The sequence below is a fragment of the Colossoma macropomum genome, unplaced genomic scaffold (genome assembly GCF_904425465.1).
Source record: "Colossoma macropomum unplaced genomic scaffold, Colossoma_macropomum, whole genome shotgun sequence".
In the NCBI taxonomy this organism is placed as follows: domain Eukaryota; kingdom Metazoa; phylum Chordata; class Actinopteri; order Characiformes; family Serrasalmidae; genus Colossoma; species Colossoma macropomum.
Window position 1 is genome coordinate 16,182,505 of NW_023494805.1, and position 113,874 is coordinate 16,296,378.

At 40.0% G+C, this 113,874-nt stretch overlaps 4 protein-coding genes across 9 annotated transcripts; 3 read left to right on the forward strand and 1 right to left on the reverse strand.

The window, feature by feature from the left end:
- Positions 1–3,020: 3,020 nt before the first annotated feature.
- On the forward strand, positions 3,021–5,842 carry her8a (hairy-related 8a). The gene is made up of 4 exons (XM_036597065.1): positions 3,021–3,346; positions 4,002–4,097; positions 4,210–4,288; positions 4,616–5,842. The coding sequence occupies exons 1-4, from the start codon at positions 3,281–3,283 to the stop codon at positions 5,104–5,106; spliced, it is 732 nt and encodes a 243-aa protein (XP_036452958.1). The 5' UTR covers positions 3,021–3,280; the 3' UTR covers positions 5,107–5,842.
- A 10,389-nt stretch (positions 5,843–16,231) lies between these two features.
- gal3st4 (galactose-3-O-sulfotransferase 4) lies at positions 16,232–31,391 on the forward strand. 6 transcript variants are annotated; one of them, XM_036597401.1, is made up of 4 exons: positions 16,232–16,594; positions 26,850–26,963; positions 28,047–28,356; positions 29,011–31,391. In XM_036597401.1, the coding sequence occupies exons 2-4, from the start codon at positions 26,857–26,859 to the stop codon at positions 30,007–30,009; spliced, it is 1,416 nt and encodes a 471-aa protein (XP_036453294.1). In that variant the 5' UTR covers positions 16,232–16,594; positions 26,850–26,856; the 3' UTR covers positions 30,010–31,391. The 6 variants fall into 6 exon arrangements, with proteins under 6 accessions (XP_036453294.1, XP_036453293.1, XP_036453291.1 ...); XM_036597400.1 differs by having other exon boundaries at positions 26,853–26,963; XM_036597398.1 differs by lacking the exon at positions 16,232–16,594 and adding an exon at positions 25,630–25,739.
- A 2,471-nt stretch (positions 31,392–33,862) lies between these two features.
- On the forward strand, positions 33,863–55,693 carry trappc14 (trafficking protein particle complex 14). Its single transcript, XM_036597541.1, has 10 exons — positions 33,863–34,562; positions 41,170–41,265; positions 42,399–42,528; positions 42,865–42,951; positions 45,242–45,362; positions 46,347–46,494; positions 47,069–47,303; positions 48,950–49,086; positions 50,148–50,347; positions 52,737–55,693. Exons 1-10 carry the CDS (start codon positions 34,092–34,094, stop codon positions 52,888–52,890), a joined length of 1,779 nt encoding a protein of 592 aa, XP_036453434.1. The 5' UTR covers positions 33,863–34,091; the 3' UTR covers positions 52,891–55,693.
- Positions 55,475–110,814, reverse strand: zanl (zonadhesin, like). The gene is made up of 123 exons (XM_036597540.1): positions 110,705–110,814; positions 109,571–109,596; positions 108,774–108,920; positions 108,237–108,502; positions 107,553–107,637; positions 107,313–107,465; positions 106,946–107,116; positions 106,669–106,766; positions 105,490–105,568; positions 105,215–105,406; positions 104,936–105,129; positions 104,719–104,860; positions 104,333–104,577; positions 104,080–104,228; positions 103,869–103,997; positions 103,596–103,734; positions 103,357–103,498; positions 102,986–103,182; positions 102,760–102,898; positions 102,511–102,627; positions 102,164–102,288; positions 101,805–101,950; positions 100,034–100,177; positions 99,718–99,825; positions 97,973–98,142; positions 97,207–97,409; positions 96,906–97,047; positions 96,678–96,800; positions 96,400–96,593; positions 96,183–96,324; positions 95,800–96,044; positions 95,565–95,713; positions 95,354–95,482; positions 95,082–95,220; positions 94,843–94,984; positions 94,472–94,668; positions 94,236–94,374; positions 94,013–94,129; positions 93,278–93,402; positions 92,951–93,096; positions 92,534–92,677; positions 92,236–92,343; positions 91,942–92,111; positions 91,451–91,653; positions 91,150–91,291; positions 90,886–91,005; positions 90,190–90,383; positions 89,936–90,077; positions 89,549–89,793; positions 89,314–89,462; positions 89,103–89,231; positions 88,831–88,969; positions 88,592–88,733; positions 88,221–88,417; positions 87,985–88,123; positions 87,762–87,878; positions 87,026–87,150; positions 86,699–86,844; positions 86,283–86,426; positions 85,985–86,092; positions 85,691–85,860; positions 85,199–85,401; positions 84,898–85,039; positions 84,634–84,753; positions 83,938–84,131; positions 83,684–83,825; positions 83,297–83,541; positions 83,062–83,210; positions 82,851–82,979; positions 82,579–82,717; positions 82,340–82,481; positions 81,969–82,165; positions 81,733–81,871; positions 81,510–81,626; positions 80,774–80,898; positions 80,447–80,592; positions 80,029–80,172; positions 79,731–79,838; positions 79,437–79,606; positions 78,945–79,147; positions 78,644–78,785; positions 78,380–78,499; positions 77,913–78,106; positions 77,385–77,526; positions 76,768–77,012; positions 76,533–76,681; positions 76,322–76,450; positions 76,050–76,188; positions 75,811–75,952; positions 75,509–75,705; positions 75,283–75,421; positions 75,060–75,176; positions 74,659–74,783; positions 73,868–74,013; positions 73,579–73,722; positions 73,244–73,351; positions 72,947–73,116; positions 72,522–72,724; positions 72,224–72,365; positions 71,838–72,094; positions 71,320–71,497; positions 71,024–71,132; positions 70,647–70,741; positions 69,819–69,995; positions 69,271–69,473; positions 68,515–68,659; positions 67,891–68,132; positions 67,492–67,656; positions 67,030–67,157; positions 65,745–66,016; positions 64,898–65,106; positions 64,482–64,626; positions 63,599–63,846; positions 63,296–63,425; positions 62,958–63,159; positions 61,646–61,807; positions 61,248–61,378; positions 59,717–59,919; positions 58,532–58,667; positions 57,287–57,427; positions 57,048–57,141; positions 56,090–56,148; positions 55,475–55,986 (listed from the first exon to the last, which is right to left on the reverse strand). The coding sequence occupies exons 1-123, from the start codon at positions 110,776–110,778 to the stop codon at positions 55,913–55,915; spliced, it is 18,834 nt and encodes a 6,277-aa protein (XP_036453433.1). The 5' UTR covers positions 110,779–110,814; the 3' UTR covers positions 55,475–55,912.
- Between the last annotated feature and the right edge of the window lie 3,060 nt (positions 110,815–113,874).

Below are 113,874 nucleotides of genomic sequence, written 5' to 3' on the forward strand. Positions count from 1 at the left end.
AGAGTCTGTGAAACAACTGTTCAAACAATAATCTGAAACCCAGCATTCACTTTTTGAAAGAATACTTTGCCAAAAAGAAAATTACACCTGGGACAAGGTCAATTTAAAATACATGGCACTTGGTTTAGCATTTGTGTCCCGACCCAATGAACATTAAATGCATTTTAAGTATGGTCCAAATACATTTTGTGGCCACTGAACAGACAGACCATTTTGTAATATATTTTAAACTTGCTATGTTTTGAACAAGGTGTGCGTTATGCAAAAATGAATTATGTTTTAAGGAGAAACATCCTCTCCAAAGAAAACAACAATGGTCTGAACAAAAGGGTAGCCTTTTTTGTTCAGACCATTAAAAATTACAGTGGTAGACACCATACAAAACGTGTGCACTATAGAAAAAGTTGAAATACTTCTGGTTAAATATTATTTAAGTAAACAAATATTTTTGGTAAAATATTACTCGAGTGAAAGTAGAAGCATCCTATTCTACCTGAATAAAAGCAGAAGATTACTTGATTTCACATGTACTTGAGTAGCTAATGCAAAAGTACTGTGAGCTATTACAGTTCACATTAATGTGATGAATAATAAACAACTAAACTGTATCCCTTCTGGGGAAAAAAAAACAGCACAGATCAGCATGAATTCATGCTGATCTAAGCTGCTTTAAACTGAGCTGGTCACCTAACATTGTCATGCTGGTTGACCAGCATCTAAAACACATAAGCTGGTTTTCCTTGTGGCCAGCAACTTAACTTACACTGCTGTTGACCTGCTGACCAGCATCTCAGCATCCGAAACAGAACTTTTGCTGGTGACCAGCCATACTGATCTATGCTGGTTTTTATAGCAGGGGTCGGCAATCTCACAAGAGGTTGATCAAATTAATATAACACATGATTTGCACCCGATTTGGGAAAGGTCATCGCCGTCATTGCACGGTGGTATGTGGCCCAGAACTGGGCCATCACTCGTTCGCTATCTGAAGACATTTCTGGATTTCTGTTAGAACTGCAGATGTGTTTTATTCTGGCCACCGCATGGGCAACGTGAAGTTTCCTTCAGGCCCGCATTTCCTCGAGATGTGTTCGCAGGAACAGCTTCGCCCCGGGCCTTGAAATCCTCTGTACAGACGGCTTTCCTCGTGAAAAAGGAAAAAGGAAAGCTAAGCCGGGTTTAAATGTTTAAGATGACCATTAAAGCTTTGGCACCTTGTCTATTATCCTGCTGTCTGCGGGTCATTAGGGTAGAAAGAGAGGCGTTAGCACGCTTCACTGGAGTGTGTCCGTCCCCCAGCCGAAAGAGGGAGAGCTATGAAAACGCCGAGGCCAGGGGGTCGGGCTGAACACAGGAAGGGGTTGGCTAAACGTGAAGATTATCGCGGAGAAAGTTCGCTCTGTGTTTCAACACTTGGAGAAATGAGGTTTCGGTGCCATTGTTTAGTAACGTTGCCCTCCTCCAACCGCGTCCTGCACCGGGGCTCTAGCTCTGTGTTAGCCACTTGCTGTTTTTGAGGTACACGATTAGCCTACAACACTGAAAGAGAGGAATTCCTCCAGTTTTTCAAATTCATTGCAATGCAAACAAGGTTATTTACAGTGGTTTAATATGAAACGGTTCATCGTGGAGAAACAGTCTCAGATTTCTTTACAGTGGTGGTGATGGGAACTAGAGGTCACAGTGGCTACCACACAAACATAGCCATTTTATTCACTATCCAACCACCACTGAACCTACAGGCGTTTGTGCATAATGATGATAATGACAAAATAGTGCTTTTCTTTGGGGACTGCTTACAACACCCTACATGTATCTCCACAATTAATGGTTTAAAAGGTACATTTAGCCAAAAACTTTATCTGAAAGATACCGTAGAGCAATGGAGCGTCTGGCAAATTCATAACCATTTAATGTAACAACTTTTTGTGATGTCTGGTTTCTGTCACCACCACTGTGAACAAGTCCGACCTGGTAAGAGTCTTTAGAGCCGAGCATTTCGCGTCAAACCACTCTTAACATTTGACTTCCCTTCCTGGAGGCGACCTGTGGTTTAGTCGGATAATATTAGTATTCTTTGCAGTAGAAATTGTTGACATATTCCCTAACAGGTTTACTAAAACTAGTATATGTTCACTGAAAGAATAAATGAACAACTGATGTTAAATTTAACATATACCACAGCCAGTACTCCAAAGATTAAAAACAATACAGCCTTAGCTTCTGTTGTGGCCCTTCAAACAGACTAAAACAAAAAGACATATTTTACCTTTATTTGCACCTTAATAGATTATAAATCGACTGTTTGGATCATTTTGCCACTTTCTTCAGTCCAGATGGCCTTGTTCTGAACTGAACTGGATTTCACAAAAGTAGCTACAAAGGTTCTTCAATTGTACAGCCAGCATCACATTGAACCCTGGGTTGTGTGATCGCCTTGTGTTATTCTGGACCTTTTGTTAACACTTCCATCCATGCTGTTCATAGTCTAACCCTTTACAACATGGACCGGGTCATTTTAGAACTGGCCCACTCGCTAGATTTGGGGCTTCAAAACGTGTCAGTGTTTTACTGTTTCACACCCCTTTGGTGAACCTGTAATTCATTCAATACACATAACAAAATTGACCTGGCGCAGGCCCTATGTGCAAAAAATGTGTAGCACCTGTATAAAACTTGTATGACTTTTTGTTAATTTTTAGTCACTTCAGTAATCAAAGTAAGGCTTTATAAAAAAAAATAAGGCGGTTTTTGTGCCTTGAAATGTCAAAACAGGTCAAATTTGACATACATACATACATAGATACATAAAATACAGTAATTATGCGACGTTGCAATGCACTATGACTGTGGAAATGTAGTGACATCGTAGTGACAACACAGCGTGTGTAGTATAATATATATGTTTTTATTTTACGTGACCTTAAAATTCAGGTTGTAAAGGGCGCCCCCAACAGGAGAAGCTGAAAACTGCAGGTTGAACCTCCTCCCCTCTTGTTTCCCCTGGAGATTGTGGGAAAGTGTGCTACCGAAAGCCCCAGCACATTATCATGGTAATTGCGAAGGGAGGAGGTTTAAAGGGGAGGTTTCGGTGGCTACACATTTTAAAAAACGAGGTCACAAGCATCTTATATTACCCGCTTGCCAGCCAGCGCCCCCCCCATCACCACAAGCTATTGGAAAAGAGTGAAGAGACTGAAACTGCCTTTGGAGGCCACTGAAACTTTTCGAAATAGCTTTTACTGTGCGTGGGAAATAACCTACGCTTTAGCACCAAAACATGACTGCCTTCAGCAACTCCAGCAGTGGAGCAGAGAAGAACTTCAACACTAAAGAGGAACGGAAGGTAAGTTAGTTGACTCTGTTAAGCTGTGAATATTCTGTGGATAGTTTTGTCATTTCTAAACGAGCTGATCTCAGGCTTTGTGGTGGCTATTAGTATATATTAACACATATACTGCATGCATTGTTGGGAGAGCTACTTTGATAGCTTTGCAAGCTACCAGTTACTTCACACTGAAAGAAGTTAAACTACAGTAAAGCTACCAGAGGGAGAAATCTATTTTGGCTTACTAAAGCTACTTAAAGTGGTTCAAACTACTTTGGAAAACAAACAAACAAACAAACTGACAGTACATGTGATACAGAATTATAGCAAAATATAGTACAAAAAAATCACATGCCAGCAAAAAGTGGTACAGTTGAGTTTATTGCAACAAGTGCCCACCTTTTCACGGTCCATACATAAACCAAACAATAAAATACCCACTGTTCATGGGAAACTGCAAAGATTGTCAACCTTTTATGGCCCAAAATTGTTTTTGGTTTCAGTAGTTATAACTACACAAAAAATAACTACAAAAAAGTAATTTAACTACTTGACTCGCTGTGCATGTATGAATGTAGTTAAACCACCAGCAAGCTACAAAGCCCCAACTGTCCCAACACTGACTGCATGCTACATGTTTCTCTTTTGAATAATCACCAATTATTTTTGTTAGCTTCGAAAACCACTGATAGAGAAGAGACGCAGGGAACGCATCAATTCAAGCCTAGAGCAGCTCAAGGGGATTATGGTGGATGCCTACAATTTGGATGTGAGTAATCACAAACAAACATACCATCATGCACGCACTCTGTTCATTATTTTGTATATGCTCTAAAATAATGATTTGTAAAATCTGCCTTCCCTTGTGTTCTTTCAACAAGCAATCCAAGCTGGAGAAGGCAGATGTTCTTGAGATAACTGTGCAACACATGGAGGGTCTTCAGAGGGGCCATGGACCAGGTAGGCATAGAAAATGCTAGCAGGAGTTTTGAGAATATAGTTTGTGTGTATAATGAGGAATTGGATGTTCAGTTGCATAGTTATAATGCCTTGTAATGTAAAAAAGTAGTTATGTTCTTAAGTTCCTAATTTAATAGAAATGTTATTAACTTTCATACAGCCTTAAAATAAAGGTGCCAAAAACATTCTTTTGACTGATGCTGTAGATTTTTGCTGTCACAATTTTCAGCAGTTTTTTACAGAACTATCCTCTGAATTGTTCTGTAGGGAACCAAAAAAGCCTTCATCCAGTGTAAGTCCACCATGTTTTTCTTTTGTTTTTTGCAGCTGGAAGCCAAGGGCCCAGCATGGCCTTTGAGTCACGCCAGCGTTACAGCAGTGGCTACATCCAGTGCATGCATGAGGTGCACAATTTGCTCCTCAACTGCCCTGGCATGGACAAAACCCTGGGGGCCCGTCTATTGAACCACCTGCTGAAGTCTCTGCCCCAGATCAGCGGCGAGAGCGGGGCCAGCATTGGCTCTGCAGCGTCCAGCAGCACTGTTCCCACCTCCCCTACCCAGTCCCCTCTTTCTCTGCCCTCTTTTCAACCCCGCCCTCTCCACCTACACACCCCTCCCTCCCCTGTGACCCCTCCCTCACCCAGCAGCCCTCACTGCTCTCCCAGGGTGCTCCTGCCGAGAGAGGGGGGTGGCGTCAGGCCCCGGGGGCAGTCATCCCCACCCAGGTCTCCCTCCCCCACCCCCCAGCCTCCTGCACAAGCAGCCCTTCCCCCATTCTTCCCAGGAGGCGACCCCTCTATGTGGAGACCGTGGTGAGAGCACATAACCCTCCCCCGTCTTTCCCTCACCCGCCCCCTGCTTCCACTGTTCCCTAATAGTGTCCATTACATCCTCATCTCCTGGGATGTTTGAGTGCTGAGACTTTTCATTCAGAGAGCACAAGGGGTCACCAATATAATAGTAGGTCTTGAAGCCCCCTGGGGGCTTTATGGCATCGTCTGAAGTGCTATTCTGTGTGCCTGATTTATCATGGTATGTGCTTGTTTGGAGATTTGAAAAACAAAAGGGAACCACTGCCAGGGTTGCTCAAGTAGGAACAAGCACGTAAAAGACTTTTCTCGCTTAATCACACTGCTGTTACTTTTTTGTAAGCCTGGAATGAATGTACTTTGCCCAAGTTTCTTCCTGTTTTGAAATCCATCTTTCTTTGCATGCTTCTTCTTCTTCTTCTTCTTCTTTTTATCTTTTCCCTAATGTTTCCTTTTTTTTTTAAGGGTTAGTGTGGCCTTTTGCATTTTATACTATGCATATAATGCATGTAGTGTAGGCTTTGTGTTATGAAATAATGGACATACTTATCTCCTTCAGCATGAAACTAAACAGTACTCACTGATCCACAGTGATGCAGAGCAGAAGAAGAAAATGGAGGAGTTTTTTTTTTTAAAGTACTTCATCCTTGTATATTACAAGAGAAGCGTGAAACTGGTACCTCATATTGAAGCAGCTGAAACTGATTTTCTTCTTTATTTCTTTGAGATCCATCGTAAGTTCTTTTTGTCCTGTGAAGTCAGCGAAATGATGAAGATAGTGATGGTTTTGGCGAATGAAAGGAGGTCTTTTGTGAGACTGATGATGAGATGGGTTTATTGCAGTGTGATAAGTAACAAAACTGGAATTTGTCATTGTAGTCTGTTCTCCTAGCTTTATGTATAAATACAACTTCTTTTTCAGTCATAACTGTGTCAAGATTAATTCTTTATCACTGTTACTTTTTTTTTTGGTTAAATTTTGTGTGAGTTACAGGTGGCCACAAGATGGCCTAGTCTCACTGGTACCAAAACAGTGTCCAAGCAAGAGGTGTTTCCACCTACTGGTCAAGAGTATAACTTCTCAGAGTACAAAGAGTAAAGGATATTTAAAGCTCAGTGGTGATCTATGGTGTTAGATTACATGGAAATGGGTAGATATCAAATTACTCACCCTGTGTTGCCTACTTCAGCGACACAAAAGAACTGGATATCAAACTAGGCTCTTTGATAATTAACAACTGTTAGACTAATGATGTACATGTTGGAATCTCTTTGAAATCTATAATTCAAAGACATGATCTGATCCACAACCAGTTGGAATATGAAATGCATAAAGGAAATCATATTTGAACAGCACGTAGTACAAAATTCTAGAATATAAAAATAAAATATTCTAGTATAATAAGCTAATTAATACTTAGGCCCATAATTACAAACAATATATAACGTTCACTCAAGATTCAGTTATGTCTCTTAATATAAAGATACAGTCACAGTGTTATGAATAAGGAACCACAAAAAAAAACATACTATTTGTATGATGGATATTATATAATACTTTAAGCAACACTAGATTCAATGATGTGTTAATGCTTGCTGGAGTAGAAAAACTGCCACTCTTGGCCTCTAGATGTCACTTGGTAAATACATAGAAACATTGGCCCACATTCACAAAGCTTCTTAAAGTAGAAGTGCTGACTTAGGATCAGATTCATGCCTTATTTATGATGGTCTTACTCAGAGATCAGATCCTACATCAGCACACCCAATCTGAGAAGCTTTGTGAATACAGGCCATTGTTTTAAAATGGAGAAGTCCTGCCATTTCTCTTTTGATAATGAGGGTAAGGATTTCAGAGCCTGTTTGTGTGTATACGATGGGAATGAATAATGCTGTTGTGCCTATTAAATAAGCAAACACCGAAAAATTATATCCATTGGTTAATATTTTTTTCAATGAATTTTTTTACTTCATTGATGTTCCAACACAATCACATGCATGTTAATACTTACAGCAGCTTCCCAGGGCATTCTTAGGGGAATTTCTCATATACATAAGTCAATCATAATGTAAACAGTCATTCAAACATGTGAACTTGAAATGCACCTTTCTACAGAAACTTGCCAAGTCAGAATTGTTAACAGCGGTGGTAGCAGAACCAGATGAAAACAACAACATGAAACTGTGACAAATACATTGGTTTATAATAGTTTTATGAGAAACCTTTGGACTAAAATGTACTTTTGAATGCATGCACTGCAGAGAGTCACACACAAGGTGTCGTACAGCAGAATAGTACCTGAAGACACATTACATATAAACTCTCAGAAGGCAAATATAGTAAACAAAATGGCTGTATTTATATTGGGGACATCCCTACCCCTGGTTCTTATCATCATCACTGTAAAGAAATCAGAGTCTGGGAATTTCTCTGCATCAAGCCATTTCACCTGAAACTGCTCAGAATAATATTCACATCTCAACAATTGAACTAAGCAGAAATTTTGAATGATTTATGGAATTCCCCTTTAATAGATTGGCTGGTGTAGGTTTTGTCAAGAAATACCATGTTACTTGTGTGTGTACACACGTGTACAATTCACATGAAATTGCTCCATAAATGTTAGCTTCTAAAAAAACTTGCACATGCTTGTAGGACAATTTAACCTCCTTTGGAAAAAAACTTCACAGTAATTTATTGTGAATTCACATGTAGCTACATAACCATCCAAATGTATTTAACATGAAAATACTGTAAACTAATTATGTAGTATACTTCTTTTTTACTGTAATTGTACACTCTTAAGAAGATGGTTCTTCAAGGATTCTTTAGTAAAGAAGACACAAAGTGTCATTACAAAAAAGAACCCAAAAAGTGTTCCTCTATTGTTACAAGCTTGACAAGAACCCTTTTAGGTGCTATATAGGTCCCTGAAGGTGAAGCATTTCATGATGTAAGGAACTCTTTAATCATGCAAATTAGGTGGTTCACATATATTCTTTGAAATATAAGGATGAAATGATTTAAAAAGAAAGAGAGATATACCAAAGATAATTGTAAATGGTATCTTCTTGTTGCATGTGTTATGCGATGTAATCTGTACAGCTGGATTTGACATTTACAGCAGTAAAGAGAGTTAGATTGAATTAGAGCTGAACTGCCTCTTACATTCTAACATAGTTATTTTCCAGATGCTAGACAGGCCTGAAGCATGTCTGGGTGTGCCTGAAAATATGCTAGCTTAAGCACATATGGAACGTGATTGTCTAGACCACGAGAAGTTTAGGATGAGGCCCCTCAGTAATATGATACATTGGCCTATTTAGCACTTTTAACATGAGATCGACACATGTTTCATGTTTCTCGCTAATTCAAAAGCAGATTCAGACTTCAAGTTGTTGCTGTCATATAATTTTATTTATTTATTTATTTAAAAAAAAAAACATTTCATAACATTTCATGATGGATGATCTAATAGAGTGGTCCAAAATTGTTTGAAATAAAAACTTTATTACATTAATGTTCATTTATATCAATTTTTTTACAAAGGTTTATATCATTCTGTAGTTTTCTGTATCTAATAGTTATATTATGTCTTGTCAGACTTGCATATGTACAGATATTCACACATCTCTTCAGCTCCTTTCAAATTGGCTCTTTATCATCCTTTCTTATTCTTTATTGTGTTTATCCTGTTTTTATAAAGTGACTCTAGTTCTGGTTCTGATTTTGATCAAAGTGAAGAAAGTTTTTCTTTCTTCTCCTGTTTTGAGACACAAGGTCTTGACAAGCAGCAGTTATGACAAGTTATTAGGTAGTTTTTAGATAGCAAAACATGTACTAGTGTGAGCAGGATATGAACACCAGCTCATACCTGAGGCTCCTAATCCTGGTCCTGGCCTACTTGTGCCCTACATATTTTAATGTTTTTTTCTATGCACTTGCAGCTTAACGGTATTGTAGACGTCTCCAATAGCAAAGTTCTTACATTATCAGTTAGCCTACATTAACTAGTCTGTGCATATGTATATAGTTGTATGCAGAAGTTTGTGCGCCCTCCTCAAATTGCTTGTTTTGTTGCAGAGAACACACTTCTACACATTTTAATGCACAGTTACTGTTTAATTGCTGAATGTAGCATAGTGGAAAAATAAAGCATAAAATGTGGCCTGTGCAGAGATTATGGTGCATTTTATATTTTATGTTTTATTTTTTTTTCAATTTGTTAAGCTTAGCAAATAAACAGAAACTGTGCACTAATATTTTCAGAAAAATTGCATGTTAAAGTGTGTTTTCTGTGGAGGATGGACCTATTTTCATTTAGAACATTGACAAAACGTGATTTCATGAGGGGGTGTAATTAACCTTAGTCTCTAACTACAACTTGTTTTGTCTTTTGTGCTTGTTGTGTATGTCAAACAAACAACACTTTTTTTATAACCCACATGAGCTGTTTCCTGCTATACTTGTTAAATTGGTTTCTGAATTCTAAAACACAAACTTTAAAATATCATTTCAGACATGACCCTTAACAAAAAGGATTAAATGACTGTATAATAAAGTTAATATAGTACTCTACATATAACATACACCGATCAGGCATAACATTATGACATCCTCCTTGTTTCTATGCTCATTGTCCATTTTATCAGCTCCACTTACTATATAGGTGCACTTTGTAGTTCTACAATTACAGACTGTAGTCCATCTGTTTCTCTGCATACTTTGTTAGCCCCCTTTTACCCTGTTCTTCAGTGGTCAGGACCCCCATGGACCCTCACAGAGCAGGTACTATTTGGGTGGTGGATCATTCTCAGAACTGCAGTAACACTGACGTGGTGGTGATGTGTTAGTGTGTGCTGCACTGGTCTGAGTGGATCAGACACAGCAGTGCTGCTGGAGTTTTTAAACACTGTGTTTACTCACTATCCACTCTATTAGACACTCCTACTTTGTCAGTCCTCCTTGTAGATGTTAAGTCTGAGACGATAGCTCATCTGCTGCTGCACAGTTTGTGTTGGTCATTCTCTAGTCCTTCATCACAGGACGCACCCCCACAGGACGATGTTGGCTGGATATTTTTGGTTGGTGGACTATTCTCAGTCCAGCAGTGACACTGAGGTGTTTAAAAACTCCAGCAGCACTTCTGTGTCTGATCCACTCAGACCAGCGCAACACGGAAAGCATGTGATTCTACAGGCTGTTAGAATGTACTGCTCAATTCTGCATCACTTAGAGCAAACATTCCACCCTACTTGGATATCAACACCCACTCTGCCAGCTGCAGTTTCACATACAGATGACTGATGAACAGGAGAGTGTAAAATAGCGGCCTCATGTCACATATGGAGAACACTGCATTTCTGTGTTAGTGACTGATTCCGCAGACACTTTTTCATTGATATGGACTATCTGGACTATATTCTCTCTTCACTAGAGTCTGGAATGTAACCAAGCTAACGGGCTTCAGTAATATTCAGGAACAGGCTTTAAGTTTAAAATGTTTACTGAAGGAGTCAACATCAAATGTTAGCTTGATGCTAACATAACATTAAAATCCCCCAGGCTAGTATTATCTCAGCCAATTACAATTACAGAGTGACTTACGTGGTTTCTGCATTAAACATTGCTGTGTGTCAATAGGCACTGTTCATTGATGCATCCACAAATCCACATTAAGACCGTACTATGCACAGTAGAAGCCAGATGTCAACAACGTTCAGAAACACCATTTTGTTTGAATTAATTAATTAAAAGCCTGCTTATGTTCCAAATAAGCCCACTCATTGTACGTTAATGGACAACAGAACCTGACCCCTCCCATTAAGAAGGACTGATGAGAACATTTAATCTGGTAATGAATTATCAATAAATAAACCTCTGGTTTATGGGCTCGAGCTCATCTGAAATGGACTGATGCACAGTGGAAACGTGTGTTGTGATCCGATGAGTCAAACTTTCTGACTGTTTACGGAAATAATGGATGTTGTGTTATGCAGGCCAAAGAAGAGAAGGACCCTCCAGATTGGGCCCAGCATAAAGTTTAAATGCCAGGGTCTGTCATGGTATGGTCGGGGCTAGTAATGCCCAAGGAATGGGTAACTTGCACATCTGTTAAGGCACCATTATATGCAGCCACACTAGCATTTCTGCGTTAGTGACTGATTCAGCAGACGCTTTTTTGTTGATGTGGACTATCTGGACTATATTCTCTACTCACTAGAGTCTGGAATATAACTAAGCTGACAGGCTCCAGTAATATTCAGAAACAGTCTTTGAATTTAAAACCTTTACTGAAGGAGTCAACATTAAATGTTAGCTTGATGATAACATAATATTAAAATCACCCAGGCTAGCAGAAATTAGCATTATCTCAGCCAATTACAATTACAAAGTGATTTACATGTTTTTTTGCATGAAACATGACATGCTTGGCTGTCACATGCCCACGCTTTACTGACTGTTTCTGGCTGTCAGTGTAAACAAGCTGAAAAAATCCAATATGTATGGTCTCACTATACTATGTGTTATACTGTGTGAACAGCATATAAAATCAACACCTAGAAAATTCAATTTTCTTCACATAGGAGTACATGACAGGGTAAAACATAATACAAAGACTGAATTTAATATTTTTGATTACTCTTTACAGTGTATTCAACAAGCATATGGGTACTATAATTAATTAATGAATTAATTAATAAAAAAGAACAAAATGTGCCTTCTTTAAGCCTGCTAGTTTTCCAAATAAGCCCACTCATTGTACGTTAATGGGACAACAGAACCTGACCCCTCCCATTAAGAAGGACTAATGAGAACATTTAATCTGGTAATAAATTATCAATAAATAAACCTCTGGTTTCTGGGCTCGAGCTCATCTGAAATGGACTGATGCACAGTGGAAACGTGTATTGTGATCTGAGTCAACCTTTCCGACTGTTTACGGAAATAATGGATGTTGTGTTATGCAGGCCAAAGAAGAGAAGGACCCTCCAGATTGGGCCCAGCATAAAGTTTAAATGCCAAAGTCTGTCATGGTATGGTGGGGCTAGTAATGCCCAAGGAATGGGTGACTTGCACATCTATGAAGGCACCATTATATGCAGCCTTCTAGATGACGTCTTTTTCAGGAACGTCCATTCTTATTTCAGAATGACAAAGTCAAGCCACAATCTGCATGTGTTACAACAGCATGACTGCATGATCAGAGAGTGTGGGTGCTAGACTGGCCTGCCCGCAGTTCAGACCGTTCTCCTGTTGAAAACAAGTGCCACATTATGAAGAGTAAAAGACGACAAGGGAAGCCCCGTACGATTCCACAGCTGAAGACTTATATAAGAGCGGCACAAAAAAAATCTGCATTCAAAACTGGGTCAATTGGTGTCTTTAGTCCACTAACGACTATTAAGTGTTGTAAAGACAAGACAGGACAAGACAAGAAAGGAATGGACAAGAAACACAATGGTAAACATGATCCTCCAATTTTTTGGAATGTGAAGCAGGCCCCAAATTTAAAATGAGCATATATATATATATATATATATATATATATATATATATTTACAAAAAAACAAACAAAAAACAAAAACAATGTTGTTCATAAGGTAAAACCAGCTGTAAAGTGATCATATAGCTGGTGTGTCAAAGTATTAGTGTAATCATCATTCTATTTCACTGAACGAGATGTACATGTACATTAGGTGTGCAATGGCTATGGAAAAGCAAAGTGGATTAAAAACACAGTTAATCCATGTGGATGCACGAAAATTCTAAGAAGGTGGAATGTGAACTTGGCAAATGGTGTTTACTTACAGTACAACTTCAAGTATGATGTAGGCCAACCCACTTAAAAATGTAAATGTCTGAGGTGTTGTCAAGCTTAGTTGTAGTCTGCCATGCTTAAAAAGTGTAATGAAAATTGTAATAAAAATTATTGATCCATTTAGTGCCCCTATGTTTCTTATAAATATTAGGCTTCCGTTCAAACTCTTATGGTAAATGCCATGCCATAGAATAGGTTTGTGTGCTTATTAAGGCTCACACTGTCACAAAGGAGTTTAAGTACTTTCTGTAATTGTGCAAAAATGTAGAATTTTTTTAGACAAAGTAGCACAAATTTGCACTGATTATTTCAAAAATGTAATTTTTTTCTCTGAAGTGTAATTATCATGTCTGTAAGGTTTAGATATATCAGTGCACCATTGATGCCCACCTCTAAACCACTGCTACCATTAAAAAATCGTAAAACTTATAGTTTGTATATGAGTATTCAATAAATGTAGAACTGTAATGCTGTTTTTAACCACTATGGTAAGTTATATGATGTTTCTTTGTGAGTAACATTTACATTGTTTGCCCCACAGAATTCTAAGATCACCTTTTAAATAAAAGTTTTCATGTTGATGTCTTATACGGTATGTGGGCTTATTGAGGGCTTTTCCCTTATTTAGTTTTCCCTTATTTAGTTTTTGATGATGGCTAACATAGATCAAGTGGCAGAGGTGCTAAATAATTTTTCCTCATTTGGAAGTATCTAAGCCTCAAAAACACCTAAAACCTTCCTTAATCTTTCTAAACTCACTCCATGCAGCGCTGAAGAGTCAACTGGAACTCGTGATCCCGCGGAGTCCCCTCGAGTTTCATTATTCAGAGTTAGCAGACAGAGGGAAGCTCAGTGATGAATGGACCGTTTGTTCCACTGGAATATTGTATGTGACTGAAACAGATGGAGGGTGGGATAACAGCCGGGTAGTGGACTAAATACAACAGACAAGGGAGCACGGAGCTCCTCCAATTATTGAAGAAGGCTAAATAGATAATGAATGAAAATTTAGGTTTTAAAGAGAGAGAAAATTATATTTTATTGATTCTCACATAAATATGTACTTTTTGTCATCATCTATCTTAGCCACTGTTTTGTATATTAGTCTTTTTATTATTGTGCTACCATCTATTCCTTGTTTATTACTTTGGTGCGTCTCTGTGAGGCCTATGCTAAGTTTGTCTCTCTCTTCTTCTCTTCGGGGGAGGATGTTTCTGGAGAAGACTGTAGTGATTTAGATAAGGACTTGCTTTTGCTGAACTCTAAACTATTCAAGACTATTCAAGGCTTTGGACTCTCATCAGTTACCTTTATTATTTTTTTCATATTTCCTGCTTATGCAATGCTGGAAATAAGTACCCACCACATATTATAACAGCCTTATTTACTAGTCATATTTGATGCTTGAAATACTGGAGATCTGTTTGATTTGATTTTGCCATCTAAAAACCACACATACTATTACAATATAATATGGCCCAGTTTCCCAGACCCAGATTAAGGCTAAGGCTAGACTAAAAATAATTTCCAATTGTTGATTCACTATTGGGTATGGAGGGTTATAAAACAGTCCATTATAGCTCTTAGGCTAGATCAGTAACAATAGTAGTGAGGGCTTATCACTATAATTAAATCAACGTGAACTGGAAATCATAATGCAATCATAAGCTTTTTTGTTTGTTTCTGTTTACAGAGGTTGAAAAGAAGACATGTAAATAATTTGATAAAATAATAATCTATTTTACCAGCACTAACTTCAATATTGTTACAGTTTTCTTCCTGAGCATTACCAGATAAATAATAAAATGGACAACATTAGCTGTTGCCACAGAACTGGATTTTATTACCCCAAATGGTGAACTCTCTCTTATACCTAAAGGCAGCTAACTAACATCCATGGCAAGTTTTACTGCTGTAATATGCAAAATCATGTGAACAATAACATGAAACTTAACCTCCCGCCCTTTAGTAAAAAACAGCCAATCAGCTTGCTGGTTAAGCCGCAGGTGGGAAAAGCCAAACAAGCTGAAAAACATAATTTTTGTGCGTTACTTCAGCCACAAACTATTTATGATGTTTTCTTTAATGTGGCTGTCAGTTTAAGGTTTATAGGTCTCGCCTCCTTCACAGTGACAGGAGTCTTCTCTGGAAATGAAATAACTGCCCGGGGTCATTGACAAGATGGACAGACTTTCTATGGTTTTTCCAGAGATTCTCCTCCTGGGGGAGGGTCTCTGCTTTTTCCTTCACTTGAAGGAAATCATGCTTTGAAATGGCTGTGACTGGCTGAGATGTACACCAGTTACTATTTTGCAACTGGTGAATTGTAGCTGGGCACATATTTGTTTATTATATTTTTTTCTTTCTTTTTTACAATAAAAAAACATTTTTATGATGTCACAGTTAGTGGCTATAAGATAACACTTAGCAGCTATGAGATCACAGTTAGCTGCTATGATGTCACAGTTAGTGGCTATAAGATCACACTTAGCAGCTATGAGATCACAGTTAGCTGCTATGAGGTCACAGTTAGTGGCTATGAGGCCACACTCAGCTGCTATGAGGTCACAAAAACGACAAAAGGCTGTGTCTAAAACATAACACATACTGCCTATTTGTACACTATTCTGAGGCAGGAAGGCACCCAGTCATGTCCGAATAATCTCTGTACAAAACGCTGCCTGCTGAGGTTCCTCCATTCGGCCGTTTTTTGAAGGCAGCACAGGTCCTTTGCTGCCTTGCATATCCCCTAATACTCTGTGTCCACACTGATGCAGTTAGGAAAAACAGCAGAAAACTCCAGCACTGACACAGCAGTGGGGTCTACATAGACACAACCACAGCTACTTTTTGTCTTGGCTATAAAAAGATGAGCATACTAGCTTCCTATCTTTTTTTTTCAGGTTAAAAGTTGCTAAGGTCTACCGCTAACAGCAGTGTACCTTCATCACAGTGCTGCCTTCTGTGGCACTGACTTTTAAGACAGCACAGGCAGCAAGGCATCGAGACAGCTGCCTCAGCTTCAGACACGTCACTGTCTCATCTGTGGAATATATTAACGGGCCTACAGCAGCGTAACCGTTTGTGTAAAATGGTAGCAGTTTCTTTAATGAAGGGCAAATTTGACAGTTTAACTTGTCCTTTTCTAAATTAATCGGTTTAACCGACAATAGGTAAGGCAGTCCAACTGAGCTGTGTTTTCCAAAAGGCTAATCGAAGACCTCACTGTGCTGTGGCCCACGGGCAGCGTGCACACGCGTGCGCGCTCACAGAGCCGTGCTGTGTCAGACGGGGGTGCAGTGGGGGATGGGGGCAGCACTCACAGTTTCTCAGGCAGATTTCAGCTACTTCATGAACACACTCACCAAGACGGGGCCAAGAGAGCGGACTGGGCGAACAGGCGAGCGAGCGGACATTCAGTGAGGCGTGTTTAACTTTACCGACAACCTCTCACCGCAGACCCGGGCAGTGGAAGCTCTGGACGCTCTGAAAGCTCCTCCACAGCGGCGGCTGGGCTCATAACGGAGCGCTATGAGGGAGCACAGTTTACAGTGTACCGTCAGTTTACCAGAGCTGAACGGCTTCAACCGCTGACCGCAGGAAGGAATCTGGGGTCATTTTTATACGCTTATACGTCGCTAAAATATCGGTGAGCGGAGGACCATCTGAGATGTGAGTACAGCTTCGGTGGCAACTGTTTTAGTAGAGGAGCTACAGTTTGGGACAGTCCCATCTCAAAGTTTTACAGCAGTTGAGTCTCACTGTTTTGTCGTGTTCGTGTTGTATCGTTATTCAGAGAGACTAAATGTATATGTACGTGCTTGTGGGTAGGTGACCTGTTGTGCTTTGGGCAAAATACGGGCAATTACAGCAAGCTGCTGACTTTACAGTGTGGTTCGTAAACTATCAGTGCTCATGTCTATGACCATCACGCTTTCTGAGTCATATTGTGGCCAGTTGTCTAACTCGTGTTTCTTTGCTTGTGCTCTTCACGGATAACCAGCTTAATTCGGTCAACAGGTCGTCCCCGTCGTATCCTGCCAGCCTGGGAATTAAACTGATTATTCCCTTGGGTCGATTAGTGAGGGTAAGCTTGTCGAGTGGATCCTATTTCGTAGTAACGACCAAGTTACTAGCTAGTAAGTCAGTTTGTTACACGCTCAAGCATGCGTGGACTACATGCTGTTATCTGGAAGTGTTTTTGTCTTCACAGATTTTCCACACGTTCGTACAGTTACACTGTAGTGAAACGGCAGTGAGAAACTTCTCAAGTTTCAGAAAAGTAGGCTAACTCTGCCCTCCTCCATAGATAGCCTAATGACGGCTTGAAATCCCCCTTTCTTGAAGATCCATGCCCAGCATATACATTTAAAGGGCCCATATAATGAAAAAAAAACTGCTCATAAAAATGTAGTGTGTAAACATTAATAAAGTTTCAGAAAGTAAGGTTCACCCTCAGTCCAAATCTGGGCACTAAACAGCGTTTTGAATTTGTTGTTTTTGTGATGTCACAAAAACCAAAGCATTTACATATATCTGCCTGATCAGGCTGCAGCGGTTTAACCGCACCCATTAAAGCTGTAGTTATAAGGAGTGTTTCAGCTTGGACAGCTTTTTGAATAAGCCACAGTACAGGTCAGCCAGTCACAACAGAGATCATTTACATATCAGTCTTAGAGGCACAGTAACATAATACATAACTGTAAGTTATATGCCTTTTAAATAACATGCTTACAAATTTTCTCACTCATCCAGCGGTTGCATCCACCATCATTCCTGAACATAACAGACAGTTCATCTGGAGTGTATATTAAATTACAAGCGAGCGATGGTCATGTGTGAAATCAGGTGGTTGTGATTGTGTGGGAGCACAATGTAAGTGAGAACTGAGCACATTCTTGAAGTTATTAGTAAATTCCACTGTGCCAGTGGTTTGCTTGTGCTTCGAAACAAGACCTAAACACTACTGCAACTGACTATCTTTTTGGTGGTGTTGAAGGAATGATGTTGAATCTTTTGATAATGTGCATTTGCTCTTCTTGTGCTCATTTCCATCCTTTTCTACATAAGTGCCTTAATCCTGCTAAATAATAGACAGCCATGCTAACAGACACTGGCCCATGCCTGGTGAAATATTAATACATAGAAACTGGGCCACGAGGGTGAGATAGGTGTTCTGTCCATCCTAGCTTTGCCTAACTCGACCAGAAGTAGGCAAGGCAAGGCAAGGCGCATTGTGCTGTATTCTGAATTCGGGGTACTGACAGCTTTGCCCGCTCATGCTAAAGTTTTATGAAGTATAGTCTAAGATGGCAACTCCTCCCTGAAGCAGCCGGTGCTACATTGTAATTCTTTTGATTGTTGAGTGTAGACGGACAGTAGAGACGGCATATTGATATTGAGCATCAGTATCAGGCTGATGTCTGACGAAAGTGCTGGATACTGGATGGCAATAAAGGATGAATCTGATCCTGTAACAAATCTGTCCTGAAATGGCACACTCACACTGTGGGATGTGATCTCGTTATCAGTGTATTTCTTCCTCTGGGGTGGTAGAGTGTTTAGTTTCAGTAGGATAGCCTACTTTTAGATGCTCATCTTAAGTGAAGTGCTTAAATTAAAAATAGGTCATTCAGCACTTATATTTTTTAAATAATATTGGATCAGTAATGGCATCAGCCGATACTCAAGATTTCAGTATTGGTATTGGAAAATAAAAAGTGATATTGTGCCATCTAGGAGTGGGCAATATGATGATATTTTATGGTTATTATCATAAATTCTATCACAACACGTGTTTCTGAAACATGTTGTAGATATCATCATCAAAGTTCATTGAACAACTGCATTACAAAGAGAATAATTGGTCCTGTTGTTTTAGTGCAACACAGCATGTGAAACATTAAATAAAAATCATTGCTCATGTAGTTTTTGACAGTATTTTTTAGAGGTGGGCAATATGACAGTATTTTATTGTGATACATTTTGTTAAACTCTGTTATTGGAATATGCTTTTTCTGAGCACATAGTGGATATCATCCATACTTAAAGAACACTGATCTAGTGATGCAGTTTTTGGTGACTGTTTTTAGTATCATGGTATGTATTGTGTATTGTGAGAATGTCTTAGTTGTTTTGCCGTATTTTTTTCTTGTATTTAAAAGTGGCACTAGTGGTGGTTTTTTATCTGTACAAACATAACAAATCTACATACTGTGATATGTATTGTGGCCACCCATAGTGCCATCCTCAAGAAAGGAGGGAAGAGAGAAAAAAGCAGAGTAAGAGAGTAAGACAGAGTCAGAGAGAAATACCAAAGCAGTTGTTCAGCTGCGAGGCAGAAGTTCAGGATAAAAGTCGATGCCCAATACCAGATGTCAGGTGTGTGTGGCATATGTGCAGCCAAGTCTTCTGGCAGCTGGCACTGTAATTAATGCTGACATAAAGTCAGAGGGCATTATGGGAAAGAGGTCAGTCACAAAAGCCAATGTTAGCGTTAGTGTTAATGTCAGCAGAGATGGATTCTCACGTGCTTGCTGTAAGCAGTGTACACAAAACATATTTACTGAGTTTTAACCCCATCAAAATGTGAAGTTGCCTTTGCTTTCTCTGAATGGTCCCCTAGAGCTCCAGCTGTGTAATGTCTGCTCCTCAGCGCTACTGCATCGCTAACAAACACATATCCAAAAACAAGTTAAAGAGGGAAGTTGAAACCCCCAAAAGAGGGAAGTTGATACCATCTTTGGATCAGGGTCGATAGAATTCACCCTTTAGTGTCAGGTAGACGTGTTACTTAATGGTCCTTTCAGAATCTCTGTGAAAGAGGTCCTCTTGTCCCCACTTTGGGACATGATGAAGAATTTCAAAATGCTTTCAAAGCGTTTCAGTCGTTTAAGAAAAGACAGACAACCATGCAAAATAGACCTCAGACATGAAACATTGTTCTTCAGGAAAACACTTTGCATTTAATTTTATTTTATTTAATTTTTTCCACTAGAGGGTTTTGCAATGCTGTATAATCTATTTAAGACAAAACCTGAGATGAATCCTCCTTTCACCCATATGCTTAGAGGTCGGGACCAGCTGGCCTGCTCATATGTTTCCCATAGTAAACAATAAAGAGGATTTAATCCTACATAAAGGCTAAACTCTAGCAGACTGCTTTAGATCCAGTTGGCTGTGTTCTGTCTCTAAGACATGCCTCTTCAGCACAGAAATTTTTAGCATCTCATCATTGCTGCCTTGACTTGCCTGTACTGGTAGTTACTATTTGCTGTTCAAGAAGAACTTTATGGTTAATTATTGTATCGCAAGACTTCAAGACTCACAGATACTTATCGTTTACTGATTTGTACTTACTAGTGGTCTTGCTTGCACAGCCAATATAGTCAGAGTTTACAACAACAAATCAAACTCGTGAGTTATGATGAACTGGACTGAAGTCCTTTTTAGAGGGTGCCAGAGCTTAGTCAGTATTAGGGGCAGGAATGTCTAGAGAAGTCACGATTTGATTTGATTTTGATTCAGGGTGTCAAGATGCGATTATAAAAGGATTCTTGATGCATTTCTGTTTTTGATTTAGATTTGAATCTACATTGGGATTTTCATATGTGTTTGTCATTAAAAGGTACTGTTAGTTTAGTACCCTTTAAATTACAGTCATATCCAAAAGTTTGAGTACCCCCCACCTCCGGTCAAATGACATTTTCCATTAATTAGGACAATAAGTTAACACATCCCCTACAGAAAACAAACGTAAAAATAACTTTCTCTGCACATTTTAGTGTACATTTTGTATTTATTTGAAAAATAAAATACAACGTGTCATAATCTTTGCACAGGCTGCAATTTGTTTTTTTTCCCCAATATGTTAAATTCAGTAAATAAACAGTAATTAAAGCATTAAAATGTACAGAAGTGTGGAGAATATGTGTTGAAAATGAACGCAATGTGATTTGACCAGAGGTGCCTAAACTTTTGCATACAGCAGTAGCACATTGTGCTTATTTATCATGAGAAATGTCTGGGATAGGCCTGGGCACCTTTTAAAAATAACTTGCACAGTATTTTCTTATTGAAAATCGGGATTACAGATTATATCGTCAGTCACCAACTTTATTTGAATTGTTCATTGTTGTGAGTCGCAGTCAGTTGTTATAATTGTACTAAATGGCAATCAAATCTGTTTGACTACTTCAAAAATTTCAAAGCTTTGAAATAAACAATTTTTAATTGAATTATTGTGAAACTACTCAAAAACTATATTACTCCACAGGAAGAAATACACAGTTAACAACATCACACAGTGTCAATGTTTGCTTTTGCGGGATACAGTTGTTACAGGATGGCCAATGGGTCCAATGCTTTCTGCTGATATCGGCCTGATATCTGGTATCAGATCGGTACTATCTCTACTAGTGATCTGTGTTGTCACTGGAATCCCTATAGGTGCCTTTACATGCCTCTGTTATGATTAGTGATTAGCGGAAATCATCAGTGGTGCACCACAATAATAAACCAGCTAAGAAATCTTGACGAAAAACCTAATTATGGATGGCATGCATGAAAAGTTTAATGAAGTTTCAGTTCAGTTTCAGGACCGGTCCTAGATAAATTACTTCTCCCAGTGACAGGCTTCTTCTAGAAAATAGAAGGAATAGAAAATCTTAGGGGTTGCTTTGTAAAATGCACATTTTGTCATCTTATACTTCTGTTTGTTAAACTTATGTTATTGCTGGAGGTCACTATAGCTTAGCAACTGTAGAGGTACATTGCTACTTAGTAGGCTTACAGTGTGGAGCCTTGAACTCTTCCAGGCATGAACCATCTGTAACTCGCGAAATCCAAACCTGATGTCTGTCTTATTGAAATTCAGCCAGTGAAATGTAGACACTGACCTCACATAGTCCGCTGTGGTCCTCAGTTGCCATGAACCTTCTTTGATCTCTCTTACTCAGTGCTGTTAAATGCCCAACTGTACTTCCCTTTAGCTTATGATGCACTTTTTTTAAAAATACTGATTTTGTTTTTTGGACCAACTGCAAATGCGTAGGTCAAGAGTGCATCTTTCATATCCACAGTAGTATAATCCCATTTAAACATTATTCCATGTATATACTGTAGTGTGGTAATTCAAATACATGCATCCTGCAAGCAAAACAAAACAAATTGCTAGTTTGAGCATTTAGGCATTTTTCCAGCAGAACCCTCTCCCTGATCATAAACGACCCAAATACTTAAAATATATGTCAACTTCTTGTCATTGTATGGCTGTGCTGTATACAGTGACATCATGGTAAATTCTGTGTTTTTTTCTTTTTTTCTTTCTTTCATTTGAATTGTTTTAAGGTTTTAAAAATAATATTTTGTATAGATGCACCAGTAATTCATTTTTAAAACCAATTCCGTTTTCTTTTCAACTAAATTGAAAACCATTTTTATTCACATTTTTTTTAACATGAAACACACTAGTACACTTCAGACTAGGGGTGCGGGAAAAAAACGATTCTTAGATGCATCGCGATGCAGAGGTGGATGATTCTGAATCGATTCATCACTGTCAAAAATCGATTTTCTAAATATTTAATTTATAACGTAATGTTGACGAAACGCAAAGAGCGGAACCTGGAAGTGGGTAAGTGCAGCGCCCGGACAGTCTGTGGCGGCACATAAAAAACACAACTGGATGAGTGAGAAATCCGACCGGCTCCCTCTGCATTAAAAGCCAGGTTAGGTCAGGAGTCACAACAAAAATGATAAGAAGAGCCATTTTGTCCTTTCAACAAAAATCAAACCACCTTGGGAGCCGCAACATTTAATGTCCAGTATGTGTCAGTATGTGATGATGTCCTAGTTTAGGCTAAAAAATATAAACGAAAACACAGACTTACTTTGCTCTGCTTTAAGCTTTAGCTATAGCTGCTTTTCTTCCAACAGGACAAGCATGAAATAGTGACTAAAATGTGGCCCATTAAAACTACATATCAACCAGCTGTCACTTCCAAGCCATTTTCAAGCTGCTGCTTTGCACTGTTTAAATTCTGATTTTAAAGACAAGGGCTGTGCTGTGATTTCGGCCACATTTACATGTAAAATAATTACTCAGAGAGAAAGTTAGAAGTGACAGAATATCTTTCTTTTTTCTCACACACAGCGCACAGCCTCAGTCTGGGTAACAAACCATAAAAGGGATGTTCTCTCTCCGAATGTGCTGCTCCACCTCTCTGCCACTCACTAAACTGAGTAGACGCAGAGAGAGGTGTGCCTCTCGCTCACGGGGCAGTACTGTCCACTCTGTTCTATGGAAAGTAATAAAGTTTGTCCTAGCCACTAGATATGTCACTTTTTTGAAAAACGTTGATAAAGGGGTCTGAAAAGTCACTAAATCTAGCAACATATTCACTAAGTTGGCAACATTGGCCATGGCTTACATACACTGGTGTTGCACAAAAATGTAGCATGTTTCTTATTCAAAAATAGCCAAAGGAAATTGGTAGGTCAGAGTAACACAACGGAGATAACGGAGATAAGATATTTAGGGATAAACCAGCCTTCTCAGTCACGCGTCCTTAGCAACGCGTCCTCTGCAACCTGCTCATGTTCAGGCACTCACATTTTGGGGTTTAACATAACATATTTATTCACAATGAACAAAACCTCCACTTTTTACAGTTCTGTTGAAACACTGTTTTACTGAATTGTTGGTATTCATATTTACTCTTAATCTTCCCATGATATGCAATAAGTGATTTTAGTGATTTCAGTATTCGAATATGCCACCTTGAACAGTTAACATGCGCATGGCTAATTTTAACAAACATGGCTAAACTTTTAGCAAAGTCACAAAGCAAACATTTTTTGTTTTTTAATGGGCTCTGCTGCTGTTTTTAAATTCTTAAACAAAAAATTGTTAGTCTGTTTAAATAACATGAAATCAAATAAAGTGCTTCATTGAAAGTGAGAGGCACTTGACTATTTAGCATAATGAGTCATGCAACAACTTTCTGATATGGATGTTTCAAAAAAATTGCAGCACCAAAATCAAAATAACAAATTTTCAGATTGCCATGTGTTTGAAGCAAAATATCTGATTGTGTTTCCCGAATATTTTAGGCCGCTTAAGAGCACAGAACTAGCGTACCGCAACTGCTTGTTTTTTAGGGAGCCGTCGGCTCCACCAGACTCACATAGGTTTTTGCTATGTTTAAAATATTTTAAAGGTCTGGACTGGGTTGCTGTTGTTTTTTAGGTAAGTTTGTACTTCAGAATGTGTGTAAAGTCTTCACTAAGACCTTAGAAAACACTGGTTAGTCTTAAAGTAAATTCAGTTGCACCACAAATCCATAAGTCATGCTTTAAGTAGTAACTTCTGTCTAATGTGTATGTCGCTTTAACATGGCGATCACGTTTAGAACCAATCAGTAAACCTGCTGCCATGGAAATGCAACAGCAGCTTTCCTTGCACTGTCTTTTTGTATTACATGGAAAAATATCCAGTATCGAAGAGACAAAGTAAAACTGAATAAAAAGGAACAGCTGTGGAAATTGTTCATTCTTTAACACTTTAACACTGACCATTTGACATGACAGCAGCATTAGTTTAGATGTTTGGGCAGCTGCTGCATCTCACTGAGCTGGAGCTGTGGATGTTATCTTCATGTTTGGCGTTAGAACCAGGGCAAAAGTTGGAGCTTTAAGGCACATTTTTGGTCTTTTTTTTGTGCTATCTACAACATTTCCGTTAGTTTCCCCAATACTTACACCTGTTTAGGGGGATGTGTAAATGTTTAGTAACTACTGATGCGATCAGCTCCTGTTTGTTTATTATTTTTAGCAGTTGCAGTTAAACAATCCTGAAATCTGGGGGGGTGCTGCAGCCCCCTCAGCACCCCACTTTCCACATCCCTGGTAAACAGTTTTGGTGAGTTGGAGTTTCTACAGGAAGTGCACACTGGTAGAACAGCTCAAAAAGTTTGTCATCAGCTTCTTCGGAAGAAAACCCGCTGAATCAGCGGCCTCTGTAACCAGTGTGGCTGATTGAAGTTTCGAATGTTTTATGTAACGGTGTAGCCACGCCCCATTTGAAAGGCCCCGCCCAGGGGCGTGACACAGCAGGGCCCACGGGCAGACCCTTTCCCCCACGGGACGCGTGGCTGCAGTCTTTTCTGAGCTGTACAAGCGAGTCATTACACTTCACAGAGAGGAAGTTTTGGTTCAGACATACCAAAACCTCCTGTTTTTATCTTGTCTCAACGCTGCCTTCTCATTTTAACAGCCACAGTCTGGACTGCTGCTCTGTCTCTGCTTTGCAAGTGAATCTTTGTTAGTCTAACTGTGTATTTAACTGGAAGCGCTCGCCAACATCAGCAGCACTAATGAACCGCTGGCTGAAGCATGACGTCAAGCAGCGACCTATAGCAGCAGGCTGTGTCTGCGCTCATGAGTCCCAACACACCCACACACACACACACACACACACACCCCCACACAGACACACACACACACACCCACACGCACGCAACGCGCGCGCCTTCCAAAACACAAAGCTTCCCTTTTTCGTAATTTAAGCCGAAAAGCTGAAGCGGTGGGTGGGAGGCGGGCGCTCTGGGGCCGGACGTCTGCACACAGCAGCAGCAGCGGGCGGGCTGGATCTTCGAGCCCCGATCGGCGTTTTCCGTCAGTGGCTCAGTTACATCTCAGCGGCGCGGGCTGGATGTGAGTCGCGGCCGGCAGGCGGGCTAATCCGAGATGCTCCGCGGCTGCTGGAGCTCCGTTGACACCGGCCCGCTTTCATCATGCTCTGCAGACGGTCGGCGAGGTAAGCGTGACCGCCGCGCACCGACAGAGGAGACGGGTTTACACGATAGAGAGAGCCGGACTCGGCGGTGCGAGACACGGGCGGTGATTTGGTGAGAGCGGCTAGCTCGCCTGCCTTTGTTGGAGCGGATGATGGTTTCTGAGAAAGACAGAGGAAGACAGAAAGCCATCTGATTTGCTGCAAGTCGAGGCAAGCGTGTCAAAACAACGCCAGCCTGCCAGTCTGCATTCCGCCATACTTAGCCTTTCCCCGTCTTTATGCACACAGACGGAGCTTTTTCGGCTCATTTTGTCCGCTGATTTAATGTAGTTGAACGGAAACGTAGCTGTGCCGCGCAGCCATTGCAGTGCGAAGGGATTACAGGATAAAGAGTCAGCTTGCTATTCTCTAATCAGAAGTCACTCAGATGTACCTCGCTGTGGTTTGTTTGCATTTGCAGTGATAATGGTGATGGCACTGGCAGTGCTGTGTTGCGAAATGGATAAAGAATGCATGCTTTGCATGCACTGTTGCCTTTGTGGTAGCACTGGTTAGCCGAAGTGACTTGAAGCTTTTCCTGTGTAGCCCAGCGTGTTCACATGAAAACGATAACAGTGCACAGCAGCCCTCATTATCACAGCATTACAGCACAGTATAAACACTGTATGCGCCAGATTCTGTAAACTATTTTTATATATGCAGAGGTTTTAAAAGGAATAACAGCCCTCCTGCCGCGTTTCATTTCTCTAATGAGGGTGGTGTTAGTCATAATCTGAAACTGATTTTTTTGGATCGAAACCCCACATATAAATATTTACTTTGTTTACTGTGTTGCTTGCTGAGTTGGCCTGGTGTGATCCACACAAGCTTGCGTTGAGCACTGTTTGTTGGATTTCTTCTCGTAACGTAACACCCTCTCCTTTTTTCTCTGTCGTTTTTCATCCCCACTTCTATTTTCTTCTTGATTCTATGCTTCACACACTCTTGCTTAATGCTCTCCGCTTTTGTCTCCGTCTTTGTTCTTGTGTCTTCATGCCTATTTCATGCTGTTGGATGAACACCTCATTCTCCAACCTTTACACCCATCTACCGTGACAAATTACTCAGAATAACCAGTTCCTTTTTGTCCAGCAGGAGGATGCGGTGGCTGGGGTGCTATCGGCTGGGACCGATGTGGAAAGCAGTCCTGGTGTTTGTGGTCATTGCCTTCGCTGGTCAGCTCCTGGGGGTGCTCTTCAATAAAAGGTCAGAGGGTGTCTTATTCCCCTTGGAAACATGGCTTTTTTGTACATTTTGCTCGTGGCATTGCTTCCTTTGTCTGTCTGATCTTGATGAACCCCTGCATATTACAGTAACAGAATGTGTCATTGCTGAAATGCATCAAGCCTTTTCCAACTGTAAAAATAAAAATAAATTCCTAGAATTGTTTAATGTTTAATTCTTAGTGTTTAGTTCTTTTTGTTTTGCATGAGGGCAACAGACACAAACTGTGTGTTACTTGTCAAAGAGGAAAACAGATCATGATTAAAGTACATCAGCTATGATCTTATGAAGATCTTTGTTCGGTTTGCTGGTCTGTTTTTCTCTGCTGTGTCTCAATTTCTCCAATAAGTGGAACTCTATTTAGACATACGCTATTAACTATATACAATTGGGAATAGCAGTTTTTTTGTACAAACAAAACCGTGTGTCTTTGAAAGGTAACTTTACAGGAGAAGGAAATAACATTCTTAACTTTCAGGGTATGTTAATGTAATGAGATTCTATTCCAGATCATTTTGATTGGTAGATTCTTTGTGAAAGGGCATCTGGTATTTTCAGAAGCTGAAAACAACAAATTTTTGTTACAACACCGACAGTATAATGTTGCTGTTGTCTGACAGAATGCTGTTCAGAGTAAATAGAGTCACAATGCCATTCAGAATAATTACATTTATTAATTTTGTGGAGCTCTATCAAATATATTTCTCCTCTGGGTTTTTTGTTTAGTTCTTCTGTTGCCCTCACTCTTTGTCCTTTTCCCTGGTTTGTTTCACCTTTCTGTCCTACCTTGTTCTCTTCTTACCACCACCTTACTTTTAGTCACTTTCTATTCATTCACTTTATCTCCCTCCTTCTGTGAGAAAAACAGAGAGGCTTCTTTGTTTCCTCCCTCTCAGCTGATTGTTCTCTATCACAGTAATGTCCTCTCTCCTTTCCTTTGTTCGCTAGAGTGCACAGGACCTTCACTCTTTCTCTAATGTGCTGCTGTGCTGTGTGCTTTCCTTTCTAAAACAGACGCTTTATCATTGCCATAGGCCTCATACTGTTTTCCTCTCACTCCTTTAGCTGGGTGCAGCCAGAGCGGCCTCGTTCTCTGTTCTCCATCTCCTCTGAGAACGGCCAGGTGCCTCCACAGGGCTCCTGTCGGCCACACACCCATGTCATGTTCCTGAAGACCCACAAGACAGCCAGCAGCACTGTTCTCAATATGCTCTACCGCTTTGGTGAGGAGCAGGGCCTACGCTTTGCCCTCCCAGTGGGCTACCAGTTTGGATATCCTCTACCCTTCATAGCCCAGAGGGTCAAAGGGTACAGGGGCCCCCATGTAGCAGAGTTTGACATCATGGGAAATCATATGCGCTTCAACAAGCCAGAGGTATGAAAAGCTGTAACTTTTGACTGTTATCAGTTGGTTTTCAGATTTGCATGAGATGGCAGATGTTTTGCATTGTTTTTTGTGAGAGCTGTTTTTTAATATAGAGCTGTATGCTAGTGAAGTTTCTTCTCAACGTGTTTGCTGTGAAATTTTTGTATATATCCTCCATATTCCCAGCAATGAACCTGTGAATTCAAGCAGACCTTCTAAATGAGTTTAGTTTTATCTCACAGATAGATAGCAAAACAGCTTTCACTACCGTTTTTCCCCACCCCCGAGGCTCATTATATAGGTGCATGTAAGGTGTATAAGTAGTTCAGAGAAATTATATTCGTGGTAATGGTCTCTGACCAGAGCACACCCCAGAGACTCATTTAACTTAGATGGCACTCTACGCATCTCTTGGCAGCTCCACCCACTCTGCTTGCTGAGGGGAGTGCTGAACTTTTATACTGTTCCCAGTTGAAAATGTGAAATTATTGCATGTTCCAGCAAATGCAGGCTTTGCATTACCAGTGGGATGTCCTCAGGGATTGTGCAGGGGAAGGTGTCATTCAGGCCTTTCAGTAATAAGAATGTGGGTAGTTTGAGCAAATAAAATCTTGGGTGTTTTAATTTGATTTTTAAAAAATCCTTTCTTCTCTTTTGCTACAGGTGGAAAAAGTCATGCCTGCAGACACCTTCTGTTTCTCTATTTTGAGAGACCCTGTGGCATTAGCGGAGTCCTCCTACGCTTATTATAAAAATGTTGCCCCTGCCTTTAGACGTGCAAAGGGACTGGGCGATTTTGCAGACAACCCTCGCAAATATTACGATCCTCGCTTGCGCAACAACCACTACGCCCGCAACCTGCTGTGGTACGACTTTGGCTTGGATCACAACGCCAACTTCTCCTTGGCTCTTGCCAAGCGTGGTGAAGCAACAGTACGACGGAACTTCAGACTCATCCTTCTGTCCGAGTACTTTGATCAGTCCATGGTGCTGCTTCGTCATGCCCTCTGCTGGCCTCTTGATGCTGTCGTCTCTTTCAGCCTAAATGCCAGGCAGCAGATGCCCAAAGGAAGGTCAGGCTGGGTGGGGAAGGCTGCTGCCCCGGCCCCTCTGGCCCTAACCGAAGAGCAGAGGCAGAAACTACGGGAGTGGAATGCCCTGGACTGGCATCTCTACCAAGCTTTCAACCGCACTTTCTGGGCCGAGGTGGAGCGATTTGGCCGGGCGCAGATGGAAACGGAGGTGATCTTGCTGAGGAGCAGGCGGGAGATCCTGGCTCGTGTGTGCCTGCGTGACGGGGGCCAGCCCGTGGAAGCCAGTCGTATCCGGGATAAGGCCATCCGCCCCTTTCAGAGTGGCCTGGTGAAGATCTTGGGCTATGAGCTTCAGCCTGGACTTGATAATGCCACAAAGGAAGCCTGCCTACGCATGATTAGGCCAGAGATCCAGTACAAGGACCTGTTGGATCTCCGGCAGTTTCCACGTGCCCAGCAGCCCCCAGGGCCAGCAGTTGCTGCTGGTGGGGCTGCTGTCCGGAGGGACCCTTTGTCCTCCAGGACTGGAGAGCACTTGGGGGAGTCAATAGAGAGGGACTGGGATAGAACCATACTGGTGCGTAATCAGTCTATACAGCAAGTGGACAGTAAGGGAAAGCTTAGATAGTGAGGGAGCTAGTCACACCCATTTGCCTCAAGGTCAGACATAGGCCTAGTTTAAGATAGGCTCTAATGGGCCTCTGCACTGCACTACTTAGAGCTGGAGTCAGATACTGGACTTGTAGCACTCCGCTCGGCTCCCGAACTCTTCCTCATCTTGTCCTTCTCCACTGTCATAGACGTCATTGAGTAAAGAGAACTTTTTTAGAGGGACACAATGGTACAAACCATCCACACGATGCAGATGGCTTCATTATACAACTGTAGGACTAGTGCATGTTGGACGATCTAGGTGAGCAGCTCATTTACTTCAGTGTCTGCTTGAAATGAGCTGTGATATAGTATGAAAGCATCCTTCATGCTACACTCTGTCTCTCGCACAAACACACTTTACATTTCATTCTACACAAGTACACACAGACACTTAGGCTTGTGGTCACATCGCACTTTTTGACATTGACACTGCTTTGGTATCCGGTGACAACGCTGAAATATAGTGCAAAAGCTATTGACTGGAGTGAAAATGCCACTAAAGCAAAAGCTTAAACCCTTAATTGTCTGGCACATCACTCTGAAATAAATGCGAACGAGTAATGTCTTTATTTAGAGGGGCTAGACATTCATTTATGGTAAGTACATCACTGTAACTCTCCAACAGCTAGCCCTACAAGGAAAAGGCTGTAGAAGGAATACACCCTGTCCAGAGGCCTAGAATAAGAGCAGACATTACATTAAGCTTTTTTTGTCATAAGTTATTACAGTGATGACTCTTTGTGGGTCTGTGAAAGTGACGTCTCCAGTTGATGACACTGTGAAATAATTTACCATCTAGTACATGCATTATTGCCAGCCTCTCGTCCATCAAAGAGAAAACACTGTTCTACTCATGGTGATCTACCTCTTGGCAGCTTGTCAGAGGTTGATATTTTCTGTTATTTATGTTGTATTGTTAAATATCTCTGTTTAGAACGGTAGATATTTGTCGTTCTGCATTCAGTTCAATCATAACACAGTACTATAGTATTGCCCATCATGTCAGTTTTGCCTTTCACAGAGGTAGTTTGTTAACTACGATGATGTGATACCACTTGACGGACTATATGTCTGTAATTTTGTGCATGATGATTCTGAACAGTTATTCTAGATCGATCAGAGAAATGAATTTACGGTGAACAAAAACACTAAGAAATTAAATGTTTGTAGATGGTGAATGTTTGGCGGCATGGAAAATACTAGAAACCTAGTATGCCAGAAGACTATCACATACACTTTGTCAGTACACAACCCAGGGAACTCCATGTCCAAATCTAAAACAAATTTAGTAATTTTGCCTTATTGGAGCAGGGCTTGACTTTGAAAGCTTTCTGTATTTATTATGTTTTTGTAAAACATTTCTCAGTATATGTAATGCATTTCTATTTTCAAAATGCAAGTGTCTCTTCCACACTAAAATTGATGAGATGTAATTGTAGTGTTTGAACTTGACTGGAATGCACTGTGCAGCTCGATATAGCTCAGCATATTAACAGCTTATCGTATGCAACTTCCAATGCGCGCAGAGTACGCATCTTCAGATGTATTAATTTATTACTTTTCAGTTTAAGCATCATTATTAAAGAAAAACATTCCATGCTTGGCCATCGTCATTATAGTAAGTGAAGAAATGTACTGTATGTTAAAATACTTTATGCATGTTTACAGATAGCATTGACTGACATGAGTGTTTGATAGAAAACCAGTTTAATTTCTCAGTAGTTGTCGCACTACAGCTTCCTCTTAATATATTTGCTACACTTTGACTTGATATGTTAGCATAACTTACTTTTCTTCCATCATATATTTTAGCAGTCCATTAATATCTCAAGCCTATGGCAATATCTGTAAGGAGATGCAGGAGGTAGACAAAACATGACAAACACCAGGTGAAAGAGGCGTAGCATGTTAAAGCAACTAAATCTGTTTTAAAGCAATATTTGCTTTTTTATTCGTAAGATTATTAATATACCTTTGTGCTATAAAAGACTTCACATTCTAGAGCAATACTGACAGTTTGTGATAGAAACAGTGGAAACTAATCAAAGGGTACAGTAAGGCAGCGTCATATGAAAAAAGGAAAAGATGATGCAGTATGGGTGAAGTGGTGGTTGAAAATTGAAGCTGAGCACAATAAAGCCTCCTTGGTCTCAACTAAAATTGCACACCATTAGATTCTCCAAATTCATTCCTGGTAAGGCTGCCAATTGCCAACCTCCGCCACCACTTCAAAACAACAGGAAACCACATGTGGTGAGTGGAAGAAAGCAATATCAATTGTATCTGTAGTTTTCTTGTTGTCTTGTAATCTACATCTGCGGAAGCTTTTCTTTTGAGAAAGCAGATGGAAAACCTGAATCCGAATTGCCTGCTCCCAGCACTTCATTATTTCGTTAGTACTGGTGTAACAGTGTGCAAAGAAGTCCTTATTACTGATACCTATGAACATTCCCTGGTGTTTCCATTATTTTGTCTACCCCTATAATATTTTGCTTGTGTGTCACAATGCATTTCAAGGATGAACATCCTACAGTCCAAAACGGTACAAGTACATTACCTGTGGTACTTCGCTTAAAGGTACACCAAAGAGTTGCAGATACTTCTTAGGTATGAAATATGGAACTTGTGACTGTGAAAATGGACATGGAAATAGGTTATCGATCAGATAGCATCAACACTCTTCACTGTTGGGAGGAAATCAAACAAAGCAACGCCTAAGACCCAAGCAGTTGCAAAAATAAATCAACTAGTGTCTGAGTCATCATGAATTTGATGCAGCTGACACCAAGTGACATCTTAAAAGGAGACGTCTGAGAAACATGAAAAAATGTGAAAAAGGTTAATTGGTGAGCAAGCTGTCAGAAATGACAGTAATACCACTTTGCTCACTCAGCGATCTTTCCTCAGTACCAGAATCCTCTGTCTATGGTTAAAATTCAACATGAATTCAGTTTGCAGTGCAACACTTGAGGACTCTGACACCATTATAAGTGTTGAACAGTACAGTGAATATTATTTCTCTCTTTCTGGCTGAGCTGTTTGAACCTTGGCAATCTGTGTACAATATTTATTCTCTTTGTTACTTGAAAATTGGGGTTTGTTTGAATATCTGGGTGTGTGTTGGATCTGGTTTACTTGTATGTAGTGGAATGGAATAAAAAACTTTCAGTAACAGAAGTGAAGTTCGTCTTCCTGTTTTTTATCAGTATAGAACTAACATATTTAAGAAAAAAAAAACTAGGAAAAAAGCTATGCATCACTGCATGTACACATGCGAGTTGTAGTATGGATGCACGATGATATCGCAATCATATCAATATCGACCAATAATGGCTTTTGTTGCATTTATTGAAGAGAAGAACGTTTAGCTACTGATAGAATATCTGAATTGTATTAATTTTGCTGCACTTGTAGCCATTTATAAATAATATAATGTTTCTCTGCAATCCTAAACGTGGTAGCTGTAGTCCTAATTTCGTCATTGTATGAATGTTTGTGCATCGGCCAATAACTTTAAATTAAAATATTGGTCATTGCCATTTGGCCACAGTCCCCATATCGGTGCGTTCCTACCTAGTAGCTGAATGTAGTATTGACTTAGTTTCATATTTAAGCAAATTTAAAATCCTTTTTTGGGGTAATCTTTTGTCTGTGGTCAGTTTTACAAGCACAGACTGGACAACAGTCTCAGTAATGTTAGTACGCTAAATCACAAAACTGATAGCACAGCCGCAGAGTTGTTTATTTTTCTCGGCATTCGACTACTCCTGCCTGGTCTTCCACACAGCGCCTTTGACTCGATTCTATCTCGCCTCGATTCACAGGTCTCTAGGCTGGTTTGAATGTACAGAGCTGGAGCTCCAACATGGCACTGAATAGGACGGGTTTTATATGGGTTTATTTTGGACAGCTGTAATGTGCAGAGACCCGTCCAACACACAAACAAGGCTGACTGGGGCGTCTAAACGGGGGACAGGGTGTGAGTTTGATTCTGCTAGCTGTTCAGGCTAACCGGATATCTTAGCTGGTTTGGTGGCGGATAATAACGCAGCAGCCATGGTCCTGATGATGGAGTCGCAGTGCGAGTATTTTATGTATTTCCCCGCCGTGCCCATTTCGGACCTGTCCGACCCAGCTCGGTACCGCACCCTCCCGCGCCGCAGCCACCTCTACCTGGGCGAGACGGTGCGCTTCCTGCTGGTCCTGCGCTCTCAGAGCTCGGCGGACGGCGGCGCGGAGCAGCCCGGCAGCAGCAGCCGCTGCTCGTGGAGGGAGCTGGCTGGCTCTCTGTGCGCCGTGGCCAGCGTCTGTCCCGGAGACGGCAGGCAGCGAGCACCGCCGCTTTACCACGACTACCAGAGCAGCGGGGACGAGTGTGTGGAGGACACGGACGACGAAGAGGCAGGGGCGGGCTGCGCGGCGGCCAGAGGCGGCTCCAGGGCCCGGGGCTTCAGGGAGTGCAAACCTCTCCTCATCCACAACAACCCGGCCGGCAGCGGGAGGGAGTTCCGCAAGGCGCCTCTACAGGTGAGACACACGTTAATGCAGATAAAAACGGAACGGCAAAACGGATAAATGCAGTAAGACACCGTCTTAAGTCATTAGTCTGAGACGACGAGGAAGTGTTGACGTTTCCTCTGTAAACACCATTCGTATGCAGCCCCCCAATTTCCCCCAACCTCCTATCTTCAGCTATCCGGTGGAGAATCATATAATTTTCGTTTTTTTTTCAATACAGAGTTGTATGTAGTATGTAAAATTTCAAAACGTGCTGTTCACTCCATGCAGTGCTCATGTGAAAAAGCTGCATAAAACGGACCAACAACCCCCAGTTTTTGTGATGTCACGACAACCAATGCATTTACAGCGCATTGCCGCCCATTCAGGCTGCAGTTTAGCCCCGCCCATTCACACTGACGTTAAAAAGAGTGTTTCGGTTGGGACTTATTTTTGAATGAGCCAATCAGAACAGAGCTCATTTACATATATCAGTCGTAAGGGAAACATAGTAAATCAAACTGCGAAATGTGAGGTGTCTGCCATTTTGGCATATTTACCTTTTGTAAAAGCATGTGATTCTACAGGCTGTTAGGGTTTGCTGCTTGATCCTGTGATAAATTGAACAAACGTTCCACCCCACTCGAATAAACACTTCCACACATCCAGCTCTCACACTTTCAGTCGCAGCTGCTGTTTTCCATGTGGCCTTCTCTGAGGAACAAGACAGCATAAAACAGCAACGTAATGCAACTGTAACGTGATTGATTCAGCAGACTCTATTTCATTGGTATTCACAGGTGTTCTGTGGGCAAACTGGACTATATTATGTGCTCAGTAGAGTAAGTTAGGCGTATAGCTCAAGGCCCAGACACACCAAGCCAAGGAAGAGCTAGAGTTAAGCAAAGGCGATGATCAATTTCTGTCAGCTCATCACTGCCTCTCGTCTCCTGTCAAAATTTGTACCTGAACACATTGCAGAAACTATAGCTGGCGGCTGATTTTATATGTGTATATATATATATATATATATATATATATATATATGTATATGTATGTATGTATGTGTGTGTGTTAGGGGTGCGGGAAAAAATCGATTCTTAGATGCATCGTGATGCGGACGTGAACAATTCTGAATCGATTCACAAATGTCAAAAAGTCTGTGGCGGCACATAGCAAAAACACAAGTGGAAGAGCGAGAAACCCGACCGGCAGCCTCTGCATTAAAGCCAGGTTTGGTCAAGAGTCACAACACCAAATGTTAACATTTTGTCCATTCAACAAAAATCAAACCACCTTGGGAGCCGCAACATTTAATGTCCAGTATGTCTCAGTATGTGATGATGTCCCAGTATAGGCTAAACAATATAAACGAAAACGCAGATTTACTTCGCTCTGCTTTAAGCTTCAGCTACAGCCGCTTTCCTTCCATCTCCGCCAGAAAACTTTTCCTCAGATGTAGATCAGTTTCTTGTAAAATGTTCGGCTGTTTTACGAGGCTGAAGTCGTTTCTTATTCTCCAGCTTCTTGTTTGAATTTACCCGTTCCACCTTAAATTCTGCCTGAGCCACCGAATGTAAATGCGACACCATTTAAGGTGGAACGGGAGAATTCGAAAGAGAAGCTGACTTCAGCTTCGCCACTTTTTAGTGTTTGACAGTCTCTCGTTGCAGATTTAACGTACCAGGAAACTCATCGTTGCTATGTGACCTGCAGTCTGCACGCCGGTTCTCAGTCGTTTCGAAACAGGGCTTTCGCGCTATGTTTTACACATCCCGTCTCAAAGATACTTTACTGACACAGCGATCCCCCCGTCTCTACAATGAGACCAAAACTAAAGTTATAAAATCACTAAGAAAACGGGCAGGACAGCTGTAACGTGCTGCGTGGACATCCATTACCACTGGATCTTATTTCACCGTAACTGCGCATTTTATCGCAGATGAGTAGCAGCAGCTTCTCCTACTCCAAACAAGAGCACTGAATGAGAGCCTTCTAGTTCACTTGCCACATCACTTCCATTTGTTTTATTAAAAAAGATATTGGAAGTAAATTCATTATGGATCTTTACAAATACTTTGCTTTAAAAGTACCAAGTCACTTTAAGTAACAACACTGAGTCACTTAGTCTTTATACTTGTATATTGTCTCTATATTCTGTGTATATTTTGTGTATATTTAATATATTTCAGTTGGTTTTTCTTGTATTTTTATTTTTACTTATTTACTTTCTGTAGAGTGATTAGCTGAGCCTCACCACAAGCATTTCAATGCATAAATGTCCTGAGATGTTGTGCAAATGACAAATAAACTTGAAACTTGAACTCGAAACTTGAGCTCACACAGTGAGAAAATATAAATGCTATATAGAAAAAAAGATGCATCGAGATGCATCGATAAGTTTTATAATTGATCATATATATGTGAGGTATATTACTATATATATATGTATGTGTGTGTGTGTGTGTGTGTGTATATATATATATATATATATATATCTCCCGTTCCACCTTAAATGGTGCCGTATTTATATTCGGCGGCTCAGGCAGAATTTAAGGTGGAATGGGTAAATTCAAACAAGAAGCTGGAGAATAAGAAACGACTTCAGCCGCGTAAAACAGCCGAACATTTTACAAGAAACTGATCTACATCTGAGGAAAAGTTTTCTGGCGGAGATGGGAGGAAAGCGGCTGTAGCTGAAGCTTAAAGCAGAGCGAAGTAAATCTGCGTTTTCGTTTATATTGTTTAGCCTATACTAGGACATCATCACATACTGAGACATACTGGACATTAAATGTTGCGGCTCCCAAGGTGGTTTGATTTTTGTTGAAAGGACAAAATGTTATCATTTGTGTTGTGACTCCTGATCTAACCTGGCTTTAATGCAGAGGCTGCCGGTCGGGTTTCTCGCTCTTCCACTTGTGTTTTTGTTATGTGCCGCCACAGACTGTCCGGGCGCTGCACTTCGGCACTTCCAAGTTCTGCCTTTAGTGTTCCATCAACATTACGTTATAAATTAAATATTTAGAAAATCGATTTTTGACATTTGTGAATCGATTCAGAATCGTTCACGTCTAAGATGCATCTAAGAATCGATTTTTTTCCCGCACCCCTAACACACACACACACACACACACACACACACACACATATATATGAATAAATAAATGTAAATAAAAACAAAATTCAATGATGTGCAAATCATTTAAATCCTATATTACATTGAAAATAGTCTAAAGACAACACATCAAATGTCGAAACTGAGAAATTTTATTGTTTTTGTAAAATATTTGTCCATTTTGAATTTGATGCCAGCAACGCGTTCCAAAAAAGTTGGGACGGGGGCAGCAAAAGCCTGGTAAAGATGTGTTATGCTAAAAAAACACCTGGTGGTTAATTGGCAACAGGTCAGTAACATAATTGGGTATAAAAAGAGCATCCCAGAGAGGCTGAGTCTTTCAGAAGTAAAGATGAGGAGGGGTTCACCACTCTGAAAGACTGTGCAGGCAAATAGTGCAAATATTCAAGAATAACATTTCTCAACATAAAATAGTAAAGAACTTATGCTTTTCATCATCTACAATACATAATATCATTAAAAGATTCAGAGAATCTGGAGAAATCTCTGTACGCAAGGGACAAGGCGGAAAACCAGTATTTGCTGGCCGTGACCTTGGGCCCACAGGCAGCACTGCATTAAAAACAGACATGATTCTGTAGTGGAAATCACTGCATGGGCTAAAGAGCACTTCTGAAAAACACTCTATGAAAACAGTTTGTTGCTGCATCCACAAATGCTAATTAAAACTCTTAAACGCAAAGTAGAAAGCATTTATAAAGAGAATCCAGGAACGCTGCCTCCTTCTCTGGGCCCATGAGCTCATTTAAAATGGACTGAGGGGAAGTGGAAAAGTGTCCTGTGGTCCGATGAATCAACATTTAAATTTCTTTTTGGAAATCATAGACACTGTGTCCTCCAGGCTAAAGACCACTCAGCTTGTTATCAGTGCACAGTTCAAAAGCCAGTATTCATGATGGTTTAGGGGTGCATTAGTGCACATGGCATGGGTGACTGGCACATCTCTGAAAGCAACATTAATGCTGAATGATATATACATGTTTTGGCAACATATGCTGCCACCCAGACGATGTCTTTTACAGGGAAGGCCTTTCTTATTCCAGCAAGACGATGTCAAACCACATTCAGCATGTATTACAACAGCATTGCTCTGTATTAAAAGACTCCAGGCGCTGAACTGGCCTGCCTGCAGTCCAGACCTGTCTCCACTGAAAACATTTGGCACATTATAAAATGAAAAATATGACAAAGGAGACCCCGAACTGTTGAGTAGCTGAAATCCAATATCAAACAATAATGAGAACACATTTCACTTTCAAAACTACTGCAGTCATTCTCCTCAGTTCCCAAAAGCTTACAGAGTGTTGTTAAAAGAAGAGATGTTGAAACACAGTGGTAAACATGCCCCCGTCCCAACTGTTTTGAAATGTGTTGTTGGCATCAAATTCAAAATGGGCAACAATAAAAATTCTCAGTTTCAACATTTGATTTATTGTCTTTGTACTATTTTCAATTAAATATAGGGTTTAAATGATTTGCACATCATTGAATTTTGTTTTTATTTACATTTTGCACAGCATCCCAACTTTTTTGGAAATGGGGTTGTATTTTTATTTAAATTTTTACATGTATGTATCTTTGTAATATAATGTCTGAATACTTTTTTCCTATCAATTTCATTTTTTAAAACATATCTTTTTTTATGTTTATGAATACATTTTTGTTTATCAAAGTTCAGTCAAAAAGGCTTTTTTGTGTACATTTAAAGTGGATATATGCAAGTATATGCAAATATAGTAAATTACAAAAACAGAAGTGTCCCCTCTCTGTATTTAAAGCATTCATTGGAACTTCTGGTTTTGAATGTTGGCTGCGTGCCAGGGTAACAGGCCTTGGCTGAGTTGCTGGACGTCACTAGGTTTGTGTGAAAAATATGACATCTGTGTGATGTTTGAGGAGTAGCTCAGCCTGCTCAGCCAGAGACTCTCTTGAAATATTTTCATGTTCATGCCCTTTTTTAGACATTTGAGGTTGTAATTCATTACTTATAGAAAATGTCTTTTTAAAATGTTTCTTGATGTGGGTATGGTTTTCAGGTGCAATCATATTTCAATTTAAATGTTTTCTTGGGGAACTTTGTAGTATGAACCACTAAACCACGAAATTTTGATGATAAAAATCCACAAGCTGTGTTATGAGCAGTTGCAGTGCTGTGTCTTGGTTCATCCATAACCACAGAAGGCTTATAGCCTACATACTAAGATATGAGTATGAGTATGCACATGAGTCTGTTATACATTGATTTCCCAAGAGAAAAAAAAAACAGCTCTCTGATTAAAGTCTTGGTCTTGTGTTAGTGTTTGCTTTGCGGTCTCTGTAGTCACACCCCTTTGTGCAAACCTCTTCTCAGCTTTCCTCAGGACAGGTAACATGGCAGGTCTTTACTGTGCTCCATTACTGTGCAGCCATGATGTTTCCTGGAGAACTAGAGAATTCAAGAGTTTTTTTTCTGCATAATTCAGTCGTGAAGGTTTAAAGAATATCATTCAGAGTGGTTTGATATGAAATGATGCACTGTAGAGAAACCCTGTCAGAATTGTTCACAGTGGTGTTGATATGAACCGGATGTCTGATGCATTTTATGTCTCTAAAAGCCATCCCACACAAAGCTATTACATGCCGTAGTTACAAAGATGTCGTATTATCTTTTGTGATAAGCTTTTGAAAGGGAAGCATCGATCATACATTTTTTATGGCAGATTCTGATTTCTTTTTTTTAACCGGAAGCTCACACTGTGTGGACTAAATGGACAAGAAAGACACTAGCACATAGGGCTGGGCAATATGACAATATTGTCATTGTGATAAATTACATGACAGTATGCCATAATATGCTTTTCTGCCCACCTCTAGTAGCACATTTTCAGAACCTTCTGTCAACCAGAGTTGCAAGATTAATAGCACATATATTTTCTCTTTAACAGGCCAAACTGGCATTTCAAATTCATAAATGAAAAATCAATAAGCTATTTTAATAATTTGAATTAAATAAAGTACTCTGTAAGAGGCAACGGTGAGTCAGGCATAGTTATGCTAAAACAGTTTGGTGCAGTTGTAGCAGCAGCATTGACCGATTGAATAGCCTGATTGATGACTGTGTATTTAGAGCAAAAATCTGCTAGTTCCAATCTCTGCCGATTCTTATCTCTGCCGATTCCAATCAATGCAATTTAAAATGACATAACACATGTAGCTTCGGTAATAGTTTTGGATAGCAAATAAAATGGGTATACTTGCGTTGTAGACATAGCAACCCCTGGTTTCTGTCACCACCTTTGTCAATATTGTAACAAATGTGACTCTGCAAGTTTATCTAGAATGCAGCATTTATCCTCTGATCACTTATCTTAATGAATGAATTATGTGGAAGTTTAGAAGATGGTTTTTAATTCCCTTTTTAATTTCTTTAGTGGAGTTTATCTGTAATGAGAAGAATAGTGTGTTTTTGATGTGTATCTCACCCTTTGCTCTGTGTTTTTCTGACACTGTGGCGTTCAGTCGCCTGCAGATGAACCCGTAGTTCTAAATGATGAAGTTATCTTCCCTCTTACTGTGTCATTGGATAAACTCCCTGTCAGCACGCTCAAAGTGAAGGTAAGTAATTATGTCATTAGCATGTATTAGAGGCAGTAGTATGTGATAGTGGCTCTGATCTTGGAGTTCATCATTTTGTACCCTGTGCTCAGACGTGTCAGTTAGAAGTCCCATGGCATCATTTAGAAGCGGACTAGGTGCTATAATGTGTGTGTGTGTGTGTGTGTGTGTGTGTGTGTGTGTGTGTGTGTGCACTATATCATAAAAAATATATAATAAAAAATATTGTCCACGTGCTTAGAGTGGTCTTGTATTCCATTAACCTCTTAACAAGCCATAGGCCCGCTGAGTTTCCTTAGTTTGCACTGAAGTCCATGTAGTTACTGACTTATAAGCCTTTGTATGAAATAAACCTGGATTGTTCAGGGGTTAATATGTGCCTATATTTGCATCTGTCTATATGGATTTTACAGGAAGATGTCTATAAATTGAAATAGGACACTCAAAAAGGCTCCTTGGTCCTTGAAAAGGTTTTGTGGTTTTTGTGATGTAACCATTTAAACATAGAAAAACTAGTGTTAGTGTATATTTAATGTATTATTAGGACATTTCCAATAACCACAGTCATAATGGGCATCAGAGCTCAAAACACAGACAGGCAGGGTTATTATAGACAAATCCATAATCATAAAGTGAAAGAGAAGTAACAGCAAAAAACTGGAACAGAGAGATGATGATGGAAGGGGGCCAGAGTGGAGTTTCAGAACTCGGAGCAGGAGGACACCAGACTAGAGAAGGCATGATGGCTAAAGATGCTTTTGAAATGAGAAGAGCCATGAGCACAGGGAAATGTTAATACTACTTAACAAAATATGCTTTTAAGCACTTTTAAGTAGTACTGCAGCAGTGTCCTTCATCATTACCAAAATATTTCTGGTTCACATTTTAGCATGTGCCACAAAAATGTATGAATATTTGCAAATTGTGACTTACATCAGGAAATTACATATGAAAACATGAAATTATATCCTTTTTTGTCAGAAATCTTTCTAAGTAAAACCAGTGCTGTTGTTTATTTAGACTGATGAAATGGCTCTTTTTACAGCATATTGATTCTTCTCTGAAGCTTTTTTGTCCTTACTGCTGGTGGGAGTGGCGTTTGTGAGTTTATATTTTGACTGGGTTTTGTGCAGATTATTGTGACCGTGTGGAAGCGGGAAGAGGAGAAGGCTGAGATACAGGAGCATGGCTACCTCAGCATCCTTCAGCAGAAGAGCCCCTGCCAAACCTTCCGCCAAGACCTCAACACCTTCAAAGCCCAGGGTGAGCACTCAGTAAAACAGGACAGCATAGCATTATCTTTAATAGTTCCAAAAACACCCACAGTTGCCACGTCAGTGTAGTCATTCAAAAGCTGTTACATTTTTTGGTTCTGTTTTTCTGTTCTCCGTGTATTTTCATTCTTTGGTCAAACTTGCAAGAACCTGCAAACCGTTAACATTGTACTCAGCAAAAGACATTCTTGTGTGTTCCAGATACTCAGTTTTCTCAAAGACTGATTGGCATTTTGCAATGTAATGTTAAAAATATATATCGGCTTGTGACTCTCGGTGGGGGGAAGTAATCACCTTTCTCTTTCTCTTCTGTCTCTGCTCTCAGTCAGCACCACCCTGAATGTTCTTCCTCCGCCCACAGTGAAGTGCCAGCAGATGACTGTGTCTGGAAGACACCTCACTGTCCTTAAAGGTGCTTTTCGAATGATTCTGTACTCATCAGTGTATTTTAACTAGGAATGTCCCATTCAGGTCTTCTTGCCTTTGCGAATTATTTGATATTGAATGCAGATACCAAGTCCATCTGGTATTTATGTTTTTGTGGATAATGCAGCTGCATACTGTACACTTTAAGCACACTGGAATCAGATATTGATGTTTAGGTTAGATATGCTAGGCTTGCAGTTACTTTAAAATACTCCATTTTACCTTTTCAAGTGACCATTTTATAGTGTCTTAAATAAACGTCAGTTTTGTATTTCTGGGTTGCTACGGTTGCTCTAACATGCTGTTATCCTTACCACTAAATGTGTAGTAGCTGCAAACTCCAATATTACAGGCTGCTAGTTTACCCATGTTTTAATTAAAGGCTAGCAGATATTACAAGTGGCTGCTTGGCTGCTTCTTTCATTTTCCACTTTAAAATCGTTTCACATTGTAGACATTTAAGCTCATTGTAAACTTTGTGGAAATAGAACACGGTGAGGTAAAATAGCCTTAAATCATTCAAATTTGATCAGATTGTACTATTAAAATATTGTTTTGTTCCAAAACACATTATTTACCACTTTCAAGAATTTTATTTTTGTTTCATGATATACGGTCCTGGCAGTGGGCTTTGCACATACAGGAAATATCAATTTAGTTATAAATATAATTATGATTATATATAAAGGGGAAGTCCATCAGTTATTCTAAATCTTTGCATAACTCAATCATTAAGGTGTAAACAAAGTTATTCAGTGGTCTAATATGAAATGTTTCATTCTAGTGAAACCTACTAAGTTGAGAGTTGTTCATAATGGTGGTGATAGGAACCAGACATTTAAAGAGTTTAATGCCTCTAAAAGTTACCTCACAGGAAGTTTTTAAAATTTATTCTAATATTTTACCATTTATCTACCTGTGTTTTACCGTTATCAGTGTTATATATAAAAACTCAGAAGACACATGACGTGTCAAATGGATACATTTGCTCTCGCACTCTGAGGTTCCTATCGGCACCACTGTAAAGAAATCTGACTCAAGGAATTCCTGTACAATAATGCATTTCACATCAAACCACTTTGTATGACTTTGTTTACATCACAGCAATTGTATTATGCGTTAATTAAAAAAAAAAAAACAGTGGAATTTCCATTTGACACCACTGTTATTAGAGAAATAAAAATATGTTGTTCGTTAAACATCAGCTGTTCTTTTCAAAACTCATTATATCCAAAATTGTTACAAGTCGATATACAATGTTTCAGAACAAAACACTTCAGTTATTATGTACGGTTATAATATTATATATAATATATAATTATAGTGATGTAATGTTAACAGCTGCTATTACATTGTAATTGTACATTATAACAGTTATAATTATAATGTTATTATTCTTGTGTCAGCTTGTCAGAACAGGGTATGTTTTAGGCAGCATGTGATGCTGATGATGATGTTTAATGCACAGACAAAGTTATGCAAAGTTATTCTGTGCATATTTGATTTGGCCATATTCATAACTTTTAGAATAAAATGTAAAACATTTTAATTTATATGGCTACTGTGACATAATTTATGATTACCTTGTCTGTTTCTAATGCTTATCTAAGGTAAAATCTAAGTTCAAAGAGAAAGAAAAATAAAAACAAAGAAAGGAGATACTTTAATATTATCATAGAAGTATTCCTCCCCAGGCCTAATCCACCCAGTCTCCTGGGGGAGATGTATAACTATAATTATCTGTGAAACATTTGTGTGTGAAGAGAAAAGAGAAAATATAGCGAAAGAGAGGTAGAGAAAAACTAATTAAACAGATAAAGCTGTTTGTGCAGAGTAAAAAACATTAACTGAGGCTGTGGTTATGTTGGAATATTCTGAAAAGAAGCTCTGCTGAAAGCAAGCAGTGCGTAATTGAACTCCACTGGTGAGTGCATGTCATTAAACAGGCCCTCTGAGGATATCTGATATAAGGGTGAAGAGAAGAACATACTCCTGTATTATTACAGAATGATTCCTTCCTAGGCCCACTCCACCCAGTCTCCTGGGGAGCATAAAGAGTGAAATGTTTTTAATTTTGGAGGTTTTACATGACACTCCACAAAGATTTAATGAATTATGTTTGGACAAAACAGGCTAAAATTACTTGTACATATTTATATTGTAGTGCAACTATGGATTTAGCAGTTTGTCCACAAAGTCATATCCTCAGTTGGAGGATATTGTTATGCTGCATGACTGAAGCTCCTTTGTGTAAGCTTCCTGCTTGCTTCTCACAGTGTTAAATGGGAGCTCTCAGGAGGACGTGTGTGTGCACGATGTCAGAATCCTGCCCAACTTCAACGCCTCGTATTTACCCATGATGCCTGATGGCTCCGTGCTGCTGGTCGACAATGTGTGGTATGGTCTTATACACTTTTCTGCTGTAAAATGACTGTTTGTCAGGTAAACTGTGCTTGTTTAATTACTGAGCACCTCTTTAAACACAGCTTCGACAGGTGCGTAGGCCCTAAATAAAGACCACTGAAGAAGTACATGCCACCCACATGCTGGGGAAAAAATATCGTCACTGTCAGATCAAAACCTTGTAAATTTTTTTCCCTTTGAAAACCTCAGCTGCCTTTTAGAATTTGTGAAACATAAGGACCAATGGAGCAATAGAAGTGGTCTGCAATTGCTTTAAATACAGCATTGTAGAATTATCCTACCCTTTTAAAACTGAACGCCTTTGCTGTAACTGCAATGATACATTTAAGGCTACAGGTTTCTAAACTATTTATTCTTGGCTTGTTTACAAAACCGAATCACCTAAACAGAAATGTAAAAAATGCTAAAGAGAAATTGAGTGGCGCAAGTGTCTAAGCATCGGCCCTGTTGTTAGGAGATCACAAGTTTGATCCCTAGTGATACCACAGCCTCCAGGGGCTGAAAGTCCAAGAGACCTTAATTAGCATTGCTCTCTCTGGATGGGTAGGATGGCCCTCCATCTCCCCTCGTCACTCAACATGCTGCTAACCAACGTCATCTGTTAGCCGATGTATTATAATTGAGAGTAAACATTCTTTTCCAAGCGTGTTGAGCTGTCCAGTGACGTAGTGTTCAAATTGATGCAGTAGCTGGCTTTTTCCCAGCTTTGTAGCATCATGTGACAGAGGGAGACCTAACTGGGTGGAAATTGACTATATTAAAGGGAAAACTGGGTAAAAATCCAATAAAAGAAAAGTATGGAATGAATAAAGCTCATCTCCAATGAACGTTTCTTCTGTAATTCGTCTTTTTGTTATATTTTATGTGATTTTATGTAGTTCACAATATTAAATGCTTGTTTGTAACTGTGTCTTGGTTGGTGTGGAGTGTTCATTCTCAATGTCTGTCTTTATTCAGCCATCAATCAGGCGAAGTGGGCATGGCGTCTTTCTACAGGATGGACAGCGAGTCTAGTCACCTACCCAGTACTCTCAGTGCCCTGGAGGAACAGAACTTCCTGTTTCAGCTGCAGCTTAGTGACCAGGCACAAGACGATTCAAATGAGGTCTGAATGAATAATGAATGCTGATGATTCTAAAATCATTTTACTTATTTATGAGTTCTATTTTTTTTTATAATTAATTCAGAATTTATTATAATTCAATTTAATTTTAGATTTTGTGTAAAACAACAAAAAAGCTTATTTGCCTGCTGTATGAAGCCTTATACAACACTAAGAACAACACACTGGCTTACTGCAAATCAGATACTGCAAATAGATACATAGCATTCAACTTTGGAATAAGATGCCAAAGAATGTTGCAGCGTTTGTTCATGGTAGCACATGTTTAGTATATTAGTTATTAATCTTCTTTTACTATAATTTACTTAAATTTTCTTCTATTTATATTTATTAATTTTGTAATTGTGCCATAATTTCAATAATTCATTACTGCTTAGTGTAATGTTTTAGCTGTCTAATGTTTTGCTTATACTTCTTTATAAACAACTTTGTATTTTGTAGTTAAAAAAGTGGTAAGTAAATATTATTGTTATTATTATTATTATTATTATTATTAAGTATTCAACCCATAAAATAATGTGCTTAAGCTATGTGAATGTTCATTTACATTTTGTAGGGTCTTGAGGTGCCACTGGTTGCAGTCCTCCAATGGTCCACTACCAAGCTACCTTTCACCAACTCCATCTACACCCACTACAGTCTGCCCAGTATCAGACTGGATCGGCCACGCTTCGTTATGACTGCCAGCTGCCCCAGTGCTGTCAGAGCCCAGGAGCACTTCAGAGTCCGATACACACTCCTCAACAATCTGCAGGACTTCCTGGCCGTACGCCTCGTCTGGACACCAGAGGGTGAGAAGGAGGACGGTGAAGGGACGGAGGGTGTGGGGATGGATGGCATGATAGATGGATAAATGATAGAAATAGCTGGATATATGGACAAATGGCAGATGGCACTTTCCAGACGGATTGGTAGATGGTAGGGGAGTAACAATGCACTCATGATATTGCGTTCACAAATTTGAATGAAAAAAAGATGACTGTAGTTATGTTCGTTTTCACGTAAAATGGTCTTGATTTCTGTGGCTGTAAGAGCTAAACAACTGTCTGCAAATGACATCATAAGTGGCAATCATTGGGGTCCAAGCACTGTGCCCAATTGTGGAGCTAGCAGACCATAAATGATGAGCAAAGTTTACAGAATTGCCTCTATTTGTAATAGATGTGTCATCTCATTAGGAAATGTCTGACAGATTTCGTGCACATGTGCAATTTATCCTTGGTATAGTAAGCCACAGAACAGACACAGACTTAACAATTAAGCCAGAAGTACAAATTGGACATTTTCTCCTAGCAACAATGCCACCTAACCCTGCTATGCGTGATCGGTTTATGAACTTGCCACTGTTTTTTAGTGCTCTAGAGTTTTATTGTCTATGCTGATTGCTTGCAAACAAATTCAAGTTCAAATTATGATATTTCATTAGTTGGCATAATTAATAGAATGTCCATTTTCCATGATGCATTGTCATGGACATTGTCATTTTGCATTTAGATGTCATTATGCCACAATGCCTTGTTATATAATGCATGGATAATAAATGGTGGGTCACAGGGTAAAAAAGTTGACTGGATGAGAATGAGGAAAGATGGAGGGTTAGACAAAAACTTGAAAATGAAGAGGGAAGGAATAAAAATAAAAGTACGGATAAAGTGTTAAGCATATAAAAAGTATGCAGACAGAGGATGTAGATAGAGGCGTTAAATCAGATAAGGAAGAGAGTGGTGGATGGTGAGAAACAGTGTGCCAGAAGATGAAATGATAAAGAAAGCTTTAAACGTGCTAACTGAAATGAAAGGAAGTTGTTAAGCTTAAACTGTTCAGTAACTATTATAAATTACTATTAAATTAAAAGATTACAATAATATGTAAGATATGTACATTCAAAACGCAGTCCAGGCTGAAACACTCCTTTTTTCTTAATAAAGAGAAATATATGGGCCATATAGACTGGAAAGAGAATGGCACATTTTGGATTCTTTAACAGTATTTAGCCCTTAAGAACAGAGTAGACAATTTTATCTGTAATTGAGAAAGAGAGATGAAAAGGTAGTATTCACAGAAACTGCAGTACACAGTGGACATTGTTTGAGAGAGTGATTGTGTCCAGATGGCTCTGGGTGCGACTGTATCAGTGATAAGTCTGTGTGTAAAGGACTGCCCAATGAGCTGATGTTAGACTTATTGGACTCAGGTTTTTGGCTGTTCTTATAAACTGTATGTAATACAAACCCTGCAGGTGGAGGGGGGAAATGAAATCTGACTTCAGCTTGAAAATGGACATTAGGTCATTGTAACACATTTTCTGCGTAGTTCTGACTCAGAGATTCCTCAACAACTCTGTCATTCAGTCATTTGTCCAGCCTATTGCTTGTCCTCATTTTTTCTATTTGTTTTGCAGTTTATTGTCTCATCCCTCTCTTCTTCCCATCCTTAGGCCGTGGTCAGAAGGAGGACCCTGCAGTAAATGCTGTAGTTTGTCATTCTCCTCTAAGTAACCTTGGTTACTGTCGCAAAGGCAGCACTCTCTCCGTCTCTGTGGCTTTCCAGATCCTCAAGGCGGGCCTGTTTGAAGTAAGGAGTCTGTTTTAAAGTGGATCCAACTGCTAATAGTACAGTAAAAGCCAAACAAGGCCCTACAAATATGAATATCCCTCAATCCTTTTAAAAAAGATAGGATTTAAAGTAACAATAATAAATAAATAATATAGAAAGAAATAAGTTGTTAAAAATCGTAATTTGTCTGCACTAATTCACATTTAGCTTTACCTCCTAAACTCTAAGCATATTATTCACTTATTAATATTAAAAGGCCCATGTCGTACATTTTTCTTGGTTTTTTTTTTAGGTCCACTTGTAACTTTTGTGTAGATTTATGTACCAAAAATATTCATCTTTTTTTTTACATGACCATTTGTCAACCTCTCTTTGTCCTGTAGAATTAAAAAGGCTGTTTTTGTTACTGTGCCTCATTCAGAAAACAGTACAAGCTGAAACACTTCTTATAACTTTAACTTGAATTGTCCAAGTTGATATAGGTGGATATAATAGGTCAACATATATAAATGCATTGGTTTTTTGTGACATCACAAAAAGTTCAAAAAGGGCTGTTTTTGCTGGTTTCCATATAGGGAAAAATTGGGGATTTGCCCCCATAAGAACAGTGTTCATTTAGTGTAAAGCTAAACCACGTCTGTGCTGCCATTTACATTGTGTGAAAATTTAATTCAAAATTCTTCTGTGATGCAGTTGCATAACTTAGTCTGACTATTCTAATGTTAACTAACTAACGTTGCTGTAAGTGACATAGGTCGCTCATCATATCACTATATTATTCAAATGATTAGGCCTAGGGTTCCCTTGATAAAGATGTGTGAAATAGTGTATGATTTAGCTTACAGCACCAGTCCAGCCCTGGAGAGCATTGATGTGATGTAAGATGGCATTTGCCAGAGAGGTCCAACCTACTTTTTGATACAGTGTGCAATGATGAGTGTTGTCTCCAGTAATAAATCTCAGAGCATGATCCTGTTGTGAGAAAAATGTGAAAAAAAAAAAATCATTGTTTGTTGTGTGTGTAAAACAACTCTTGTATCATCCTACCTCCAGTATCCAACAATGCCTCTCTCTTTTAGCTAAGTCAGCACATGAAGCTGAAGCTCCAGTTCACAGCGTCTGTGTCCAACCCTCCCCCTGAAGCCCGGCCGCTGTCCCGCAAGAACAGTCCGTCCAGTCCTGCCGTCAGAGACATACTGGATCGACACCAGGCCAGTCTGAGCCTGGGCCGCTCACAGTCCTTCTCTCATCAGCAGCCCTCCAAATCCCACCTCACCAGGTATGGAGCAAAGGCTACACAAGCACACACATAAACATAGAACACATGAAGAAAATATGAGGTAGTGCCCACTGCTAGACACTAGAGAAGTCCCTGTTAATGTGCTGCAACGACACCACTTTAATTATGACTCCTAAACAGCAGATCTATGAATGCACACACGTAAGCCATGTTCATACTGGATCAGTTTTACTTGGAAAAGAACTGTGATTTACTAACAAGATTTTGGTCCAGTAGGAGTCTGTAATGTCTATAGCTTCTGATAAGTCTTTAGTGATCTTTTTGGTGTGAATTACCTCTCGTAATTGGCTGAACCCAGAGCTCCTTCAGTAATAGTAATCTTGTGTGAATCTCATGCTAGTGTAATAAATATGATAAACATACACTGTGCTCGTTATTGAGCGTAGCCTGTCGTGTATTGCTGACATGTATACCCAGACTATGATGTTGCTGTCCAGTCTATCTGTGGAGTAATTACACAGATAATTAATCCTATATGAATAGCCAAGTCAAATCCCTTACAATTTACATTGCAGGACCTGCTCTGGTACTCTAATAGCACTTCAGTTTTCCTTCTTAACATCTTATGTATATGAATGCAGACCTCTAGTTCCCAGTCTTGGTCCTGGCCCTGTCCTGCACATAGTGTTTTCCCTGCTCTGACACACTAACATATGCATTTGACTATTAAGCCCTCAGGAAGGGCTTTTTAACCTTTAGAAGACGCCACTACTGCCATCAATAACAAAAGCATGGTGTAGTTCTCATTCGTAACTCATTGAAATAAGTGAAGTTCTGTGCAGATTTGAAACTGATTTTAACGTAATCAGTACCACATTTCTGTTTGGAAGGTTAACGCTTCCTTTTACAGTCCCTTAATTTCTATGTAATAACTAGGTAAGTGAGACTCTAGAGGAGGTATTTCTTTTGGGTAACATGATGGTCAGTACCAAGGCAGTATATCTAAATTGCCCTGAAATGCCCAACAGGTCCTAGGTAAGTATGTGGTACTGTCTTCACAGTACTGTGTAATTATTTTAGGATATAAATAGGTAGTTAAAAGGCTATAAAAAGATTCTTCATGAATGAAAAAAATACAAAGAGTCTTTCAGACTATGGACCTTTATTGTTACCTATATACAAAACTGAGTCAGGGCTATAAAAGAAAGCAATGATTGTAACTATGGTTTTACTGGATCCTCATATCTTTGTACTTTGTGCCGTCATTTTACACAATATTACTAAGCCGGTACTTAAAGGTGGTTCTGATTTACTTTTCTGATTAAATTTGTGAAAATTTAGTGTGAATATGTTTGTACCTACCACCTTGTTACTATGTAATGAAAGAGTTTACTGCCCTTTATCAGCTTAATAGCTAAAACCTGCTGGGCGTTTCAGGGTAATTTAGTTAAACTATCTCCGTATGAACCTGTATGAACATTTATTAAAAAATAAATAAATAACTGAGTTTGCTCTTCACATTCATCCGGTTAATAACTAACAGTGTTACCTTTGTAAGTCGGAGGCATTTTATTCTGATTAGAATTTGATGAAACCTGTTGTGATTCGTGAAACATGCGTTATATTTTTGCCACATTTTTATCATTTCTTGACATTGAAACAAATGGAAAGAAGTCAGAAGTACAGACCTGAAACTGTCTATAAAGCATGTTAATCATTTCCATATGTAATTAATTCCAACGATTTTTAAAAAATTCTACATAATTGCAAACAGAGTAATTCAGAATGGTTTGATCTGAACTGGTGCATTGTAGAAAGACATTGTAGACATTGTAGGTATTCAAGTGTATTCAAGTAGAACACACCTGAGTACCTACAAGTGCATTCTGAGTTTTTATATGCAATGTTGGTAATGGCAAAATAGTAGTAAATCATAATAATGTTATCTTCAAGTATTATTTTTCCTTGCATGTACCTTTCTGCAGTGCATGTGTTAAAAAAGTGTGTTTTATGCCCAAATCAAAACAGTTTAAGACAATTTGTTTCAGGCATCAGGGAGTTTATATGTAACCATTTTATGTAATATCTTTCTGTGGGAGCTTCTAGAGGCGTTGAACTCCTCAGATATCTGGTTCCTGTCAGCACCACTGTGAGTTGGCTAGTTTCTTAACGATGCATTTCACATCAGACCACTCTGAATGATGTTGCTTCCATTTTAATGATCGAGTTGTGCAGGTAGAATTCCCCTTTTTATGTTTAGTTTTTTAATCACGTTTGAAAAACGTGGCAGAATGAAAGTAAAAACTCTAGACTTCTCAGGATTAACACCCCATTAAGCAGGGCAGTGGTACTGCAGGACCAGGGGGTGGGAACCACTGCTGTAGAGCTTTTAGTCTTGCACCTCACCCTCCTCACTCCCCCTCCACAGGACAGGCAGTGTTATGGAGCGGAGAGCGATAACTCCCCCAGTTGGCTCTCCAGTGGGTCGACCACTCTACCTCCCCCCAGACCGGAACATTCTATCGCTCGACAAGATTGCCAAGCGCGAATGCAAGGTGCTGGTACTGGAGTCACACAACTAAACATAAAAACACATCCACACACACACAAACATATACACACACAGCAAAGAAGAGGATAGAGTAGGAAGTGACACACTGGAATCTTAAATTATTTTGAAATTGTAGTTGTAGTAAATTATTGACAAAACTTGAATTGTCATGGAAAGTGTAAAATTCAAAAAAAAGTGTCTCAAGCTCCACATGACAGACGTGGTCTCTTAGTTTCAGTTGTTTAGGGATGCTTTTTCATTTTGTTTCTTTTACAAATGAATTGTTTACATGCTGTGAATTAGGGTCCAGCGTCGTATTTCAGATTAGTGCAAAATACAAGTAGCTGTTCTGTTTTCACAGATTTCTGACAGACATATGAAGTGAGAAAACACACGCATATACAGTTGATGCAAAAGTTTGGGAGCCCTAGTCAACTTACGTGTTGATTTTCTACATGAAAATAAGTTAACACATCCTCCACAGAGAACAAACTTCTGCACATTTCAATGTTCGATTACTGTTTATTTGCTAAATTTAACATAATGGGTGTTCAAACTTTTGCATACGCCTGTACACACAGACATGCATATGTGCTGTAATCCATTTGGAAGTAATTCAGTCACTGGGTGTATGATTTGGGTTTAAAATGTTGTTTGTCAAACTAATTGAGCATGCACCTCACTGTGTGTGCAAAGATAGATGTTTGAGGAAGCACATGGGGTCATGAGGGATTAACAAGTTTTCCTGCCTGAAAGTATGTTTATGACGTTTGTGTGAGTCAGTGTTTACTGACTGTTCTGTATTACAGTTGCTGTTCTGCTGACTTCCTTCAGTGGATAATTGCATTATTAATGTAATGGTGTCAGAATGTATTTATTTCCTTTTTTAGGCTTATAATTTGCAATCATTTGTTTGCTCCAAACCATAGTATAAACCTTGACATTTCCTTTTCATTTTTCTCCATACATTCCCATTTGTCCCTAACATAAGCTGCTGGTGCAAAACACCAGTGTTACTGTTGTTTCCCAGCAAATGCTAGTGAATCTGTGCAGCACTTGTTTTGACTTTCTCCTCGACTTTAAAGTGATGGCTGTCGTTTGCAACCATTACACTTGTAAAAAGTCACCCTTAAAGGCCAAAATTTCAATTTTATGTAATGCTGTGTTTGCGTGAAAACTGGAGTCTCTGTATCCAGCGTACTTTTGAAGTGCAGCCCATCGTGCAACCTATTATATAGCAGTGTCTTTCTCTAATACGTGGTTAAATTCTTTGGGATGTTTCAGTGATTCTGCGTTTGTCACATTATCATTCCACTTTTTTGTTCCAGCTTGTACTGTCTCATTTGTACACAGCGCTTGGCATTTACACATAGTAGCTGACGCCTCCGAGCGAACTGATTGAGTCACTTCACGTTCCTCCTGGTAGGCGTTGTGTGTGCCATTTTGATTTATGCTCCCTCTGCTTTTTTATGCTTTGTGTCATAACTCAGTCTGTGCACATGTTGCACTTCCAAAATGGATGACTGGGATTCAGTTGCCATCACTGTACTGTGACTGCACATTATGTATTTAATTTTGGGTGGAAGTTGCCAGTCTACCCAAAATCCTTACCTTAAGTAAGGGAAAACTGACCTCATGCTGGCATTAAAGGGCATCTTCCACTAGCAGCTCATCCCCTTGCCCCACAATGATGATCTTGGGTCAGGTTACCATTTACTAATATCATTCTGCCATTCCACACTGGAGCAGTGGCTACAAGCACATTATTGACTTGTGTGCATTGACTTTCTATCAGCCTTTCAGGGGCACATGCTGACACGCCTCTTAGCTGCTCTGATAATCAAGTAACAGTCATAAAGCCTCACATCAGGCTTTGCATTGCAATCATTTCATGGTTGATTTTACAGTGCCCTTTGAATGTTCACTGACGTGTGTGCATGAACGACTTATGCTTGTCTGTTCATGCCGGGCCAGTTATCTCATTTTGAGCGTGGTGTTTTCATGCAGTGAAGCTACCTGTTTGGAACCTCTTTCGCAGTTCTCGAATCTGACCAATTTGACTGATACCGTACAATCTGACAATGGAAAATGTGATTACAATGCTGTGTCTTTGGTACAGTAAAGGAAGCAATAGGAATATCACGTTCTTATTATTTCATTGTCAGAACTGTGACATTTTACATTTGTTAAATTTCAAGTTCTTATTCCATGTTTTACTTATGTTATCACTGAATACAGCTTGCTTTGTGAGAATTTCTTGGAGTTCTTTTTATTTGAGCATCTGTTTGCTGTTTGGGGTAGAAACGCTATTTGTTTTTGATTATTTGCTTTACTGTTAGAAAAAACAGATTAACAAACAGATTGTTAGTGCAGCTGTTTCAAACTTTGGATCAGTGTACTTGAACATAGTAGAACTTCATAAACATGCTCTCTGTGCAAGCTTGATATTTTATTTTTTTATTTTGTATTTTATTTTTCTCATCAAATTGATACATTTTATAATGTTAATTAACCATTTTTGTTTTTTATTTCATCCAAGCACTTTATTTCAATTGTTTAACTTATTGTCTATGGGAAAGGAAAACTGAATGTCAAAAATGATTTGACTGCTGATCTCATATGTTAGAAACTTTATTTGCTTTGTTGCTTTGACTAAAATCCTGTTATTTAAAGTGTTTACATCACAAAAAAAGTGTTTAAAGTTTGTGAAAGTGTGTGGTATTCATCACCTCCTGGGTTATTGCACTTGAAAGAACTGAATAAACGGAGATGGGCATAATTTGTTATTTTCCTTGGGAAAATTTCATTTAAAATATCACAGATTACCACAGTAACAATCAGTACCATCATTATTTCATTCATGTAAGGTATGTACAGACAAAGTAACTTACAGCAACAATTACAGTAAAGTTTACAAATAAGTTAAATCTGATTACAAAACAATGTGCACAAATTGAGTAGTTGCTCTTGTTCAAGGGCTTTTTAACAGCATTACATTCAAAACTCAATAAATAAAATATGAAATCATGTCTAAATCAGAGCATCTTCCTCCTTCAGAACGTTGACGCTTGTAAAACTGTGCTGTCTACACTCTTCTTGCGTTCATCCAGATTTTCATAGGGGTGATCTGTTGAGAACAATTAAATCCATTAATGAAATGATGTTTGACAATATTTTCCAGTATAAACAAAACAAATAAACGAACTTCAGTATGAAAAAGTAACGCATACCTGTCTTTTTCAGCTGCAGACTGTGGCTACTAGTAGTATCATAACTGTTTTTCCTGTGCCTAAGGAGAGAATTCACCATTCATAATTACACTCAGGCTTTACACACCGTGCAGTTTGTAGGTCACTGGACGGTGATAGTTTTTGTTTTGTACTATAGCAGAGTGGACTTCAAATGAGACTGACTTTGAGGTTGAACTGAGAAACTCTTTAATTTGAGGTATTTATATGCTGGGTGAACAATGCTGAAATCACAGCATACACAAAACAGTCTAAATTTTCTACTGAAAGTAACTGAACATAATCTTAAATCTGATTGTCATGTTCAGTACTTTGTTGCAAATCCAGAATTTACCCAGCCATTTACATCAACACATCTTTGCTGTCTTCCCTGGTGAAGCTCTGCTTAGTCAATAATGTACATTTCAGTTAGTGTACTATATGCACATTGGGGTTCTGATAATTGCCTTCTTTACATTACATAAATTCACTGTAAAAAAAACCCTACAGTTGCTTTATCTGTTTGCTTTGGGTCATTGTATTGCTGCAAGAAGCAATGACCATTGTAATATTTAATAATATTCATTGATTTTTGAGGGAATTGGTTGGTTCTAAATAGTTTACATTTCAGAATTCACCCTGCTTCTACCATCTGCAGTCAAATCATCAATAAAGACAAATGAGTCAGTTCCACTTGCAGCCACATATCCCCATGCTACCATATTTCACAGATTTGTTTTGATCATGAACAGTTCACTCATGACCTCAACAAGTTAATCTTCTCATAAGACATTATTAGTATATTAGTAAGTACAGTTATTAGTATATTCAATGACAGTTTCTGACATCGTTACAGTATTACATCTATTACAGAAACAGATTTTATAATGTTGACTGTTAGTGTCAATTCTGCACAATATGTATAAATGTAAACACTTTCCTTAAACAATTTCGGGCATACCTGGTTGATTTTTTGCAGAGGCACACGATCAGAGTGACAATAATGATGATGGCAAGTGGTACCAAGACTCCAATCAGAATAATGCTTGTCTTATCTGTTAAAACAGTAGCAGCAGCATGAACATTAGTCCTATAAAACATTATGTTTTTGTAAGAGCTGTTAAAAGCATACAGGATCAATGTTTGAGTTGAGAGGCTAAACCATTTAACACAGGGTGATGAAATAAAAATAAAAATTACCTAGACCTCCTACAGATTCTGTCTTCTCCATCTCACAATTGGTCCCCTCAAAGCCCTCTGGACATACGCAGGAGTAGGCAGTATCTGACGTTTTAACACATGTACCGCCGTTCTCACATGGAGAGCTCAGACACGGGCTCACTGAGAAAAAGAGAGAGAGAGGATTCAGACTTGTGTTATCAGACTTATTCAGACAAACAAGGCATGAAATGGAACTAGGGCTGGACAGTTTGGGGAAAATATCTAATTGCAATTCTTATGACCAATACTGTGACAATAATTCTGACAAAATTGTGGCAAATTAAACTGCAACTGTTTCAAATTAAGATCCAGGCCTGTTTTTTGGGCATAACAACCAGCATATGATTGGTGTCCAAAAAAAAAAAACCCTCATGTATCTCCAAAATGGATAATGTGTGTGTGTATATAAAAGTAATTTTAAAAAGTAAAAAAATGCACTATTTCTATGAAATTTTCAAACAAAGTGAAAGGTGGTTGCTGTGTTCAAAAGATGAACAAACAACTTTTCTGGCCTGAGGCCTGAATGCTGAATGTCGTGCGCCAAACTTCCAGTTAGTTGTGGTTGTGTTTCACATACCCAGCATGTTTGGTGTTTGGTTGCTTCTAATTGGTGTAACTCATCTACAGGCAGTTCACAAGCTCCGTATTAATATATTAAGTTCTTCCAGTTAAAACTTGAGACAATATTGCTGATAATGTAGGCTGTAATTAAAATTGCAGTTCTTGCGATTTGAAATTTACAATCTTTCAAATGCAATTTCCATATGAAAAAAAAACAATCTTTCAGCCCTAAATGGAACTGTGGTTAGACAACAAGCAGCATTATACATCTACCTTATAGGTCCACTACATAGGTGTACAGTTACTGGCTGTAACCCATCTACTGTCATGCACAACTGACACTGACACAGTAGTGTATCAGACACTGCAGTGTTCTTGGAGCTTTTACACAGTGCCACTGTAGGGTCAGCCAAAAATACCAAGCCAAGAATGACTCTGGTCAGAAACTGACCATTCATTAAGTGCCCAAAGATGATTAATGCAAATTCTGCTTGGTAACTAATGGATTACAGTTTCTAAACAAACACCGGCAAGGCTTGCTTTTCTAATAAAATGGCCAATAAGCACCTTCTTAGGGCTCATTTTATGTGAAAAGTTGTAATACTGTATAGTGGAAGTTTTGTAGTATATTACATTGTCAGTGTTTTAAAAGAAGCCACTCACTCTCGTAGCAGTTGCGTCTGGTCTCATAGATGGTGCAGAGTTCTGTGCCACCACAGCCTTTGAGTTCACAAACCGCACCGGTGGGGGTACATTCGCAGCTCTGAGCACAGTCCTCTGTCACAAATGTCTCCTTCAACTGCATGAGAAATACAGAAACTGGATTTAGACACAAGTTGTTCTGATGGTATATACCACAGCGTTCAAAAGTCTAGAGCCACTGTTTTTAACAAAATAAATAAAAAAAAGGCTGATGCCACTACTCTATAGCCTAGCAGATTTCAACTAATTAGCTGAAAGCTTTTAAAAAAGAACACACTTTAGATGTGTTCAAAATGATGAACACATGATAAATAAATAATTCTGGCACTCCAGTACATTATTATTTACCATTTAATAACTTGGAGGTGATTCCAAAAAACACCATTACATAGCATACTTAACAAATCATCTTCTGGCGACTAGTGATTCCAACGTTTTGAATGCAAGTCTATGTAAATACATTCTTATCTCCACTAATTTTTTACATTTCTGTATAATTAAATTTTTAAGACGTAAACAAAGTCATTCAGAGTGGTTTGATGTGACGCACTCAGTTCTAGAGAGACCTACAGAGTCAGCATTGTTCATAGTAATGGTGATGCAAACCAAACAACTGAAGCCTTTAATGCCCTTGAAAGCTCACTCAAGAAAGCTATTACTTGAAATGACAACAAATACATTGCATGATGCCTGAGATGAGAGATTTACGATAATTTTGTGAAGGATTTGGGCTAAACCGTATGTTTTTGAAGGCAGTCATGGTGGAGGGGTATGTCCACAGCATTATAAGGCAAAACTGTCCCCCTATTTTACCATTATCAACATTAAAACTCAGAAGACACATGTAAGTTCACAGATTTGGATAGTAAGTTAAATGACTTTATTTCAGTTTCAGACATTGCGACTTCTGGTTCCTATCACCACCACTGTAAAGAAATTCAAGCTGGTAACTTTCTCTACAAGGAACCATTTCACATCAAACCACTCTGAACGAGTTTGTTGCATCCCAACGGTTGAATTATGTAGAAATTTTGAAAAACTGGAAGAATTCCCCTGACAATAACTGATTACAATGTTAACACATGCAGCCCAGCACACACACACACACACACACACACTCTCACACTAATATAACTAGGAACTCACAGAGTAATAGCGTCCCAGGTAGGTGCATCCACACTCATTGAAAGGAACACACTCGTTGTCACTCATGGTGTATCCAGCAGCACACTGGCATCCCTCTATACATGTGGTCTGCTCACACTCTGAGGGTGCTGCTAGGTCTGCACATGATGCTGGGCATGCAGTCATACAGGTGGTGTAGCTGCTGTTGGCACCACACGCCAGAGCTACACACAAACACACACAATGCAGAGAGAAATGTCAGAGGCCTCGCTGAGCACACATAAATACCAAGCTATGTGTGTGGATGTCACTTGTTAATAAGTTTTTAACTACATGCATACGCTTTTGAATCTGTTTTTTGTAAGATTAACAAATATCCTTTATATACTGTACTATGCCAAGTCTTACAAAGATTTCTACAAAAATTGTTTAAAACCATTTATTTCACCATTAAGTGTGTTTTTGCATGTAAAACAAAACACGAAATTAGAATAGATACAAATAAGCAAATACAGGACAAAGTAACTTTCTTGTTTACAACTAAGTAGTTATTTTCAATGTCTAGACAATTTAAATGTCAGAAAACGTGGCTTTAACGTGTACAAAAGTAATTACTTTTGTTTTATTTTAATGTGTTGTTCATGTTCATATCAGTCAAAGTTTATAAAAATTAAAATACCCATTATTGTTATTAATAGCCTAATAATAAAAACTATAAGTTGCTATAACAGTAAAGGAAAGCCCTGGTCGAGTGACATGTTAACACATCCCCTACTGTTTATTACTGTTTATTTGTTGATTTACTAAAGTTAAGATATTAAGAAAAAAAAATTGGTCTTCGCAGAAGTTCTAGCGCATTTTACTTTTTTTTTCCAATATGTTGGAAAACTCGAAAAACTAGACCTTGTGCACTAAAATTAGCTGAAAAGTGCCATATTAAAGTTTGTTGCCTGTGGAGAATGTGTAAACTTATTTTTACTTTTTCTTGTAGATAATCAACAAAACGTGTAATTTGACTAGGAGTGTTTAAGCTTTCACATCCAACTGTAGGTTAAGAGGATCTGCAGTCTGGAAGGTAAGAGCAGCCTCTCAGTATTCAAGGCTTGTTCTTTCTGAAAATGTGCTCACATGGTGTACTGGTGGTGTGAGAAAATCATTTTAGAAAGCAGCTCTAGCTTGCTTGCCACCACAAACCCCCCCAACACTACCATCAAAGACTGATGGCTACAGGGTGCACACAGTCAATAGTATATTGACACAGGATCTCATAACCATACCTGTGAACTGGTTAGAAAAAGTCCACCACCAGCTCTCCTGATTTAACTCTGTACTAAATGATTACTACAAATAATGCTGGCTTCATTGGGGAGACATTTGGAAATGGTTAAGTGAACATTGACATACATATTGTTTTAATGTTATTTGTATTTATTGTAATATTAGTGTTTTCTGAGTAAATAAACACTTACTTCCCAGATAAATTGCATTTTAAACATTGTTTCCTCTAATGCCTAAAACTTTGGATAGTACTGCATTTGTGTGTACAACATACCACAGCCCAGTTCTTGTCTCCAGTTCCCTAGCTCAACTCCTTGCTCCTGACAATCCAGGGCGTACACAGCATAGTTCTCACAGAGCAGTGTGGGATCGCTCTGCTCTGCACAGAGGTCAAACACACAGTCCCTGCAACAAACACACAGTGTCAGAGCAGCACACATCTGCAGTCAACATAAAGTTAAAACAATGAACATAGCTGACTCCTTTCATGGACAATGAGGGAATCACCCACACACAAATACTTAGGAAAGCGTGCAAGAGTTCAATACGTCAATACGTCAGCAGTGCCAGACTCCTCACATGCACACATGGTAAGATACTCAGTATGGTCCTCATTCCTAAGAGCTGTGTTCTGGTGGAATTTATTACAGTAGAGCACGACACTGTACTCACTCCTGGAACATATCAGGAGCGAGGATGCTGTGACAGGCAGTGAAGGGGCCTTCGGGGTCAGTCAGCGCTCCACACTGCTTCTTCCCGTTCAGCTCAACCAGCTGATCCGCAGAGCAGCCGTCTGTCTCAAAGCCAGAGCCCGGATCTTCCTCCACCTCTCTCCTGAGACAGGATGGGAGGGAGAGAGCATGAGAAGCACACAAAGGGTTTTGTGAGTTTGTGCAGGATATAGAAATGATAAATGACAGTGCAAGGATTACAGTGAAGAAATGGAAGAAAAGGATAGTTAAACATGACTTAAGACTGAGGAATGACCTTTCAGCAAACCCAATTCATCTAGATTTCTATTGTATGGTGTATGTGTGTAGTATTATTCAGTGTAAAGCATAGTTATGTGCAATTCTAATACAATAACTACATGACTTTTTATCAATTAATGCATCTAGTAGGGGCCAAAAGTATGAAATCAAGCAATCATTTTAATCAAAATATATAATTAAGTAAATCTTCCAACAACCAATACAACACAACCACAATTTTCTAAGGGCTTGTAGTAGTTTGTGCTTACTGTAACTTATTTTATGAAAAAAGCACGTGTGGCCTTTGTTGATAAGCGCTCCTTCCATTGACCAGTTTTCAATTATTTACAATGTTGTAAGTGAACAGTTTATTCAGTGGATCAAGCCTTCAGGAGCATGTGAATGTGAGAATCATGTAGATATGATTAGGGCTGCAAGTTTGCAATCTCTGGGTGCAAAACAAATTGAGAATCAGCCATACATGAATGCTGCAGACATTTGCTCAAACCCTTTTTATTCATAGTAACATATTAATAAACATACAGTCATATGCAAAAGTTTGAGCACCAAAATTATGTTTTGTTGATTTTCATTGTGTTAGCAAATCCTGTACAAGTAACAAACTTAAATATGGTCTTTTTCTGCATATTTTAGTGCACAATTTCGATTTACTTGCTAAAGTAACACACTGGGAAAAATAAAGCCTAAAATATAAAATGTGCCACATTTTATGGTTTATGTTAAATTCAGCAAATAAACAGTAATTGCACACAATTGTCTGTAGACAATATTTACTTATCTACACTAAAAAATCTATAAAACGTCTTCTGACCAGGGGCAACCAAACTTGTGCATATAACTGTATCATCATTCATTTCCTCTAGATAAAAAAGTGTTCATATTTAGTTTTTAAAGGTTGATACTTCCAAACTTTTATACCAAACTCCATTTGTAAGGAAATGGGAAGTGTTGGTCGAGTGACTAAATAGCAGTTTTGAAGTGCGCCCACTCACCTGTGCAAGCGAGCGAGTTGTGGCAGGTCTGAGGTACGGAGGGCCTCCCCTTGTCTGTCTGTCACTCTCCAGCTGTCTCCAAACTCGTTAAGGTTGCGAGTGAGGGTGCCATCAGGTTTCATGTACTCGTTGTTGGTGCGACGGTCATAGTTCCCACACAGGCCGCGCACATACGTCCTGTAGGTGCTTGGAAGAATCACCTCTGTACAGAGAAAAAAAGCAGTTTGTGCTGACATGGCTAAGGTGTCTAGTTGTTGTGTATGTGCACACTGTGCATGTGACTGGGTTGACATGTCTAGACCCACAAATGGCTTCATAAGTCTCTATCATTCATTCACCTCCTTGCATGTTGCCATCAAAGCGCACTGTAAGCCCAAAGTCAGTGGAGAGCTGAAGGTAGCGTGAATTCAAGGTGATCTTGATACCCTGCCTGGGACTTAAGGGAGGGAAAACTCGCTCGCCATCAACCTGGGGAAGGGGAAAAATGGGCCAGACGTAAGCATCTTGAACAAAATATTAACTATTATGATTAATGCAGGGGGCCAAACATTAGTACAATACTGTAGTAGTTGTAACATTGTATGTGTCATTCTACTGCATGCATGTGAAGTACATTTCCCAGAAATCCAGCATTTCCTTACCTGGAGAGCCCTCTTCTGTAGCATGCGAACACTGATGCCATACACATCCACATACACCTCGTGCAGGAAGGAAATGCGGCTGTTGCCCCCTCTGCGGGCATTCTTGCCTCTGACAGTGAGGGGCGTGAGGGAGCTGGGCAGATCATGATCCCTTGTTAGGATGTATGTGTGTGGGCCCTGGTAGTGATGGTTGAATTTGTCAAAGGTGCGGTAGTGTGGGTCTCCAGAAATGATGCACTTGTCAAAACCTATAAATTAGAAGGAGAGAAAAAAGCAGAGAGGATACATTTATGGAAAACTGTTTCAGAGATATGTAGCATACAGTCATACATTATATTTTCCTAGAATTTACAAATATATATGGCTAGGCTAGATTTTTCTAGTGTGGCAGACTTATTATGATATAAGCACAGACACTTGTCACAGGAACTGTAAAACTGTAAATGATTTAAACTACTAACTCTGACATTAATAAACTATTTTGATATGACTAGACACTTGAGTGGATTGATATGTCATAAGGCAGCAAAAGAGAGAGTTTAAGGAAAAGAGAGAGCTAGACTGAGACACAGAGCGTTTGGAAATTAGATCTCATGGATATCTCATGTAAATACAACAAATCTGTCTTATTTGCTATGTAAATATGCAAATACATATAGTTTTATTTCCACTTTCTTATACTTTAACTTGTGTCTATTTTTATTTCAAATTTTTTTTTCTGCTTAGTATATGTAAATTTATGTGAAATGATATGTCTTGCTACTGAAACACTGCAGTCTCCCTTCAGGATCAATAAAGTTCTTTCTATGTATCTATGTATCTGTCTATCTGTCTATCTATCTATCCATCTATCCATCTATCTATGTTAGTGATTGTGACGCACTCTCAGGTTTGCAGTAGCGCTCTCCATCTTTATCCAGTGCACAGATGGAGCTGGAGCTACACTGGAAGTCAATGCAGGTCAGCACTCCTCCCAGACTGCACGTGCACTTCTGATCACAGTGCTCTGTCACCCACGAATCTCCAACCTGCAAAACACACCAGGATTACCACCATCGATGATGCAGTGTCTTGAATGCAGAGGAAATAAGCAGTGTTACAAATGCTTTGAAATAACTGTTTTGTGTCTGCAATGCACAAAGAACACCCCACTTTCTAATGAGTAGTTTATATGGAATTTCCTTTTACGCTGAATGGGAGGCAAACACAGACCTGAGGTGAAGGAAGAAGCTGAGACAGAGTAACTAAGTGTACAAACATTCAGATTTGAATTTTGTCCTTGTTTGACTTCCAACTTACATCATGGTACTGTCCTTTACTGTCTACACATCCACAGTTGGAGAGCGATACACACTTGCCGTCACTCAGCACAAAGCCTGCATCGCACTGGCAGCCCTCCACACAGCCATTGGGTGGAAGGGGGCAGAAGATTGGAAAGAGGTCAGCACATGTGGGGGGGCAGGGGGGCGTGCAGTCCGAGTAGTGGCTGTTTGGAGGACAGGGGAGAGCTGCAGGCGAAGACAAAAAAGAGTAGCCTCAGTACGACATGTTGCTCCTTGTTGGGGGCAGTTCACAGCTTATGGAGTGGTCGTGGCTAGGTCTCAGAAGACCGGTCACAGCAATTCAGATAAACGCCCTCTTCCACGACTCGCCCCAATTGTGAAAATGTGCCAACAGTCAAAAGCAAAAAAAATTTTTGCAAAAAATGTATCAGCAACATTGGCAAATAAAAAAGAAATAATCAAAGCAAAGACTGGAAAAATGAGTTTGAAATTTCTAGCAAAAAGAGTGAAAAAAATCTTTTTACAGAGTTTTAACTCTCGTTCATTTAGCATTTTAATACTGAATATTTTGCTTGTGGATTTATTTAAAACTTTTGGCACAAAATTAATTAAGTTTACTCCTCAAAGTAAAGCACTATCACGTGAATGGCACTCAATAAATATAAGTTATTATTATTAGTAAAAGTATTATTATTCTTATTTTATTATAAGATGTATATTGTGTTATTCTCTTACTCATCAGCAAGGCATTTAAGAAAACACAAATTTGGAACTAAAATAATAAGAGGTGATTTTCACAGGTCAATGAAGTAGGAAGGCTCTTTTTAAGCTATTGTAGCTACAGATTTTTTTAGGTCACTCACGGCAAAAGGTGGTGTTTCTCCAGCTGATGGTGACACCGGCACTCTGGCAGGCCTGAGCGTAAGCCTCCACATTGTCACACAGTGTGGACTGCATGCCATTGTATTCGCACATGTCGTAGATGCAGTTCCCCAGGAAGGGCTCAGGTGGAATCAGCGAGTGGCAGGGCTTGAAGCGGTCCGAGAGGATAACGCTGGCACACTGAGCCCTGATCGCTTCCTCTTCCTGAGCCGTGCAGTTAGGGTGGACATCTGGGCGCAAGTCTGGCTGGCATCTATGAAGACAGCAATAGAGTGAGTCACAAAATGAAAAAGATGAGGAATAAAATAAAGCTGTAGAAGACACAACGGGCTTGTTGTTATTGTAGCTTATTTTTCAAAGGGTAACATGCACTACAATTGTTTTTTTTCTAGAGAGCCACAGTGGGGGTTTTGTCCATAGGGCACATTTTTTTCCTGTGTATGCTAAACATGTTCGACCTGACCCTAAAAGTAGACTCCCTCTTTCACAGAGGTTTGCTGGCACAGCTGTTACTTTCATTTCCCTTACATTGCTTTAAATGTATCTGCCTCGTACATAATTAATCACCTTCTAACCACCTGCAGGTCTGGCTTTTTGATTATCTCCCTAGTGTCTGATGCATCTCTAATGAGGGAATGGAGGACGATCAAGCCGTTTTCACAAAGCGCTTCAGACTAAAGCCCCACTTGGACAGCAGGGTGAAATGTGCAAACCAAATGCATTTTTTCTCTGATCCCAGTGCCCTTGTCGGTTTAGATATTCTATTGGCAGGTGATTCTTTGCTGAAAATAGCTTGCCTGAATATTAATTTTGTCCAAGTGGGGATAGGAAGATCTAGTTAGAGGGATCTGCTAGTTAGAATTGTAAAAAAAAAGAACAGGTCTAATGTGAAAAAAAAAATCAGACTGGACTATCAGCATAAACGAAGTGGACGTGCAATTTCGGAGTCATTTTCGCTTTGGGTATTTTGTAACTAACACTTAATCTAATCTGATCCAATCCCTTGTATTACATGTATTCCTTGTACCATGTTATTTTGTACTACACTGTGTTGTACACTGTTTTCTACCTAACACATTGTATTGTACTGTGCTGCTGTTTTCTATAGTGTTGTGTGGAAGTGAGGAGTGTAGGGTCGTTTTGGTTTATCTCTAGTGGGAACCTGGCCAGTGACCCTTTATCCAGAATCAAAGGTTTAATACTTGAGTAAACTGATTTTGTCTGACTCCTTTAGTCACTGTATCACTACAGAATTCAGGCACTCACCCTGGGTCACTGTCACCCTCTGCTTTCCAGCTGTCACCCAACTCTATGACATCTTTAGCTGGCTGGCCATTAGGCATCAAATTGTCATCACTGGAATTACCGTTGTAATTACCGCACATACCACACACCTGCAAAATGCATGCAAGAGAGACGGAATGTGAGTGAGTGAGAGGAAGGAGGAGCATTTATTCTTGGTTACAAATGGCTATAACTGACTGACACAGAAACGGCTACCTTCTGCACTTTTTTGCTTGTTTTAATAAAATCTGGCAACTCTACTTTCCCAATTAGTGACTAGACTCATGATGTATATTTAATGTGTTTATTTAGTTGAATACAAGAAACCAATATATCACTATAAACTCCATATATTTACTTACTGTAGCCCTTTTAAAACCCTTTTTAAATGATAATATGGACAGTACTGAATGTTAATTGCATTCCACCAGTCTGTGTTCTCACCTTGTTGAAATAATCTCCAGGTACAGTGATCTCTATGTGGTGAACTCCATCAAACTGGACAATCAGGCCAAAATCAGTGGCCAGCACACTGTTGACTCCGCTGGTAAACACCTGGGCCTTGGCTGCAGGAATGTCCATAGGGGTGCGGATCCTTTGTCCATCCAGCTAGAGAAGTGAGAATACATGATGAACAAAACGTCCTTTGGACTTTGCAAACTGTGAAAAGTGCACTCTTTCTTTTTATCCATGTGTAACATTGTTGTGGTTCATAATTAGCTGTAACGTATTCAAAACAATATTACATTGTAGATGCCCTTTAAAAATTCTTGCAAAACATTTTGACTCATCCATTTCATATTCATCCCTCTTTCCAATCACGTTTTTGGGTCAGCCTCTCACCAGTACTCTCTTGCTTTTGCTGAGTGTGATGTTGGCTCCGGGCAGGTAGACGGTGACAGAGCGGACGTAGGAGGCCTCGGGCAGGCCACGTTCCTCATTCTTGGCAATGATGGTAAAGGGTGTCACCATGGAGCTGTCGCAAATGTCCACCAGTGTGTAGGTACATGTGCCCATGTACGTGTGCATGATCCCATCAAAGGTGTAGTAATGAGGATCGCCGGCTATGTGGCAAATTCCCACTCCTGTACACACAAACACACTGGAGGTTTTCACAAATATTCTTCAAAGCATTCTTCCTCACCTATGGAATGTTGTCGATTTAGTATCAGAGTTATTCTTAAATCTTTTTTTGCCAAAGCTGGACTTGTTTCAAACACTATATTTAAAGCACTTTCCTTTAGTACAGTGTTCTCATATTATGATATTGATACATGTGTTTTGACAAGAAAATCTTAGCATTTGGAATGAATGTAACTGATGTAACTCCTACTGATAGAAAGCAGTTTAAAACTGGTTCTGAAATACCTTGGTATTAGGGTTTCACACTGTTTGCGGAATATGTAAAACTGTAGTATGACTGGGGTTGGTCCCAATATATTGTACTGTAACTGGAGGAGTTCATACCTGTATCCACACAGCCAAGTTGTCCCTCGTTGACCTTGCACTCTTGTGCAGGGCTGCATCTCCATGCTTCACATGTCACATTGTTAAAAGGAGAGCACACACAGCGCTCAGAACAGTCGTCCTTAGTAAACCAGCTATCTCCCACCTAAAGAGCATACAAACACAAAAAATGGCACATTATGTAAACAGAAGCTGGTTAGCATGTATGTGCACACCAGCTTCTATTCTAACACACACACACACACACACACACACACATATATATATGCTGTGCAAAAGTCAGAGGTATTAAAGGAAAATTAGTGAAATGGAGCTCTCATAACAATTAACTGACATTAATGACTCTAATACTGAATTGTAGAGGTGTGGAAAAATATCCCCCCAGATTTCTTTGAAAAACTGAAAGCAGGTCTCTTAAAACAGAATGGAAGCTGTAATAAAGGCAAAGTGTGGACACAATAAATGAAAAAACGTGATATTATAGTTAGTTCTTGTGGTTTCTGTGTAATTTTCTGTTTCTGTTTCTCTTTTTTTTCTGATGCTGAAAATGACCAGTTTGTACATAATTACAGGTTGACTAGAAAGAAAATAAATGAAGGGTGGTCTCTGACTTTTGCACAGCACCGTTTATATAAACAAATAAACAGGCCATTAGCAGAGCATCAGGAAGATATCTGGTTATTTTAAACATGAGTGTCTTATTTTCTCCTGCAGACACAAACAATGCCAAAGTAAGATCATTAACAGCTCACGTACGGGTCTGTAGTTGCTGTCCTTGTCCGTACATCCACACTGACTGAAGGGCACACACTTGTCTCCACTGAGTATCAGTCCTTCATCACACACACACCCTTCCACGCATGGCTCTGTGCACGTGCCAGCTGAGCCTGGATCCTGACAGCTGGGAGGGCACGCAGTACCACAGTACTCATAGTGACTGTCAACGGGGCATTTCAGGGCTGAGAGACAAAGAAAGACAGAGGAATACGGGGAGAGAGTGGGAAATAAGAATGCAATAAAACATTAAATAGTCCAGAGTAGCAGAGAGTAAGGAAGAGGTGCGCAATGGCAGAAGAAGAAAAAACTCCTAATTATACACAAGAACTACAGCAGCACATGTTTTTGCTCCTTACATCACCTTCCTGAAGCAACATAGTTGTAAGTACCAAAGGCCTCTTTTAAAGCCTGCAATATTCTTATAAAGTGCACCACGGCACTGCAGGTCTCAGACTTAAAGAAGATGTAAAGAATGCCTGAAAGGCGCTCACGTACTTGCAAAACACACCATTTAAAGAAACACTTACGACAGAAGGTGTTGTTCCTCCAGTTGATGGGCACCCCAGCTTGGGCACACAAGGTAGCATAGGTCTCAACAGCCTGGCAGAGTGCCACGGCAGACCCATCTGTGCCACACTGGTCAAACACGCAGTTCTCAAAATATGGAGTGGGTGGCACAACTTCATGGCATTCTTTAAAGATTCCTGAGGGGAAAGGAGAAAGGGTCCATCAGATGGCACAGTCTCTAGGAATGTAGATCTGTGAAGCTTTGTCTGAGAGGATTCCACAATGGACTATTACCCTATTACGGGTGTATACATGTAGACACATGTCCTGACACAAGGCCTGACAAATATATTGGTAAGCCATAAATATCAGCAACTTGCACTATTATCAGTGTTGGCCAATAATACTGCATGTAATTAGCACCTTTATTTGGATCACAGCACTAAACATCTGGACTCCTGATGCACGGACAAAACCTCACCTTTGGCATGAGAATATGTTGTAACACACACAAAAAACTATTTAATGAATAAAAAAATAAGAAAAAGAAGATGTGATAAACAGAAACCAAAGGTGTAATGCATTCTGGGTAGCTCCACCCCCAAATAATATAATATATTCAATAATAATGTATTATAGTGATTGATAACTGACAATCATATCCAACACTAAGACACTGTTTAAATATACTGTAGTAATAAAATCTAAAATTTAAAAATAAAATTATCGGCAGATAAAAAAGCTCCCTAAAATCGGTATCGGACTCAACATTTTCATATTGGTCAGTCCCTAAAATACTGCAGGGTTGGTCTTGGTTACTGACTGTGTGTGTTTGTGTGTTTCCTCACCATTAGGGTCAGTAATCATTCCACAGCTGGTGGGTTTTTGTGCCTCACTTTCAATATTTTTATCACATTCAACGTCTCCACCTCCATGTGTGCAACTAAAAATGAGATAAGATACGACAAAATTTATTTCAAATGTCAAAACAAAAAAAAAAAGAAAAATGGTTATCAGTTGTGTATGAAGATCACTGAATAAACAGCAAGTTTGACCCAACATGTTTCTACCTTCAGGCAGGTATTATTTGCTAGTCTGTCCCATATTCCATCTAATCATTGGACATGTACCAATATACATCCAAGCTGCTTTCTAAATGGTTTAATACTGCAATTATACATCCTAGTCCTGCCTTTCTTACACTGCGATTGGTAATGGCACTCACTCAGGTCTCTCGTCAGGCACCTGCCAGCTCTCCCCTAGCTCATTGGTGCTGTCTGTGGGCTTGCCATCTGACATGATGTTGTCATCATCTGGGTTATTGTTGTAGTTTCCTTTGAGATTGGTGGAGTAATGTGATGGTTAAGTACATAGCTTAAGATGTTGAATGCAATGAAACAACAGCAGTTGTGAATGTACTGGCCATGAATAACCTCAATGGCAATGAAATGAAATAATGAATAATCACTTATTGATTATTTTATTAAGATTGTTTAATTTCAGTCTCAGAGCACTACATACCACACATTCCACACAGCAGGCCTTTGTAAGATGAAGGAAGGCTGACATCAGCATGGTGATTGCCATCAAAGCGGACACGCAGGCCGAAGTTAGTCTCTAGCACCACAAACTTCCCACTGAGGAAGACCTTAACTCCATTCAGGAGAGTGACAGGCACAGTCACCTGAACGCCATTCACCTGCAAGAGTGAAGTAACATGGTGGAGATGTAGATGTAGATCTGTCCACATGCAACATTGTAGTATTTCAACAATAGCTATGAACAGCCACCCAAACTGGGCATTAACACCTGAAAATATGATAAAATATGCAGTCTCGGTAACTTAGCTTTACACTTTTCCAGGACCTAACTAATATTTCCAGGACACTGTACTAGCTTTCTTATTCTTCAGTTGCTTTCCATGACTGAAAACTAGTCTTTAAACTTCCAGGTTTTCTTGGATATGTGGGAACCCTGTCAAATTGAATTTGATTCAATTGAAAATTCAATTCTTTACTTTTTAAAACTACAACTCTCACCTGGACTTTACGGCCCTTGTCAAGGATAATCTTCATGCCATAAACATTGACAATGACTGTTTTCACGTAGGACACTTTCTTGTTATTGCCTCTGTGTTCGTTCTGGGTGTCGACAGTGAAGTACGGCACACCAGTGGTCTCATTGCAGGGCTTGGTGAGGGTGTAAGAGCAGGCACCCATGAAATGATGGACCTTCTTATCAAAAGAGGTGTAGTGAGGGTCCCCAGAGACAGAGCAGATTCCTGGACCTGTAGGTTCTGTAAGAAAACAAACAGGATCTTCTTAAACTGAGCTATCTTTAGTGCCAATGTATTTATAAGCTGATGAGTTAAGTTACACGGCACACAAACAGTGTTGTATCAGAGAACTGTAGATGTTTGTTGTACCGTTCGGTTTGCAGATGTACTCTCCATCTTGCAGAACACAGCTCTCTGTAGGGAGGCAGCTGGTGTTGTAGCACTGGATAATGCCTCCAGACAGACACAAACACTGCTGCTCACAGCCCTCCAGATACCAGCTCTCATTTACCTAAACCACACAAAAATACACAAGAACTGAGTATTTGCATGAATATAAATTAACTGTACTGTTGCTTATTTACTGTGTCAATCTACATAAACCTGTTTGTGAGTCTCAAATTGTCAATATTTTCTATTTTCTGACAGAGGTGTGTGTGACACTCACAGGGTGGTAGGAGCTTTCAGTGTCCACACAGCCACAGTCTTTGAGAGGAACACACTTGTCATTACTCAGGACAAAGCCGGGGTCACATTCACAGCCTTCAACACACTTCTCTCCGCAGCCAGGGGGTCCGCTCACACCTACACACGTCTCTGGACAAGAACTCACACATGTGGAATAGTGGCTGTTCGGGGGACAAACCAGAGCTGTAGAGAAAAAATTACATAACATTTAACATAACAAGGCAAGGGATGAAGTTTGAAATATGTCAAACATTTTTCATTCTTCAAGTTTGTCACTTACAGTCATCAGTATGTCAAAATCTACAGATTTAGACAAAATTTTGGCAAATCTGTACTGATGTTAGCCATATATTTGACATGTAATTTGCCAGTTTTGTATGTTAATATGTTGTTGGTGAGACTCACGGCAGAAGTCTGGCTCCCTCCACTGGTGAACCGGTGCTCCTGCACTGAGACAAGCATCGGTGTAAGCCTGAAGCTGATCACACAAGGTTTGTTGGAGTCCGTGATAACTACACATATCATACACACAGCTCTGGAAGAACGGCAGAGGGTCCACCACCTTTATACAATCCCTGTGTTTGAAGAAGGGAGAGAAAAGATAAGTGACGTGGTCAGTGGAGTAGTCAGTGGTCTAAAACAAAAACTGCTTAAATGTTATGCAAAAAAAAATCAGTAGGATTTCTTTAAGAATGTATTCACCTGAACGGTCCAGTGGAGTCTGTGATTTTCCCACACTTCTCTGGTTTAGACACTTCGGCCTCCAGGTTTGGGTCACATTGTGGGTTAGTTGTGTTACCAGGCTTGCAGCTGAAAACAGAATAGACGCCTTTTACATCATCAACCAATGAGGTTATCCAACAGAGCCATGTAATTACAATTACATGAAACTGATGTGATTAAATAAAGTAATTTGTGTTCATGAGTTAGATTTTCTATAGCAAACAGGCCTAAAGATAGACAGACAAATAAAGACACTCTTTCTTCATGCCCTTAAAAAGGCGCAGGATGACAGAGACGACAGGTAAGAGACTAACATGTCATCCTCGTCTTCATCAGTTTGCCAACTGTTGCCAAACTGGTTTGCGTTGTCAGCCAGGGTACCATTTGGCTTGGTAAAGTCATTGCTGGGGTTTCCATTGTAGTCTCCACACAGACCACACATCTGCTCATAGTAGGTGCTGAGAGAGAGAGGAAGAGAGATATTGAGGAACTGTAGTATAAACATAGCATAAGGATTGTCTTTATCCAAGAAAGCTCCTGTCAAAAAGTGTTTCAATTAAGATGGTAAATAAGAGCATCATTGAGATCATAATGAAGCACTACCTGGGCACAGTGATCTTAGCATAGTGGTTGCCATCCCAGCGCACCTCCAGGCCAAAGGGTGTGGTGAGAATGACATACTGCCCAGCCAAGGTCAGAGAGATTAGAGGAGAAGGTGAATGAGGAAGGCCTACTTTCAGTCCGTTCACCTGGGGAGGTGTAGAATCAATGAAGAATTATTGATGCAGATTAGCTTTGATAAGAATAGCATGGTTATTTCTAGCACTCTGAAGCTTGCAAGCTTTCTGTTTTGTTTTGTCTTATGTTTTCAGCCTGACATGTTGCTTATAGAAAATGTAAGAATGCTAAGCTTTTCGACCACTGTTCCACAACCTCTGATGTCAGCAGAACTGCACATAAAGATGTAGAAAAACAAATGTTTCACATACAACAAGCACAAGTGTCACGGATGGAAAGTTGTTTACACTGTACAGTGCCAGTAGGTCCCCCCTTGAGGTTTATCTTGTTAAATGCAAGTAAGTGAGTCAGTGAGTGAGTGGGTACATACTTTGCATCTAACAATATAAAACAATTTGTGGACACCTCTGGAACAAAAAACAGACAGAGGAGGGGGAAAAAGGATGCAAAAAGATAAAAAATGATGTGCTTGATCTGAAACTAACAGACAACACAAAAGAATTAAAAAAAAAAAAACTATAAAAAAGGTACTCAAAAATCTTTTTTGCTTCAGTCCAATCTTATTCCTTTAATTCTTCATCGACCATGAGATTAAATTCAGATATGCCACCTAAAACACATTTAAAATGTTTGTGTGCCTGGTAGTTCATACTAACCAGAGTGGTTCGACCCTTCAGCATGGTCACAGTGATGCCATCAACAGTCACATATAACTTCCGGAGATACGACACACCAGAGACTCCTCTTTGCTCATTCTTCCCCTCCACAGAGAACCAGGGGCCTGTAGAACACAAATCAAAAACACTAACCATCGCTTTCCAATTTCAGGAAAAACAAAATACCTTGACAAGCATTATAATTTATGATTTAGACATTGATATATATATGTATGCAAAGTCTATAAACATTTTCATAAGTGAATCATAGTCAACATTCATGTAATCATCACTGCAGTTTTTCTCACCACGTTGCAGCCCCCTGTTATGCTACTTTAATGAGAATAAAAAACTCATATTAAGCTACTTAAATGTAAAAGAGAGAAACCGTCATTACGTACCAGTGTTGTTTCTGCAGGTGCGGGCCAGCGTGTAAGTGCAGAGTCCCATGAAGGAGTAGTATTTACCATCAAAGGTGTTGTAATGGGGGTCACCAGAGATGATACAATCCTTAAAGTCTAAAAGCCAGTAAAAGAGAGATGAACTCACAACATTTCTTCTGCAACACAAGTTAAATCTGCCTCATACCTGATTAATAATACAGTTCTATAATAATGTACTGACCGACTGGGTAACATCCTATCTGTCCTCCCTGCACACCACACTGCTGCATGGGTGGGCATTCAGCAGCACTGCAGGTGACGTTCGGAGGATTACACTTGCACAGCAGATCACAGTCCTTAGTGTAGAACTCCTGCCCAGGCTGAAATTCATAGAGAGAAGACAGAACAATTTAGAGAACTGTACACGAGAGAGCTGCTTTGACGTAGTAACACCCATAAACACTCACCTGGTAATACTGTCCATCATACGTGCAGCCACACGTGTCTTGTTTCACACATTTGTCACCACTGAGTAAGTAGCCAGGGTCACACACACAGCCCTCAGAGCAGGGTCCAGTGCACTGACTTGGTGGGGGAGGGGTACAGGAAGGCTGGCAAGGGGAGACGCAGGGGTCGTAGTGGCTGTTGGGTTGACATTTGAAAGCTGAAGAAGAAAATAAACTGTTACTGCAGGGTTCCACCTTACAGGAGAAGACCTCACAACAAAATGTACACACATGAGTGATTTTATGGTTTCTGAGAGACTTACGACAGAAGGTGCTGTTTCTCCAGGCACCGATGTTGACCCCACGGTCCTGGCACTCGTTGACGTAGGCTTCAATCGCTTCACACAAAGCAGAGTGAGGGCCGCCCAGCGCACACAGATCATATACACAGTTTTTGAAGAAACTCTGCACAAACACACAGAGTTAAAATGAATGACAGCATTAATATTAACAGACTAGCGTTAAATGCTTAGATGTAAATGACCTGGTCTGATTAACTCACATTAGGATTGACTTTTGGGTGGCACACAGCAAATGGACCATTGCTGTCCAGTATGATACCACAGTATGCTGGACTCTCATAAAGGTCCTGTTCAGTTTCTGTGCAGCCAGGGGGTGGGACCTCTGGGGTCTTGTTGCAGCTGGAGAGCAAATGAGAACAGCAGTCAATCTCCATTTAATCTTATGTACAGTTACAGGAGGGGAAAAGGAAATGTGATTCCTCAGTATAGAGAAGAACTAATCAGCCTGTACAATACAATATCAAAGACTCACTCAGGGTCTGTGTTCCAGCTGTTGCCAAACTCAGTTGGATTGTTGACCAGTTCACCAGAGGGGGTGCGGAAGTCGTCCTTATAGTTGCCATTATAGTCACCACACAGGCCACACAACTTGTCCTGATAGCTGCACAAACAAACGAGCATGTTACATAAGACATGCTGTTTTAGCAAAACACTAATATTTACCAGTTTAACACAACACTCACTCTTTGATGACTTTGATGTCCATGTAGTGGTTACCATCATAACGAACAGTTACGCCAAAGTCCATGACCACTGTGTAGAGTGTCCCAGATTTGAAAACATCTACTCCAGACACCGGACTCAAAGGAATGTTCACATTCGTTCCGTTCAGCTGAGAACAGATGGAAAACAGAACTTACGACACTGCTGTAGGATACAACTTCACTTCCTACACTCATGATATCTTTGTTCTCTCACCTGCACAACTCCTCCTTTCAGGATGGACACCTTCACTCCCCAAACGTGGACATGGACAGCACTAACATAGCTGACTGTGGGGATGTTGAAGCGATTCTCATTCTCAGCGTAAACAGCAAAGTAAGGCACATCTGTGCTGTTGCACGGTTCAGACATCAAGTAGGTGCAGTTGCCCATGAAGTCATAATTGCGTTTGTCAAAGGTGGTGTAGTGGGGGTCAGATGTAGTAATACAGATGGAGGTGTCTGTGAGTAGTAGAGAGCAACAAATGTTAAAAAAAAAAATCTAATGTACACAGAACTGAAACTTAAATTATAAACTGAATAGTACAAACTTGCTAATATTTTCTCCTAGACTCTGAGACATACAGCTAACTGTGAAACATTATAGCCTCCTACAGAGCAGCGTTTCTTAATCACGTTCCTGACAACCCACAGCACAGTTTCATTCCAGGTCATTCACTGATAATCAAGCAATTACTTAGCTAGATCAGGTGTGTTCGCCCAGGAAATAGCTGAAATGGTGCAGTGCTGTGAGCTGCCAGGAGCAGGATTAGGAAATAGTGCTATAGACGTAACATAATTCAAAACAAATATCACAAGAGTTTTTCACAGCACCTTTAGGATAGCAGCCATGGACTCCTCCCACTTCCCGACACTCTTCTGTGGGGTCACAGGTGTTGTCCACACAGCTCAGGGTGTAGTTGCCAGCACAGCGACACAGCTTGGAGCAGCCATTCCCAAAGACAATCTCTCCAGGCTGGAAAAAAATCATTCAAATTATACTCACAGAACTGTGAGTGAAGTTTCAGGGCTTAATACAAATTTGGCTTAATCAAATTGTAGAGTTTAAGTTGGTTTTCTACCACATTCTTATGTGTCTGAGAAGTCAGTGTCATGGCATAGCAGTTTTATTTTTCTTAAGGCATGGCGTCAAAGGTAAGCCATCTAGCACACTCAGTCTCTAATAAGATAAACTTAACATTGATCTGGACTTTGCAAAAGGACTCCAGGCAGACAGTCATAGTGGAGCTCAGTCTTCCATATCTAGTAAGGGCAACAAATCCTCATGCACAAGTGAGCTTTGCAAATATTAAAAAGACCTTAAGGCACAGGTGCTCTTTACAAAGTGTGTATTCCTTTCACCTCATAGTAGTTGTTGTCATCATCCAGACATCCACACTGCTCAATGGGAATACAGCGGCTGCCCCGGAACACAAAACCTGGTTTGCAGAAGCAGCCGCTGATACAGGAGCCAGTGCAGTTGGTGGAGGGTTCTTTACAGCTGGGAATACAAGCTGGACCGCACTCTATGTACTCCGCATTATCAGGGCACTTCACTGTTTGAGGAGAAAAGTAAAATTGTTAAAAAAAAATGTTTGCATCGCTTGATACACTGCACTCAAAAAGTTGTTGAATTTACATGAATCAAACCTGCACATCAGTTCCACACAAATTAAATATGTCACATCAACTTTTTTAAGTAATTACACATAGTAATTATGTTGATGTAACATATTTCATTCATGTGAAGCAAATGTACACATGTGAATCATGCAAATTTAGAGCACTGTTTAAGCAGTTTCCTTCAGTGTTGAATATGAATATTTTACCTGGTGCTGTTGTTGTTGTAGTTGGTTTTGGGGTTGTCGGTTGAGGTGTTGAGGGTGTTGGTGTCGAAGGTCCAGCTGTGGTGGGTTTTGGAGTTGTTGGTTGAGGTGTTGATGCTGTATCTGTAGTTCAGAATTGATAAAGGGAAAGAGGAACAGAGATCAAACCATATATATAATTGTATATATTTCATGTGTGTTCTGTGTTAAGTGTTCCGAGTGCATACACTTCTAGGCTTCTCTTTGTTGCAGATATAAATACTGTACCATTCGGTTTGCAGATGTACTCTCCATCTTGCAGTACGCAGCTCTCTGTAGAGAGGCAGCTGGTGTTGTAGCACTGGATGATTTTTCCACCCAGACACACACACTGCTGCTCACAGTCCTTCAGATACCAGCTCTCGTTTAGCTAAACCACACAAAAATGTAAAGGAACTGAGTGGAGGACTTTCAATAAACAGTACTACTGAATTACAGTACAGGAGAAAATACAGGTCATAGCAGTACTGTGGTGTAGAAATTCAGACAAAGCACTTAAATGTGGGTTTTCTCACTGTGTGACACTCACAGGATGGTAGGAGCCATCAGAGTCCACACAGCCACAGTCTTTGAGAGGAACACACTGGCTGCCGCTCAGGACAAAGCCGGGGTCACATTCACAGCCTTCAACACACTTCTCTCCACAGCCAGGGGGTCCGCTCACACCTACACACGTCTCTGGACAAGAACTCACACATGTAGAGTAGTGGCTGTTCGGGGGACAAACCAGAGCTGTAGAGAAAAAAATACAGACAAAACTGACTTATCAGAAAGAGTGAAACAAGGAAAATGGCACATATTTTATTTTTTGGAGTTTGTGGATTAAGGCTGTTAGACTGTCCTGACATCATGGTTAACCTACAGACTGGAAGGTAACATGAGCTTGTATTTGTCCACGAATAAACACTTAGAGGAAATCAGAGAATCACAAGAAAGTGCTTCGCCACCACCAGTAGAGGTTTTTGTTTCTGCGAGTGACTAAATATGTGTTTAATGCTAGTGTTTTGTTGGCAAGACTCACGGCAGAGGTCTGGCTCCCTCCACTGGTGAACTGGTGCTCCTGCACTGAGACAAGCGTCAGTGTAAGCTTGGAGCTGATCACACAAGGTTTGTTGGAGTCCCTGATAGCGACACATATCATACACACAGCTCTGGAAGAACGGCAGAGGGTCCACCACCTTTATACAATCCCTGTGTGTGACAGAGGGATAAAGAGGGTAAGAGAGAGAGATTTATCAAGAAGTGCAGTAGTCAGTACAATTTTTTGAACGGACTACTCGTGCATTTCCTAACCAAATAAAGCAGGTTCAATCACCTGAATGGTCCAGTGGAGTCTGTGATTTTCCCACATTTCTCTGGTTTAGACACTTCAGCCTCCAGGCTTGGGTCACATGTTGGTTCAGGTGGGACCTCAGACTGGCACCTGAAAACAAAACGGTATAGATTTACAAATTAAACGATTTATATATGAACTGACCAGAGGGAGACTTTACACCTTTTCAATTAACATGAAGATTGTATGATTAATAAAAGCTCATTCCTCACTGGCTTGAAAAAGCCACAGACACTGAGGCATGACACTTATAGGTTGAGGAAAAACGATAAAAACTAACGTCTCATCTTCGTCCTCGTCAGTCTGCCAGCTGTTGCCAAACTGGTTTGCGTTGTTGGCCAGAGAACCATTTGGCTTGGTGAAGTCGTTGTTGGGGTTTCCATTGTAGTCTCCACACAGACCGCACATCTGCTCATAGTAGGTGCTGAGAGAGAAAGAGACAGAGGGAGAGAAAGAGAAATTAACATGAAAACCATTAAAAAAAATTCAGCATCATCATTTAAACTTAGACAGAAGTTTATTTTTAAAAAGTGTGACGCCATTCCTTAAAAATGATGCCATTAACTGAAAATGTGTATTTAGCCACTGATCAACATTTAGACAAATAACAGCAACTATCGTTTTTTTGTTTGGCATACAAAGTCACATCCATTATACACCCAAGGCTGAGTACGTAAAGCTCATCTCTGAAACAGTACCTGGGCACCGTGATCTTAGCGTAGTGGTTGCCATCCCAGCGCACCTCCAGGCCGAAGGGAGTGGTGAGAATGACATACTGCCCAGCCAAGGTCAGAGAGATTAGTGGAGAGGGTGAATGAGGAAGGCCTACTTTCAGTCCGTTCACCTGGAGGGATGGAGAAAAAATATTAAAAAAACAGAAGTCAGAAATAACTTAAATATTTCCTCTCTAGTGAATTCCAGCTTTAGAAGCTTTTAGATAGAATGTGATCTAATTCTGCCAAGCAACTCAATCGTACACCTCATGAAAAACACAAACGTCTGTGCGCTCAACAGTTTATACGAACCAGAATGGTTTTGCTCTTCATCATCATCACAGTGATGCCATCAACAGTCACATACAACTTCTTGAGATACGATACACCAGGGACTCCTCTCTGCTCATTCTTACCTTCCACTGAAAACCAGGGGCCTGCAGAACACAGAAACCAATCAATGAAACCTGACAGAGTATATACGTGTCCAACACATTGTACATTATTTTTGAAAGAATTAGGTCATTTCAAAGCCTATATAATGTATGACTTAGTCTGGACACACAGCACTGCACTTTGTTATGTGTATAATAGACCAACTAAAACATATAAAATATGAAGTTCAAATAGAATAGAAAGTAAGTTGAGCCTGGAGCGGAAACGTCCATTGGAGTGGGGGGCTAACAGAATCCATAATTGTGATTTGCTTACTAGAATATATTCTGCTATTTTTTTTTTTTAGATATCTCTCAGGCCTAGTGTATAATTATGATGTGTAAAAATATTAAAAAAAACCTAAATGTCGTTTCTTAAAGGGCCTACATCCTACATTCACTTATATTTTATATTTTTTATCTGAGGTCCACTTATAATGTTTGTGTGGTTTTAGCTCCCCAAAACATTAAAATTTATCATTCGTTTTACATATAACTGTTTTTCTCTTTTTATCCGTCAACATTAAACAGGATGTTTTTGTTACTGTACTACTAGTATATACTTATAACTATATAGTACTTAAATGTAAAAGAGAGAAACCGTCATTACGTACCAGTGTTGTTTCTGCAGGTGCGGGCCAGCGTGTAGGTGCAGAGTCCCATGAAGGAGTAGTATTTACCATCAAAGGTGTTGTAATGGGGGTCACCAGAGATGATACAATCCTTAAAGTCTAAAAGCCAGTAAAAGAGAGATGAACTCACAACATTTCTTTTGCAACACAAGTTAAATCTGCCTCACACCTGATTAATAATACAGTTCTATAATAACGTACTGACCGACTGGGTAACATCCTATTTGTCCTCCCTGCACACCACACTGCTGCATGGGTGGGCATTCAGCAGCACTGCAGGTGACGAATGGGGGATTACACTTGCACAGCAGATCACAGTCCTTAGTGTAGAACTCCTGCCCAGGCTGAAATTCATAGAGAGAAAAGAGAACATCTTAAAGAACTACACCTTTCACTAATTTGCTGAGTCACTAGAACACATTAACAATCGTAAACACTCACCTGGTAATACTGTCCATTATACGTGCAGCCACACGTGTCTTGTTTCACACACTTGTCACCACTGAGTAAGTAGCCAGGGTCACACACACAGCCCTCAGAGCAGGGTCCAGTGCACTGACTGGGTGGGGGAAGGGTACAGGAAGGCTGGCAAGGGGAGACGCAGGGGTCGTAGTGGCTGTTGGATGGGCAATCGAGAGCTGAAAAAGAAAAAGGTTCCCAATTATTTTAGTTTAGCGTAATGATAAAAGCTACAAGCAAACATATTCACATTAGATTGGAAAAGTGGCGTCCTATGAGAGTGAAATACAGCAGACCAAAACCTAGTCTGTACTTTAGATATAGCGTGATTTTATGGTTTCTGAGAGACTTACGACAGAAGGTGCTGTTTCTCCAGGCACCGATGTTGACCCCACGGTCCTGGCACTCGTTGACGTAGGCTTCAATCGCTTCACACAAAGCAGAGTGAGGGCCGCCCAGCGCACACAGATCATATACACAGTTTTTGAAGAAACTCTGCACAAACACACAGAGTTAAAATGAATGACAGCATTAATATTAACAGACTAGCGTTAAATGCTTAGATGTAAATGACCTGGTCTGATTAACTCACATTAGGATTGACTTTTGGGTGGCACACAGCAAATGGACCATTGCTGTCCAGTATGATACCACAGTATGCTGGACTCTCATAAAGGTCCTGTTCAGTTTCTGTGCAGCCAGGGGGTGGGACCTCTGGGGTCTTGTTGCAGCTGGAGAGCAAATGAGAACAGCAGTCAATCTCCATTTAATCTCATATACAGTTACAGGAGGGGAAAAGGAAATGTGATTCCTCAGTATAGAGAAGAACTAATCAGCCTGTACAATACAATATCAAAGACTCACTCAGGGTCTGTGTTCCAGCTGTTGCCAAACTCAGTTGGATTGTTGACCAGTTCACCAGAGGGGGTGCGGAAGTCGTCCTTATAGTTGCCATTATAGTCACCACACAGGCCACACAACTTGTCCTGATAGCTGCACAAACAAACGAGCATGTTACATAAGACATGCTGTTTTAACAAAACACTAATATTTACCAGTTTAACACAACACTCACTCTTTGATGACTTTGATGTCCATGTAGTGGTTACCATCATAACGAACAGTTACGCCAAAGTCCATGACCACTGTGTAGAGTGTCCCAGATTTGAAAACATCTACTCCAGACACCGGACTCAAAGGAATGTTCACATTCGTTCCGTTCAGCTGAGAACAGATGGAAAACAGAACTTACGACACTGCTGTAGGATACAACTTCACTTCCTACACTCATGATATCTTTGTTCTCTCACCTGCACAACTCCTCCTTTCAGGATGGACACCTTCACTCCCCGAACGTGGACATGGACAGCACTAACATAGCTGACCCAGGGGTTGTTGAAGCGATTCTCATTCTCAGCATAAACAGCAAAGTAAGGCACATCTGTGCTGTTGCACGGTTCAGACATCAAGTAGGTGCAGTTGCCCATGAAGTCATAACTGCGCTTGTCAAAGGTGGTGTAGTGGGGGTCAGCCGAGGCAATACAGATGGAGGTGTCTGTAGGTAGAAGAGATCAACAAAGAACCTCAGTTAAACTAGCATGCTGACACTGTTTGTTAAATCCACAGTAAACCAACGCAGTGTGGAATAATACAACATCCTGAAGGGTAACATAATTCAAGACAAATATCACACACACCTTTAGGATAGCAGCCATAGACTCCTCCCACTTCCCGACACTCTTCTGTGGGGTCACAGGTGTTGTCCACACAGCTCAGGGTGTAATTGCCTGCACAGCGACACAGCTTGGAGCAGCCATTCCCAAAGACAATCTCTCCAGGCTGGAAAAAATCAGTTAAGTTACTTTCAACACCAACACCCTCAACACCTCGACCAACAACTCAGGTTGACCTGAATGCAAAGCTGTCTTAATCAACTGTGTATTCCTTTCACCTCATAGTAGTTGTTGTCATCATCCAGACATCCACACTGCTCAATGGGAATACAGCGTCTGCCCCGGAACACAAAACCTGGTTTGCAGAAGCAGCCGCTGATACAGGAGCCAGTGCAGTTGGTGGAGGGTTCTTTACAGCTGGGAATACAAGCTGGACCGCACTCTATGTACTCCGCATTATCAGGGCACTTCACTGTTTGAGGAGAAAAGTAAAATTGTTAAAAAAAATGTTTGCATCGCTTGATACACTGCACTCAAAAAGTTGTTGAATTTACATGAATCAAACCTGCACATCAGTTCCACACAAATTAAATATGTCACATCAACTTTTGTAAGTACTTACACATAGTAATTATGTAATTATCAAGTGCCCTTGAGCAAGGCACCTAACCCCCAACTGCTCCCCGGGCGCCGTGGATAGGGCTGCCCACCGCTCCGGGCAAGTGTGCTCACTGCCCCCTAGTGTGTGTGTGTTCACTAGTGTGTATGTGGTGTTTCACTGCACGGATGGGTTAAATGTGGAGGTCTAATTCCGATGTGTTCAGACACAGTTGGCTAAAAGGTTCATTTCATTCTTTCATTTTATGTTGATGCAACATATTTCATTCATGTGAAGCAAATGTACACATGTGAATCATGCAAATTTAGAGCACTGTTTAAGCAGTTTCCTTCAGTGTTGAATATGAATATTTTACCTGGTGCTGTTGTTGTTGTAGTTGGTTTTGGGGTTGTCGGTTGAGGTGTTGAGGGTGTTGGTGTCGAAGGTCCAGCTGTGGTGGGTTTTGGAGTTGTTGGTTGAGGTGTTGATGCTGTATCTGTAGTTCAGAATTGATAAAGGGAAAGAGGAACAGAGATCAAACCATATATATAATTGTATATATTTCATGTGTGTTCTGTGTTAAGTGTTCCGAGTGCATACACTTCTAGGCTTCTCTTTGTTGCAGATATAAATACTGTACCATTCGGTTTGCAGATGTACTCTCCATCTTGCAGTACGCAGCTCTCTGTAGAGAGGCAGCTGGTGTTGTAGCACTGGATGATTTTTCCACCCAGACACACGCACTGCTGCTCACAGTCCTTCAGATACCAGCTCTCATTTAGCTAAACCACACAAAAATGTAAAGGAACTGAGTGGAGGACTTTCAATAAACAGTACTACTGAATTACAGTACGGTAGGAAATACAGGTCATAGCAGTACTGTGGTGTAGAAATTCAGACAAAGCACTTAAATGTGGGTTTTCTCACTGTGTGACACTCACAGGATGGTAGGAGCCATCAGAGTCCACACAGCCACAGTCTTTGAGAGGAACACACCGGCTGCCGCTCAGGACAAAGCCGGGGTCACATTCACAGCCTTCAACACACTTCTCTCCGCAGCCAGGGGGTCCGCTCACACCTACACACGTCTCTGGACAAGAACTCACACATGTAGAGTAGTGGCTGTTCGGGGGACAAACCAGAGCTGTAGAGAAAAAATTACAGGCAAAACTGACTTATCAGAGAGAGTGAAACAAGGAAAATGGCACATATTTTATTTTTTGGAGTTTGTGGATTAAGGCTGTTAGATTGTCCTGACATCATGGTTAACCTACAAACTGGAAGGTAACATGAGCTTGTATCTGTCCACGAATAAACACTTAGAGGAAATCAGAGAATCACAAGAAAGTGCTTTGCCACCACCAGTAGAGGTTTTTGTTTCTGCGAGTGACTAAATATGTGTTTAATGCTAGTGTTTTGTTGGCAAGACTCACGGCAGAAGTCTGGCTCCCTCCACTGGTGAACTGGTGCTCCTGCACTGAGACAAGCGTCAGTGTAAGCTTGGAGCTGATCACACAAGGTTTGTTGGAGTCCCTGATAGCGACACATATCATACACACAGCTCTGGAAGAACGGCAGAGGGTCCACCACCTTTATACAATCCCTGTGTGTGACAGAGGGATAAAGAGGGTAAGAAAGAGAGATTTATCAAGAAGTGCAGTAGTCAGTACAATTTTTTGAACGGACTACTCGTGCATTTCCTAACCAAATAAAGCAGGTTCAATCACCTGAATGGTCCAGTGGAGTCTGTGATTTTCCCACATTTCTCTGGTTTAGACACTTCAGCCTCCAGGCTTGGGTCACATGTTGGTTCAGGTGGGACCTCAGACTGGCACCTGAAAACAAAATGGTATAGATTTACAAATTAAACGATTTATATATGAACTGACCAGAGGGAGACTTTACACCTTTTCAATTAACATGAAGATTGTACGATTAATAAAAGCTCATTCCTCACTGGCTTGAAAAAGCCACAGACACTGAGGCATGACACTTATAGGTTGAGGAAAAACGATAAAAACTAACGTGTCATCTTCGTCCTCGTCAGTCTGCCAGCTGTTGCCAAACTGGTTTGCGTTGTTGGCCAGAGAACCATTTGGCTTGGTGAAGTCGTTGTTGGGGTTTCCATTGTAGTCTCCACACAGACCGCACATCTGCTCATAGTAGGTGCTGAGAGAGAAAGAGACAGAGGGAGAGAAAGAGAAATTACTATGAAAACCATTAAAAAAATTCAGCATCATCATTTAAACTTAGACAGAAGTTTATTTTTAAAAAGTGTGACGCCATTCCCTAAAAATGATGCCATTAACTGAAAATGTGTATTTAGCCACTGATCAACATTTAGACAAATAACAGCAACTATCGTTTTTTGTTTGGCATACAAAGTCACATCCATTATACACCCAAGGCTGAGTACGTAAAGCTCATCTCTGAAACAGTACCTGGGCACTGTGATCTTAGCGTAGTGGTTGCCATCCCAGCGCACCTCCAGGCCGAAGGGAGTGGTAAGAATGACATACTGCCCAGCCAAGGTCAGAGAGATTAGTGGAGAGGGTGAATGAGGAAGGCCTACTTTCAGTCCGTTCACCTGGAGGGATGGAGAAAAAATATTAAAAAAACAGAAGTCAGAAATAACTTAAATATTTCCTCTCTAGTGAATTCCAGCTTTAGAAGCTTTTAGATAGAACGTGATCTAATTCTGCCAAGCAACTCAATCGTACACCTCATGAAAAACACAAACGTCTGTGCGCTCAACAGTTTATACGAACCAGAATGGTTTTGCTCTTCATCATCGTCACAGTGATGCCATCAACAGTCACATACAACTTCTTGAGATACGATACACCAGGGACTCCTCTCTGCTCATTCTTACCTTCCACTGAAAACCAGGGGCCTGCAGAACACAGAAACCAATCAATGAAACCTGACAGAGTATATACGTGTCCAACACATTGTACATTATTTTTGAAAGAATTAGGTCATTTCAAAGCCTATATAATGTATGACTTAGTCTGGACACACAGCACTGCACTTTGTCATGTGTATAATAGACCAACTAAAACATATAAAATATGAAGTTCAAATAGAATAGAAAGTAAGTTGAGCCTGGAGCGGAAACGTCCATTGGAGTGGGGGGCTAACAGAATCCATAATTGTGATTTGCTTACTAGAATATATTCTGCTATTTTTTTTTTTTAGATATCTCTCAGGCCTAGTGTATAATTATGATGTGTAAAAATATTTAAAAAAAACTAAATGTCGTTTCTTAAAGGGCCTACATCCTACATTCACTTATATTTTATTTTTTTTATCTGAGGTCCACTTATAATGTTTGTGTGGTTTTAGCTCCCCAAAACATTAAAATTTATCATTCGTTTTACATATAACTGTTTTTCTCTTTTTATCCGTCAACATTAAACAGGATGTTTTTGTTACTGTACTACTAGTATATACTTATAACTATATAGTACTTAAATGCAAAAGAGAGAAACCGTCATTACGTACCAGTGTTGTTTCTGCAGGTGCGGGCCAGCGTGTAGGTGCAGAGTCCCATGAAGGAGTAGTATTTACCATCAAAGGTGTTGTAATGGGGGTCACCAGAGATGATACAATCCTTGAAGTCTAAAAGCCAGTAAAAGAGAGATGAACTCACAACATTTCTTTTGCAACACAAGTTAAATCTGCCTCACACCTGATTAATAATACAGTTCTATAATAACGTACTGACCGACTGGGTAACATCCTATTTGTCCTCCCTGCACACCACACTGCTGCATGGGTGGGCATTCAGCAGCACTGCAGGTGACGAATGGGGGATTACACTTGCACAGCAGATCACAGTCCTTAGTGTAGAACTCCTGCCCAGGCTAAAATTCATAGAGAGAAAAGAGAACATCTTAAAGAACTACACCTTTCACTAATTTGCTGAGTCACTAGAACACATTAACAATCGTAAACACTCACCTGGTAATACTGTCCATTATACGTGCAGCCACACGTGTCTTGTTTCACACACTTGTCACCACTGAGTAAGTAGCCAGGGTCACACACACAGCCCTCAGAGCAGGGTCCAGTGCACTGACTGGGTGGGGGAAGGGTACAGGAAGGCTGGCAAGGGGAGACGCAGGGGTCGTAGTGGCTGTTGGATGGGCAATCGAGAGCTGAAAAAGAAAAAGGTTCCCAATTATTTTAGTTTAGCGTAATGATAAAAGCTACAAGCAAACATATTCACATTAGATTGGAAAAGTGGCGTCCTATGAGAGTGAAATACAGCAGACCAAAACCTAGTCTGTACTTTAGATATAGCGTGATTTTATGGTTTCTGAGAGACTTACGACAGAAGGTGCTGTTTCTCCAGGCACCGATGTTGACCCCACGGTCCTGGCACTCGTTGACGTAGGCTTCAATCGCTTCACACAAAGCAGAGTGAGGGCCGCCCAGCGCACACAGATCATATACACAGTTTTTGAAGAAACTCTGCACAAACACACAGAGTTAAAATGAATGACAGCATTAATATTAACAGACTAGCGTTAAATGCTTAGATGTAAATGACCTGGTCTGATTAACTCACATTAGGATTGACTTTTGGGTGGCACACAGCAAATGGACCATTGCTGTCCAGTATGATACCACAGTATGCTGGACTCTCATAAAGGTCCTGTTCAGTTTCTGTGCAGCCAGGGGGTGGGACCTCTGGGGTCTTGTTGCAGCTGGAGAGCAAATGAGAACAGCAGTCAATCTCCATTTAATCTCATATACAGTTACAGGAGGGGAAAAGGAAATGTGATTCCTCAGTATAGAGAAGAACTAATCAGCCTGTACAATACAATATCAAAGACTCACTCAGGGTCTGTGTTCCAGCTGTTGCCAAACTCAGTTGGATTGTTGACCAGTTCACCAGAGGGGGTGCGGAAGTCGTCCTTATAGTTGCCATTATAGTCACCACACAGGCCACACAACTTGTCCTGATAGCTGCACAAACAAACGAGCATGTTACATAAGACATGCTGTTTTAGCAAAACACTAATATTTACCAGTTTAACACAACACTCACTCTTTGATGACTTTGATGTCCATGTAGTGGTTACCATCATAACGAACAGTTACGCCAAAGTCCATGACCACTGTGTAGAGTGTCCCAGATTTGAAAACATCTACTCCAGACACCGGACTCAAAGGAATGTTCACATTCGTTCCGTTCAGCTGAGAACAGATGGAAAACAGAACTTACGACACTGCTGTAGGATACAACTTCACTTCCTACACTCATGATATCTTTGTTCTCTCACCTGCACAACTCCTCCTTTCAGGATGGACACCTTCACTCCCCGAACGTGGACATGGACAGCACTAACATAGCTGACCCAGGGGTTGTTGAAGCGATTCTCATTCTCAGCATAAACAGCAAAGTAAGGCACATCTGTGCTGTTGCACGGTTCAGACATCAAGTAGGTGCAGTTGCCCATGAAGTCATAACTGCGCTTGTCAAAGGTGGTGTAGTGGGGGTCAGATGAAGCAATACAGATGGAGGTGTCTGTAGGTAGAAGAGATCAACAAAGCACCTCAGTTAAACTAGCATGCTGACACTGTTTGTTAAATCCACAGTAAACCAACGCAGTGTGGAATAGTACAACATCCTGAAGGGTAACATAATTCAAGACAAATATCACACACACCTTTAGGATAGCAGCCATAGACTCCTCCCACTTCCCGACACTCTTCTGTGGGGTCACAGGTGTTGTCCACACAGCTCAGGGTGTAATTGCCTGCACAGCGACACAGCTTGGAGCAGCCATTCCCAAAGACAATCTCTCCAGGCTGGAAAAAATCAGTTAAGTTACTTTCAACACCAACACCCTCAACACCTCGACCAACAACTCAGGTTGACCTGAATGCAAAGCTGTCTTAATCAACTGTGTATTCCTTTCACCTCATAGTAGTTGTTGTCATCATCCAGACATCCACACTGCTCAATGGGAATACAGCGGCTGCCCCGGAACACAAAACCTGGTTTGCAGAAGCAGCCGCTGATACAGGAGCCAGTGCAGTTGGTGGAGGGTTCTTTACAGCTGGGAATACAAGCTGGACCGCACTCTATGTACTCCGCATTATCAGGGCACTTCACTGTTTGAGGAGAAAAGTAAAATTGTTAAAAAAAATGTTTGCATCGCTTGATACACTGCACTCAAAAAGTTGTTGAATTTACATGAATCAAACCTGCACATCAGTTCCACACAAATTAAATATGTCACATCAACTTTTGTAAGTACTTACACATAGTAATTATGTAATTATCAAGTGCCCTTGAGCAAGGCACCTAACCCCCAACTGCTCCCCGGGCGCCGTGGATAGGGCTGCCCACCGCTCCGGGCAAGTGTGCTCACTGCCCCCTAGTGTGTGTGTGTTCACTAGTGTGTATGTGGTATTTCACTGCACGGATGGGTTAAATGCGGAGGTCTAATTCCGATGTGTTCAGACACAGTTGGCTAAAAGGTTCATTTCATTCTTTCATTTTATGTTGATGCAACATATTTCATTCATGTGAAGCAAATGTACACATGTGAATCATGCAAATTTAGAGCACTGTTTAAGCAGTTTCCTTCAGTGTTGAATATGAATATTTTACCTGGTGCTGTTGTTGTTGTACTTGGTTTTGGGGTTGTCGGTTGAGGTGTTGAGGGTGTTGGTGTCGAAGGTCCAGCTGTGGTGGGTTTTGGAGTTGTTGGTTGAGGTGTTGATGCTGTATCTGTAGTTCAGAATTGATAAAGGGAAAGAGGAACAGAGATCAAACCATATATATAATTGTATATATTTCATGTGTGTTCTGTGTTAAGTGTTCCGAGTGCATACACTTCTAGGCTTCTCTTTGTTGCAGATATAAATACTGTACCATTCGGTTTGCAGATGTACTCTCCATCTTGCAGTACGCAGCTCTCTGTAGAGAGGCAGCTGGTGTTGTAGCACTGGATGATTTTTCCACCCAGACACACACACTGCTGCTCACAGTCCTTCAGATACCAGCTCTCGTTTAGCTAAACCACACAAAAATGTAAAGGAACTGAGTGGAGGACTTTCAATAAACAGTACTACTGAATTACAGTACGGTAGGAAATACAGGTCATAGCAGTACTGTGGTGTAGAAATTCAGACAAAGCACTTAAATGTGGGTTTTCTCACTGTGTGACACTCACAGGATGGTAGGAGCCATCAGAGTCCACACAGCCACAGTCTTTGAGAGGAACACACTGGCTGCCGCTCAGGACAAAGCCGGGGTCACATTCACAGCCTTCAACACACTTCTCTCCGCAGCCAGGGGGTCCGCTCACACCTACACACGTCTCTGGACAAGAACTCACACATGTAGAGTAGTGGCTGTTCGGGGGACAAACCAGAGCTGTAGAGAAAAAATACAGGCAAAACTGACTTATCAGAGAGAGTGAAACAAGGAAAATGGCACATATTTTATTTTTTGGAGTTTGTGGATTAAGGCTGTTAGACTGTCCTGACATCATGGTTAACCTACAAACTGGAAGGTAACATGAGCTTGTATTTGTCCACGAATAAACACTTAGAGGAAATCAGAGAATCACAAGAAAGTGCTTTGCCACCACCAGTAGAGGTTTTTGTTTCTGCGAGTGACTAAATATGTGTTTAATGCTAGTGTTTTGTTGGCAAGACTCACGGCAGAAGTCTGGCTCCCTCCACTGGTGAACTGGTGCTCCTGCACTGAGACAAGCGTCAGTGTAAGCTTGGAGCTGATCACACAAGGTTTGTTGGAGTCCCTGATAGCGACACATATCATACACACAGCTCTGGAAGAACGGCAGAGGGTCCACCACCTTTATACAATCCCTGTGTGTGACAGAGGGATAAAGAGGGTAAGAGAGAGAGATTTATCAAGAAGTGCAGTAGTCAGTACAATTTTTTGAACGGACTACTCGTGCATTTCCTAACCAAATAAAGCAGGTTCAATCACCTGAATGGTCCAGTGGAGTCTGTGATTTTCCCACATTTCTCTGGTTTAGACACTTCAGCCTCCAGGCTTGGGTCACATGTTGGTTCAGGTGGGACCTCAGACTGGCACCTGAAAACAAAATGGTATAGATTTACAAATTAAACGATTCATATATGAACTGACCAGAGGGAGACTTTACACCTTTTCAATTAACATGAAGATTGTACGATTAATAAAAGCTCATTCCTCACTGGCTTGAAAAAGCCACAGACACTGAGGCATGACACTTATAGGTTGAGGAAAAACGATAAAAACTAACGTGTCATCTTCGTCCTCGTCAGTCTGCCAGCTGTTGCCAAACTGGTTTGCGTTGTTGGCCAGAGAACCATTTGGCTTGGTGAAGTCGTTGTTGGGGTTTCCATTGTAGTCTCCACACAGACCGCACATCTGCTCATAGTAGGTGCTGAGAGAGAAAGAGACAGAGGGAGAGAAAGAGAAATTACTATGAAAACCATTAAAAAAAATTCAGCATCATCATTTAAACTTAGACAGAAGTTTATTTTTAAAAAGTGTGACGCCATTCCCTAAAAATGATGCCATTAACTGAAAATGTGTATTTAGCCACTGATCAACATTTAGACAAATAACAGCAACTATCGTTTTTTGTTTGGCATACAAAGTCACATCCATTATACACCCAAGGCTGAGTACGTAAAGCTCATCTCTGAAACAGTACCTGGGCACCGTGATCTTAGCGTAGTGGTTGCCATCCCAGCGCACCTCCAGGCCGAAGGGAGTGGTAAGAATGACATACTGCCCAGCCAAGGTCAGAGAGATTAGTGGAGAGGGTGAATGAGGAAGGCCTACTTTCAGTCCGTTCACCTGGAGGGATGGAGAAAAAATATTAAAAAAACAGAAGTCAGAAATAACTTAAATATTTCCTCTCTAGTGAATTCCAGCTTTAGAAGCTTTTAGATAGAATGTGATCTAATTCTGCCAAGCAACTCAATCGTACACCTCATGAAAAACACAAATGTCTGTGCGCTCAACAGTTTATACGAACCAGAATGGTTTTGCTCTTCATCATCGTCACAGTGATGCCATCAACAGTCACATACAACTTCTTGAGATACGATACACCAGGGACTCCTCTCTGCTCATTCTTACCTTCCACTGAAAACCAGGGGCCTGCAGAACACAGAAACCAATCAATGAAACCTGACAGAGTATATACGTGTCCAACACATTGTACATTATTTTTGAAAGAATTAGGTCATTTCAAAGCCTATATAATGTATGACTTAGTCTGGACACACAGCACTGCACTTTGTCATGTGTATAATAGACCAACTAAAACATATAAAATATGAAGTTCAAATAGAATAGAAAGTAAGTTGAGCCTGGAGCGGAAACGTCCATTGGAGTGGGGGGCTAACAGAATCCATAATTGTGGTTTGCTTACTAGAATATATTCTGCTATTTTTTTTTTTTAGATATCTCTCAGGCCTAGTGTATAATTATGATGTGTAAAAATATTTAAAAAAAACTAAATGTCGTTTCTTAAAGGGCCTACATCCTACATTCACTTATATTTTATTTTTTTTATCTGAGGTCCACTTATAATGTTTGTGTGGTTTTAGCTCCCCAAAACATTAAAATTTATCATTCGTTTTACATATAACTGTTTTTCTCTTTTTATCCGTCAACATTAAACAGGTGTTTTTGTTACTGTACTACTAGTATATACTTATAACTATATAGTACTTAAATGCAAAAGAGAGAAACCGTCATTACGTACCAGTGTTGTTTCTGCAGGTGCGGGCCAGCGTGTAGGTGCAGAGTCCCATGAAGGAGTAGTATTTACCATCAAAGGTGTTGTAATGGGGGTCACCAGAGATGATACAATCCTTGAAGTCTAAAAGCCAGTAAAAGAGAGATGAACTCACAACATTTCTTTTGCAATACAAGTTAAATCTGCCTCACACCTGATTAATAATACAGTTCTATAATAACGTACTGACCGACTGGGTAACATCCTATTTGTCCTCCCTGCACACCACACTGCTGCATGGGTGGGCATTCAGCAGCACTGCAGGTGACGAATGGGGGATTACACTTGCACAGCAGATCACAGTCCTTAGTGTAGAACTCCTGCCCAGGCTGAAATTCATAGAGAGAAAAGAGAACATCTTAAAGAACTACACCTTTCACTAATTTGCTGAGTCACTAGAACACATTAACAATCGTAAACACTCACCTGGTAATACTGTCCATTATACGTGCAGCCACACGTGTCTTGTTTCACACACTTGTCACCACTGAGTAAGTAGCCAGGGTCACACACACAGCCCTCAGAGCAGGGTCCAGTGCACTGACTGGGTGGGGGAAGGGTACAGGAAGGCTGGCAAGGGGAGACGCAGGGGTCGTAGTGGCTGTTGGATGGGCAATCGAGAGCTGAAAAAGAAAAAGGTTCCCAATTATTTTAGTTTAGCGTAATGATAAAAGCTACAAGCAAACATATTCACATTAGATTGGAAAAGTGGCGTCCTATGAGAGTGAAATACAGCAGACCAAAACCTAGTCTGTACTTTAGATATAGCGTGATTTTATGGTTTCTGAGAGACTTACGACAGAAGGTGCTGTTTCTCCAGGCACCGATGTTGACCCCACGGTCCTGGCACTCGTTGACGTAGGCTTCAATCGCTTCACACAAAGCAGAGTGAGGGCCGCCCAGCGCACACAGATCATATACACAGTTTTTGAAGAAACTCTGCACAAACACACAGAGTTAAAATGAATGACAGCATTAATATTAACAGACTAGCGTTAAATGCTTAGATGTAAATGACCTGGTCTGATTAACTCACATTAGGATTGACTTTTGGGTGGCACACAGCAAATGGACCATTGCTGTCCAGTATGATACCACAGTATGCTGGACTCTCATAAAGGTCCTGTTCAGTTTCTGTGCAGCCAGGGGGTGGGACCTCTGGGGTCTTGTTGCAGCTGGAGAGCAAATGAGAACAGCAGTCAATCTCCATTTAATCTCATATACAGTTACAGGAGGGGAAAAGGAAATGTGATTCCTCAGTATAGAGAAGAACTAATCAGCCTGTACAATACAATATCAAAGACTCACTCAGGGTCTGTGTTCCAGCTGTTGCCAAACTCAGTTGGACTGTTGACCAGTTCACCAGAGGGGGTGCGGAAGTCGTCCTTATAGTTGCCATTATAGTCACCACACAGGCCACACAACTTGTCCTGATAGCTGCACAAACAAACGAGCATGTTACATAAGACATGCTGTTTTAACAAAACACTAATATTTACCAGTTTAACACAACACTCACTCTTTGATGACTTTGATGTCCATGTAGTGGTTACCATCATAACGAACAGTTACGCCAAAGTCCATGACCACTGTGTAGAGTGTCCCAGATTTGAAAACATCTACTCCAGACACCGGACTCAAAGGAATGTTCACATTCGTTCCGTTCAGCTGAGAACAGATGGAAAACAGAACTTACGACACTGCTGTAGGATACAACTTCACTTCCTACACTCATGATATCTTTGTTCTCTCACCTGCACAACTCCTCCTTTCAGGATGGACACCTTCACTCCCCGAACGTGGACATGGACAGCACTAACATAGCTGACCCAGGGGTTGTTGAAGCGATTCTCATTCTCAGCATAAACAGCAAAGTAAGGCACATCTGTGCTGTTGCACGGTTCAGACATCAAGTAGGTGCAGTTGCCCATGAAGTCATAATTACGCTTGTCAAAGGTGGTGTAGTGGGGGTCAGCCGAGGCGATACAGATGGAGGTGTCTGTAGGTAGAAGAGATAAACAAAGAACTTCAGTTAACCTAGCATGCTGACACTGTTAAACCCATAATAATCCAAAGCAGTGTGGAATATTACAACATCCTGAAGGGTAACATAATTCAAGACAAATATCACACACACCTTTAGGATAGCAGCCATAGACTCCTCCCACTTCCCGACACTCTTCTGTGGGGTCACAGGTGTTGTCCACACAGCTCAGGGTGTAATTGCCAGCACAGCGACACAGCTTGGAGCAGCCATTCCCAAAGACAATCTCTCCAGGCTGGAAAAAATCAGTTAAGTTACATTCACTGAACTAAATGCAAAGCTGTCTTAATCAACTGTGTATTCCTTTCACCTCATAGTAGTTGTTGTCATCATCCAGACATCCACACTGCTCAATGGGAATACAGCGTCTGCCCCGGAACACAAAACCTGGTTTGCAGAAGCAGCCGCTGATACAGGAGCCAGTGCAGTTGGTGGAGGGTTCTTTACAGCTGGGAATACAAGCTGGACCGCACTCTATGTACTCCGCATTATCAGGGCACTTCACTGTTTGAGGAGAAAAGTAAAATTGTTAAAAAATGGTTTCACTGCTTGGCACATTATTTAGACCAGAATATTTTTCATTTTTACCAGGTGCTGTTGTTGCTGTAGTAGTAGGTTTTGGAGTTGTTGGTTGAGGTGTTGAGGGTGTTGGTGTCGAAGGTCCAGCTGTGGTGGGTTTTGGAGTTGTTGGCTGTGGTGTTGATGCTGTATCTGCAGTTCAGAATTGATTGTATATATTTCATTTATGTTCTGCGTTAAGTGTTCTGAGTGCATACATTTGTACGCTTATTTATGTTGTATATAAAAATGCTTTACCATTCGGTTTGCAGATGTACTCTCCATCTTGCAGTACGCAGCTCTCTGTAGAGAGGCAGCTGGTGTTGTAGCACTGGATGATTTTTCCACCCAGACACACACACTGCTGCTCACAGTCCTTCAGATACCAGCTCTCGTTTAGCTAAACCACACAAAAATGTAAAGAAACTGAGCGGAAGACTCTGAATAAACAGTACTACTGAATTACAGTACAGTAGAAAATACAGGTCATAGCAGTACTGTGGTGTAGAAATTCAGACAAAGCATTTAAATGTGGGTTTTCTCACTGTGTGACACTCACAGGATGGTAGGAGCCATCAGAGTCCACACAGCCACAGTCTTTGAGAGGAACACACTGGCTGCCGCTCAGGACAAAGCCGGGGTCACATTCACAGCCTTCAACACACTTCTCTCCGCAGCCAGGGGGTCCGCTCACACCTACACACGTCTCTGGACATGAACTCACACAGGTAGAGTAGTGGCTGTTCGGAGGACAAACCAGAGCTGTAGAGAAAAAATACAAGCAAAACTAACTTAATGTAAGAACGTGAAACCAGGAAAATGGCACATCTTTTTATTTTTTGGAGTTTGTGGATTAAGGCTGTTGAATTCTTTTGACCTTGTGGTTGTATTTGTATTTGTCCATAGAACAACACTGGTAATTAGAGGGGGCTGACGTGGCAAAAATGTAATATCACGATACACGATATGTCACCATATTTATTTTTTCTGTCCTCTGATAAGTTGGAACAGACAAAGTAGTGCCACATTTAATGTGTATAACACTATCAAATGCTATCTGTACTTAACATCTCACTTCACAATACTGTGACACATTGTGGTGTAATTGTTCATGATAACATTGTCATATTATCTGGCCCTACCAGCAATATTCATGATTTTTTTCATACTAAAAATTAAGCTTTCATTTTGGGTCAAACAGAGACACAAGTAATCTTAAGCATCAAACTCTACAAGGAAGTGCTTTACTGCCACCAGCAGAGAACAGCTTTCTATAGAGTTGCTGAAATTTTTCTTTATGTTGGTATATTGTTGGCAAGACTCACGGCAGAAGTCTGGCTCCCTCCACTGGTGAACTGGTGCTCCTGCACTGAGACAAGCATCAGTGTAAGCCTGGAGCTGATCACACAAGGTTTGTTGGAGTCCCTGATAGCGACACATATCAAACACACAGCTCTGGAAGAACGGCAGAGGGTCCACCACCTTTATGCAATCCCTGTGTGTGAAGTAGGGTGAGCAGTGGTGAGAGGGATAAACAATTAGAGAGAGAAGAGAGAAAAAGAAATATAGTCACATATAGTTACAAGGGCAAAAATCATTTATAACCATACATACCTTACTTTTTATAATTTGTATCAAATAAATACACCTGTACAAACGTAGTGGATTCTCCACAAGTATCAGCAGATAATTTTATCATACCTCAATTTTCAAAATTTTGTCTTAAGAAAAGATGAGAAAGAATGAGAGGTTTATATAACTTAAAATTCACAATAGTCATCATGCTGTCTTCCTCACCTGTTTTTGGAGTGTTTTCAGTCTAATTTAAATGAATAACAAACTGGAAAAGAAACCCACAAGACCACTAAGGATAGCTCAGAAACTTTATAATATTTCCTCTATTGAATTAGAGAGTAAACTTGGGAACTTGGGGGAAAATTATGATTGAATAATAAAACTGAGATAGAGTTGGCGCGTTCCAATCGGGAGGCAGCTGTCTAAGTAGGCAGGATTTTAAGGCAGCATTTGCACGCTCTCAAGACGAAGGCTGTCCTATTCGGGAAGGCAGTTTGTGTAAAGTATTCAGCATATTTGTGTTCAGATATCTAGAAATTGTTCCTGTGGTGAAATTTGGCAGTTCGCTTGTCTAAGGTGACTTGACAGGCTGTGTGTTTGTAACTAGGTGAAGCTAACATTAGTTAGCTTAGCTAGCTGGCTAGCTGTGTAAATGCGCTGGTTCTTCAAAACGAGAGAGAGAGACCAGTTTAAAATATCGGCTGTGCACTGTTTAGTAGTGCTTTTTGTATGTAAATACCAGTTTGATTCTACACTCGGGGATTTTTTCTGTCCTCAGGAACTAAGTTAACGTTACGTATTTGGGGAAAACACAGTGGAACCAGAGCTACAGACTGACGTACTCCCTGAACAATGAAAAATACTTTAACTAACTGGATGATGTAGAAGTTCAGAAATAAAATGTTCTTAAAAATAAATACCATAAATGCTTTTGCCTGCTGCACTTGTCTTGTATTGGTGTGCTTTCCACAGTCGCAACAGTGTTAGGTGAATGTTGACGGCTAAATTTCAGACTAGGAGCTCATAAATCATTTGGGAATGCATAAAATAAAATGCATATTAGCCAGCTTAACAGACTGTGTGCGATCCTTTTTCTGAGCGCACTTTGTACAAAATTACACATAGTTTTTATCCTTTGTGTGTTAGGAACAAAGCAGGTTCATTACGGTGGATGAGGACAGTGAATTAATTGAAATGATTCACTAATAGTCTAATAGCCTATTAACAGTCACAATTATCTGTATTTATCTGGGAGGCCGAGTCGAGTATATAACAACAGACATGTTAAACCAGCCTGTTCTTCAAACACAAATTTCCACAACAGTGTCAATGCAGGAAAACAGCTGCCGTCCTTTTACACTGAGATAATCCACCTTTACAGTCGGAGCTGAGTGTAAGCTAACCAGTGACTGCGAGTAAACAGAACAAACTTTCAGCTGCTTTCACTATGTGTTCCTTAAATGTCGTGAAATTTATTTGTGTGAGATTCTCTCACCTGAATGGTCCAGTGGAGTCTGTGATTTTCCCACAGTTCTCTGGTTTGGACACTTCAGCCTCTAGGCTTGGGTCACATGGTGGCTCAGGTGGAATCACAGGCTTGCACCTGACAACACGGTGTTACAGAGATACACTTTAAGCCATCTTCACATGAACTGACCTGACAGAGACATCAGTAACATCATACCTTGTGAATTATCCTGGAAGTTATATGATTAATAAAAGCTGATTGGGCCTATTCCTTACAGGAATGAAAACGCTATAGATACAGATGCATGACACAAATACGGTAAGGAAAAACAACAGAAACTAACGTGTCATCTTCGTCTTCATCAGTTTGCCAGCTATTGCCAAACTGGTTTGCGCTGTCAGCCAGAGAACCATCTGGCTTGGTGAGGTCGTTGTTGGGGTTTCCATTATAGTCTCCACACAGACCGCACATCTGCTCATAGTAGGTGCTAAAAAAGAGAGAGAGAAAGAGAGAGAGACCATAGGGGATTACTCAAGACATGTTTTGGGGACTTACCCAGTAAACAGTTACCCAGATCATAGTGTTTCCTGAATTAGTGCTTTTGACTGAAATTCTGAAAAGTCTTCCAAATTTCAGACTTATTTACTATGATACAGGTTACATTTTTTCCTGGATTAATGGATACTTCACTATAGCGAAGACACACAGAGATGTGCTGGATTGCAATACTGAGTGTAACAAAATTTACAGTTGCATGTTTATACTGTGACCCCCGATCAGGGTGATTGTACACTGTAAGTATGTCTCTGAGGGTCAACCTCTGGATTATCGAACAGTCTGTGGAATCTGATAATAAGGTATTATACATAAATTAATATTATATTACATTTCTTAAGTATTAGAAAATGTACACTGGCATTTAATTACTGTGAACCACTGAATATCACACATCAGCCTTTATGCACAAATCCTCTTCTATTTAGTATATTAGCATTTACTTCCGGCTTATCTATACATTATCAAACAGTTGAATTTCAAACTGTCCTTCAACAGACATACTACTTAAGGAGGTATGGAAACCAAATAGGGCATTTATGGACAACTGTATTACACACTTAGCCATTTCTTTGCCTTATAACCTACTACTGCTTACTGTGGGTGAGCATTTTTACTAATTCTGATATTAGAGTAACCGCAGAGTTCACAACTGGACATCCGGTTAACCGCGGACAGAAAAACCACAAACGCCTACACAGAAAAAAAAAACGATTTCGACTGAAATGAATGTAGAGCCGTGGCTTACCTATTTAGGTGACAGCACTGGAGAGTCACACACATGTAGCATTACACAGAGGAACACATTGCAAAAGCCGAGTGAAATAGGTTGGTTTTTGTGTCGGACGAATAACGTAACGAAGGCCGCCTAAGATGAGCTAATGAGCTACAGCTACAACTACAGCTACAGCGAACCGAAATAACACTGGATGGTGATGGAGACTCGTTGTCTTCTACAGGTGGCTTTCTCCTCTTCAGTGGGCCATATGCCAACATATTAGTGTCAGAGAAATCTATTTGAACTGTTTCTGGACCTAAATTCAGCCTAGCCTATTTAGAGATCAAATCCTTCTCAGTCACATCCTTAACAACACAGACTTGACAACGAACTCGCGTTCAGACACTGCCGTTTAAGTGTAGCCAGGTACAACATAACTCGCAGACACGAGCAAAACTTTCGCGTTTTACAGCTCTGTTAACTCATAAAATCAGTGTTTCACTGAATTGTTCCTCTGTGCTTTTTCTCCATCTTCCCATAACAGTGGTTTTCACTGCTTACCTCACTTTCATGCCTTAACCTCTTAAAATCCCATACTTGTTACTACCTAAGGCTTATTATTCTGTTGGACAGCAATATCACTTGGAAAACAATGCAAACTGACTTAGTCTTAAATTATAGGAGTGAGGAATGGAAGCCAAGACCCTGATGGTCCCTGCCAATTTAAGGGGCTAATTTACAAAGAATTTGAACACTAATTATAACCACAAACATTTATTATAAACTTACAGCTTAATGTTGAACCTAGACTATTATGTGAAGCTCATCTCTGAAACAGTACCTGGGCACAGTGATCTTAGCGTAGTGGTTGCCATCCCAGCGCACCTCCAGGCCGAAGGGAGTGGCGAGAATGACATACTGGCCAGCCAAGGTCAGAGAGATTAGTGGAGAGGGTGAATGAGGAAGGCCTACTTTCAGTCCGTTCACCTGGAGGGATGGAGAAAATACAGATGTGAATTTAAGACATACGTTGCTCATATCATACGATGTGGCTAATTTTAATGACAGGAACTTGAGACAGCTAAGTAAAGTGCGAAAAGAAAAAACTTTAAAAGACAAGATTATGTTTATTATACTTGACATGCCGCGTTGAAACAGCAGCAATGGGAAAAGAAAATACGGGCATCAAATGATACTGACCAAAACGGTTCTGCTCTTCATCATCGTCACAGTGATGTCATTGACAGTCACATACAACTTCCTCAGATACGACACACCAGAGACTCCTCTCTCTTCATTCTTCCCCTCCACAGAGAACCAGGGGCCTGTAGAACACAAAACAAAAAAAAAGATCATTAAGTTTTACAGTTGATTATAGTTTCTGAAAGAAAGCTTAATTTATTTGTTAATGTTGGTTTATAGCCTAGAACACTTTCATTTTTATGCTGAATTAATTAATTAATAAATTAATAAACTTGTGCATTCATTACTGTGAGAACCAAAATGTTTTTTGTACTTAACATACAGAAATCATGGGTGGTACTTACCAGTGTTGTTTCTGCAGGTGCGGGCCAGCGTGTAGGTGCAGGTTCCCATGAAGGAGTAGTATTTACCATCAAAAGTGTTGTAATGGGGGTCACCAGAGATGATACAATCCTTAAAATCTAGAGGAAAATGAAGGACATATCGATATAATGCCTAATTTACAGAAAATGAATAACAACAGCAGCAGTAAACTGTTAATGAGATATGAAATCTCAAACCTAATGAATAATACAGTTTTATACAGTACTGACCAACTGGGTAACATCCTATTTGTCCTCCCTGCACACCACACTGCTGCATGGGTGGGCATTCAGCAGCACTGCAGGTGACGAATGGGGGATCACACTTGCACAGCAGATCACAGTCCTTAGTGTAGAACTCCTGCCCAGGCTAAAATTCATGGAAAGTAGACAGAACATTTTAGAGAACTGTACGCGAGAGAGCTGCTATGACACATTAACATCCATAAACACTCACCTGGTAATACTGTCCATTATACGTGCAGCCACACGTGTCTTGTTTCACACACTTGTCACCACTGAGTAAGTAGCCAGGGTCACACACACAGCCCTCAGAGCAGGGCCCTGTGCACTGACTGGGTGGGGGAAGTGTACAGGAAGGCTGGCAAGGGGAGACGCAGGGGTCGTAGTGGCTGTTGGATGGGCAATCAAGAGCTGAAAAAGAAAAATGTTCCCATTTATCGTAGTTTAATGTAATGATAAAAGCTACAAGCAAACATATTCACATTAGATTGTAAAAGTGGCGTCCTATAAGAGTGAAATACAGCAGACCAAAACCTAGTCTGTATTTTAGATATAGCGTGATTTTATGGTTTCTGAGAGACTTACGACAGAAGGTGCTGTTTCTCCAGGCACCGATGTTGACCCCACGGTCCTGGCACTCGTTGACGTAGGCTTCAATCGCTTCACACAAAGCAGAGTGAGGGCCGCCCAGCGCACACAGATCATATACACAGTTTTTGAAGAAACTCTGCACAAACACACAGAGTTAAAATGAATGACAGCATTAATATTAACAGACTAGCGTTAAATGCTTAGATGTAAGTGACCTGGTCTGATTAACTCACATTAGGATTGACTTTTGGGTGGCACACAGCAAATGGACCATTGCTGTCCAGTATGATACCACAGTATGCTGGACTCTCATAAAGGTCCTGTTCAGTTTCTGTGCAGCCAGTGGGTGGGACCTCTGGGGTCTTGTTGCAGCTGGAGAGCAAATAAGAACAGCAGTCAATCTCCATTTAATCTCATATACAGTTACAGGAGGGATTGAGGAAATATGGATTCCTCAGTATAGAGAAGAACTAATCAGCCTGTACAATACAATATCAAAGACTCACTCAGGGTCTGTGTTCCAGCTGTTGCCAAACTCAGTTGGATTGTTGACCAGTTCACCAGAGGGGGTGCGGAAGTCGTCCTTATAGTTGCCATTATAGTCACCACACAGGCCACACAACTTGTCCTGATAGCTGCACAAACAAACGAGCATGTTACATAAGACATGCTGTTTTAACAAAACATTAATATTTACCAGTTTAACACAACACTCACTCTTTGATGACTTTGATGTCCATGTAGTGGTTACCATCATAACGAACAGTTACGCCAAAGTCCATGACCACTGTGTAGAGTGTCCCAGATTTGAAAACATCTACTCCAGACACCGGACTCAAAGGAATGTTCACATTCGTTCCGTTCAGCTGAGAACAGATGGAAAACAGAACATATGAAATTGCTCTAGAATCCAATGCACTTCATTCACTTCCTACACTTGTTCTTTATTCCTACATCTTTGCTCTCTCACCTGCACAACTCCTCCTTTCAGGATGGACACCTTTACTCCCCGAACGTGGACATGGACAGCACTAACATAGCTGACCCAGGGGTTGTTGAAACGATTCTCATTCTCAGCATAAACAGCAAAGTAGGGCACATCTGTGCTGTTGCACGGTTCAGACATCAAGTAGGTGCAGTTGCCCATGAAGTCATAATTACGCTTGTCAAAGGTGGTGTAGTGGGGGTCAGCTGAGGCAATACAGATGGAGGTGTCTGTAGGTAGAAGAGATCAACAAACTTAGCATGCTGACACTGTTAAACCCATAATAATCCAAAGCAGTGAGGAATATTACAACATCCTGAAGGGTAACATAATTCAAATATCACATCTTGAAGTGAGAGTTTTCACAACACCTTTAGGATAGCAGCCATGGACTCCTCCCACTTCCCGACACTCTTCTGTGGGGTCACAGGTGTTGTCCACACAGCTCAGGGTGTAATTGCCTGCACAGCGACACAGCTTGGAGCAGCCATTCCCAAAGACAATCTCTCCAGGCTGGAAAAAATCAGTTAAGTTACATTCACTGAACTAAATGCAAAGCTGTCTTAATCAACTGTGTATTCCTTTCACCTCATAGTAGTTGTTGTCATCATCCAGACATCCACACTGCTCAATGGGAATACAGCGTCTGCCCCGGAACACAAAACCTGGTTTGCAGAAGCAGCCGCTGATACAGGAGCCAGTGCAGTTGGTGGAGGGTTCTTTACAGCTGGGAATACAAGCTGGACCGCACTCTATGTACTCCGCATTATCAGGGCACTTCACTGTTTGAGGAAAAAATTAAGAAAGTTAAAAGTATGTTTGTGTACTTTGATAAATTGTTCAGAGAAAAATATTTTTAATTTTTACCGGGTGTTGTTGACGTAGTAGTAGGTTTTGGAGTTGTGGGTTGGAGTGTCGAGGGCTTTGGTGTCGGTGGGCCAGCTGTGGTGGGTTTTGGTGTTGCTGGTTGGGCTGTTGATGGTTTAGGTGTGGATGGCTGAGGAGTTGAAGGTTTTGGAGTTGAAACAGGTGTTGTTGGCTTTACTGTTGGTATTACACCTAAAATGAAGAGAAAATACATGATGAATGCAGGGTTTATTAAAAATATGCATCACAAGTCTCTTAGAAGATGGAAGTCTTACCCTCACAACTTGTTATACAGACGCTGTCTATAGCAATGTCTGTCTTGTCAGTCTCTCCATATACACCAACAATCACAAACTGAAACAAAAAGATCCCTATCATGAATAACATTTCCAACCGTAACTAAAAAGTGTTCTTTAGAGCAATGACATATAACAGGGGTGTGGAAGTGAGGGCTGGATTCCAACAACGTTTTTTTTATTTCTCTGCTCTGACGAAACTACTAAACCTTGTTCTTAACCATTAAGTTGAATCAGGTGTATTTGAGCAGGAAAGTCACCAAAATGTGCAGGAATCCAGCCTGTGAACCCACTTCCGCTTATAGAAGAATCATTTTTGGTCTCAAAAGAATCTGTGTAAAAATCTTTGTAATTTTCAAGCTTTCAGTCATAGACTTTCTTCAGGGCATGAATAGTTCTTTGTAAAAATTTAGTTACCAGACTAAACAATGACCAAATTCTGTGGTTATCAAATGTTTACCTGCTTGCGTTAGGCAGCTTGGTCCCTAACTTAACTAGCCAGCTAACAAAAATCACTTTTCTGAGACAAACACATTGCACATTGCTAGAACCTTGTATCATGATATAATGCAATCTCTAGTTAGAAAGCATGCACATTAAGAGGCATGAGGGAGGAAGATAACAGCACTTTGTAAAAACTTGTGAAACTTCAGTGGGAACAATTTCTTCTCCTTGCGATATATGTCAGTTACTGTCTACTTCTACTTCTAGGGTTACCTAGAGTTAGCCAGCAAGGTGCCAATATTATTAGCTGGCTAACAGTAATATTAACCCCTTAGAATCACAGGCTTCTAATATACTAACAGAGACGTCAAGGCAAACTGGTTGAGCTATTCTTAGGTTATAAAACTGAACTTAATATTTATCATAATGTAAATTTCTAAACATTACAAACGTATATTGTTACAATGTCTGTAGTGTAAAAATTCAAAAGCAGTAAAACATTTTTCATAAAATGATACAAGCCTTTAAATTTAGCAACCTTTATGTGTAAGAGTGTAGTGAAAAATTCAGCATAAATCAGTTGTAGTATAATGGCCTTTTTGGGTTAATTGAACATCACAAACAACTATGATACTAAATTATTTTACAAGAATTGGGAAAGAGCTTGTTAACTAAACTTCAGTTAGTTAGCAAAGTAGTCAACCAAATCCATACCTGAACGTTTCCCGCACCAATATGACGGACTTCTGCTGGTTTCCACCCCTGTCCTTGGTTTCCTTTGATACTGAAAATAGGTGGTCCCAGTTCTCCAGCTGAGGGTTGTCACAGCAATTATTTTAAAGTTTGTTAGTAATTTAATTATTGCAAGTAGCTTACTTAACTGACTGAATCCTAAAAACGTATTTGTTTTGTTGTCACAATCTGTAGAAACATTATAATAATAAATCTAAAAATCTAGCCAGTCCATCTCACTTTTAGAAGAGAGTCTTACCACTGGTGACCACATGAACATTAAGCTCCATGTTTGCTGCAGTGCCATACAAGTAGTAATGGAAGTTTAACTGGAGGCAATTAGAAGAAGGAACAGCTGTGGATGGACTCCATAGCTGAGCTGAGGCTCCTGGGACTCTGGAGTAGGAATCCATAAACAGGTAGTTTCCAACTGTATTGACAGAATTAAGACATTAAGGTGGACTTTAGGACAGACATCAAAATATACTGGACAGCATGTACTGTGTAGCGCAAAGGACAATAATAGTACATTAAAAGCAAGTCTGAAAGAATTTGTTTTAACTGACAAAATAAAATAAACCTAGAGTGACAATGAAAATATACTAAGAATTTTGAAGAAAACTTACAGCCTGGTTTGGAGAAATCATCATCAGGACCTGTTTCAGGCGTTTCAGTGGGCCCATTCCAGAACTCCCAGCCTAGAATGGATGGATCTGACACCTCATTGGTCCAGCCACAGAGGTTATCCAGTTCATCAAAATCACATTCAGCTATACACCCTGTGCAAAGAGATAAGAAGGCCTGCATTAATCTCACCAGTTTTTAATTAATTTGTGAATCTGGATTTTAATGAAGAATGAGTGTACCAGGGCAAGCTCCCTCAGTGATGTCAATGTTATCCAGGGCTGTATCACATGATGGGGAGAACCCACGCATTGCTTCAAACACAATCTGAGAAACAATACAGTAATACAATCAAACCATGATGCAGTAAGACAAATGTTAAAAAGAACATTTTGGTTTTCTTGTCAGTATGGACTGCACTACCTCCTGAGCAAAAGCTAAGACGTTTACAGCTATGTACTGTAGAAGCCTTAACAATCAAACAGTCAGAAAGGCCGTGTATAGCTATAGGCACATCAAAACTGGCTCAGGCTTGCCACACCAAGGATAAGAAAACTTGTTGAGCAGTACAATGAAGATGTGGTATAAACATTTATTGTTATATTGCTGAGTGAGTATCATCAGGAAAACAATATGTATCATTTAATGACGATTATTGAGCTGTAGCCCCAGACAGTTCATTTCATATCTGTCTGTAGGAGGCTGATTTGATGGAGGTTTTGATATTTTGTTCACATTTAATTTAATATGAGGCAAATGATATCAAATAACCTAAATAAATATGAGATTTTGACCAACAAAGATTCCAGTGTGCTCAATCTAGCTCTAGCTGAGCACCAGGGCGTATTCCACTACTCAGTCCCAATCTGAGGGATCAGGATAGACAGAACATTATATATGGAACTGAGAACCACTTGTATACTCACTTCAATAGGCTCTCCAGCTGGTTTGGCCACAGTAATAGCTGCTCCGAGCCATGACGGACTCTGGAATCCAACTTTCCGCCATAGATTTTCCTCTGAGCCAGATCGCTTAGCCAGCACAGTCAAGGTGTTGCTGTCGTCGGAACCGTACATGTAGTACTTAAACTGTACACAGATCTGTGCTGATGCAGTGTTAATCACAGGACTCAGCAAGCGTGCTTTCTTCCCATTAGCAACATTATCGGCCTCATGGTAGATGTAATATCCAGCTGTGGAAGATGGAAATAGGGGTTGATTTACCAAATTTCTTTTTGTAAAACAGAAAATTCCGATATATAGAGATGATATAATGTGCTCTCATACTAGATTTCAATTGTTATTTTTTGTTTATTAACAATTGTTATGATTACATTGGATGACATATAATTGTATTTTATGGAAAGGACATTTTCTCCATCTTAAAAATGAACTATTGTTTTACGTCCACCTATTGTTTCACATCCATGTTCAGAACACAGGTCTCTTGAACATGGGACTTACTCCCATCAGGATAGTCTCCACTGGGTCCAGTGTTAGATGTTGGGGTGGGGCCCTTATGGCGAATCCAGTCACTGTCATCCGCAGTGTCTTGCCTGAAGTTACAGAAAGGGTCCTCATCGTTGTTGAAGTCACAAGAGGCTATGACAGCTGTTTTAGAGGTGGGGGGGAGCAAAGTATTAAGTATAAATCTTAAATGAAATACAGTAGATAATTCAGTAAGAACATGCAAGAAACTTCTCTAATGATTCTGCAGTTCATAGACAGGCCTTGTCCTTGTCTCAACATGAACATCATAAAACTTTATGCAATGTTTTTTTAAAGATTATTTACTAAATGCAATCAAAAACACTTCCTCTTCTATTTTCCTGGTAAAATCTCCAAAACGCTCTGTAAATGTATTTTAAATGGACGTGGATCACAGATAAGATTTATTGGGCCTACTGTACTCCACCCTTTTACAACTTTAACTGTTATGTTCTGTGCTGTCACACAGCATTTGTGAGTGTGTAAGCACTTGTGAGGTGATAAACACATTGTGTGGAGGAATAAGAACTTTGAAGCTATGGTAAGGAAAAGGGTAAAGTTCCCATCCAAAGGGCAGGTTATTATGAAACAACAGCACATTCAACACAGGCCTGAGTTAATTGGTGAAAATAATAAATATATACATATATATATATATATATATATATATATTTTATGGTTTTTCTTAAGAAAATAAACTTAGAAAATATAATATTACTAATTAAGAAAAATTATGGCATATTTTTCATATTTTGGAGTGCCGCAACACTTACCACCATCACGTTCAGTAAAATCAGATCTAGAGAAAGTTAGAAAAAGCAAATTAGTTGCAGAACACTAAAATTCATTTTCACCATTAAATTTTTATTATTTTTTTTTAATTCACCATTTTCATTTGTAAAATATGTACTGTATTCACATGCAGGTGTTTGTATGTTTGTCATCAATTGACCATCTTTTGCTGTTTTAAACTCAGTACTACTTTCAATAAACAAATGATCAACCACATTCAGCACTTCATATGTCAAATTTAAATCTTCAAGATGGAGTATATAACAGAATTATTATAATAAGTATGGTTAACTGAAGTGCTGACTGGGAAATACTTTAAAGAATTTTTATGGTCTCATATAATAGACTGTTCATCACTTTATTCTGACTAATTTAGCAAAAAAGTGAATTTACATATCATCGCTGTTGGAAAAAACCTAACAAAACATAATTTGAAAAATGCCAGCTTCTGTTTTCACTGTGGCAAGAAATTCATGACGAATTAACCAATAGAAATGCTCCAAATTGATGCCAGATAAAATCATTACATTAACTTACATTGAAATTTAAGATTTTTTTTCCTATGTACTGTAAAGTTTTTTGGAGTTTTTTTTGGAGGTTTGATTTCAACAGTGATGATATATTACATTTTTATACTAGATTTAGGCTTACATTTCAACTTTATAATCCATGTTAGCCTTAGGCAGTAAATAGAAATGATAAAACAAGAAACTGCATCCCTTTATGTCAGTTAGCAGAACGTGGATCTCTGTATCTTATCTTTCAGAGGTGCCACTTCCTCATGTCTTTAAATTGTTATCTCTCCAGCAGATTCAAAAATGTTATTTTTTGCCAATGCCTTTTAAAGAGTTTACTATAAATGAGTCTACTTAGACCTTAACAATGAGTCTGTTACACTGGTACAAATTTTATTTATTTACTTATTTTTTTATTACCTCTGTGTACTCTTGGATATATCAACACGTTCATAAGTCAGATATTGTAGTGCATCATGCACTGTATAAATAAAGTGAAAAGGCCAGCTTTCATTTTTTATTAAATTTAACTTAATCATTTAGTTCAATTTCAGTAAAGCCTTGGAAATTTGTGATCATCAATTTCTTTCAGAAACTCACCTGTTGTCAATGTTTCCTGCAGTATAGCTGCCACTTATCCATGTTAAAATTAATATAAGTTTTAGATGACCCATAGCTAACTGATGCAGTTAGCTTAACAGAAGCAGACTTAATGGAGCAAAGTCAATTTATAAAGGGTGGCCTGTGGTTCAAGGAGGGAGGGTGGAAGGAGGAGTATAAGAGTATCTTGTCACTTTCGTATTATTTGGCATAGCTTATTGCAAAACCAATTGAGTGAATCAGTAACTGCTGGTGATAGGACCAGGGTGTGTGTCACTTGTCTTGCTGGAGCGTACAACAGTTCTCAGTAGGCACCTACAGAAGGGTGTGCTCAACAAGATGGGAATTACATAATTGGGCCTAGTGTTGTAGATACTGTTGCGTAAGAGATTTGAAACTTTCAAAGCAGCAGCCCCCTGTGGAGCCATTCACACGTCTCACTATCATGCTCACCTGAACTGAATTGATTTTTGTACCAAGGGACATGAATTGATGATGCTGATGCTCATTTAGCTTGTCAGCTAATAGTTTGATCCAAATGAGTCAAAAGATTAAAAAACATCAAGTGCTAGTCAACACCTTTACATTACTGTGACTAGCAGGGCTGGTCAATCCAACTACACTTTCAGTCATAGTGAAGAACTCATTCACTGGTCTTGTTTAAGTCCTCGTTGTGATCAGAAGTCATTTTATTAGCACTACTTTTTGGAGTCAGACATGTGACCTGTAATATGATGTCAAGTGATGTCAAGATCAGATATATCAGATTTTAGTATTTTTGTGAGAATTATGAACAAAAAAACTAACTCAAAATACCATTTAATGTAGGTCATTTCCATCTAGAAGTAAATAATAAAAGAATTAATTTCTTCTCAATTTGATGACCTCTGCTGGAACATATAACCAGACAGACCTGCCCCGTTTTTGACCCTATATTAATTCTGTAATGTGACTATAATCCACTGAAATCACTGCTGTGTCTCTGGTGCTCCACCCTTTGATAACGTGTTTATTATGTCTATAAAATGAAGGGCCTTGAGGCACTACCCATCTCCTGTAGCTCATCGCTATAGCAACATAAGCAGATAACTGACTCTCATATCGCTGGCCAAAGAAAAACAAGTATCTCCAAAATAGTAACTTTACTGAAGAAGGCAAAAACACTCTTACCTTTCAATGTAAGTTAATGTAAAGAGATTTTATTCCAAGTGATTTTAGAGCATGTCTATTGGTCCATTCATCATGAAATTTTTCACGCAACGTTAAGAGCAGCTGGCATGTTGAATGGAGATACATGGCTTTCTTTGGACAGTGATGATACACTGAGTGCTACAGAGACCACATTTTATCCCTGCTGCTACACTGATGATTTAGGTGCATTTTTTGTAAGTGTTTCTGTTGCACCCATTTTAAAAAACAGCAGTTTCTCTGTTTCTGTTTCTCCTTCACAAATGCTTTCAAGTAAAGGTTAAAAAAACTTATAAAAACAAAATATAACAGTTTTATTGGCCACCTGCTTTCAGCTTATTAAAATACTGTTAAAAATAGATGCAGCATTGTGGAGGTATTTTACAATACTATTTAATGTAGACCTCATGGAGGATTATGGAGTTCAAATGAGCTGCTGTGTCTGTAGAAAATCATTAAAAAATGAGGACTGTGCATGTCGTTTTTTTCTTTTCTTTCTATTGTTAAAACAATATTTTCAGTACGGATCAAAGTTAATTATTATTGATGGATAAAGAACGAGGAGCACTGTAGTGATGACAGTTAACACATTTGGTTCCTGAGTCTTGTGAGCAATAAGCTCAACAAAACAGGGCCAAAAAGATCTGAACAGAGTCTGAAATGAATTGTTGTTTTTACAAAAGGTCAATTTTGCATTGATTGGTTACGTAGCAGAAGATCCGGTGCATAAACTTCTGCAATTTCAAAACATGGAATGTGACTAATACTGAGCTGTTTTGCAATATTGTTCTCTCCTTTGTTTCCTTGCTTACCTAATTTCAGTACCTCCACTAAATCTTAGACATGTGGGATTTATTTCTTGATCTGAATTTGAGGAAAGTAAACTGAACTGCTTTGTCTAAGATTTGCAGGGGCATGTCCTACCCTGAGTCAGGATGTTAACTTGTCCAAAGGCCATCTGTGGTAAATGTCGTGACAACTATGCTCTGGGAATCTCCTCTGCAGTTAATGAATTACACATTATATGAACATCCACACCCTTACATCAATATTACTGTAAGCACAGATTTCCTTTCCTATATTAGATATTCATCTATGTAGATATATAGCTAACATAGTCTCTCGAGATGGTTTAGAAAGAAATCTCTTCATTAGCTGTTCATGTCCCAACTGCTTCTGAAGGTGTTCAAATTTTAAGTTGCTTTAAACACGTTGTTCATTTCAAACGATTCAAAGTTCAGAATGTGTGGAAGAGTTTCTTTTACTATTAAGTTTGCTCACTTCATTGACCCCCCACCCACCTCAAGCTGCCAGTTTTAACGGTGATGTTACCATTATGACCCATTGCTGTGAAAGTCTATCTGAAGGTTTATAAGTGTCAGCCTCTAAGGATTATAACCTCTAAAGATCAAAAGTAATCCTTCTATTCACAGCTTCCAAACTCTATAAATCCACCAATACCCATGTACTACATTTCTAATGTTAAAATCAATCGTATAGATGAGCATATCACTTAGTAAGAGCAATAAAAACAAAAGGGAAAACACATCTGAATATAACAAAATTATTGATACTAATTGTCCAAAATGCATGGGCAAAACTACATAACTCTAGATTTCTTGTGTCCCAACCTAATCTATTGGTAACACTTTATTTGGATGGTCCACTGTAGATGCTTTGTAGATGCTATCTTTAACTCTTTCAACCAAATATCTATTTAATGCAACTGAACTTGAAGTTGTGTGCGAAAGATTCTATTAAATCTGTCCCTAACCCCAAACTTAACCCTAAAAGCTAACCTCAAAGCCAATTCTACACCTACTCCTAAACTTAACCCTAAACCAAATGTTGTTGATAAGTTTGTTATAATATAGGTATCTGTAGATTATCTATAGGGGATCATCCGAATACAGTGTGACCAACATGTTTTATATTGGTAAACTGTATGGGTTTAGCCACTTAAGTCTAGCCACTTAAAAAGT

What these genes read in the sequence shown, in the direction of transcription:
- her8a (XM_036597065.1), top strand. Translation starts at nt 3,281, where the DNA reads ATGACTGCCTTCAGCAACTCCAGCAGTGGAGCAGAGAAGAACTTCAAC. An exon ending in ACACTAAAGAGGAACGGAAG is followed by an intron (nt 3,347 to 4,001) that starts GTAAGTTAGTTG and finishes TATTTTTGTTAG; the next exon opens with CTTCGAAAACCACTGATAGA. An exon ending in TCAGAGGGGCCATGGACCAG is followed by an intron (nt 4,289 to 4,615) that starts GTAGGCATAGAA and finishes TGTTTTTTGCAG; the next exon opens with CTGGAAGCCAAGGGCCCAGC.
- gal3st4 (XM_036597398.1), top strand. Translation starts at nt 25,717, where the DNA reads ATGCTCTGCAGACGGTCGGCGAG. An exon ending in CTCTGCAGACGGTCGGCGAG is followed by an intron (nt 25,740 to 26,849) that starts GTAAGCGTGACC and finishes CTTTTTGTCCAG; the next exon opens with CAGGAGGATGCGGTGGCTGG. An exon ending in TGCGCTTCAACAAGCCAGAG is followed by an intron (nt 28,357 to 29,010) that starts GTATGAAAAGCT and finishes CTTTTGCTACAG; the next exon opens with GTGGAAAAAGTCATGCCTGC.
- trappc14 (XM_036597541.1), top strand. Translation starts at nt 34,092, where the DNA reads ATGGTCCTGATGATGGAGTCGCAGTGCGAGTATTTTATGTATTTCCCC. An exon ending in CAACACCTTCAAAGCCCAGG is followed by an intron (nt 42,529 to 42,864) that starts GTGAGCACTCAG and finishes CTCTGCTCTCAG; the next exon opens with TCAGCACCACCCTGAATGTT. An exon ending in TCAAGGCGGGCCTGTTTGAA is followed by an intron (nt 49,087 to 50,147) that starts GTAAGGAGTCTG and finishes TCTCTCTTTTAG; the next exon opens with CTAAGTCAGCACATGAAGCT.
- zanl (XM_036597540.1), bottom strand. Translation starts at nt 110,778, where the DNA reads ATGGGTCATCTAAAACTTATATTAATTTTAACATGGATAAGTGGCAGC. An exon ending in CCATGGCTGCTATCCTAAAG is followed by an intron (nt 77,013 to 77,384) that starts GTGCTGTGAAAA and finishes TACTACTCACAG; the next exon opens with ACACCTCCATCTGTATTACT. An exon ending in GAGAAACAGCACCTTCTGTC is followed by an intron (nt 75,706 to 75,810) that starts GTAAGTCTCTCA and finishes TTTCTTCTTCAG; the next exon opens with CTTTCAAATGTCAACCCAAC.